General features: G+C 37.9%; 1 long non-coding RNA gene across 1 annotated transcript; it reads left to right on the forward strand.

The window, feature by feature from the left end:
- Window positions 1-17,884: 17,884 nt before the first annotated feature.
- On the forward strand, window positions 17,885-79,241 carry LOC113929959. Its single transcript, XR_003522369.2, has 4 exons — window positions 17,885-18,015; window positions 19,148-19,489; window positions 27,415-27,452; window positions 79,115-79,241. It is a non-coding gene; the product is annotated as an uncharacterized LOC113929959 (long non-coding RNA).
- The last annotated feature ends 64,938 nt before the right edge of the window (window positions 79,242-144,179 follow it).

The raw sequence follows: 144,179 nt of genomic DNA on the forward strand, positions 1-144,179 counted from the left end.
TGCACACCAATGTTTATGGCAGCATTATCAATGATAACTAAATTTTGGAAGGAGCCCAAACGTCCATCAGCTGATGAAGGGATAAGGAAGATATGGGGTGTGTGTGTGTGTGTGTGTGTGTGTGTGTGTATGTGTGTGTGTGTACTGGAATATTACTCAGCCACCAAAATGAATGAAATCTTGCCACTTGAAGTATCTTGGATGGAGCTAGAGAGTATAATGCTAAGTGAAATAAGAGAAAGACAAATACGATATGATTTCACTCATGTTGCATTTAAGAAACAAAACAGATGAATAATGGATAACAATCCTTTATCAAATGTGTCTTTTGCACATATTTTCTCCTAACCTGTGGCTTGCATACTCATTCTCTTAACATTATCTTTAATGTAGAAGTTTTTTTTTTTAACTTTAATGAAATCTAGCTTATCAGTTACTTCTTTTATGGGTTGTGTTTTTGGCATTGTATGTAAAACCTCTTCACTATACCCATGGTTATTCGAGTTTTCTATATTATCTTCTAGGAGTTTTATATTTTTATGTCTTACTTTTAGGTCTACAATCCATTTTGAGTTCATTTTTGTGGAGGGTATAGGATCTGAACATCCATGTTTTTACGTGTGGTTGTCCAGTCATTTCATCACAGTTTAAAAAGAATCTTTGCTTCGTTGTATTTGCTTTTGTTTCTTTGTCAAAGCTCCATCATCTATATTTATGTGGATCTATTTCTGGACTATTGTCTTCCACTGATCTCTTTGTTCTCTTGCCAGTTCCGTACTATCTTGATGACTGTAACTAAATTTATAGTTAAGTCTTGAAGTTGGGAAGTTAGCAGTCCTCTAACTTTGCGCTTCTCTCTCCCTCAGTATTGAGTTGGCTATTCTGAATCTTTGGTTTTTCTGTATAACTTTACAGTTGTTTTGTCAGTATCCACAAAATAACATGATGGGCTTTTGATGGGTTGCATAGAATCTATAGATCATGTTGCCAAGGACTGACATCTTCACCGTATTGTGGCTTCCTATCCATGAACATGGACTATTTCTCCACTTAGCTTTTTTTATTTTCCCCATCAGATTTTTTTTTCTTCACATAAATAATATACATATTTTGTTAGATTTATACCTAAGTATTCCAATTTGGGGGATGCTTTTATTTGTTTATTTTATAGAGAAAGAGAGAGACTGGGGTGGGGGGGAGGAACAGAGGGAGAGGGATAAGCAGACTCCACGCTGAGGGCAGAGCCCAATTTGGGGCTCTATCCCACCACCCTGAGATCATGACCTGAGCCAAAATCAAGAGTCGAACACTTAACCAACTGCACCACCCAGGCACCCCAATGCTACTGTCTTTTTATCTATGAATTCTACTTGTTCATTGCAGGTATGTCTTACAACTTTTTAATTCTTTTATTGCTCCCTGTGTCTTAACCCTTGAGGTAGTAGCTGCTTCCTGCTTTAGCTATTTCTCTACCCAGTTACTCAGTAACTTAGTAGTTACTCACATTTTAGCTGGTTAACACTTTTTTTATATCAAATTCTTTTGTTGATAATACTCATGGGGTTTCTGTCTCTCAATTGGACCCTAGGTAATGTAACATATAGAAATATCTAAGACCCTGCAAATTGACTTACTCAAGGTAACTTTTTGTAGGGGTTGGAATCAGAACCACTTTTACTGTTGGGTAGATTATCATCCACTTACCCTTCCAGATTCACTCTTCATTCTTCTCTATCCTTCTTGATGGTATGGAAGGCTAACTGTATCAGTGACTTCTTTGTCCCTTGTTAGTCAGTGGCAAACTCTAACAGGAGACCAGAAGGAAGGAGGACAGTGAGGGGCTTATTGTCCCAGCCCTCTCCCTGAAGAGTTGTTGCAGTTTTGCTATGCTGCTTGATAAAATGTTTTACCTCCTATTGAAAGGCCTTCTCCAAGCAGCCCCCATGTCTGTTTTCTGGTAACATTTCTCCCCTAGCCCTTTTAACCTAAGGGAGGTAACTTCAGACTAGCTATAGAGTACTGCACTGTCCCTGAGTTTTCCCATCCTGACAACACCTTTATGAAATATCTCTTTATTAAACATTCCTTACGTTATTCTAATTTAATTGCACCATCTGTTTCCTGCAGGTATTTTTTTCAAAACAATAATAATCAAAACTCTGTGCTCTGTACTTTAACTTACAATGCCTCATTGGCAGCCAGTTATCATGCTAAGTACAAGAGTTTTTCAGCCAAAAATTTAAAATTTCAGGTATTGGATTTGGGATTTGGTTAATTTTGAAAAGTCTTCCAGAGATCAAAATCCACTTTGGTAATTGGAAAAACATATTTTAAAAATAGAATAAAATTTATGAAGACAAGAAACTCTTCCACCTGTATCTCTCAACTATTCATTTTTTTCCCCTAGAAGTAAATATTATTAGGTTTTTGTGCTTTCTTCCAGAAATTACTCATTCATTTACAAAGATAGATCGATAGATGGAAGGAGATAGATCAATAGATGATAGGTATATAGAAAATCTTTACACAAATGGGAATACAATATATATGATAATTTTGCATAAAAACTAATTGGGGCTTTTTTCTATATCTGTCTTATTTTTTAAAGTAGCTTTGTAGTATTCTACTCTGTAAATATGCCATAAACTGTTAGTCATCTGATGATGGACAATTAGTTTGTTTCCAATGTTTTACTACAAAACAACAACAAAAAACTGTTATAAAATGCCACATCGAACATATTTTATGTATTATGTGTGTATGTGTATTCAAACAAAAATACATATTTTAAGATTAAACCTAAGAGTAAAATATGTACATTTAAAATTGTGACATTACCAAATTCCTCTCCATTGAACTTGTATACTAAATTGTATTCTCATCAATAATAGATGATGTTTCCATTTTCCTACACAATTTCCAACACTCAAATAGGTAAAAACATAATGTCACTTTAAATGCATTTCCCTTCTGACTTGCATGAGTAATATGTATCTTTTCATATGTTTAATGATTATTTGTATTTTTTTTTAAGTAAAACTGTTCAGTGTCCTTTATCCATTTTTGTACAATGCTTATTTTTTGGATGCATTATTTTCATGGAGCTTTTTTTATATTAAGGAAATTAGCTTTTATTTGATATACACACACATATACAATTTTTTGTTTTATTTTGGTTTTGTTTTCGTTTTTTTTTTTATTTTTTAAGTAGGGTTTACTCTCAACATGAGACTTAAACTCAGCACCCTGAGATCAAGTGTTGTGTGCTCTACCAACTGAGCCAGCCAGGTGCCCTGTATAATAATATTTTTTCTCAGTTTTACTGCTTTTGTTTGGACAAACTTTTTGGTTTTATTTTGCTCTTCAGGTAGTTTTTGGTTTTACATTATGCCTCCTGGGTTTTATATCGTACTTAGAAAATCATGCGTTCTCCAGTATATTTCTGATTTTCCTTATTTTTGGTTCATATATAATTTTTGTATACATGTGTATTTGTCATTCATTCTGGATTTATTTCAGCATAAGGAATAAAATAGTGGTTCAATTTGTTCATTTTCCAAAGTGACCATTGACCATATAGCTACTAAAAAACCAGTGCAAAATCAGTTTTCACCATTTACTGGCAGAATTGCTCTCAATCATATATTAAATTCACACACATATGTATTAATATACATCCATATATATAAGCTCTTCTCTACTCTTTGCTCTCTCTTACTCTATTCATGCTTTATTTACTGTTGCTTTATAACATTTTAAAATCCAGCTAAGTACTTTTTTATCTTCATTTTTCCATGAGTTTAGATTTTACATTTCTGAAACTAATATCAGAGCCCTGTTAGCATTTTGATTGTGACTTTATTATTTGAAATTCAGTACCATAGAATGGCTTCTCCTTTAGGGTATATCTGCTATCCTCTTGCCTCACCATCATAAAGTAGATTATGTGTATATTAAGCAAGTTGTGCGACAACTGTACTCCTGTTCTTGACCCATCTGATTTACCTTGAACCTTATCTTTCTTTCACTCTCAGTAGATGACCTATTCTCTACTTCACAGAGAAAATAAAATCCACATAAAATCCAACAAAATGTCTTCAGTTATCTGCCACAACATTCTTACTTGAATCTGTACCAAAGCTTTTTTCTCCCTTTCTTTCATAAAAAATAGAAATGGTCCTGTTTTCTGAGATAGGCATTATTTGTTATCCAAATCCATCTCTCCCTGCTCTTCAGAGTGACCTCTTGCTATTTGTATCTTGAGTATTCCCTCTACATATTTTCAAATCTACCCACTTTTTCTCACCCCCACCACCATCATTATTGTCCAGGATATTGTGATCCTTTGTCTAGATTGGAAACACCTTGGAACAACTTGCTAACTGATCTGCATATCTCTACTTGTGCCATTCCCCCCCCCCCCATTTCCCCTAATTCCTTTCACCAATTTTCATTTACAGTGTTCCTGCTCCATTCTACTTTGGGTACTTCTCCTGTCATGCTGAAAATCCTTCATTAGGTTCCCATTGTCTTTGAGGTGAAAACTAGCTCCATGATCTTGATTTACTGGAAGGAGCCTATGCATTCTGTCTTGTCTGCATTTTCGGCCTATCTTGCTGTGGTTCCTCTCACCCTTTGTGAGCTCCCAGGGTAGCCAGTTCTGTGTCTTGAATCTTAAATCTACCATGCTCTCTGTCGGTGCAGAATTTTTGCTGCTTTTCTCTCCACCTGGAACTTTCTTCTTTTCACTACCCCCACCTTCAAAGGATAGCGGTCTTAACTCAGGTCAATTTTGCTATTTACCTGAGGTATTAGAAGCAGTAGAACATAAGATAATAATGTTAAGAGTATAATGTGCAGAATCAGAATTCCAGGATTTGGATCCTGGCTCTCTTACTTTAGAAAACTGTGATTTTAGGCAGTTTCTTTCCTACTCTGGGCCAGTTTCTGATATAAATGAAAATCGTGATAGAAGGTACATTACAGAGTTGCAATAATTAAGAGGTATAAAATACCTGAAGCACTTAGGACGTTTTCTGGCCCTGAATAATTAGTCCATACTATTAACATGTCCTCCTGTATCAAGTCTCCCCCTCTTTCTTCAGGCCATTCTCCACAGAACAGTGACTTCCTTAAAGCAAAAAGTATGCCTAAAATTCATCGGGACCTATTCAATATCTATATGATAAAGAGCAAATCCATTGTTGTGATTCAACACAAATTTGTTATTAGGAGCCCTTTATAAACAAGGGACTCTGGGAATAATGCTAAAATTGTGGGTGAACTAGGCACACGCAGTACACTGCCTTAAAGAGTTCACATTCTAATAGGGGAGACAGATCTACTATGGATGTCTAACTCTCTTAAATTCTAAAGGAGGATTTTCGGGTACTGTGAAAGAGTGAATCCCTATATCATGAACCCTCATGGTTTCAAGGCCCAGAAATAGTTTCCTTAAGCTTTAGCTGAGCCTGATGAGGGCGCCTGGGTGGCTCAGTTGGTTAAGCTGAGCCTGATGATGTGAATAGGGATTATCATGGAGGTCACTGTTGAGGAGAAGTAGATTTCTTTTTTTAAGATTTTGTTTATTTTTGAGAAAGAGAGAGAGAATGTGTGTGTGTGTGTGTGTGTGTGTGTGTGTGTGTGCGCGCACAAGCTGGGGGAAGGGGCAGAGGGAGAAGCAGACTCCCCGCTGAGCAGGAAGCCCGATGCGGGGCTCGATCCCAGGACCCTGGGATCATGACCTGAGCCGAAGGCAGACACTTAACCGACTGAGCCACCCAGGCGCCCTCAAGTAGATTTGAATTACATGGCTTCACTGTGGCTGATGAATCCTTTCATGATTTTGCTCCAGTGGGTTTCTCCAGCTTCTTCTGTTGTTATTGCCCTTCCAAAAGCTTTGCTTAGCCCATAAAAATTACTTATATTTCTCCAAAGAGACTGTATTCTTACGACTCGAGGCCTTTGTGCATGTTATTCCCTCCCCTTCATTTTCTCCCTTTTTTCCCTCCTCTTCCTTAGACTACCCTCTCTTTCTTCGGGTCTCAGCTTGGATATGTCTCCTTTTGGCAGTGTTTTTCATACCTCCAATTGTTGAGAGAGGTTTTTCTTTTCTATTTTTTCCCCTATAGATCTAGGTTTTCTAAAACTAGTTTTGTTGAAGATAGTAAGTATCCTCTTATTAATAACTGTGTACTGTGATTGCCTCCTTGGTTTGTAAAGCTCCATGTAGACAAGGCAACATTCTGTTCTGTTTTGTTCCTTTAGTTCCAAGCATAGGACCTGGTACATTGTGGATGACTAATAAACATTTGGTGAATGGGTATCTGGATTTAAAATATAAACACAAAACGCATCACACATACGAATCAGAATGTAGTGTTTTCTAACACATTGTTGAATAATTTAATGTGTGCCAGAACTTAGGAAAGATGATGCCACCTCTTCTACATCCAAACAATACAGTGTCCCTCTTCAGAGCAACAAAATCAGAAGAATTTACAGAATATAAATGGCTTGGGAATGTGAACTGTCACTTTGAATAAACACCCTTTGTAGAAAAAAAATCTACCACTTTTAGAAATATTGGAATGAGTGTTTTTTCCTATCACAAGTAAATGTACATATTCTCACATTTACAACTGATGTATTAATATGGTTCTAGCAAGACTGAGAGAAACAATTAAACCTATGCCCATACAAAGACTGAAACAAAAGTATTCATAGGTATTTATTACTCATAATTGGAAAAAGAAGTTGGTAACGGGGCGCCTGGGTGGCTCAGTCGTTAGGCGTCTGCCTTCGGCTCAGGTCATGATCCCGGGGTCCTGGGATCGAGCCCCGCATCGGGCTTCCTGCTCAGCAGGGAGCCTGCTTCTCCCTCTCCCACTCCCCCTGCTTGTGTTCCTCCTCTTGCTATCTCTCTCTCTGTCAAATAAATAAATAAAATCTTTAAAAAAAAAAAAAAGAAGTTGGTAGCAGTGCAAATACCCATCAACTGGTGAAATGGTACACAAAATGCATCATATTTTTACAGTGGGATACTACTCAGCAATAATAATGAACAGACTGCATGGACATGCTATAATATAAAGTCTCAAAAGCATTATAAAACAGTGAAAGAAACCAGACACAAAAAACTATGTATTGGATGATTCCATTCATATGAAATTTCTAGAATGGACAGATCTCTAAGAGACCAGAAACAACGTTTTCCTGGGATTGGGGATATGAGCCAGGATTGACTGCAAATGGCCAGCAGTGAATCTTTTAGGGTGATGGAAGTGTTCTATTGTGCTGATGGTTACACAACTACATAAATCTACTAAAAGTCATTGAAATATAAATGTCAATGGGCGACTTTTATAGCGTATAAATTACACCTCAATAAAACCCTTTACAAAAAGATCGAAACAAACACATCCTAGTGCATTTTTGATTGGACTATAAATTCATACAGAATTTTGGAGAAAGTTTTGGTAACACTTATCAAAACCTAAAAAATTACATTCTCTTTGACATAGCAGTTGTACTTCTGAAGTTTTGTCCTAAGGAACCAATTACAAAATGACAGGTGTACACACAAGTTTGGTCAAAATAATTCTATTTCAGCATGGTTTTCTTTCCTTGTTAAAAAAAGTTCTTGTCATGATCTTCAGTTTTGTCTTTGGGTTTGCATATAATTGTGCTTTAATCAAAGATACAGATTCTGGTTTTAGGACGGATATAAGTAGTAAAAGAAATTAGAATTATCCTGATCGTTCCAAGGGAATAATGGAAAAGTTGGTGAGCTCTTCCCTGTCACAATGATCTCCTTTTAAACTCGAATAATAAAACTCTTTCCTCCCTCACACCACAAACTTTCTCTGAATACATGGCCACAGAGAGAAGAGATTTCTTTTCCTAGCCTATCCCACAGCTGGACGTGGACACGGGATGAGTTCTGGCGCACATCTAGCTGTGTCTGATGAATTAAAATGGTACATGAATAAAGCTGATATGCCCAGTTTCCAGGTCATGCCCCTTAAAATAAAACTGCTTGTGCTCTACTTTCTTTTTTGGAATTAGAGTGGAAATGTGGTGTTGGTGAGACAGTTTATATCATGTGGACGAGGGCAATATACTGTAGGTTATGACAGAGTAAAAAGATAGAAAGAAGCTGGGTCCTGAATGAGGTCAGTGGTTCTTCCAGCCTGCACTGGCCAACCTGCTAACATAAGAGAGAAATATACTTAGATTGTATTTGAGCTGCTATAGTCTTTGTTCTCATTGTTACAGCAGCTTATTGTAAGAACATCTTCTAATAGGGGTGCCTGGGTGGCTCAGTTGGTTAGGTGACTGGCTTTGGCTCAGGTCATGATCCTGGAGTCCCGGGATTGAGTCCCACATTGGGCTCCCTGCTCAGCAGGGAGTCTGCTTCTCCCTCTGACCCTCCCCCCCTCATGCTCTCTCTCTATCTCATTCTATCTCTCAAATAAATAAAATCTTAAAAAAAATAAAAAAAACTATCTTCTAATAGAGGAGGGGTCAGATGAAAATGATACATAATTCAGTTGAGATTTAGCCATCAGTTATATATTAAGAGTTGACTATTTAAGGATTTTGGACATCATAAGTTATATATGCTGTATTTTCAGCTATAAAAGAAAAAAGTATTATTCCCTGATTCCAGTGTTAGGTATTATGTATAATATATATACTCTTTCTAGAAAAACTCTACTACTCTCAGAAATATTGGAATTACTATTTTTTCATATCATATATGTGTATATATATGTTTTACATATATATATATATAACCAGTATGTATATGGGTACACACATATATGGATATACTGGTTATATCCATATACATACTGGTTTTATAACCAGTTTCTGGTTCCTGGTTTCTTTATATGTATTTGTGTGTGTGTGTGTGTGTGTGTGTGTGTGTGTGTGAGAAAGAGTAGATGCAAGTAGATGTGTGTGTGTGTATTCTTTCCAGCAATTGACACATCAAATTATAACAACATTAAAATAGACAAAGTTTGGAAACAGTTTGCCTAGTTAAGATATTTGAGATTTCTAAGATAAAAATGTATTCTGTACAGTATGATTAAACGATGCAAAGACACTTATTTATGCCTCATATAACATTCTGCAGTGTGACAGTGTGACATTTTGCATTCCCATATGATGCTTGATCTTTGAGAATTCATTAATTTATGGGAATGCCACTCACACTGTCGTATGTGCTGTTCACACATCTTTCTCCAAATCCCACGATTCCTCTTGAGTCTGAAACCTAAGGGACATACAAAGTTGACAAGTATTTTTTTTTCCTGTTCATGAGAAACAGAAGTAAACTTGGCTCCGAGGAATTTATTTGGTGCCTAGGACTAAAAACTACAGGGTAGGTCCTAGATTGATGTTAGGCTAAACAATGAAAGCAATCTCAGTATGATCTGAATATCTTAGGACATAGTGGAGCTATATATCCTCTGACAGGCTAGTCAAATACTGTAGAGATATAGAGAAAATGAAATGTATATTTTGGCTTAAATGACCATCCAGATTCCTCATTGCTTCATAGGCCCCCACTTTGTCACTATCCATGTTCGGACAATACCACATCTTGAGTGCTTGCTACAAAAACTACCTATCTGAAATAATACGTTCCTTAATTTTTTTTAAAAGATTTTATTTATTTATTTGACAGAGACACAGCGAGAGAGGGAACACAAGCAGGGGGAGTGGGAGAGGGAGAAGCAGGCTTCCCGCCAAGCAGGGAGCCCGATGCGGGGCTCGATCCCAGGACCCTGGGATCATGACCTGAGCCGAAGGCAGACGCTTAACGACCGAGCCACCCAGGCGCCCACATTCCTTAATTTTTGAAACTTAACATTGCATATGAAGCTTCAAAGCCTAAGCTGGTTAGATAATGGCATGTCTTCAAAATCAGAGTTTTAGCTATATTTACTGGAAACACACTGCTGTGGTATGCCATTATTGGACATTATTTTCTTTCACTTTTTAGGGCCTCAAAGACTGACTTTGTGGGGAGATTTTGCAAAACCCACATGCATCCCAGAAAGAAAAGCAAATAAGATATTTTTTGGCATCTGGGAAGTTGACAGCTTCTTGTTTTACAGGGCTGGTCACCATTCATAAGTTCACATACAATTTTATATATGTTATTAAAAAACATGTTGATGTAATTTTACATGTTGATGTAACAGAAGACACAAAGGATGTTGACTAGAAAAATACTTAGGAAGATCTTTGAAAATTTTGAGATGGAAACAGCTGCTTTATCATTTCCACTAAAATGATCAAGATGCTTAAGTAAAATCAGAAAGCACCTATGACTCTTTTTGCCTATTAAAAATTAAAGTTCACATACTGATTTACAACACCGACTCTTTGTTTCTTATAGTCTGGTAATTTGGCCATGAGAAAATGCTTCTGAATTTTGGAAGGCCAGGGAGAACTACAGGTTGTAATTCAGAGATCCCATATTTGAGAAAGCCTAAAAGTCAGGAAGGGCATATTTATTGCCACGGGAAGACACCATATGGCCTAAATTAGCCTGAGAGCCTACTCAAAGACAAAGTGAAAATGCTAAGCATTTAGGTGTTTTCAGATCTAATTCATCTCCCTAAACGGAAAAGTTGCCTTCATAGAAAAAAAAAAATGCCCCGCGGTAGAGACAGTGACTTAGTTGTGGCAGGTAGGATTGATCTGGTTATGTGCCCCCCCACACCCTCCCCACAAATCACAAAATAAACTTGCACAGGTCAGCATGAAGTGATGTGATGAGCCAAGTACTACAGAAAGATGTCTTGGCGTAACACATCGGCACATTAAAGGCCGGCCTCTCCTCTTCCTCATGAGATGTCATTTCCTTTTGTTATCCTTCCTCCAAGCTGGCCATCCTCATTTATCTTTTCTGAACTCCCCACCGCATTTTGATGCAGCCAGTTAAACAGTCACTAGTTCTGCTCTCCCCACCTCTAAAGGAAAAAAAAAAAAAATGTGATGTAAGTTCCCAAGGTGCTTGGTGCTCCACGAGTAAGGCAGCAGCTGCTTGGTTCAGCAAAACAACAGCAGGTGAAACGTGGTGAAATACACATATTTATAGATGACCCTGCAGGACTTAGAAGGTGCCGCTGGAGTCTCTCTGGTGGAGATGTGGCTCTAAGTGACTGTGCCATTGAGGTCAGTTCAAGGCAGCTGACCGGCTTTCTATATATGTGGCCCGGGGAACAGCTGCTAAGTTTTGAGACAAGAGCATTTAAAACAAGTCTTGGACCTATTAAAGTCTAATAATTAGAATGAGAAATGGCAGGACTGGGAGTAGAAGATGCCATAGTCCTGACGTTAGGGAGATATTTCCCGGAGAAATGATTTTGTGTCAAGCGGCAGTTATTAAAACGAAAATATTTATTTTTGTGGTCTGAGTAACAAGTAGAACAAAAAAATCAATGCAATAAAGTTTATAATTTTGATTATGTGACTCTCTCATTGAGCAGCGCTTGAGCAGAAAAGCAGATGGGCTCTGATTAGGCTTATAAATATAGAAATGTATTGATCATCCAGACAAAACTCCTTGAAGTGCTCCCTGCATGAGGTCAATGCTTCTTTAAAAAGGGAGAGAGAAGCTGGAGTCCGTCTTGCCAGGCTCCAGCTAAGTTTGCAGAATGGACGTCTCAATAAATTACAGCACCATATTGACTGCTTTATGGACTCTGCACAAACACAAAGGGATTATGTTGAGTGGCATGTAGGCACAGAACCCTGTTTTGATTCCAGTATATGGATATCAATTTTGTCAGTGTTAAAAGAGTCCAAAGGAGTGGAGAGAACTGTGGAGTAGACATATTTGCATGAGGGAATGGGGATTTCGGTAAAGTCAGGACTCTTTTGGCCGAGACCACTTCTGGCCCATTAACCTCAAATCCCCTCTCCCTTCTGTTTACACAGTGAATGAGATATGTTGTCACCTTCTGCTATTCCTACCTACCCCTATTTTTCATGCCTCTGAATTATCTCTTAGCACACTCACTCACCCCAAACACAAAAGTGTTCCTGCAGAACATCATCCTATCACTTCAGCTTCCCTGAGGAATTCTGGAATCTTGATGGAAACTCCCTAATAGGCCCCTGGAAGCTTTCTCTTCTCAGATGTATATCTTTGGCTCCATTCCTTGTTTTCGCAGGGCAAATAAGGAACTATATCATTTCTCTTAGTAACCAAAAACATATTTGTCATAAAGTTATATTTCTGTGAAACTCACAGAAAATATAGAAGAAAGCTAAGCACTTCCACATAAAGTGGCCCCCATGGCCTACAAGGACTTTTGTTAGAATATCAATTATATGAAATATAATTCTAGGAACTCTAGGAACACTTTCAAGACCAATACTATGGACATCTACAGCTTTAAAGCCAAAGTGTCCTAGTACCATCTCTAAGTCACTCGTGCATTTTTAGGAACAAGGCTCATCCCACCCATCTTAGAGCAGGCATTTTATCTAGGCCATTAGAAATGTAACTCAGCCCAAAATAAATGAAGCTAGATTAAAAGGATTTATACTAAAGACCTCTTTCTCTTAAAATATGAGCATTGAAATCTTAGCCCCAGCTATAGTATCTTGTTTCTAGAGTCACTTGATACTTTATTATTTTGTAGTAAATACAATTTTTTTTGTAGTAAATACAATACTCTTTTGTAGTAAATATACACCTATGTCCTAGAGAAGATTTAGAGAAACTTAGGAAAAATAGGGGAAAATCCAGACTATATGTGTAAAATAAACGGAAAAAAACATTGGAGGTTAAAAAATTGGAAGTCTCTTGTTCCATGTATTCGTTTGTGTGTCTCCTCAGATAGTAAAAGACAATGTTACCACGTTCCAGGTAGACAGCATGTTAAGGGCTTTGCAAATCTCATTTCATCCATCTCAAGAATTCATTAAGGTTGATATTCCTAACAGGACTCCCATTTCATGAACAAGAAAACTGAGACCTGAAGACTTTAATAACCCCCACTTGTAAGTGGCAGGGCAAGGAGTCCTATTCACCTCCTAAACACTGCAATACTGAGTTTCTGTTTCATGATGGGAAACAAAATAACAGTCCAGGCCAATCAACTAACTAAAGTCCATGATCTAGCTGATGGCAAAGTAACAACTGAGACAGGCATCCCCTGACTTAGGATGTTGATATATTTTTACCACGTGAAAAAAAAAAAATCTATTTGTAGGAATATGGTGTATTATACTACTATCTTCTAACTGGCCAATTGTATTTATACCCTTACATAATGATACCTGTTATAAAAACAATAAAAACATGTTTAATGTTTTATGGTCTAAATGATAAACTTTGCAGTTTTGCCCATGGTTGGGAAAAGAGCCCTCAAATAAGTCTCTTCTGTATATTCTACCAAAAACCTTACGGAAAGTCCTTGAGAGAATGACTCAATAATAAAGGAGTCATTCGCCTTTTAGGGTGGTTTATTCTAGTTGAATAATTCAATTCTCCTTTTAATAACTAGCTGGATTTAATTGCATGGAAGGCATAGACACGTGGTCACCATTAATTGTTGAATTAATTAATTTTGGGTTGGCATCGTGGAGGGATTTAGGAAGTGATTTGATTTTGGTGCTCCAGGCAATTTGTACAGAATAAACCTGGATGAGCTTCAGCTGCAGAAGATAGTGAAAGGTAATATCCCCAGCTCAAGAAGACTCGGTCTAAATGCAAAGTCAGAAACTAGGAAAGCTGCTGAAAAGGATGTGAAAGGCACCACAAATACCTGAGCTACACCTTCACTTTGCTGGGAACCTGGTGCCCTTGGAGACACAGAAAGACCGCATCCCAAACACATCACAAACCATTAAGACTGTGAGGGGTTGAGAATGAGAAGTGGCAACTTTGCCTTTACTCACACTGCTTTCTCTTCCTGGGACACCCTTCCATCTCCCTCCTTCCAACTGTCACAGTCCACTGTCCTCACACAGCTGTCTTTTCTTTCGCCAAGCCATCAAAACAGGCCGAACATCCTGCCACTATTTTTTTTTTTAAGATTTTATTTATTTATTTATTTGTCAGAGAGAAAGAGCACAAGCAGGGGGAGCGGCAGAGAGAGAAGCAGGCTCCCCACTGAGCAGGGAGCCCGATGTGGGACTTGATCCCAGGATCGAGAGTCATGACCTGAGCCCAATCAGATGTAGGACTTGATTCCAGGACCCTGAGATCATGACCTGAGAGCCCAAGGCAGACGCTTCACCAACTGAGCCACCCAGGTGCCCCCTGCCACTAATTTCATGTACGGGTTGGTAATCTGTGGCGTGCGCGCGTGCGCGCGCGCGCACCCGCACACACGCACCCGCACGCGCGCACGCGCACACGCACGCACACACGCACACGCACACACACACACACACACACACACGCCTTCAGGAACCAGGCAGGTGACTTAGTATGTGAAGCAGACAGAATGACTCTGTGGAGTCTGAAGGGGGCATCGCTTCCAGACACTGACTCGACATTTACTTAATCAACTTGATTTGAGATTTCTTTTGATAGGTGCCGCCTCTTTCTTCACTAATGTAACAGAGCCTCATGACTTATGATCCCCCAAGGGAAGTCAATTACCTTATTCCACAGTGGTGCTAAAGCCTGGAAGGTGCTGACCTATTTCTTTGAATATGAAATAGCTCCTGAGCTGAATGGCAATAATTGTGAAGCCCTTGAGCTGGTATTTTAGAGATTATTTCGAGATACTTCATTTGTTATTCAATGGATAGGTACTGGTTTATACTAACCTCTTGGGAACTTTCTTTTACCTTATAATCTGCTCCTTCTGATTGGTTATGGCCTAGGACTCTGAATAAATAGCTTTTTCGAATTTTGCATAAAATGAGAATATATTTGAGCGAAAAACTTAGAACTCTGTAAATTGCAAGATACATTTTTAAGGTAATATTTGATAGGTATGAAGTAACATATGTAACCTCTAGGTAAATTTTAAGGCTTAACATTAAATATTAACTATGGGGTTGTTTTTTTTAAGCACTCTCTACCCTACCTTCTGACTGAGCCAGCCAGGCACCCCTAAACATTAACGATACACTCACTATTAAAATTAGGAACCATTAAATAGCACTAATACTGATACTCTTTGTCCCTTCTCCAGTTTCATGTCTTAACTTCTCTACCAGACCTAACCACTACTCTGAATGTTACGAGTATCCTTCCTTATTGTTGTTCGTAATACCACTACATGCTTAATGCTGCTAGACAACGTGGTTTCTTGTTTCGGGGGTTTATAAAATTATCAAACATTAAGTTATCCACCTTTAATTGCCTTTTTCCTTTGTTGTGTTTCTCAGACCCACCCACACTGTTTTATGTTGCCACAATTCATTCTTCTCATTTCTTAATAAATTCTGTGACGATTTAAAATGTTATCCATACTCTTATCAATGCATTGTTGATGGTTTGGTTTTTTTTTTTTTTTTTTTGCTACTGTGAATAATCCTGTCGTGAATATCTTCTCTGGTGTATGTAGGCAAGACCTGCTATTAAATGGTGTTCGAAGTCTTTACTATGGTTCACATGAAGGAATAAATTTTTGATTGGGGCCTAGTAGATCTTTAAAATAAAGAGTCTTCCAGTGCATGAGTAGGGTATACCACTTTGACTAATTGAAGTCTTTTAAATATCTTTCAATAATGTTTCATACTTTTTTCCACAGAGTATATTAGCCTCCTCTAGTCTCTATTTCCTCCTTGTGGAATTACAGCTAGAAGATGGACATTCTCATTTATCCCTTACTTCTCTTTTTTAAATTTTCTCTTTCCTTGTACACCCTTCAGATCTCTCTTCCAGTCCTCTAATAATCTTTGAGCGTTAATTGTGAATTTTTATTCTAGAATTGAACTTCCTTTCCAAATCAGTCTTATGATTGTAATAGTTTCCTATTGATTATTCTCTTTAAAAACTTGCATTTGGGGGCATGTGGGTGGCTCAGTCTGTTAAGCATCTGCCTTCGGCTCAGGTCATGATCCCGGGGTCCTGGGATCGAGTCCCACATTGGGCTCCCCGCTCAGCCCAGGAGCCTGCCTCTCCCTCTGCCTGTCACTCCCCCGCTTGTTCTCATTCACTCTCTCTGTCAGATAAATAAATAGAATCTTAAAAAAAAAAAACCTTCCTTTTTTTTTTTTCCTCTTGAATAATTTACATTGTTTTATAATGTCTAATTCTATTATCTGAAGTCCTGGGAGTTCTAAAGTTGCTGTCTTCTAGTTTCTGCTTACTCTCCCTTATGTCATTCTATTTTATAGGGGTGTTTTTGTGATTCAAAAAACATTCCTAGCTATATTCTGTTGAACTTAATTTGTGAGAATACTGTGGTTCTGATTGAGAGAGAGAATTTAACTTCTTTTTGCTGAAGCCCATAACTTGCTAATAACTTGGGGCACCACTGTAACCTCCTCAAGGTTTCCATCTTCATTCAGATATTTGAGGTCCAGCCCTTGCACCTGGTGGCAGTCCAAAAGCATTGGCTCTAATCTCATCATCGCTCTGGGTATTAGTACCCAGGGCCACCTCGTGCCATTCACAGCTACCTTCTCTGGTTAAAGTTCATAGTTGTTGTTATTTTGGCTTAATTTTTACCCTTGCAGATTTTTCTGGCTTGCCACAAGTCCATTAATACCTTTCGAAGCATGTTTCTTCCAGACTTCAGTTGTATTGTGGTAGGAAGGCTTTGGAGTCACTAGTCTGCCTCCTTCACTCTGAGAAAGTGAAGTCCAGGAACACGGTTAACTTCATGACTCATGACACATCTACTGACTGAATAGTGCCCTTCATTAGGAAAACAGAGAACATGATCAGCAGGACTGAATTCCAGCTTCTGTGTGTAAAGGCTGGGAAGTGTCTTTGTGTACATGTGTTTGACTTAGACAAGTAATATGTGACTTTGGAGATCTGATATTCATGAACTTCTTTGGGGACTAGTCAGGTATTCGCAAAAGAATAATGGAGTCTGGATATTTTGATCTGCTGGATATAATGTTGTGGAAATGTTAATAAGAATCAGATGTTAATTTCTATTAATAAGATGTCCCCGAGGCTACAGAAAAGAGGTTTTGTATCACTGACGGCAAAGCCAACTAACAACCGTTAAGTAAGTAAATACCTTTGCTCTTCTGTGTCCGTGTTAAAATGAGAAGGCAAGTTCTTTTTGGAAATACACTGATAGCCTTTCTTCTAACTAGTTTGACATTTCTATTTTCCTTTGGATAACCACTTCGGAAATAGTAGTGAGGTGAATGACAGTTTTGTTTGTTTGTTTTGTTTTTAAAGATTTTTTATTTATTTATTTGAGAGAGAATGAGAGACAGAGAGCACTAGAGGGAAGAGGGTCAGAGGGAGAAGCAGACTCCCCACCGAGCAGGGAGCCCGATATGGGATTCGATCCCGGAACTCCAGGATCATGACCTGAGCCGAAGGCAGTCGCTTAACCAACTGAGCCACCCAGGCGCCCGAGTTTTCTGGGTTTTTTTTTTAAGATGAAAAGGGATTCATTTAATAGTGTCTGAAAAAAGTCTCACCTATCTACTTACTGTTTTATGCCAAGGAAATACCATGAGTTATCCAATTAACCTTAAAATCCTGTGGGTCTTTCCGCATATGCTGCGCGTATCACCTTTTGATAGACGATACCGCTTTCGTCATGGTTTTGCTTTGTTGTCTTGGCAAGCGCAATCAAATTACGCACATGCGTCAGAATGGCTGAACACGTTTTTAGGAGGTGCCATGATGTGGTGGCGGAGAAACACGGGATGCTGCTGAGGCACGATGCTGGCAGATTACTCCTGCCCCAAGCTACTTGCCACAGCAGTGCTGGGCTCAGGGAGCATCCTGAGGCTAGGTGTCCAAAGCACCCTGTGCCTAGATGGCAGTCAGAAATCTGCACAAATTTTGTCTCCTGGCTTTGTCTCTTTCTGCTGAACCAGCTCTCGGTGTGTACTCCGTAGGTTGCTATGCCTCTGCTTGGTGTAGATTGGAGATTGCTTGGGACAGTTTTAGACAGGCATGTTGAAGAACACATGGGCTTTAACCAAAGCCAAAAGAAACTGTAATGTTTATACTCTCTAGCCAAATAATTGATTGCTTAATATATTCAGCATACAATCAACTTCAGGGAAAATTGGACTGTGGTGTTTGTTCCAAGGTCCCAGACTCTTTCTAAATGAGTCTATGATACTTGCTTAGATATACGTGGCTGAAGTTAGGAACAAACAAAAAGAGTGAAATCTTATTAAACTTGGACATACTTAGGAATAATGTTAATTATAAGACATGTAAATTACTGAAGGTGCTTAAAATAATAAGGCATTGCTAGACAGGTACCTGGAAGTAAATAAAGTCTTCTGTGGTGCCTGAAAATAGTTCATTGCGTTAACTCTTTATAGATCGGTTCTTAATGGTTAATTATTGGAAGTAGACTAATCATAAGTGTGTAATTCACACAAAACCGTGCAAAACAAATTTTATGAAATGAATTAAGCAAGGTGCTGTGAATTTACTTCATTAAGGTATAGTGTAAAATACTGGAACTGTCTTGTCCCTTAATCATAAAAATAGGTGTTCTCTAGTGACTTCTCCATAAAAATTCTTAAATATACATAACATTCCATGGCAAATGTAAATATTAGATTACTCTTCTGTGCTTAATTACAGAAAAGCAGAAGAATTTAATGCTCTACTTAGGACATGCAATGCAAGAAATTGAACTAAGAATATAGGTCAAACAGCTAGGAGAAAAACCCATGATTAATTTGACAAATACCTTATTGAGAAAGGCACTAAAGAATTCTAAAAATATAGATTGTGATACATGCAGGCAATCTAATTGCTTATGTGATGGTAAAGTTTCAAAACACGATGTATTCGGTTTTGCTCACATAAGAATTTGAGCCTGAAACTCCCAAACTGCCTCCAAAAATATGCACACCATAGATATTAATCATTCCATTTTTCCAAATGTGACAAAGAAGAGGTTTAGGATGGCATTTAAGCATATGAGTTTTTGCAGATGTCTGACTATTGAAAATCTGGGTAGCTAACTCAGTTTTGCTTGTTTTCCTTTAGAAATAAGAATTGTGGGTCACAGCACAAGGGAAAAAAAGTGTTAAAATCAAATCGGAATTTGAAGAGAGAATTTTCTCAGACAGCCAGCAAGCCTAATTGAAATAAAAGAGAAGAAACAAAATAATTCAGAGAAGAATTTAAAGACTTTTGTGACGTATAACTTGACCGGGGCTGGCCAATTTCAGAAAGCCTAATGTAACTATGGGAAGATGAAAACAACAACAATTGGGGACCAAATGGACAGGGAACAATGAGAAATGAAAAAAGTTATTTCTGTGCAGGTGTTTTGAATAGTTTGTGAAGCTACAGGCATAGCATGTCACCTCAGACAGATGATCTTACGTAAGTCATTTTAACCTCCCACATAGACGGAAGTACTAAATACAGGCTGGCATAGTTTCTAGGAGAGGAAATTGGTCTTATGGTGGCACACTAATGGCATGTATCTTATGACTCAACAGTTTTGTTTTCAGGCCTATATTCTGTATATAATCTATAGAAATTTTCGTATACATGTGTGAGGGTGTTAATTACGACAGTGTTGACGATCAGAAGTTGAAGAGTTTGTAAGTAAATGTATATCATGGTGAATCTTTCCGTGATTCAAAACAGTGAATTACACGTATACATAGCAACAGGGATAGATCTTTCTGTTTTATAAAGTTAAGTTTATTAAGTTCACAAGCATTAAGTTTTACCTTTTTAAGTGTACTGTTTGATGAGTTTTCACAAGCCTCTACAGTCAGGTAAATGCAACAATAATCAGAATAAATTAAGATAGGAAAGTCACATTGCTAAGATGGTGACCTAGGCCATTCCTGACTTTGGTCCCCCTTACAAGAACAGCTAACAACTATTTATGAATAAGACATGACCAAGAAACTCCTGGAACACACAAAGGTGAGGCCAAAGTGCCACCTGTGCCACAGAACTGAAGACATGTTGCATAGAAGGTAGTAAGAGAAGCAGCTGCGTGTGGACCATGTTGCCTTTCTCTCAGGCCAGCACAGCACTACCTGGAGAGATTCCCTTGAGACTCTGGTTCTTCCAGTGAGAAAAGTGAACCCAAGAAGGACAACCAGCCCTTTCTGGCATTGTGGTTCCCTTTGTGGGAACTATTACTCTGAACTTGCCCTGTGGGGTTGCAGAGGACTCTGGGGTTCCCAGCCACTGGGAGTCTGACTGTGACAGAGTGGGAGGAAAGGGCTTGTAACAACCAGCAAGATCTTGGCACATTGAGTTTAGACCTGCATTTCCCAAGTAGCAATCCCAACAGTAGCTTTACTCATCTACAGAAGCAAGTCAGACGTGCACTTTGGTTGGGAAGCTAGGTGGGATGCAAATTTGCCTGACTCAGATCTTCAAATAAGGATTTCTGCTGGCCCTAGAGTCTGCTTTGCCCACACCCTAGCAAGGAGCTGAATCACAGCCCACCTGCTGTGGAGAGTGCCTTCCAGTTCCATTTGAACAGAATATCTTTTTACATCTGGAAACTGTGAGACCCATTGGTGCTTGAACTCGAGGTGGGCAGGCAGAGATGACTGCCCCTAGAGTAAAGCCAAGACTAAGCACAGAGGCTTCCTGTGCATACTAGGGGGATTAATTGATAGACAAGGCTGAGGGTACCTCCTGCCCCCATCCCCCAACTGGACAGCGTGTGTGGGAAATTGAGAGTAGGTCAGAGTAGCCCCTTACCCTCCAGCCAGGCAAGGGAGCTGAGACAGAGCCTCATCTTTGCAGAGATCTTCTGGCTCCACCTGACTAAAAGGACTGGAGGCAGTTCCTAGAAGCTTTGCTCCCTAGCAGCACTTGACCCAAGAGAAGGACAAACAGAGCTGGTGGTTTGTAGAGCAAAACTAGTGGCTCTGCTCAGTCACGCACCTTGGGGTGTAGGTTGACTTAAAACAACAAAAAAAGAGCTTTACAAGTTTTAGAGCTGATTGACCCGTTGCACCCAAGCAGGGAATCTAATTCATAGCCCCCCTTCTCGCTGAACACAGTCTTCAGCTTGTCCAACCCGGAAACCTAACCAGAGCACATGGGAAGCTATGTAGTGTATTCAACAGCCCTACACAAAGGGGCCCTTGAATAGAGAACACAGCCTGTGGCTTCCTCCATCTGCAGAGCAAAACAGGTGGCCTCGCCTGACCGGGGATTTCAGTGCACACTCAGGCCTGGATTGGGCCCACAACCAACAAGTTATACAGGCCCTGGGCCTTGTCCTGCTGCCCGTCTAGGGCAGGGAAGGTAATTTATGGCTCTATCTGTTACTGAATATAGTACCCAGTCCTGAATGTTAGTAAGCCTTACCAGAGAATTCAGGAAACCATGGGGCCTATCTTGCAGCCCCGGTTCAGTAGGCAACTAAGCCAGCAATCCATTCCAACTGTTCTCAGCCAGTGGCACATCCTCTCATTCCCATCTTCAGAGTGTGATCCGTTGCTTCACCCAAAAATAGACCATAACAACAAGTCCTGCCTGTCCAAAGACATTACCAGTAGACACACCTGAAACCCAAACTGAGCTGACTAGTAAAGAACAGTCTCTGACAAAGCAAACCTGTAAAGCCTGGAAGAGGAGCCCCATTACTCAAGTGCCCAGGTACCAACATAAAGAATCAAGGATCATGAAATATAAGTAAATATATTTAAATAAGACACCACTAAAGGATACTAATAAAGCTCCAGTAACTGACCCTAGAGAAATGGAGATCTATGAACCACCAGACAAAGAATTCAGAATAATTCTCTTAAGGAAGTTTAGTGAACTATAAGAAAACACAAATAACTAAATGAAGTTAGGGAAACAGTGTATAAACAAAACAAGAACTTTGATAAGGAAACATCAGCCATCAAAAACAAAAACAGAATTCCTAGAGTTGAAAAATACAATAGCTGAACTAAAGAATTTAAAAGAGTATTTGAAAAGTAGATTGACCATGCAGAAGAAAGAATCAGTGACCTGGAGAATAGAACAATGAAAATTACCCAGGCTGAGGAGCAAAAAGAGAATGAATGAAAAAATGTAAATGAAAAGAATGAAAAAGAGTAAAGGGAGTAAAGAGCAGGAGAAAAAAAGTTACATAAAAGATAACTCCCATAATATCATAAGATTATTGGTAGACGCTCAATAAAAACTTTTCAGGACAGGAGATAATGGGTTAACATACTAAAAATATTGAAAAATAATAATGATCAAGAATGCTATACTCAGTGGTTGTCCTTCAGAAATAAAGGAGGAAAAAGCCTTTCTCAAACAAACAAAAGCTGAAGAAGTTAATTACCACCAGACCTACATTGCAAGAAATGCCCTAGGAGTTCTTAGAATGGCAGTAAAAGAACACTAACATTAAAAAAAAAATAGCGTAAATTTCCCTGGTATGATAAATACATAATGATAGTTAGAATATGCAATATGGTAGTAGTTGTGTGTAACTTACAGCTCTAGTGTACAAGTTAAAAAAAAACAGCAAAAACACCCATAAATAAAAGAATCTGTTATCAGATACCCAGTATAAAAATTATATTAAGTTGTAACAGCAATAACCTAGTATATGAGGGGAGAAGAAGTAAAACTGGGACATATATGAATTCTACTGAAGTTAAGTTGTTATCAGTTTAAAATAGGGTGTCATTAGTTTAAGATATTTTATGTAAGCCTCACAGTAACCACAAGGGAAAATCTTGCAGTAATTACATGGAGAAGGACACAATAGAGAAGTCAAAAGAATTTCTCCACCAAAGGACATCAAAACACACCAAAGAAGATAGCAGGATCAACAAACAAACAAAATGGATCTACAAAACAACCAGAAAACAAGTAACACAATGGAAATAGTAAACCCTTACCTATCAGCAGTTACTTTAAATGTAAACAAATTAATTTCTCCAATCAAAAGACACGGAATGTCTGAATGTATTAAATAAAATTCAACAATATTTTGCCTACAAGAGATTCGCTTTAGCATTGGAGACACACATAGAGTGATGATTGGATGGAATGAGATGTTTCAAGCAGATGTTTCAAAATGACAACAAAAACCAGAGGTAGCTATGCTTACATCAGACAGAAGAGGCTGTAAATTAAAAAAAAAAAAAAAGGTAAAAAGAGACAAAAGAGATCATTATATAATGATGAAGGGTCATCATTGAGTAGGTAACTAAGCCAGCAATCCATTCCAACTGTTCTAACAATCCAATCCATTCTAACTGAAGAAGTTAGAATAATTATAAATATTTATGTGTCCATCATTGGAGTACCTAAATATAGGAAGCAAAAACTAAAAGAGCTAAAAGGAGAAATAAACAGTAATATGATAATATTTGAGCATTTTAATACCTCACTTTCAACAATGGATAAATCATCCAGACAGAAAGTCAGTCAGGAAACAACACTATCGACCAAATGGACCTTATAGACCTACAAAACACTCTATCCAATAACAGCAGAATACACTTTCTTCTCAAGTGAACATAGAACATTTCCCAGGACCATATGTTAGACCATGAAATAAGTCTTAGCAAATTCAAGAAGATTGAAATCATACCACGTATCTTTCATGATCACAGTGGCATAAAACTAAGAGATCAGTAACAACAGGAAAACTTGAAAAATCATCAATACGTGGAAACTAAATGATACTCCCTGAACAACCAATGGATCAAAGAAAAAATTAAAGGGGAAATAAAAAGTTTCCTGAAACAAACAAAGATAGAAAAGCAACATACCGGAACTTACAGGATGCAACAAATATAGTTCTAAAGACACTGAAAGCAAGAAATGCCTCTAGTAAGAAGCAAGAAAGTACCCAAATAAACAACCTGTCTCCGCCTTAAAGGACTAGGAAAAGAAGAACAAGGTGAACACAAAGTTTGCAGAAGAAAGGAAATAGTAAAGATTAGAGCAGAAATAAATGAAATAGAGAACAGAAAAACTACAGAAAAAATTAACCAAACGAAGATTGCGTTCTTGGAAAAGATGAACAGAGTTGATGAATTAGCTAGACCAACCAAGGAAAAAAGTGGAAGAATCCAAATTAACAAAGCTATAAATAAAAAAGGAGACATTACAGCTGATACCATAGATATTCAAAGGATTATAAGAGGCTACTACCATGAAGAACTATATGCAAACAAACTGGAGGACCTAGAAGAAATGGAAAAATTCTCAGAAAACAACTTGGCAAGATTGAATCAGGAAGAAATAGAAAATCTGAGTGGACCAGTTGTTAGTAAGATGATTGAATCAGGAATCAAAAACTTCCCCAAAAGAAAAGCCCAGGACCAAGTGGCTTTCCTGATGCATGTCACCAAACATTTAAAGAATTAGCATCTATCTTTCCCAGACACTTCCAAGAAGAGTAGAGAACACCCTCAAACTCATTTTTCAAGGCCAGCATTATCCTGATATCAAAACCGTGAAAGGACAATACTAGAAAACAATAGACAAACATCCCTGATGAATACAGAGGCAAAAATTGTCAATAAAATACTACCAGTCCAAGGTCAGCAGCACATTGAAAAGATCATTCACCATGATCAAGTGGGGTTTATCTCTGGGCTGCAAAGTTGATTTTATATATATATATATATATCATTCAGTGTGATACATCACGTTAATAGAATGAAAGAAAATGATATCATCATCTCAATAGATGTATGCTGTTTTATTTTCTATCCCTGCAGTTTTTCTTTTATTTACCGTATTATAGAAACAGAATCATACTCTATGGTAGTCTGTTTTGCCAGGATTTTTTCTGTTAACAGTATGTTTTTGAGATTATTCTGATAAGAACATTATCAACAGTTTTTGGTATTGCTGAGTAGTAGTCTGTTATTGGGCTGAAACCAAAATGTGTTTTTTCTTTCACCAGGTGAGGGATATTTGGGTTATTTCCAGATCTGGTCTATTTTGAATAAGCTGCTATGAACATTTGCATATAGATACTTGTATGAACATATGTTTTCATTTCTTTGGAATAAATACCTGGGAGTTGAATAGCTGGAACCTTTGGGAAGTGTATATTGAACTTTAAAAGAAATTGCTGAAGTGGTTTCCAAGTGATCACACCATTTTACATTCCGATTAGCAATGCATAAGGGTCCCAGTAGCTCAACCTTTACATCATCATTTGCTAATGTCAAGCTTTTTAGTTTTAGTCATTGTAGCAGATGTTTACTAGTATATTGTTACAGATTTTATTTACATTTTCTTGATAGCTAATGCATTTGAGTGTCACTTTCAGGCACTTTATGAGCCATTTGTTTATTGTCTCTGTTGAAGTGTCACAACCAATTTTTTGTCCTTTCTGTATTGGCTTGTTTGTCTTCTTACGTTCAGTTGTAAAAGTTCTTTTTATGTTGTGGCTACCAGTCCTTTAACAGCTACGTGTTCTGCAACATTTTCTCCCAGTCTCTGGCTTGTATTTTCATTTTCTAACAGGATCTTTGAGAATAGACATTTTCTTTATTTCCATGTAATCCAATTTATCTCATTTTCTTCTTTTTTTTTTTTAAGATTTTATTTATTTATTTGAGAGAGAGAGAATGAAAGATAGCATGAGAGGGAAGAGGGTCAGAGGGAGAAGCAGACTCCCTGCTGAGCAGGGAGCCCGATGCGGGACTCGATCCCGGGACTCCAGGATCATGACCTGAGCCGAAGGCAGTCGCTTAACCAACTGAGCCACCCAGGCGCCCTCATTTTCTTCTTTTATGCTTTTTGCTTTTGGTATCCTGTCTAAGACGTAATTTGTTGTAACCAATAATTTTCAATGTTTACTTCTATGTATTTTATGTATTTATGACTTAAACTTTTGTCTGTAATCATTTTGAATTTTTGTGTAGGGTTTTAGGTAAGCATCAATAGCTTTTTTTTATTGAATTAACGTGGCACCATATATGCATGTTTGTGTAGGTATATTTCTATTTTGTTCCATTGACAGGTCCATGAGTCCTTCTGTCAATCTATCATCTATCATCTATTGTTTATCTATCTACCTACCTATCAATCATCTAGCTATCTAATTTCAAAGGCTGTATATAAGACCTTTAAGATTTACTGATTACTGTAGCTTTACAGTAAGTACTGACATCAAGTAGTAGTATCTAGCTTTGTTATTTTCCAAAATTATTTTTTTGCAGTTTTCTATCCCTAGCTTTTCAATATAATTTTCAGAGTCAGCTTCCCAATTAACACAAAAATATTCCCAGAATTTTGGTTGAAATTTTACTGAATTTTAAGATCAGTAAATATGAAGATAAAAAAAAAAGAACAGTCTTAAATATGAGACTTCTGATGATAAATATGGGTCAGCTTCTTCATGTACTTGATTTCTGTCAACAGTGTTTTGAAGTTTTCAGTGTACAGGTCTTGCATATATTTTGTTAAAGTGACCCTTAAGTATTTCATGCTTATTGATGGAACATTGTGAGCATTTGTTTTTAAAATTTAAAGTTACCGATTTTATTTGCCAGTATATAAAAATACAGTTGATTTCTGTATCTTGACATGTAATCTGTGGCCTTGATAAATCCCTTACTCAAGTGGCCTTTCTCTGGATTTCTTGGGATTTTCTATGTAGAGGGTATGTTGCTGTCAAATTACTTCTCCTTTCCAATATGTTCTGTATTTGTTTATTTTTTCTTCTAAGTGATTTTTTAATGTAATAGGGACTATTGCTCTCAACGGCTTTACTTTGGAAATTAAGGCAGTCTTAAAATTATGTGTGTATGTATACATATGTATATATACACATATATGTATCTATGTGTGTATATGTACACACACACATAAAGTATATGTATATATAATGCATATATACATAATAGTGTATTTACATATATAATAGAAAATTTAAATAATATACATATCCCTTTAAATCTGTGCAATTTACTATATGACAATTTTATCTTTATAAATCTGTTAATAAAATATATATCATGTTTAATTTATAATAGCTTTATTGACTTCTGTTACTATAGATTAGTTTACATTTTCTAGAGTCTTGTATAAATGAAATCATAGCATATACTGTTTTTCTTTGTTTTCTTTCACTCATCATAATTATTTTGAGATTGATCCATGCTGTTATGTGTTAATAATCCCTTTTTATTTCTACTTAGCATTCCATTGTGTGGCTCTACTAGTTTGTGTATTCATTTATCTGTTTAACATTACTGTTGCTTCCAGTTTTTGGCTATTACACATAGAGTTGTTATAAACATCTAAGTACAAATCTTTGAATTGACACATGTTTTCTTTTATCTTAGGTCAATTTCTAGGAGCGGAATGGCTTGATCATATACTGGTGAGTGCCTAACATTATTCTTTTAAGAAACTACCAAACTGTTTTCCAAAGTGATCGTATCATTTAACATGCCCCATCAACCACGGATAAGAGATTTAATCACTTCACATATATACCAATGCCCGATGTGGTCTTTTTTTTTTTTTTTGTAGCCATCCAATTGGGTGTGGTGGTTTGATTTGCATTTCTTAATGGTTGAATATCTTTTCGTGTGTTTATTTGCCAAATATATCCATTTCAGTAAAATGTCTCTTCATATCTTTTGCCTATTTTCTATTTACATCATTTTGTTCTTTGCTGTTGGGTTTTGAGAGGTTTTTTTTTTGTTTGTTTTTTGGTTTTTTTTTTTTTTTAGTTGAGATAAAATAGAAATATAACATACTAGTTTTAGATGCACAGCATAATAATTCAATACATGTATATGTTGTCACATAAACACCACCATATGTCTAGTTAATATCTATCACCACATAATTAAAATTTTTTGTCTTCTGACAACTTTTAAGACCTTTCTTAGCAACTTACAAATATACAATATAGTGTTATTAACTAGTCACCAAGCTGTACATTATATCCCCATGACATTTATTTTATAACTGGAAGTTAGTACTTTTTTGACCCTTTACTCATTTCCCCATCAATCCCCCCCACCCCAAGTCTGAGTTTTCTGGAACCTCCGGTACAAGTCTAATGAGAAAAGTTAGGATTGAACATTTTTGTCTTTTTTAATCATAGAGGTAAAGAATTCCATCTTTCACTACTAAGTAAAATATTTACTGTTGGTTTTTCATAGATAATCTTTATTAGTCTAAGGAGGTTACCACTTGGCTGAGAATTTTTTGATTAATAAAATTTTAACTTTTTTCAAATGCTTTTTGTATGTCTATTAAAACGATCATGTGATTTTGTAGTTTTTTGTAGTATGTAGTTATTGGTGAATCATATTGATGGATTGTCAAGTATTACAAAATTATTTCATTCTTGGATGAAGCTACCCATGTATTTATTGTTTTATATATTGGACTTAGATAATACTTTGTTAATGATTTTGAGTCTATGTTATAAGCGATATTGGTCTGCACTTTTCTGATAATGTCTTTATTGTCAGGATAATAAGGTCTCATAAAATGTGGTAGAAGGCATTATTTAATGTTGTATTTTACAGAACAGTTTGTGTATAGTTGGTTTTTAGTCCTTAAATGTTTGGTAGAACTTACCATAAAAGCAACTGAACTTGGAGTTTGATTTTTGAGAAGTATATATTTAATTTCCTTGATATTCATGTGTAAATTTGTTCTTGAGTGAGATTTGATTTATATCTTTCAATGAGTTGTCCATTTTACATAGTTATCAAATGTATTGTCATAAAGTATATTATTTCCTAATTGTTCAGTTAATGCCAATAGGAGATAACAGTGCTATACTCTCTTTTTTCCCCAGACACCAGTAAGCTATTTTTTTCGCCCTATAAATCTGCCTAGAGTCTTATCAGGTTCATTAATCTTAAAAAATATTTTTGTCTTATTTAACTTTTTCTTTGGCTTTATCTTTTTTTTTTTTTTGCACTTTTTATTACTTCTTTCCTTCTGCTTGCTTTGCATTTACTTTGCTCCTCTCTTTCCAGTTTATTACATTAGGAGACAACATCATTATTCTCAGAACTTTCTTGTAATGTTCATTCAGTTCAAAATATCATCTAATTTGCCGTGTGTTTTCTTTGTACCAGAGGCTACATAGAAATGTGTTGTTTACTTTGTGATTGCTTGAGAATTTTCATACATATTGCTATTTATACTGATAGTTCAGCTTTGTTGTGGTCAGATAATGTATTCGGTATGATTTCAATTCTTTTACATTTGTTGAGGTTTGATCTGTGAGGTTTTAGTCTCTCTTGTTCAATGTTTTATGTCCCCTTGAAAAAATTGTTGATTCTGATGTTGTTGTGTTGAATGTTTCTTAAGTATCAATTCATTGACTTTACTCTCTGGTAAGATTCCTTGTTTTGAAGTATGCTTTTTTTGGTATTTATGTAGCCACTGCAATTTTCTTTTCATTATTCTTTTCATTTTCCATCATCTTTTCAACAGCATATAACTGGGTGTGTCTTTGTTACTTGAATTTTCGATCTCCAGCTTTTATTACAGTGTTCAGATAAATTACATCTAAAGCAATTATTGATATGTTAGGACTGCTATGTCATAGTGATATGTAGCAAATATTGATATATCTTCTTACTTTTTGTTTTTAGTTTGTCCCATGTTTCTGTTCTACTTTCCTCTTTTTGTGAGTTGTTGGTATTAACTGTTCACTTTTCCATTTTATCTCCACAAATAGCTTATTGGTTCTACTTCTTTTCATTGCTTTAATGGTTGTTCTAGGGTTTCCAGTATATGTCTTGAGAGTACAATGATCTACCTTCAAAGAATATTGTACTACTTCACATATTTTGTAAGAAACTAGAGTATACTTCCATTTCACCATCTTTTTCCACCATTTGCATTATTGCTGTCATATATTTTACTTTTACATATATCATTACCACTAAAATATATTATTATCATTTGGTTTGAACTTTATCTTATAAAGAGATTAAAAATAAGGAAAATACAGTTTATATTTTCTTATATTTTTACTACACCTGTCAGTTCATTTTTTTGTGTGTAGTTAAAAAGTTATGTTACCATATTCTGTTTGAATAACTTACATTAACATTTATTTTAGAGTTCTGGGTTGACTGTTGTTTCTTTCAGTACGATATGTTGTTATGGTCTTCTGGCTTGCATACTTTCTGATGAGATGTCTGATGTCATTGTTGTCTTTGTTTTCCTATATGTAATATATTTCTAGCTTGGGCAACTTTAATAATGTCTATTCATCTTTGATTTTCAGGAGTTTTTTTTTTTTTTATCATGTACCTGTATATGTTATTCCTCATTTTATCCTGCTTTGCATTCTCTGAGCTTCTCACATCTATGGTTTGTGTCTTTCATTAGTGTTGTGAAGTTCTCACCCATTATCTTTTCAGGTATTTCTACAATCCTGTTCTCTTTCTCTCTTCTAATATTGGGACTCTAAGTACACATACATTCTACTATTTGCTAATGGTCTTGGGTATTTTGTCGTTTTCTTTCTGTCACTCTTTTAATATTTATAATTCACTTTGGAGAATTTCTACCAAAATGTGCTCTAATTCATGATTATTTTTAATGTGTCCAATCTGAAAAGAAGCCTATAAAAGGAAAATTTTGACTTTGATAGGATTTTTAAAAAACCTGTTATTTTCTATTGATGTTCTTAACATATCCATCTTTCTGTCAGAATTCCCATCTGTTCATCCATGTTGTCCATATATTCACTAGATTTGTAAACATATTTATTAAAGTTATTTTAGAGTCCCTGTCAAATATTTTCAGCATATGGACAATCTCTAAGTCTGGTTTTGTAGACTGTTTTATCTTTTGATGGTAAGTCCTTTTCTCAAGGTTATTTGTGTCTCTTGAAATCATTTTTTTGTTAGATTTTACATATTATGTGGAAAAGAAGAGTAGAAACTGAGATATCTAATACTTTTAGAAATCTGTGTTTCTTTGCTTCTGTCAGGTTGTGTGGGGTTGAGACAGTCTAGTCATTAGTTCCTGTGACCCTGGACCCTAAGGATTGCAGAAGGGGCTCACCCTCAGCATTTTTCTTCCTCCCCACATAGCAGTCAAACTGCCTGTCATAGGTGGGGGGTCTGGCCCAGGGGTTTTCAAACACAAGCTTATTCCTTGTTTCTCTTTCATTGGCAATACCACTCTGCTTTACACTTATGTAGGATGTCTGAAACAAGAAACTTTCTACCCTTCCAGTAGCAGCAGCTAACCTTTGCCTGGAACCAGAACAAGGGAGGCGCTCCTGTTTTCCCTAGGAGACAGACAGCTTTTGTTTTATCTCTTCCCCAGTGAAAGCTGACCTATTTCTGGGATCAAAGGGAAGGAAGGCTTCCTGCCCCATATCTAAAGGAGGACAGCTTTTGCTTTAAATGAGAGAAGAGTCATAGTCACTCATGCATTTCATGCCTGTTCCACAGGTGATCATCACCTCTAGGTTTCCTTTACCAAGGAAAACGTTCTCAAGTGTCCTTTCTTGCCTCCTCTCCTTCTCATGGACACCTGCTGAAGGCTCATGAGAAAAATCCGGAAGATAGCTAGAAATTCCTTCTGTTTTGGGGACTTTCAGGGATTTTAACCTGTCATACAAGCCGATACTCCGCCTTCATGTGTTTGTTGACATTTCAGTTTTTTTTTTCCTTACCCACGGCAACAGGTACTGTTTTTCTGTCTTGGGCTTTGCCAGTGCAAAAATAGTTTGTACATCCTATCTTATCTTTCCTTGGAGGAATTTATCATGCTTTGAATGTCAATTAACCTCATTTCCTTGAGACTTCAGCTCATTGATGGACTAAAGAAAAAAAATCTAGTTCCCTATATTTTCTTTGATTTTTCTTATTATTGGGGTAGGAACAATGTTCTCTTGTGGTTTTCACATTCTAAACAGAAGCAAAACTCTGAATGGATATTTAAGCATAATCCTTAGTGAAAAAATGGGTACTATAATGAGATACATAACATAATGCCATTTAAGTAAATTAAAATATTTGCACATTGTACAATTTGCATTTTGTAAAAGCATATTCAAGTAAACAAACACATTGAATATATTAAAATTGTTGCCTGGGGATGAAGGGGAAGGAAAGTGGGATGTAAGGGTATAAGCAAAAGAATTAGAGAATGGATGAATACAAGAGAGGAAACTTTTATTAAGCAAGGTTGACATTGTGCAATAAGCTGAGGAGTTTGATAAACTCAACCCCCTATATCTGAGTTCCAGAACATATTAATAAACACAAATCAGATAATAGAGCATTAATGATCTTATTTGACTTGTGTTATAAGAAATTGAGACTGTACATGCATATTATTTTTGTACGAGGCAGAATATCCTGCCCATAATATGCTAGTTTTATCATTTTGATCTTATTATCCTATAAAATAGAGAATTTGACTCATTGCATTGTTAAAATATTTTAATAGAATTTTTTAACTATATGTCATAGGTGGGGGCTCTGGCATTGGAAAAGAAAGTATGATGTCTGATTAACATAATAGAACATAAGAATTACTGTATTTGGGGGAAATGAATAAAATGAATAAAACAAAATACTGAGAACATCTCTGAGGGAGGAAATATTGTATTTATTGATTTAATGCTAAGTTATCATCCAGAAATAATTACAGCTCTGTTTGTCCGTTGAGATAAAAAACAGTAGAGAAAGCGATCTATCAAGACTATGAACCATTTGGACTACCTTGGGTCAGCTATTTTGACAATTTTAAGCCTCAGCTTTTTTCACTAGGCTCGTGAGGTGGCTAGATTTTAAGGTTACTTCCAAATTTTATGCCAAGGAAGACCCAGAAGGAAAATGACTGGCTAGACAGTAGTTTGGTTAAGACACTAGGAAAATACAACCAAAGGTAGGACATTTTGATAAGGAAAAAAGAGAAGAACATTTGTAGGCTGAGATTCAGTGAAACAGTTTAAAGAAGTCAAACCAATGGAATATTATCAAAAAAAAAAAAAAAGCACCTTTCACTGATGGTCTCTATAGATTTAAGTCTTGAATAGCGTTGAATAAAATCTTTACTCTCCTGTGCCTGGATACACATCTCTGTATGAATCTTGTTGGCTGTGTGATTGAGAAAATAGAGTTCCACCACCAATCCACTACCAGTGTTTGTGATTAGGATTTAGATTCCCCTCTAACTTAGCTTGGGTTTCTACCGAAAGCATAGGTTGAACTCTAAGGATTTGTACATAGGTGGTTTATTTGGAAAGTGCTGGGAGATCAATGTAGGCAGTGAACTAGGCACCAGTGTGAGTGAACAAGGATAGGAGAGGAGTTCACCCAAGAGCACATTACCAAATTGCTCCCTGGATGTGGCCACTGAAGTCTGATCCCACCATCATTTTCTGAGGAGTAAACACAATATTTCTTAAATTGTCCACAAAAGATCCCCAAGGAAAAGCACTTGTCACCCTTGCTTTTCAGAGCTTCCCTGGGTGGGTGACCAAGTAATGTCTCCTGTTTCATGTGTGCATGCCACACTGTCTCTTGCCACAGCCTTATCTTAGGGTATTGGAAAAGCCCTGAGAGAAAGCAGAAATCACACTTCATATTTGAGCCAATGCACTGGCAGCATAACGTAGTCAAATCCTGCAGAAAACTCTTGAGAGAATCAGGTGGCAGAGAGGGAGTAGGGCAGACTATAAGGAGTCTGATACACCTTCTGGTCTCCTGAGGTTTTGGCAAGGCAGGTAGGCAGTTGAGTTCCCTCTCTCTGGAATGTGAGAGGCAGACTGTCCTCCTGTGTGAATAGAGGGGAATTGACTTCTTATTTTCTATTACCTAGACTCAAGATTGCAATTTGGTCTCAAAACTATTGACTGGGTTTCTGGCCTACTCTTTTCATATACTCAAGGATCTGTACAGGGGTGTACGGATGGGGCATTTTTCTAATATACTATATTTCTATTTCATGGAAAAACTAATATATTTTTAAGATGGGGTTTAGACAGGGCACCAGTAATTCTCAGAGGTAAGCACTCTTTGAAATAAGAAACAATATTTTTATTCCCATACACTTGAGAGATCACTTTCCCCTGCTGTTTCCTTTGCTCTCTGTGCTCTTTTGGCAGAGTTTTTGGTGCCTTTAAATAGCCTTCCAAGTGCTGGAGCTGGCTCATTCAAAGCTTGCTTTCTCTAAGTTCCAATAAACCTCAATCTATATTATCCTCTTAGTAGAAACTCAGTGTGCTGGTTTTCAGCTGATTGTAATGAGCATTTTTAAAGTTGCATTGTTTCACCTCGTTCGCCTAGACAATACAGAAGCAGAATAAAGCACTGGAAACTTCCTCTCCAATAAAAGATTATCTGTTGGACAGTATCACTTATTGAAAGTACCTGTGACCTCCACGTGAAAGATAAATTGATGTAAGAAAGGCAAAGTATTGAGGTTTCCACAAAATTACTATTTTTTTTTAAAGATTTATTTATTTCAGAGAGAGAGAGAGCACAAGCGGGGGAGCTGGAGAGAGAGAAGCAGGCTCCCCACTGAGCAGGAAGCCTGATGTGGGGCTCGATCCCAGGACTCTGGGATTATGACCTGAGCTGAAAGCAGACACTTAACCGAATGAGCCACCCAGGCACCCCTGAAATTAGTTATTTTGTTTATTTTGATATGTTTAGAAAAGCAAAACCAAAAAGTCACTTAGAAAGGGTAATGGGATGTGATCTTCAACCAATGAAGATTTAGGGACAAACTTCTAAGAGAAAACTATACATTTGGCATCAATAAAAGAGATGTCAGTGGGTGAGTTTGAGGAGATCGGACATAAAATCATAAGAAGAGAAAGGTGGAAGAAGCCAGCTGAGAGGTTAGATTTGGATCATAGAACTCATAGAAAAACCGATGAATCTTAGTGAAAACCTCACATACATTTTGAATAGTGAAAGAAAAAAAAAAAGCCCCTGCTTCTAATGCAGAATTTAAAATACTTGAAACTTGTAATTCAGAATATTAAAAATAGTAAATGCAATGTCCTTTTTTGTGTCATTTTATGCTTCTCATGGGACTTGCATTGCCATAAATGTTTCTTCTTTCTTTCATAATTATTTACACAGTGTGCCCTCAGTATGAAATGAAATATCATTTCATTACTTTTTGGTAGACCTTTATAAAAAGATTATGCTATGAGCTAATCAACAGAAGGTAGAGCTGACATTTAAATAGCCATCCACCTCTTGCCGTTCTCTACTGTGAAAATCAAAGAAAGAAAAGATTCAGCTAGTGCTTGCCTCCCACTGTCCTTGCCCTGTCTCACAGGATACAAAAAAATCCAACTTGGTGGGCTGATCACACTATTGAACTGCATGCTCTCTAGGTTCTCACTCAAGTAGGTGTCCAATATACCGTTGACCTTTGTTAACCCAAACTATTCCTTGGTCGCTCCTTTGGAAATCAGGGACGTATTTTCTTAGAGAAGCAATGTTATAAATTAGAGTCTCAGATATACCCATCAGAGTAGGTTTAGTCTACACTTAACATAGCTAGTATATGAATTGGGCCAGTCTTACTGCGAAGTTTTGTTTTGTTTTGTTTTTTATTATGTTACTCACCGTACAGTACATCATTAGTTTTTTTTTTAATTTTTTATTGTTATGTTAATCACCATATATTACATCATTTGTTTTGGTGTAGTGTTCCATGATTCATTGTTTGTTCATAACACCCAGTGCTCTATGCAGAATGTGCCCTCCTCAATACCCATCACTGGGCTAACCCATCCCCCCAACCCCCTCCCCTCTAGAACCCTCAGTTTATTTCTCAGAGTCCATAGTGTCTCATGGTTCGTCTCCCCCTCTAATCCCCTTGCCTTCATTTTTCCCTTCCTTCTCCTAATGTCCTCCCTGCTATTCCCTATGTTCCACAAATAAGTGAAACCATATAATAATTGACTTTCTCTACTTGACTTATTTCACTTAGCATAATCTCCAGTCCCGTCCATGTCTATGTAAAAGTTGGGTATTCATCCTTTCTGGTGGCTGAGTAATATTCCACTGTATCTATAGACCACATCTTCTTTATCCATTCATCTGTTGAAAGGCATCTCGGCTCTTTCCACAGTTTGGCTATTGTGGACATTGCTGCTATGAACACTGGGGTGTATGTGGCCCTTCTTTTCACTACATCTCTATCTTTGGGGTAAATACCCAGTAGTGCAATTGCTGGGTCATAGGGTAGCTCTATTAACTTTTTGAGGAACCTCCACACTGTTTTCCAAAGTGGCTATACCAGCTTGCATTCCTACCAATAGTGTAAGAGGGTTCCCCTTTCTCCACAACCTCTCCAACATTTGCTGTTTTCTTGTCTTGTCAATTTTTGCCATTCTAACTGGTGTAAGGTAATATCTCAATGTGGTTTTGATTTGAATTTCCCTGATGGCTAATGATGCTGAACATTTTTTCATGTGTCTGTTAGCCATTTGTATGTCTTCTTTGGAGAAGTGTCTGTTCATGTCTTCTGCCCATTTTTTGACTTGTTTTTAGGGAACTGAGTTTGAGAAGTTCTTTATAGATTTTGAATATCAGCCCTTTATCTGTAGTGTCATTTGCAAATTAATAAAATTATGAATGAAAGGGGAGAGATCACGACTAACACCAAGGAAATAGAAACAATTATAAGAAATTATTATCAAAACTATATGCCAATAAATTAAGCAACTTGGAAGAAATGGATGACTTCCTGGAAACCTATAAACTGCGAAGACTGAAACAGGATGAAATTGACAACCTGAATAGGCCAATAACCAGCAACGAGATTGAAGCAGTGATCAAAAACCTCCCAAAAAACAAGAGGCCAGCACCTGATGGATTCCCTGGGGAATTCTACCAAACATTCAACGAAGAAATAATACCTATTCTCCTGAAGCTGTTTCAAAAAATAGAAACAGAAGGAAAACTTCCAGACTCATTCTATGAGGCCAGCATTACCCTGATCCCAAAACCAGGCAAAGACCCCATCAAAAAGGAGAATTTCAGACCAATATCCCTGATGAATATGGATGCCAAATTCTCAACAAGATCCTAGCTAATAGGATCCAACAGTACATTAAAAGGATTATACATCACGACCAGGTGGGATTTATCCCTGGGATGCAAGGGTGGTTCAACATTCACAAATCAATCAATGTGATAGAACACATTAATAAGAGGAGAGAGTAGAACCATATGGTCGTCTCAGTTGATGCAGAAAAAGCATTTGACAAAATACAGCATCCTTTCCTGATTAAAACTCTTCAGAGTGTACGGAGAGAGGGAACATTCCTCAATTTCATAAAAACCATCTATGAAAAGCCCGCAGTGAATATCATTCTCAATTTGTCAAAGCTGAGAGTCTTTCCCTTAAGATCAGGAATACAACAAGGATGTCCACTCTCACCACTATTGTTCAACATAGTACTAGAAGTCCTAGCAACAGCAATCAGACAACAAAGAGAAAAGGTATTCAAATTGGCAAAGGAGAAGTCAAACTCTCTCTCTTCTCAGATGACATGATACTTTATATGGAAAACCCAAAAGACTCCACCCCCAAATTATTAGAACTCATACAAGAATTCAGTAATGTGGCAGGATACAAAATCAATGCACAGAAATGAGTTGCTTTCCTATACACTAACAATGTAACTGCAGAAAGAGAAATTAGGGAATCGATTCCATTTACAATAGCACCACAAACCATACCACGGAATAAACCTCACCAAAGAGGGGAAGGATCTATACTGTAGAAACTACAGAACACTTATGAAGAAATTGAAGAAAACACAAAAAGATGGGAAAACATTCCATGCTCATGGATCAGAAGAATAAACATTGCTAAAATGTCTATGCTGCCCAGAGCAATCTACTTTCAACACCATCCTGATCAAAATACCAACGGCATTTTTCAAAGAGCTGGAACAAACAATCCTAAAATTTGTATGGAACCAGAAAAGACCCTGAATTGCCAAGGAAATTTTGAAAGAGAAAAACAAAGCTGGGGGCGTCATGTTGCCTGATTTCAAGCTATATAACAAAGCTCTGATCACCAAAACAGCATGGTATTGGCACAAAAACAGACACATAAATCAATGTAACAGAATAGAGAGCCCAGATATGGACCCTCAACGCTATGGTCAACTAATCTTCAACAAAGCAGGAAAAAGTATCCAATGGAAAAAAGACAGTCTCTTCAATAAATGGTGCTGGGAAAATTGGACAGTTATATACAGTTATATACGGAACAATGAAACTCGACCATTCGCTTACACAAAGATAAACTCTAAATGGATGAAAGACCTCAGTGTGAGACAGGAATCCATCAAAGTCCTAGAGGAGAACATAGGCAGTAACCTCTTCGACATCGGCCACAGCAGCTTCTTTCAAGACACATCTCCAAAAGCAAGGGAAACAAAAGTGAAAATGAACTTTTGGGACTTCACCAAGATAAAAAGCTTCTGCACAGCAAAGGAAACAGTCAACAAAACAAAGAGGCAACGCATGGAATGGGAGAAGATATTTGCAAATTACTGCTGAGTTTTGAATTGGCTTTGGTGATGGGATGAGCAAAGACATAGAGTCGAGCAGGAAAAAAAAAAGGAGACCCTCCCTATTAGGGTTCAGGGTTCATCAGGGAAAATGTTGAAATAGGGATTTGAAATAGAGATGAAGCTTCTCTCATGACTTCTCTGTTCCGTGCTCACCCACAGCCTGGGTTTCCCCTCACTGGCTACTCCCCAGGCTGCGAAAGGTCCTCAGGTGTTAAGGAAAGCGTCTGATTCTGACTAATTGGTTTTGACTGCTGTATTACCTCTAATCCTCTGAAAGGGTTGAAAAGGAATACTTAATAATCTAAAGAGGAGGAACTGGCTGCATTTTAAGAGTGTAGCAAGAGAAGTGCAAACATTCTGTGGCGTGAAGGCAGAAGTTAGGTGGCTGTGCTGATTGTCACATGAGTTGGGCCACTTGAGTCCTCAGTTGACATCTGTGTTCCTTCTTACCTGGGTGATTTTGCTGCTTCATAAACTCCTGCTTGTGCCTAGGGTGAAGTCCAAACGTCACCTCACCTGGGTGAGGAAGGGGAAGAATAAGGGGGAAAAAAGGTAGAGAAAAAAGTTTGCTCCCTTTGCCCTCATGAGCTCTAACTCATACCCAATAATATTATTAATATGTGGTGATTACTTATAATGAATTTTGCCTTTTTATTTTTTAATACTTGCATTGTTATTTATTTAATTAATTTACTTAATACTTAGTGTAAATTGTTAAAATCTTCATCTTAACCTATACATATTTTTGATTAATTAAAGAAACAAATTATTCCCTAAAAGGAAATCCCCTCTGGGAGCCAGCTGCCTTGATATTTCACATCCTACTTACCTGTTTTCTTACAGAGTCTCCCACGGTATCTGTGGCTGGGTGGATATTTATGGAGTATGTGGCAGAGGCATAGTTGGGAGCACACGTCTTTCAGAATTCCTATTCGCCTGCATTTCCCCGAATAGATAAGCAGATAAGTTGTGAGAATGAGCATTTAGAGTTGCATTTAGTGACACAGTCACATTTTTGACCATTATATAAAATTCATTTATTTCCTCCTCTCTTCCATTCTACCACATTTCCTGGGTAATGTCAGCCATATGTCAGATGTGAGATAGACCAGACAAAGGTCACATTCAGGAGAGGTGGACAGAGGGCATACACTGATTATAAACTGGGTCTCATAAGTACATTTTATGTGTGTGTGGGTGTGTGTAATGAATTATTGTAAATGTATCTTATTATTTGATTTGGACATTGACTTTACGCTGTATATGGGGTTTATGTAAATGAGAATGAACATTCTGGCTTACATAATACTGAAACAGCATTTCTTAAAGGAATTCCATCACACTTGGCTCCAATTGGAGCAATCTCCTATTCACAAATTATTGCAATTACTTGCTTATTCATCATCCCCCGTAGTAGACCATGAACTTCAAGAGGACAAAAATACCTTTTATCATCTTGGTACTTCCCAGTACTTAGCAAAGTTCTTAATATAAGACAGGTGTTAAATAAATATTGAATGGCTGGATGGCAATTGTCCAAATGTTCTGCCTTCTGTAGAATCTAGTCATCCTTCTGAATTCACAGATCCTCTAATAGTTATTATTAAATTATTAATTCAATTAAACACACTCCCGTGGGGCTCCTGGAAGGGCCTCTACTCTGTAGCTGCAAAGTCAGCAAGCACAGCCACTTGTGAAATTATTGTGATGGGATGTTTCTCCATACCTCTGGACCTCATTTTTAATTTAACAGGCGTTCCTAAATGGATGATAGGTGTGATTTTTCTGATACTTACTTAATTACTTCAAGGAAAATCAAAGAATTTCTAATCTAGATATTCTTTATAAAGAGTGAAGAATCATGTCTCCCCATCCATAGTCTGATTTTGCGGTTTATGTGTGTTGTTGGGTCCTGTCAAGTTTTCTGAACTCTAGATATACTTCATTGCTTAATTAGCACCTTCATACAATATCTCTCTACTGTTCTCAAAAGTCTAAATTACAGATAAACCCTAATGGAGCTTAATAAAGTCATTTTAGTCTGGATTTTCCTTATTCTTTCCATCTTTCTATAAAACCATACTGTAGCTGAACAAAAAAAAAAAGGTCGGTAACCACAAAAAAGAAGTTTGAGTTTAGGATTCAAGAGAGAGTATACTGGTCTTCTAGATTCCATTGAACTCTCTGGGCTGGTGACAGCAATTTCTTTCTTTCTTTTTTTAATTTTTTTTTGACTTGCAGAGAAGGACCTCATTGTCCCTGTAGTTTGTATAGAGGTATCTATCACCTGAGACATGTAGTTCAGAAGATGGCTTTTCCCCAGGATCCTTCCTTACCATCTTTTTTGCCTTGAGGTGGATAACGTGAGTCAACTTAGAGCCCGGTCAGGGACATAGAGTTGGAGGCATGGAGGGAATGGATGACACACAAAAGGAATGGCAGCAGTTGGTCAGTATACACTAGCAGCACCCAAGGGAACATGTGTGGGAGGGGGGCAGTCACTGGGGATGCGTACAGTGTTTCTCAAAGTGTGGTTGGCAACCAGTAGCATCCGGATCACCTACAAACTTGTTAGAAATGCACATTATTTGCCGCCCCCCACCCCCCAGACCTACAGTATTAGTAACTCTGGGGGTGGCATCCAGCAATTTGTGTTTTAACAAGCCCTCTAGGGGTTTCTGATGCCTGCAATAATTTGAGAACCACTTCTCTTCTGAGCCACTTCATTTCCTTTTATCCCTGCTGTGCCTTGTTCCAGCCACTGCTTATGGCCATCTGCTCTGCATGGGCTCCAACAGATTTCCTACAGATGCATCCTGACCGTCCCTTGCCCCTGCTGTGTCTTGCATGCCATGCCTCCTGTCCTAGAGCTAAGGTTTGGATTCCCAAGGCACAAAAAGATAAGCAATCTGAAAATACGGGGAATTCCCACCTTCCCTAAGGACATATCTTTGACAAATGGGAGATAGGAACTGGAGAATATATTCTACTCATTTCCTCCCTTTTGATAGGCTGTCTTGAGATGTACTTTGTATGGTGTCTTAATGAGATCAAGCAATCAGTAGCCATCAACTCAAAAACGTGTTCTTGGAGTTTACTTTGTCTGCTTTGCTTCACTTCTCTGTCCGTCAGATCTCTCAGGCATTGCATTTCCTAAAACACTAGGAGCACAGAAGCCTTTGCCTCAGGCTCTGATTTCTAAGGGAACCAGGCTAAAACAAAAGATGCCCAGCATATGCACTATCATTCATTGCACTTTCGTTCTGGAACTCTGATGTATACTTTTCATAAAGGAGAAATATGCAGAATTAATGTTACTCTAATAAAATATTGTAGTAGAACTTTTGTGACTTCTAACGTATTAGATGATGAAGCAAATGCATGACTGCATGCTAAGGTATTGAATATATACATTTAATTTTCTATTCAGTAGACAGTTCTAGGAAATAATCAGATTTTTAAACACGCCATTTTCTCCTTTTGCTCTGCATCCTCACAAAACTGGACAGAGTTAGGAGTTCTTCAGGAGAATCATAAATTTTTGTATACCATTCAGGAGTAAGGAACATATTCCATCAGCCGTGGATTAACCTTACTTTTAAATGATCTGATACTTAGGCTGTTCTTTTGGATTTCCTGTGTTAGGAGTTAGTCACTTTGCCAATAAGGTAATGAAGGAGAGTATACATTGCTATTTTTTCTTGGGACTCAGTAGACCTTAATAGTAATAGAGTTCTAGTGTGATAAAATCCACCCCCCCCACAAAGGGCTGCAATGCACATATGAAGACATGATAATAATTTTGGTGAGCTCCCCAGGGGACAGAAATACTCAGTAATTCCTCTGTTGTCTGAAAAAGTCATGGTACTTCCTGTAGTGCCTAAATCACTGCAAGAGAATGCGTCCAACTCTGAGAAATATATTTCTGAGATCGTGCAATCTTTGTGATTTGGAAGATGGTTTCAAAAAGCCTCAAAAGTGAGATATCTCCTTAACCTGTTCACCACCGTGTCTTAATATTTCCCACTAGGGATCCTTTCTCCCCCTCCCAACCTGTATTGAGATATAATTGACAAATACATTGTGCAGATTTAAGGGGTAAAGCGTTTTGATTTGATACACTTAAATACTGCAAAACGATTCCCACCGTGAGGTAAGCTAACACCTCCGTCAGGTCACATAATTGCTATCTCTTTTTGGGGTGAAAATGTTTAAAAAGGACTCTCTTAGCAACTTTCAAGTTTGTAATAGAGTGTTAGTAACTATCATCACCATGAGGTACATTAGATCCCCAGAACTTGCTTTCTTCAACACCTTCCCATTTTCCCCACCCTGCGACTTCTGGTAACCACTGTTTTAGGCTCTATTTCGTAAGTGTGGCTTTTTTTGATTGTACAAACAAATTTCCTCCTTTTTTATTGCTGAATAATACTCCATTGTGTATTTCACTTTTTATCCATTTATCCAATGAAAGATGTGGAGGTGGGTTCCATACCTTAGCTATTGTGAATAATGCTGCAATGAACACAGGAGTGCAGGTATATTTTGAAGATCCTGTCTTCATTTCCTTTGGATGTGTACTTAGAAGTGGGATTGCTAAATCCTGTGGTAATTGCCTTTTTAATTTTTGGAGGGACCTCCACACTGTCTTCTACAGTGGCTGCATCAATTTACATTTCTCCCAATAGGGTACAAGGATAGGGTTCCGTTCCTTCACCATAAGACTTGGTGTCCAGGAGGCCATTATTAACGATTTTATTATATCTGGGTGCAACTCTTATTACTATATTGTGAATTTGCTTATAACTTAAAGATACTAACGCTTCAGGTGATAAGTGGGGTTAGGCAAATCTGGAAGGAGAGGGAAAAAGAAAAAATGCTCTAAGTGACTTCTTTGGATATGCAAAAAGGATTGATACAGTTTTTGTTTCTTCCATTGAAACCACCCCAAAACTACTCAGTTCCATGCATCCATCTTCTCTAAGCCCTCTATAGCTAGCCGGCCATGGTGTATTTGGGATATGCATTAAAATTTTTTTCTTGCATTCTCAGACTGTTTGATATCTCAGCATTTATGGTCTCAACCTAACCCTGTCTACTTTTCATATTTCCTCCTAATGATTTTATGATCATTTCTCTGCTGCTAGTTCTGACAGCACTCCACAGTTTACCTCTGGTCAACCCTCCATCTATGATTTACTAGATCCTCATCAGAACTCCACACCATGGTTCCTGAAATGAAGATCCATCAGTTAGGATGTCCTCACTCACTCACAGCCCCATCCCTAAAGTTCATGTCAACACAGTGTGTGATTGGATAAATGATAGAGATACTTACTTGGGCGGAGGAATGGATAGAAAGCTAGTTCTTTGGGATTTTACATCTTAGAAGTGAGAAGGGAAAAAAAAGAAAAAAATTATCAACTGGTCATGAGATGGAGACAGACTAAAACCATACAAATGCCATTTATTTAAACTTCTTAAAAAAACTCACTGTAACTACACACATTTCTATGGATTTCCATAGATCGCTTTTAATGATAATTTTTACTAGTTTAAAAATATTTATCCATGGGGTGCCTGGGTGGCTCAGTCAGTTAAGCATCTGCCTTTGGCTCAGGTCATGATCCCGGGGTCCTAGGATGGAGCCCCGCATCAGGCTCCCTGCTCAGCAGGGAGTTTGCTTCTCCCTCTGCCTGCCGCTTCCCCTGCTTATGCTTTCTCTCTCTCTTTCTGACAAATAAATAAAATCTTTAAAAAATACATAAAAAAAAGTAAAAATATGTATCCAATCTACATATGCTCTACTGGGTTTAACCACTTTTCTATATGTGTCTCTGTTGATTCCAGTTTTTTAAAGTTAGAAGGTATTGCAATGAAAATCTGGTTCTGCATCAATGTAGTCCTCTTGTGTGGAATTTTGGCCTTAGGATACATATTCCCAAAGGTGGAATTACTGAGTCAAACTGGATGAACATGTTCCTTTTGCTACATATTGTGTATTACACAGTAAACATCTGTGTTTAATTACGATCTCACAAGTTTTGAATGCTTTTACTGAAGCGAAATTATTTTACCCATAGATGAAGAATACAGTGGTATCATAAAAAATGTTTATATTCTATTTCTTTGTATTCTACTACTTTTATAACTGACAAAATTGTGTATTACCCATGTCTTTATAATCTTTACTTATATAATTTTTGCCTTATTTAAATGAAGAGCAAGACCCCATTAAATAATCTTTAATAACCACAAATTCTTTGAAAATCATATTTGATGCAAATGTTTTCCCAGCATGACTTTTATCTTAGTTGCTTTCATTTGTGCATAATTTTTATTGCTTTATATTGTTAACCTCTCAGTTTGTTTCGACTCTCTCTTCTTCCCCATTTCTACAAGGTGGCATGCCCATAGAATGAATATTGTGTTTATCATTTCTTCTATATCGATTTTTATTCATTAGTGATTTTGTCTCCCACTTCTTTGGCCTTAAATAGCATTTATATGTAAATGATTCCTAAGCTTTATGTCCTGATTCAGACTTTCTCCTGAGTTTCCTACATAGCTGCAACTGAGTTTCCCAGGCATCCACCTTGCTTCAACTCTTACTTGCTAAAGTACCCAGCAGAGGGGCGCCTGGGTGGCTCAATCATTAAGCCTCTGCCTTCTGCTCAGGTCATGATCCCAGAGTCCTGGGATCGAGCCCCGCATCGGGCTCCCTGCTCAGCGGGAGGCCTGCTTCTCCCTCTCCCACTCCCCCTGCTTGTGTTCCCTCTCTGGCTGTCTTTCTCTCTGTCAAATAAATAAAATCTTAAAAAAATAAAATAAAATAATAAAATAAAATAATACCCAGCAGAGAGCGGAGTCAGGCCCCTTATTTGCAGAGCTCAGATCACATGATTCATCTACATAAAACCTCCCATTGCCTTCTCATCCCCCATAAAATGCAATCCAGACTTCTTGCCCTGCTCAGTATGTCTGCTTGATGGGTTCACACCTCTTAATTGATGCCCCTCTAGTCCTTGTTCATTTCTCTGTATTCACACTGCATGTTTTTCTCTCCTCAAACCTGCTGAGTTTGCTCCACCCCAAGTTTTTGCTTCTGCTCATCTTTCAGTGGAATGCTTGTCCTTCTGACATGTGCATGCCTGCCTCGTTTTTTGTCAGGTCATAGTTCAAATGTCATTTTCTTCAGTGTCCATCCTCAGACACTTTCCCAGATCATAAAAACAAACAAAAAACAAAAGATAAAACCCTCTCAAGTCACGGTCTATAAAGTATCATGTTATTTTATCTTAGTAACAATACAGTCTGTTACCATCATGGTTTTATGTTTTCTTTTTAAATGTAAATTGTCTGTCCTTATTTTACTGAAATAGGTTTCGAGAGAATAGCCATCCTGCCTAACCCTGATCAGTTCATCATATTTCCTCCATCATCTTCAATAGTGGAAGTAACTCAGTAATCATTTGTTGAATGATTAGATTAACAAGTTTCTTTATTGCTGTAAATCTCAGAGTGTCATTTTGTAGTGAATCTGGACATCAGTACTTTATTTTACTTGCTGGCATTTCATTTCATAATTTCTTTCTTAATTTAAGTTTAAAATTTTTGATAGGAAATTGATTAGCAAGCTTCCAAAATTTTGAGATAGGAAAACTTTTGTATACCTGTCTCTTTTACACATATTTTTGTTGTCTCTCTCTCATGTTGCCACTTCCATTATTCAAATAGAGAACAAGTATTTTTAGGTTCTTGTCTTAGTGCCGCCAGAGTTTTTGTGAGTCTACAAATATCTACCAACAAATATTCTTATTTTCTATCTCCTTTAAATCACAAAAGGTAACATGATACAAATACTGTCTTGACTTATGCTTCTTTCATTTAATTATATATCCTGGAGATCCTATGGAAATTCTCCCATTCTTTCTAGCTGCATCATATTCCTATTGAGAGGATGTTCCATAAGTAAACAGTCCTCGTCTCTATTGATGGGAATTTGATTTCTTTTCATTATTTTACTTTTAATAATTTGTAAAGAATTACCTTATACCTACTTCATTAGGCATATGGGCAGGTCTCAAGGACACTACCCAGACTAGAATTGCTATGTCAAAATTAGCTCTATACTTTTGGCTTTTCCTCCATAAACTTCATACAAATTCCATGACCATCAGTGATATATGACTACTTTCTTCACAGCTTTACCAATAGGAAGTTTTATCAAGTATTTGGATTTTTGCCAATGTAATAGATCAAAAATGGAATAATTTATCTTACTATGATTAGGGATGAAACATTATTAAATATATGTAAAGACCATTTCTGTTTTCTTTATACTAAGTAGTCTTTGCTAAATTTTTTCTATGTGGTTCACGTATTTACTCAACAAACATTTCCAGCATGGCAGGCAGTGTTCTATGTATTTGAAATATAGCAAGCATATACATGAGATATACATTGCATATGTGTGTGTGAATGTGTGTGTGTGTGTGTGTGTGTGTGTGTGTGTGTATGAGATGTACGTTTGTCTTGGCCATGCATAGATTTTGATATGTAATATATTCCTAAACATTGCCCTGGAAGTTTCTGCTGCTGGCCTGCATACAAAATATATAACTTTTGCACTTAGTGAATGAATGCCTCTCTTTCAGGATGTATGTTTTTCTGTCTTCAAAGAACTGCTACTGCTGGGCCTCTTTCTGCTCTCTCTTTTCTTCCTTTTACACAGCTTCTGCCAAATTCCACTGGCCTACAGTCAATACACATATATTTGTTATGTACATCGTATATCCCTCTTCTACTTTTATTGAATGTGGGGTGTTTAGAAGTGATCTTTATTGCCTTTATGTAATTTATAGGAGGAACAGGTATGGGGACAGGGAGTTGATATAGATAGCCATATTCATACCAGAAGTCTCTATGCACTTATTTATTTTTATAAGACAAATATAATCACACCACCAAGTAGCCAAAAATCACAAAAAATAGCCAGAAAAAATTTTAGCTCTTCCACAGTGACCCAATAGAGGATCAGTAAAAGAAAGACTCATTTTTCAAAGAGCACTGATACTGAAAGTGAATTCTCCAGTCAGAAAATCAAAAAGGTATGAGACTTAGAATTGGCAAGGGCAAAATGGCAGCAAACCTTCTAAGATGTTGTATATAAAATCTCTCTCCAATATCGTCACTAGCAAAGAGTAAAACTATAAAGATGTCAAAGATACTTAGACCTTCAATAGAAATGAGAACCCCATGAAATGAACCTCTCATAATGTTTACCTATGGCTTTGGAAAGAGTAAGTGAAGTTTCTCTTTCTTGACGGATGTCCTTTTGTGAAAAGTATTTGGGATGGGTGTGTTAGGTCTTGGCACTGCCTGTTTTGCATAGCATATATTCCTAGGCATATTGAGAGAGTTAGCGATTGAAATGAAAAGGAAATTTTGATCAGAATTCATCCAAGTAATTGGGGACTAGTTTCGATGGATAGCCACCACTTCTTCCCTCTCTCCCCCCGCGCCAATAATGAAGTGAGTATGGTCAACGTTTGATTTTCTGGGGCACATTAGCTGGTTTACAAATAGTGGTGGTTCAAACACAAAATGATCAGGATATTCGCCTTTTCTCAGGCAGTATCTATTTTCAGACAGTGGTTTTGTAGAGCTGGTTATCACTCTGTTCTCTGACTGGGAGGTTTGTGGTCTTCAGTGGGGTAGAGGAAGACAAGACGGTAACAAAGCAAGGATATGTAACGTGGTTGATATATTAAGAGCTTGAATTCTAACCAACTAAAGTCCACCTAGATCCATTCTTATATGTTTTTGATTGGAATTCTTCTACATTTTAATTGTGTAATCCATTTGCTTGAACAAAATGCAAATTCACTGGTTTTCTGCTCTTAAAAAATGAGGACCTCATGGGCATAGATGTGAAACATAAGATTCCACTTGATGAATTATCCTTAATAATAAGACTGATGGGTGATACCATCTTTACTAGGCCCTGGCAGAGTGAGGTTTGTAAGACAGAGGAACCATGTTGGCATTTTCCAATAAACCAGACCGTGGACTCACAGTTTGAGATGATGGATGTAGAAATGGGTGTTGAGGGCGAACACTACCAGATAGGGGTAATCAATCTGGAACCTGTGCTCAAAATAATTCATTAAAAGAACATTCTTTTTAATTTTTTTAAAATAAAGTTGACACACAATGTTACATTAGTTTCAGGTCTATAGTCTAGTGATTCAGCGACTCTACACATTACGCTGTGCTCACCACAAATGCAGCTACCATCTGTTACCATCCAACACTGTTATGCTGTCACACTCTTATGTTATTCCCTATGCCGTATCTTTTATTCCCATGACTTCCACAACTGGAATTCTGTAGCTCCTACTGCCTTTGACACATTTTTCCCATCCCCCAGCACCCTTCCTTGTCGCAGCCGTTGGTTTGTTCTGTTTTTATAGGTCTGATTTTGCTTTTTGTTTCTTCATTCATTTGGGTTTTTTTGGATTCCACAAATGACTGAAATGATAGGTATTTATCTTTCTCACTCTTAATTAACTTACCATAATACCTCGATGTGCGTCCATATTGCAATTGGCAAGATCTCAACTTTTTATGTCTGTATAATATTCCATTATTTATATAAGTATGTGTGTGTATATGTATGTCCAAGCTCCATAAATCCTAAATTCAGTACATACAAGCCAGATCTTTCTTTACTATTCATTAGAAAAACAGTTAATAGCAATTAGCTTAACTAAAAGGCTACAGGACATAGTTTTAATTCTATTTATCTGGAACTTAATTCTATCTCTGATTTTAACACTGAGTAATGTTTTTACAATCACAGCATCTTTTTTTCTTAAAACTGCATATATTTTACCAAGAGGAGCCATCCTCTGGTCTTAACTGTAATAGGACACATTTTGTTAATGACTGAAACTCTTTATCTGTATACACAAGTAAATGTGTTTAAAAATAAATTTAGATCAATAGGATACTGACAGCCAGATAATGAAATAAAATAAAGGATTTTTACAATATAAATGGGCAAAATTTGATTTTTTTTGCTGTGCTTCATATCAAGTGCAGGCATTAGCATTTTAGACAGTATTGCACTCAAAAGAAGTGTGTTGTCGTGTACTGAGTAATGATCAGAGAAGGAAATAAACTTTATTTTGTATGATACTTTCCAAAATGATTTTTTTTCTCTAGCTGAGGAGTATGTACCACATTTCAATTCATTGTACCCATAACCTAGAAAATCAGTGAATTAAGATTAATTATTCAGAAAATTTACAACAACAAAGACCCTCAGTGAATCAGAATGATAATTTGAAGAAAGTACACTCTGGTTAATAGGTATTTCATGCTTTGAAATCAGAAGAGAGTTACAAAATGAGTCTAAATGTATGCATGTATTTTATTTTAATGTTATGGATTTATTGTGGCAATGATCACAGTAAAAAATAAAACATAAGGTATTATATGTAGATATATAATAGTAACTTTAGAATCATGTATTTTCTCCCCATATTGCTTGAGAATCACCACATTTTTCTTTTGTTTCCATGTCTTTCTCACAATAAATACTAGAATACTAGAATATTTTCTAGTATCCAATACATAGAGTCAGATGAAAATAAATGACTTCATATTTACCCATAGTGTAAATTCACAGTATTCTGGAAAATCACAATTCCTGAAGAAATGATAAAACTGCAATGAAGAGGTAGAAATTTTGAAACTACCTCATCCTGTAATTCAGGTGGGACAGTGTGTACTTTTTCCTTTTTTTTTAAATTTTTTTATTGTTATGTTAATCACCATATATTACATCATTTGTTTTGGTGTAGTGTTCCATGATTCATTGTTTGTTCATAACACCCAGTGCTCCACGCAGAACGTGCCCTCTTTAATACCCATCACCAGGCCAACCCGTCCCCCCACCCTCCTTCCCTCTAGAAACCTCAGTTTATTTTTCAGAGTCCATCATCTCTCCTGGTTCGTCTCCCCCTCTGACTTACTCCCCTTCATTCTTCCCCTCCTGCTATCTTCTTTTTCTTTTTTCTTAACATATATTGCGTTATTTGTTTCAGAAGTACAGATCTGTGATTCAACAGTCTTACACAATTCACAGCGCTCACCGTAGCACATACCCTCCCCAATGTCTATCACCCAGCCACCCCATCCCTCCCACCCCCCACCACTCCAGCAACCCTCAGTTTGTTCCTGAGATTAAGAATTCCTCGTATCAGTGAGGTCATATGATACATGTCTTTCTCTGATTGACTTATTTCACTCAGCATAACTTTTTCTTTTAAGGTGGATTTCCTCTGGGATTAACACGAAGGACTTGCCTGAACTGGTCTCTTCTCCCTCTTTCACTTTGCTGATTTATGAGAGTTTTTTTTTTTTTAATTTCATCCCAGAAGGGGTTTTAAAAGATTTTTTTATTACACTATTTAAAATAATTAAGTGTGGGCCCAAGAGTCATCACATCTACCTTATAAGGCAGATGATTGAAAGTTTATCCTAGAGGCAAAATGTTTCATGTTTTTACCTTCAAACATGTCCCTTTAATTATTTCTTCTTAGTCTTTCCCTAGTAACTGTTCTGTGCACATGTGTAGCACGTTAGTGATCTTCAGTCCTGAGGCTTATTGTTTTCCAAATCCATAAAGTTGAATTGACTTAAAATTTGCAGGGTTTTGTTTCTCTTACGACATAAGCACTGGGAGACCATTCACATTCTCTCTCACAGTTTTCTGCATCACTGTTTAAAAGTTAAAGAAAAGTGCTTAATAATTATTTGAAAATCAGGGACTAGTCAGAAGCCTTATGTTGCAAATATTTCCTGTGAAGAGTTTTGTCACTCACAGTTAGCCATTGGCTGGAGGGTATTTATCCAGTGGCAACATGACTGTAAACAACTCACTGCACACCTCGACAACTTCCTACCCCATTTATCGGTAGGAGTCACAGTTTTGCTATGAAATATTCATGTGTGGAATGTCAGTCTGCTTCATCCTGTCAAGTGGATGACAATCTGTAAGGTGCCTGTGCATGTCAAGTAAGCACCCTTACTCTTTCTGCCCAAGTACATCTTCTCTTTCTTTGGGATTGAAAAAATATGCCGCCATTTTCCAATGTACTGTGCAGTGAGTGTAGATTTTTGTAGACTGGACTGTTTTCTTCTCCATTCTAGCAGAACAATAGGCATTATTGTCTTGAGCATTTTGGGAAGCCACTGATGGATAAAAGGAGGTGATGTCATTGGCCTTTCTTACAAATATTCTGTAAAGGTTCATTAGGTTACGCAGGACCTACAGAGACACACGGTGAATTTTACTGGCTCCACAATGCCTGGTACTCTTGTTCTAAGAGTCTTATCCTTGATAAACCTGCAGTAGAATTATCTTCTCAACTTCAGGGTTGAGGCCAAGGCAACTTCTTTGCACATGAATTTCTACTGAACCTTGTAAAGTCCAAACACTTCACCTGTCATTTTTACAGTCTGGTTCTAACTATATTCTGCTGCCTTTACTTCATCACTACCTTCCTGGAATGCTAAACTTTTCATATTCTTTGGCATGCTAACTTCTGTCTCTCCTCCATGCCTTCATGGTTTTCCCTGTCTAGACTACCCACTCCCTAATGTATTTGAAAAACTCTCACTCATTCTTTAAAACCCAATTCGAATATTTTCCCAAAGTCTGTTAACTCCAACTTCTATGTAACTACAGTTCTTACTGTATTTCTAGAATCACATTTTTCTTTAAATCAGGTTGCAATGAAGTATTTGCTAATCTGATTCACTCTTGGATTTTGAATTCTCAAGGACAAGAATTACATATCTTCTTTTTAATCTGCAATTATTGGGTTTATTTTTTTAGCAGCATGTATTTTATTTGTGACAATCTGTTAGACTCAAACTTAGAAAATACTTCTAAAAAATTCTATAGAAATGTGAATGCTTTCCATAATATGTAAGGTAAAATTGCACACTTCTTTCTTTAAATATATCTTTTAATTTAGGGATCAGTTTTTGGGGTTTTCCAAAATTAAATCTGTAGCAAATCTGAGTTCGTAGAGTTCAGCTTCATTCATTACAATACAGGACAAAAAAATGCCCCTTTATAGCCATGAGATACCTGTCACTTGTTGTCCCTGAAATTCAATTTGCAAGCTATTTTGAAGAGATATGTGATTTCTTCAAAAGTTCATTTAAGCTCTTGTTTTCTATTAATGAACCTTGATAAGAGCCATCAGAGATCAACTTTCATTAGCTTATCTTTAGGTTGAGCCAAAACCATTTACTTTTCATTAGCCCACAGAGAAGGAGAATCTGTAGCCTGAATTTCAGTGATTAACAGTGCTCACTACCAAGACAATTTTATTTATTTTTAATCTGGCTCATTCAGCGTACGTCTATTTTCTTTGGTCCTGTTTTCAGAAAAAAAAAAAAAAAGAAAAGAAAAGAAAACAGGAGGTCACTATCCTCTGCATAGAAACCCCTCATATATTTGAGGATTCTCAGAAAGCCATCCGCCTCCAGGCTTAACAATCTCTGTCCCTTTAACCTCTGGAATGACTCCTGTATTCCAACTCTGGATCATCTTTGTAGCTCTTCTCTGAACACTATCTGGACTCCCATAAGTTGTGGATTCCATAATCCTTTTCTAGGTGAAGAGACAGTACTTTTTTTTTTTTTTCTGCTTAAAAACAAAACAGCATTTTTCTATAGCAGTTTAAGAGTTTCAGAATCCCATATTTTCCAGAACATTCCTCACTGGAAACTCTTTCATGTGCTCTAGAGAAAATTAATATAAATACCAAAAAGTGAAAGATTATTTTCTTCATTTCTTTTTTGAATAGTTCACTGCAACTGTATAGATATAAAACTGATTTTATATCCTGCAATTTTACTCAATTTGTTTACAAGTCCTAAAAGCTGTGTGTGTGTTAGGGTTTTGTACGAGTAGGATCATGTCATCTGCAAAGAGAAGTAATTTTATTTCTTCCGTTCTGGTTTGGATGGCTTTTATATTCTTCCTCATTTATAATAGAATCAAAAAGAATAAAATGTTTAGGAATAAACTAAGAAGATAAGACATCTGTACCTTGAAAACTATAAAATATTGATGAAAAAAATTAAAGACACAAATGCTAAGTGGAAAGACATCCCCCCTTGTTTATGGATTGGAATACTTAATATTGCTAAAATGTCCATACTACCCAAAGTGATCTACAGATTCAATGCAATCCTTATCAAAATCCCAAGGCATTCTTTACAGAAAGATGTTGATGGCTGCTGACCCATCAGGGTGGTAGTTGCTGAAGGTTGGGGTAGTTGTGCCTTTTCTTTTCTTTTCTCTTTTTTTTTTTTTTTTTTTGAAGGTTTGTGCCTTTCTTAAAATAAGACATCAGTAAAGTTTGCTGCATGGATTGACTCTTCCCTTTACAAATGATTTCTCTATAGCATGCAATGCTGTTTAATAGCATTTTACCCACACTAGTACTTCTTTCAAAATTGGATCAATCCTCTCAAACCCTGCTACTGCTTTACCAACTAAGCTAATGGATTATTCTAAATTCTTTATTGTCATCTCAACAATTTTCACAGCATCTGCACCAGCTCAAGAAACCACTTGCTTTATTCATCCATAAAAAGCAACACTTCATTTATTCCACTTTGATCATGAGATTGCAGAACTTCAGTCACATCTCCAGACTCCAGTTCTAATTCTTCTCTTGGCATTTCTACCTCATCAGCAGTGACTTCCTCCACTGACATCTTGAACCCCTTAAAGTCATCCATGAGGGTTGGAATCAACTTCTTCCAAACTCCTGTGAATATTGATATTTTGACCTCCAGGACTCATGGATATTCTTAATGGCATCTGGAGTGGTGAATCCTTCCCAGAAAATTTTTCAATTTACTCTGCCCAGATCCATCAGAGGAATCACTCTCCCTGGCAACTATAGCTTTATGAAATATATTTCTAAATAACAAGGCTTGAAATTTGAAATAACTCTTTGAGTCATGGGCTGCAGAATGGATGTCATGTTAGCAGTCATGGAAACATTAATTTTGTTCTCCATCTCCATCAGAGCTGTTGGGTTCATTGTCAGTGAGCAGTAATAGTTTGAAAAGGGTTTTGTTTTTCCTGAGCAGTAGTTCTCAAAAGTGGGCTTAAAATATTCAGTAAACCATGTTATAAACAGATGTGCTGTCATCCAGGCTTTGTCATTCCATTTACAGAGCTCAGGCACGGTGGGTTTAGCTTAGTTCTTAAGGGTCCTATGATTTTTGAATGGTAAATGAGCGTTAGCTTAGATTTCAAGCCACCAGCTTCATTAGTCCCTAACAAGAGAGTCAGCCTGTCTTTTGAAATTTTGAAGCCAAGCATTGACTTCTCTCAAGCTATCAAATTCCTAGATGGTATCTTCTTCCAGTGTAAGGCTTTTCACTGAGATTGAAGATGCGTTGTTTAGTGTAGCCACCTTCGTGAGTTATCTTAGTTCAGTCTTCTGGTAAACTTGCTGTAGTTTTTCCATTAGCCCTTGCTGCGTCTCCTTGCAATTTTATGTTATGGAGATGGCTTCCTTCCTTACATCTCCTGAATCTCTGCCAGCTTCAAACTTCTGCAGCTTCCTACATCTCTCCGCCTTCACAGAACTGAAGAGAGTTAGGGCCTTGTTCTTGGTTAGGCTTTGGCTTAGAAGAATGTTGTGGCTGGTTCAATCTTCTATCCAGACCACTAAAACTTTCTCAGTATCAGCAGTAAGGCTGTTTCGCTTTCTTAGCATTCATGTGTTTACTGGAGCAGCACCTTTAATTTCCTTCAAGAACCTTTTCTTTGCCTCATGACTTGGCTGTTTGGCACAAGAGAGGCCTTGATTTCAGCCTGTTCCGGCTTGTGACATGCGTTCCTCACCAAACTTAATTATTTCTAGCTTTTGATTTAAAGTGAGAGACATGTGACTCCCTTACATGTGAATACTTAAAGGCCATTGTAAGATGATTATTTGGCCTGATTTGAATATCTCTGTGTCTCAGGGAATGGGGAGGCCTGAAGAGAGGGAGAGAGATGGGGGAACAGTCAGTCAGAGGAGCATTCAGAGCATATGTTTATCACTTAAGTTGGCCATCTTGTGTGCGCACGGACTGTGGAACCCTAAAATAATTACAAGAGTAGCATCAAAGATCACTGATCATGTAGCAAATATAATGGTGAAAAATTTGAAATATTGAGAACATTACCAGAATGTGATACAAAGTGGGGAAATGGTGTTGGAAAAATGGTGTTCATAGACTTGCTTGATGCAGGGTTGCCACAAACCCTCAGTTTGCTAAAAAGAAAAAAAATGCACTATCTACAAACACAATAGGGAGAAGTGCAATAAAATGAGGTAAACTCGGATAAAGTCTCTACTTCCCACTGCTCACAGCTGCCCCAAGAACAATGATGTGAAGGCCAAGGATATATATAGCTAAGGGTGGAAATTCAGATTTATAAGGAGATTTGAATTTGTATGTATTGGCTTTTACTTTGTTAGTGTATAGGGTTTTTTGGTCTTTTTCATTAGTGTATCTTCTCTTGCTTATTGTCTCAATTAGAATTTCATTAGCTTGGGTGCTATAACAGACTAAGCCTGGGGCTTTGTAGGGCTATGAAGGAAATGGTTGCCATGAACAGATCAATTAGGAAACTGGGTAAAGGAGGGAGAAAGGAGCACTTTCCAGACCTCTTGGAAATGCCTTGTCTAGGCAAAAAAGCATTCAGTATACCTTTATTTGTCTCTCTGTGTATCTATGCAGAGAGAGGGAGAGACAGAAAAAGAGAGACTGCAAGGGACTGGTGTACAAGATTGTGGGAAGTGATGAACTAAGTTTGAAATCCATAAGGCAGAAATTCAAGAAAGGATGATTAGGAGCAGACTGAAACTCCCTTGAGCATTGGCTGAAGGTTCAGGAAAGGAAGAGCCTGTCAAGGAAAAACAAAATTTTAGACCAGTAGTTGGAGTATCACTCAGGGGAATGCCAAAGTCTTTTAAAGGGTCTCCACTGATTATGTCAGGCCCACCAGAACAGGCTCTCTTCTTTAAACCCAACTGATGAGAACTTCTGCACACACAGCAGCATCTTGGTTAGTCTTTGATTAAAGACCTGGAGGAAAATGTGTGCCTGTTAGAAAATGGCCACTGTACCCACCTCCATCCTCTTAATAGTGTCCTTGATTTGATCTATGAAAAAGCCATTCCAAATAGATGATGTTTCTCTGGCTCTTTCCTATTTAATACTACTACTCTATGATATTCACAGGTGGAAACCAAGCAAAAGAGAAATTAAGTAACTCCTTTAAGTTATTGTTAGTAAGGGACGTAGAATTGAACATAGGTGGCCTGATTTAAAAGACTGTGTTTTTAACCTCTTTGTTCTACTACCTATGCATCTCGTGACTAATGGTGAAACCGTGTTGTGGTTTGTTGTTGTTGTTGTTGTTTTTCAGCAGTCTATTACTTATCATGGAAAAAAAAATCCCAAATTACTTTTGCCATATGGCAGTTAGGAAAAGCAACCATCTAATGCTTCGTTTAGTTCCGTTCCTTCTTCTCCTCCCTTCTTCCCCCCTGTCCTTCCCCGCCTCCCCTTCTTCCCCCCCAAGTCCTTCCCCGCCTCCCCTTCTTACCCCCGCGTCCTTCCCCGCCTCCCCTTCTTCCCCCCCCCCCCGCGTCCTTCCCCGCCTCCCCTTCTTCTTCCCCCCCCCCCCACCCCCGGCCGTCCCCGCCTCCCCTTCCTCCCCCCCAACCCCCGTCCTTCCCTGCCTCCTGCTCCTTCTCCTGTTTCTCTTTCTCCTCCTCATTCTCCACCCCCTTCTTCTTCTTCTTAACGCTAGACTTTCTCTCCCAAGAAGAACACCTGAAATATATTTCTGTGTTATGATTTGTACCCATTTACACATTACTCTCCTTTTCTTCTTTCTTCCTTTCTATGTTTTCAGCAGACGGATTTTACTGAAGAAGTTTATGAGATACCCTAGGCTCCTGTCCTTACCTTCACTAGCTTCCCAAACTATAACTCAGCAGAGCTTAAACCTTTAATAGCTACTCTTTCTAAATAGCTGAAACCTACAATTTTAGTTTAACATTCTTTCCTAAATCACAAACATCTATAACCTTTAGTCATGATACGTACAAAAGAAGGCCACAAGTTTAATATGAATATAGAAAATTATTATTTCTTAGGCTAACATGGAATCCCCAAACCGATATTCCTTATTGAGTTTTTCCTATAGGTATTTTTCTTTTAGGTATCAATAAGTGAGTTTTCATCCAACAGTAGGTTTTTGGGTGGATTACTTCCATATGAAAAATGAAACTACATAAAAAAACAAGACAAAAGAAGGAAAAAAATTAAGAGTAACCAAGGGATCTATGAAAGGATTATACAAGCATAGAAAAATCAGGACATACATTCTTAGCAGCTTTATTGAGATATAATTTAGGTATCATAAAGTTCACCTATTTAGACTGCAATGAATTCATTGATTTTTCAGTATATTTTATGCAACCACCCCCACAATATAATTTTATAATGTATTCATCACCCCAGAAAGAAACAGGTCACCCATTAGGCATCATTCTCCATTCACCTCTCTCTCTAGCCCTAAGCGACCTGCTAATAATGTACTTTCTGTCTCTATGGAGTTGCCCATTCTAGACATTCCATATCGATAGAGTCATACAACATATGGCCCTTAGTGACTGGCTTTTTTTCACTTACTATGATGTTTTTGGGATTTATCCATGTTCCAGAATATCTCAGTACTTCATTCCTTTGTATTGATGGATAATTTTCTATTGTATGATTGTTTATCCATTCATTTGTTAATGGCCATTTGGTGTGTTTCTGCTTTAGGAGATAGTCATAATAATGAATAATGCTGCTGTGAATATTTATGTACATGTTTCTGGGTGAACATATTTTTTATTTAGGGTACAAACCTAGAAGTGGAATTATTGGTCATGTGTTAATTCTATAACTGGCCTTTTGAGAAACTGCCAAAATATTTCTTTGAAGAAATATCAGTGCAAACGTTTTCCCATTTGTAAATGGTGTGAATTACCTTATCTATTATTGAGTTGTGAGAGTTCTTTATGTATTCTGATACGAGTTCCTTATCAAACAGAAGATTTGCAAATGTTTTCTCCCATTCGATGTGTAGTCTTTTTAGTTTTCGATGATGTTATTTAAGCCACAAGCGGTGTATTTCTGAAAAAAAAAAAAACAAAAAACACCATTCTCTTTAAATATTGACGTGATGCTAAACTGATTAATTGGAGGAAGAAATACACTAGCAACAGTTCTAGGATAATTTAATATAAACCAGAGGCAAGTTAAGAATATCGTGTTCAATGACTGTGCCTCGGTCAAGGATCATTGAAATGACAGACTTGGTATTCTAAAATACTTGGAATGAGTGTTTACATCTGCTATCATGCATTCAGATATTTTTCTTTTCAGTTAATACTTTCAGATAATATATACAAGAATGTTTAAGGTCAGACTTTCGAATATTATCCCAGTCTTAGTTTATAGATGTAATAAGATTCTGCCTACTGAATTTTGTTTTTCTAATGAGATTTGGTTAGCCTAGTCCCTAGCAAACTAGGACAAATTTCTGTAATTAGTATCATAAATATTTATAAAAGACTACAGTAGACACAATTTAGTTTTTTGAATTTTGCATAAATGCTACCTGATTCACTGTGTCAAGTATTTCCCTTGCAAATGAGTTTTTTCATACTACTGCATTCAGAATCAATAAATCTCAGGAGATTTCCTACACCTATTAAACCAGAGATGACAAAATGCTGTCAAAATAAAATACAAGCAGATTCCCAGTGTCAACATTTGTCTACATTTTATATAGGATCCCAGAAAAGAGGAGTCTCATCACAAAACTATCATAAATAATAGCAGTGCAATTCACTGCATTATTTTATCCTGCTCTAGTTGACTTACTCATTCAGTTATTTAAAAATACCCACAACTTTAAACTCATATCTGAAATTAATCATCATAGTCTAGAGTTATGTAAAGGTCATTATTTATGCTCTTTGTAACCACTTTCAGCTTTGTAAGAAGCCCTTTATCAGTCAACGAACCTTTATTTGAGGGTGTAGTTAAAATAAATTGACAAGTATCATGGGTTTGCCATTCTTTTATATCATGAAAATTATGTATGAGATCTCTTGTAATTTTAATTGTGGAGGTAATGGGATAAAAAAGAATCAGGCCATTTTTCTAGTCGGAGAAACCAAGGCATCATAAATGATATTTAAGTGACCGAGTTGAATACAGTTACTGATTGGTCCTCTTGAATTTCTCCATTCTTTTCCATTTAACAAGGTTGTCTCCCACGTAAGTCTTCATTGTGAAATAGATGATCAATTTTTATTTTAAAAACACTGTGATATACTCATCATAATTTGTTGTCCTTCCAGCAATGCCATCAAGTGATTGATGCATTCTAAAGAACTGCACACAATAAAGTAAACTGTGCAAAGTGTAAATTGTCCTAGGTCATGGCAGATACACCCTCGGTAGAGTTAGGGATGTCATCGACAAAGGCTTTGTGACAAACCAGAGCCATAAAGAAAAAACTAGATTTCAGTCTCCTATAAACCTCATCTCCTTCTCAGGGGAAAGCCTGCTTATTTACATGAAGCCTCTAACTTAACATAATGAGATTTGAATCGTGGTCCACAGAGTGCTCTGTGCATCTCTCTTTTATTATCCTGGGCCCAGCCCCTGCTGGGACAAATCTGCCATGGGAGATTGCAATTGCCTCTTTCCCTCTGGCTGCAGCTGCCAAGGCCTGTGTCTGCCCCTTAGGCCTGCGTTCACCCAAACAGTGATTATCTTGGACACTTGCAAAATCATGGAAACCTCATTTGCTCCTAAATACAGTCTACGTACATGAATAGTAATTGCTCATCTTTCCGGCAAAATTATATAAACATACAGAGAAGGCACAATCTTGGACATATTTATGGCAGCTTGGCTAAAAGTTTTCAAAAATCATTACATCAGCCAAATTAATCTTTCAAATTTTGCGCAAGGAGGTCTGTCCGCATTAACCAGTGCCAACCTTTTCTCCTCATGTCCTACTGTTCGACTTCTCAAACCAAACTGCCTCGCCCAGCTAAGGTCATTCAACATGGTTTTTATGAACAATATTTACTCAGCATTTGACATGCATGAGGCACTGGACTGAGGGCTTTATGTGTGGGAATAAGATTCTTTATAATCGTGGACAGGTGATCATGGCATAATAACGAAAAAAAAAAAACACAGATGTATTTAAATGTTCTTGAGTTCACATCTTGGTTACCACTCATGTTAGCCTGGACTTAAACTTTTTAAGCTTCAATTGCTTCATCTTTGAAGTAAGGTTGGTAATCACAACTGAGAGATTTTAAGTGACTTGTCCAAAGAAACAGAGCCAGCAGTGTGGAGAGTCAACCTTTAAGGCCCATGTCCTTAATCACTATGTTTTACTTCACCATCATTCTCTTGTAGCTCTGCTACTTATCACAAGAGTGTTGAGATCCTTCACGATTTTGATAAAACTGTTCCACTTGTATCATGGATAGGAATGAACTGATATTATCTGGTATTTCTGGACAATTGAAATCCCACAATATATCTTTTTATTAAAGATTTTATTTTGGGGCACCTGGATGGCACAGCAGTTAAGCATCTGCCTTCAGCTCAGGTCATGATCCCAGGATCCTGGGATCGAGTCCCGCATCGGGCTCCCTGCTCCTCAGGAAGCCTGCTTCTCCCTCTACCTCTGCTGCTCCCACTGCTTGTGCTCTCTGTCTGTCTGTCTGTCTCTGTCAAATAAATACATAAAATCTTGAGGAAAATAAATATTTTTTTAGTTATGATTTTTTTATGATTTTTAAAAAGATTTTATGTATTTGAGAGAGAGCATGCGTGCATACGTGTGTGCATGAATTGGGGGACAGGCAGAAGGGGAGGGAGAACAAGGGGGTAAGAATCCCAAGTAGAGTCTGTGCAGAGTGCGGAGCCTGATGCAGGGTTTGATCTCACAATCCCAAGATCATGACCTGAGCTATAATAAGGAGTCAGAGGCTCAACTGACTGAGCCATCCAGGTGCCCCTTAAAGATTTTATTTTTAAGTAATCTCTATAGCCAATGTGGGGCTGGAACTCATAATCTGAGATCAAGAGTCACATGCTCTACTGACTGAGCCAGCCAGGTGCCCCCTCCCCCCCATGATGCATCCTACTGGATACCATTCTCCAGTATTCCCCACAGCTTGTCCATCCCTATCTTTCCTATTGTTTTCATTATCTCCACTTTCAGAAAGAATTATGTTAATCGTGCATTGTTATGCACTGGTGCACTGGTGCAGGGCACGGGATGGAGGGGTGCATAAGGGAAGAAGTGAGGGAACTGAATCTAAGTAGCAAGTGCAAAGAAACAAAACACTTTGCTTCTTGTTCTAACTTCAAGCCTTGTAGGTGCTCATTGAAAATGAGGACAAAGTGAGTTTCAACGTCAATGACTGTCTTTAATGAACCAGAGCCTTTCAGCTTTAATTATGCTTTTAATTCTAGTACAGAATGTGGGAAGTAGAGGTTAAGGAGGGGAGTGAATGAGAGAAGATAGTGTTTTTTTGCTATTACTAAAATCTGAGTAATAACTATAAAGGGTTACACAAATGAATATAAATCCATAGGTCTCTAGAATGAACTTGCCTTTTGTTTCATGAAGAACTTGGAGTGAACTCTTGAGCTCTTATCATTTATGTACTTCATCCAAAACCATCTGACGGCCTAGATTAGAGGAAGTCAAATGGATTTTAAAATGTTATTTTAACTCCCTTTATTGGCACTTTGTGCACACACAAAAATGTAACTTTACAGAGCCCTTGCATTGTCCACGATAACCTGAAGATGCTGAAGAAACAGATCTTTGGATTTCATTGGATTGACACTTACTTTTATCCAGTGGAGTGCAGGTCAAAGGCACTCCATAAACTGAATTTGTAGCTGTAGGAAGCAGTGTTCTGAACCAGAAAACAGGAAAGAGTATTAATCAAAAGTGAAAAGGTTCAGCTGAGAGCAGAACAGCCTTGCAAAATGATTTTAAAGATGACTTGCCCTGCACACAATTATTTTGTAGTTGCAGCTCATGCCAGGATTTTAAAGAACACTGATAGAAATTTCATTATTCAACTATGCACTCTATATACAATGTAATCCCAGTCACTCACCAGGACAAGGCAAAGGTGACATAAAGACAGACTATTTAAAAAATCAAATTGTCCCATATTGTACAAAGTGAGCTTTCATTGCAAATATTTATTTTCATTATGGGGTCCACAGAGGCATAATATTGTCAAAATGAAAGTATTTTCTGAACTGAATAGACTTTTATGGATATTTTAAAATATGTCTCTAAAGTGATGAATGACTGGCACTATTATTCCTTATTTTCATTTTTTTTCCTGTATTTTACCAGTTCAGGAAGGATCCAATTTAATATAAATTCCCATCACAGTCTGTAACTTCCTCTTCATTTTCTTAGTAGAAACCCGAGACCCTGCTTCAAACATGGTTAGCCTATTAAAGGTGTTGAAGACACAGTTGTGTCATTTTTAAAAGACACTTATTCTTTGAAGAAAGGGTAAAGTTGATAGACTTAAGATGAAGGCTCAGATACTCTATGTCATGGAAAAATAAAGATTTCTTTCTTTCTCTAAAATGCCAAACCAGTGAACCTCATACTTGCCCCAGAGGTTTCTATAGAAGGTCGTGAATATATGGTCGGAAATACCTGTCAATTCAAAAAACAACCAACCTTTTATTAAAATGATAATAGTAGTGTTAAGTGAAAAACCACTCATGACATTAAATGCGTTGTAGTTTTGCCGCCATAACTAGTTAAACTAAAGATATTTTATCAGTATGCTCTTTATTTATTTGTTTTAAAGATTTTATTTATTTATTTTGACAGAGAGAGAGACAGAGAGGGAACACAAGCAGGGGGAGTGGGAAAGGGAGAAGCAGGCTTCCCGCTGAGCAGGGAGCCCGATGCGGGGCTCGATCCCAGGACCCCGGGATCATGACCTGAGCCGAAGGCAGACGCCTAACGACTGAGCCACCCAGGCGCCCCAGTATGCTCTTTTTTTTTTTTTTAAAAGATTTTATTTATTTGACAGAGAGAGACAGCACAAATAGGCAGAGAGGCAGGCAGAAGGAGAAGCAGGCTCCCTGCTGAGCAGAGAGCCCACTGTGGAACTGGATCCCAGGACACTGGGATCATGATCTGAGCCAAAAGCAGACACCTAAGCAACTGAGCCACCCAGGCGCCCCCAGTATGCTCTTTCCATTAGAACACCAATCAGAGATTTGTCTCTGCTTACCTGGCAAAATATAGAGCTGTTGTGGAGAATTAGAAAATAAGTATAAATCTTCAAAGTATTGTAAAATACGCTTTCAGAAATAATCCTGTGCGGGAAGGCCGTGTCTTTGGAGATTCATCCCCCAGTTCCAGGGTTTCAAAATTGAACTTTAGTTGTTCTGGTTTCCTCGAACCAACTCTGTGCTTCCAAGGCTCATTCCCTTAAGTAGAAGCATTTAGGTCAGTTCTGCAAGATTTCTTTTGACCTCACCCGAACTATCGTTCCTTCAGAGGAATCCAAGCAAACAATGCAATAAATAGAATATACTATGCAATAAAGTTATTACATACCTCAGACATACTTTTATCTAAGTGGCATCAATTTTTCCATGGTTACCTTATTATTCTTCTGGAAAGCTATCTTCATTTCTAGAGATTTCCTGTGTTTTTATCTATGTATTTCTGGAGATTTTACATATATATGTATATATATTTTTCCTTCATATTAATGCATGGAATGTCAACATATAATAAACTCTGTTTTTAAATATTCTTCCCATATGTGTTTTCTACAATGTATTTTTTGTTTTAATATGCTTTTTCATTCAGTCATCAAATATTTATTAATTGCCAACTGTAGCTCTGTATATGACTCTAAGTTTTCAACAAGTTTTTCCTGTGTGTCCATGATGTGAAAGAAATACGGTGGGATTTGGGTATAAAAATACATGGTCTTGATGGTGTTACCCTCCACAAGCTTATAAAATGCAAGGTAATGAGCCAAGTGCTGTTCACAATTAAAAATCCGTGTGTAATTTTAAATACTTCAGTGCCGTCACTAAGGAAATAGTACCATAGAAAATCGAATAACTCAGAGTGAGCACACTATTTACTTTGGTTTAGACAGAGACCATTTAAAATATAGTTGTGTCACACCTGACTTTAAATTGGTTAACATAAATATTTTTTCAAATGTGACTGTACCTGATTTTGTGGAATATTTTAATTCCCCAGGACATTTCTCATTATTATTTTTAATATCAGGGTGTTGTAAAATACGTTGAAGGAGATTTCTTTAAATGGACCTTAATGATGAATTCCTTAGTAACTGAAGAATAACTGAAGGACTAGTCGGCAGAGGGAAGCACAAAGTTATTGGGGTTTTGCATGCATTTGGAAATTTTTATGTTAAGGAAATAATGATTAAAAGCTGCTATGGATTTCTAGGACTTGCTTTCTTCCTTAAATCAATCACATTTTAGCTGAAAGGGTCTCATATGCATCTTCAGAGACAAAGTCTGCTTGTCATGCATGTTTGAGATCAGGAGCACTTATGTCATAAAGAGCCTTTGAACTACGTCTGCATGAGTCAAACAGGTGCCAAGAGGTGGCTAACCATGAGGATGGAAGCCACAGCTGTATGCAGTGCTAGGAGAATGCTCTGCCCCACCCATGGGAATTGGGTGAAAAACTACTAATAGTATATGTGTTATTTGTATTTTATTTATTTATTTATTTAAATTCAATTAATTAACGTAATGTATTGTTAGTTTCAGAGGTAGAGGTCAGTGAGTCATTGGTCTTATAAAATACCCATTGTATTTTAAAAACAACTTACTGTATGTAACTCGAGCTAAAAAAAAAGCTCTTAGAAACAAAGAGATAAATCTTTATGATCTTGGCATCAATAACAGAAAACAGATAAATTAGAATTCCATCAAAATTAAAATCTGTGCATCAGAGAACATTATCAAGAAAGCAAAAGGACAGCCTACAGAATGGGATAAAATAATTGCAAATCATATGTCTGAGAGGGGTTTAACATCCAAAATATATAAAGAACTACAACTCAACAAAAAAACCAAGCCTTTCAAATAAAACATGGGCAGAGAACTTGAATAGATATTTTTCAAAAAAAAAAATTTAAGTGCCAGAACGTATGAAAAATGCTCAACATTATTACTTATTTGGTAAATATGTATCAAAACTACAATGAGATACAACTTTAAACTTTTTAAGACAGCAATTGTCATTACCACCACCACCACCACCACCACCTTTTCCTCCTCCTCATCATCATCGTCATCACATAATACATCCTGGTGAGGATATGAAGAAATTGGAACCCTCATACATTGCTGTTGGGAAAGAAAATGGTGCAATCACTGGGGAAAGTATGGCAGTCTCTTTAAAAACTAATATGAAATTATATGATTCCGTAATTCTACTATTAGAACCTCACTAGAATTGAAAACAGAGACTCAAACAGATAGTTGTAACCCAGTGTTCATGTAACATTATTCAAGATAGCCAGAAGGTAAAAATAACTCCCTGTCTATCACCAGAAATGAACAAACTGTAATATAAACATACAGTGTAATATTGTTCAGCCATTAAAAGAAATGAAGTTCTGCTATATGCTACATTATGGATGTATCCTGAAGATATTATGCTAAGTGAAATAAGCCAGACACAAAAGGACAAATATTGCATGAAATATGTGGAATAGGAAATTTATGGCAATACAAAGTCCATTAGAGGTGACCAGGGACTGGAGGTGTGAATGGGATGGTATGGCTTAATGGTTACATGGTTTCTACATGGGGTAATGAAAACATTTTGGAAATAATCGGGATGGTTGAACAACATTGTGAGTGTAAATTAATACCACCGACTTGTACACTGAAAAATGGTAGAAAAAATTACACATACTCACACATGTATAACCACAGTAATTTACTATATTTAGTTCATTTTAACTTACTTTATCTACTTGGGTAAACATAATAGCTCTACAAGGAAAACAAATGTATTTTTACTATTCGTATTTTCCACTAACGACGTCAAGAAATTTTATTGAGTGCTGTAATGTTCTAGGCCCTGATTTAAGACCTTTGCAATTATTAACTTATGTATTACTCATATGAATCCTATGAAGGAGGAATTATTACTTTAGGCATTTTACATTTGAGAACCCTGAGAGGAAGGGGTTAAGTAAGTTGTTCAAGGCAGTGGCCAAGGAGAAGAACAGCTCAGGCAGTCTGGTCCCGGAACTTCTCCTGATCTTGACGCTTGATCATTTTGACATTGTGGACTTAAGTTACTCATCTTAAAATGAAGTGCGGTGCTCAGACCCAGGCGGGAAAGTGCCCATGTATAAAGGACGTGCATTCTTTTCAATTCTGGGCTTTCGGGGCAAATTCCTTAGGCCGTCTGTCAGTGCTCCCTGGAACTGATCTGATTGCTTCTACTACTAGTTATTATTAATAGGTGGCAAGTGGTTATTGTTGCTTTTGCGTTCAAACTGTACATGACATGTCTCATTTTCAGTCTGCCACTTGGAAATTGCTCTTTAGACGGTGAGCCCTCCCTGAGAGCGGGACAGCAACAGGACTGTTAGAATGTGGGATGTGTTATTGAAGGAGCCCTTTCCATTCCTTTTGAACTTACTGTCACGGTCGTCTGTCATCTTCACAGTGACATGAGGGTAGATTAAATTGCTTCCTTGCGTACCGTTTCTCTTTCATCTCTGTGCCATCTCTGTGTCCCCAGCACAGGGCGTAGTGCTTGGCACATAGTAGGTGCTCAAGACACTGTGGTTACGTGAATGAAGGAAGGAATGGCACAAACACCCCTGAGTAATTTTTTTTTAATTTTTTAAAAAAGATTTTATTTATTTCTTTGACAGAGAGAGCCAGAGAGAACAAGTGGGGGAAACTTGAGAGAGTGAGAGAGCGGAAGAAGCAGGCTCCCCACTGAGCAGGGAGCCCGATGTGGGGCTTGATCCAGGACCCTGGGATCATGACCTGAGCCAAAGGCAGACGCTTAACTGACTGAGCCACCCAGGCAACTCCCCTCCCCTCCCCAGTAATTTTCTAAAGTCTCTTTAGAGTATCCTGATCCATTCTGCACCATCAAAGGTATTCAGAGAACTGAGTCGCATCCTTTACAGGTATTTATGTGCCATGCTTGGGTGTGAGCTCTCCTGTATTTCTGCAGGGCCCACAATCCCACAACAAATGTTGTTCTCCCTTTGGAATATGCACGCTTTGAATTTCAATGATTTGATGATATAAAATATATCATTAGATGTGAGAGCGATTGAGAAGGCTAAATCGTTTCTGGCTAGCATGAAGAAAGTACCTCCTTTCTTGGTGCTACTTTCTGAATGAGTCTGAGCAGGACTAGAGCTTGGCTCAGGGTGAGGGGTGTGGGGCACTGAGTCTGCCCAGTGTAGGGAGGTACTCATTCTCGAGTTTGGGCAAGGGCAGGGCTGGCACTGACGTGACCATGACAGAGAGTGCCTTCTATTGTTTGCATCCTTGGCGACTCTCTTGCCCTTAGAACATATGCTCTAAAAATGGCAGCATTGGGTTAGCAGTAAATGAGTCTGGAGGAGACTGCCCCTGGAATTAGAAGGCTGATTTTTTGATGTAAGGAGACTATGGCAGTGTATAAAACAGGGGGAGTCTTGCAGGTGGATGGCACCCCCCACCATATTCTCATCAGGCTCCTCCTGAGCACTGGTGCACACAGGCCCCCGATAAATTGCATCGCTTGGTTGACAGCTGCTTTGTCTCCAAGTGTGTTCGGGTATCCCATAATTGTGGCCTAAGACAGAACTTGACTCCGGAGGCAGAAGAGCTGGGATCAGATCAAAAAAACCTAGAGGGGATTAAATTAATGTTAACTTTGAAAGAGACCTGAGTTCTGAAGATTAAAGGTTGGGTGGTGGAATACACTTGTCACATTTAAGCAACTACCAAATGTCTTGCAGTGGATGTGGTAGACATATTCTGTGGAATGGAGGATTTGTGATATTTTAAAATAATGGCAAAGTGTTGGAAATAATTAAATGACATTGTTTATCAATTACCACAAAACAGTTTTTGCTCCTGGATGAGTACAGCTGTAATAATACATATTTGTACTTGGTGGGTACCCTGTACTGAATAATACCAGCATTTCACCTAGATATCCTTGGTTGCCTTCTTACCATTATCAGGTGACTTCCCACTTGCCATCCTCCTTGTGCTTTCTGCATGCTTTTGTTTCCAAGAGTTTGTACCTACTTCTCTTTGCAGAGGGCTGACCTTGGCTGCTAGGTCCTGCCATGCCCTCCAGCACAGAAAACTAAGGGGGCCTGGGAGTTTCTGCCCCTCCCCAAACCAGAGAGAGTGGAGGCCACCCTCCTTCACATGTAATACCTGGTTTCCTGACCTGTTTCCTGACTCTCCGTAATGCAGTCATTCCAATACCTTCTCCATATCCCTGCTCCTTATACCTTGGGGTCCTTGAGCTGGCAGCAGTCTTTACCTGCCCCTACTCATTAACCAGGTAACTCTGACTCATTCTTAAGGTCTCAGCTGAAAATAAAATCTTACAGAAAATTTTCCTTATCTCCTTAATTTAGGAGTACCACTGATGCAATCCCAGAATGCTTTCTACTTGCTGGACAAATTCTCTTATTTATTACCTTTCTCATCCACTAGCCTGTGACCTTTGTGAGGGCAAGGGGTAAAGCTTTTGGTTTCACTGTGGTAACCTGAGCCCAGTGCTTGGCCTAAACAAAGCACATAATAAATATGCGTTCACTTTAAGATTAAATGGAAAAATGTATTTGATTAATTGATCGATATGTGGCTTATAAATATAAATCACTTGACACTATATCTTATTTTCTTAGTTTATAGGCTTATTCTCTAGGCTCTGTACACTGTGTGTATGTTATTATGAAGGTTGCACACTCCCTTCGTCAAAGAGTGCAAAGCTATTTTTAGGAATGAACACTTAACCACATAAAAAATTAAATGTTTAAAGATAAATTCCTATTGATTTTTCTAAGGAGTGAGGGCTTAGGAGGTAACCAAAAATTCATGCTTATTCACAAAACATATTTCCTAACTTGGGTCAATACCTCGCCACAAATGAACAACTTGTCCTTCTACCCTCTCTCTCAGCTTAAATGTCCCCATTTAAATATTTTAGAATTAGGGTTGAGTTGGATCCGGTGCCACAAAAACTCATTAAATAGTCTGTGAATATAACAGGTCTTTCAAAGTTGGAGAGACCTTTTAAGATTTTTTTTTCTAAAGCAGAATTTTCAGAATGATTCAGCCTTCGTAGGAATATCCCCAGAAAGCAAAGTATGAGACAAATGTTGTTTGCAGATAATTTGTTTTGCTATTTTATCCCACAAAGTGAAGGACTCAAGAAAATTAAAACAGAGGAGAGGGGAGGCCAACATAAGGATGTGTTCTCATCCTTTGGATGCTACCATGGGTGATTGTACTGGAACTCTCTGAGGAACCATGTGCATGAGCTGGGATTGTCCAGACTAAAGCAGGGAAAGGGAGACTGTCAGAAACTAGCCTGTGTGGCACATTCGTCAGTGTTGGCCCCCCTTATATTTCCAGTTACTCAGACTCTAGTCCTGGGTGATTCCTCCAAGTGTAACACACTGAAGGGTTGGAAAAGCCCTGGGTAATAAATGTGAAATCTATTCAGTGCTGCTGAAAAAAAAAGCACCCCATAAATTAGGTTCTCCACACAGGAGCTTTTTGCCTCATCAATGTCTGGAGCAAAGGTAAGCCTGGAAGACATGAGCGGGGGAGAAAGAGTTATCTAACACATTTGGCTCGTGAGATGAATACCTACATGGATGTCTTTTGTTTGGTCATCCCAGGATCTGATTTTCTTCAATTATTTGCCAACGTTTAAAAATCAGTAGAATTTACATCATACTATGCTTCACTTCTGGAAGGTGGAGTTAATATCTCTCACAGATGTGTTGTGTTTGGTCATCCTTAAGTCTAGTTATTTTCCTAATTATTTCCCAATGTTTAAAAGTGGGTTCACAGAATAATCTGATTTTGTGCTTCACTTCCAAAAATGGATCTTGGAACAATTCTGGGTCTATATGACCCCAAGGCTGGAAGGAAATGACATGCGTGGCGTTCATTACTTTTAGACTCATGTTGTTCTGTCTTCTCATTTGTGTACCTGTCGGTCCCCTGTAGATATTTGCATTGGAGACCACTATTCTAAGCTTGGAGTACTTACTAAGGTAGATGGTTAATGTGTTTGCCCACTCAGAAACATTGTGCGCCCATCTTTCCCTGCCTCTGTGCCCTGAGCAGCCGATTTGCACAGTTTGCATTCCGTGGCCTCATTTCCCATGTGGTTTTGGGTTGGTTCATCCAATAAGGGCAAGAGAAAGAACAAGGTGGGGAATATTTTCTCCACTCCCTCCCAGCTTCAACATCACAGTTACAAAAGTGGTGATGTCCCTGTATAATCACAGCTCCCCTGAACTTTCGCTGATCCCTAGCAGCACAAGGGTCCCTTACCCCTTTCCGGCTGTTATTAACCCCCTAGTATCTCAACATCACTTTGGGGTTCTCTTGACCCTGCCCTCATTTCTGTAAGTTGTGCCCTCATTAAACTCTATTCAGTGAACCTGTTTAATGGAAATTCTGTTTGAGGCTGATTAATACTTATTGTGGTATTATAATTATTAATAAGGGAGCTACCCCTCTCTCCACTTGAGAGAAACTGCAGACCATTCTATTCTGAGATACTGCTTCTACCAGCATTGCTGGTCATGATCCAGCCCTGTTGTCCTTCTTAGCTGACCACGTGCCCTACCGGGGCCTAATCTGGTGCCATACTTTGGTGTGCTTTGACCTGACAGCAGAATGATTGACCCATGGGCCAGGAAGCTCCTTGCTGGGCTCTCAGGTTTCCTGCTGCCCTGGCCAAGACGTCGAGTGGCCATGATGAGTTTCCCATGCACCAGCTGCTGCTCACCCTGTCTAGTTGGCAGCAAGCGAGGGTAGTCAAGCCTCTTATCTTTCTTCCCTCCTCCAGAGCAGTGTTTGTGATTTTTAGATTATTTACTTTCTCGGTAACAGTCCATGTGAGAAGACCTGCAGAGACCGTGTTTTGATCCTGGCACTGCGGGGCAAAGCTTCCTGCAGAAGAAGAGATACTGGGAGCTTGATGGAGGCTGTGACTCTGAGTCCGGCAGAGCTTGGCATGATGAGTAGGCTTTGGAGCACTAGTAGGTCTAACTTGTGGGAGACCAGGGTGCCTCGCTCCCCAGGTGTCCGTCGGGTCCTAAAGACCCTGTTGGCCGGCTCAGCTCTCTGCAAGCCCTATCAGACCAATTTCAGATGCCTGATATCAACAGCTCTTCAACCTCCTGCTATTCACGCTGCATCACAAAACTAGAATAAGATCGACTGGGCTTGAACACCTGCTGTGCATGTTTGGATGAGCTCCTTCAATAATTCCTCTCAGCCACAGTTTTCCTGTCTTAAAATGGGGACATTCATTCCACTTGGGAGGATGGGAATTTATAAGTTACACCAGTTGCTTGTCCAGTGCCTGTTATATAATGATCGTTCAAAAAATAGTAGTTTCTCTCCTAAGATGAAATTTAAACTCTTCTTCCTTACTAATTGTGGAATGCTCGCTGCACATTGGCCAATTTTATTCAGCCATGAACCATAGGAAAAGTGCTTACGATTGTGATCTGTAAAATCCGTCCTATGTAGGTTGTACTATGGCTCCACAATCCTGGAAACGTGTCTGATTTTTGGCATTTTAGTGTATTGTCTTTAGAATCATATTGACTTGGTTCACATTCCAGGTTTACACCCTTATTAGCTGTGCAACCTTAAGCACTGTCTTAACTTGTCTGTGCATCAGCTTTCTCATCTGTATGTAGATCTTAACACTGGCTCTCTTCTACCTCGTTGGTTCATTGAGATAATTAAATGGATTACTTCTTACCAAGGGCTTAAAACTGTCTACTCAATGAAAGTCGGCAAAGACTGGTTTCTCTGTAATTGGCGTGCTGATACTTACAAAGTTATTGTGAATGTTAAATGAAATAATAAATTGTGCAGAACCAAGATGAAATTGCCAAAATGTGGCCGTATGGCAATTTCTTGTCTTCTAATAGATATATACTAATATATTTAATAACATATAAAGCATAATGGATGAGACATCAGTGCTCAGTAAATGTCGTTTGGCATCATTTCACCTTCTTGTGAAGATAAAAAACCACAAATCACACTCCTTGTTTAGATGGAAATGATCCAATTAAGACCGCATACTCTCTTCCCAATAAAATCCCCTGGTGCTGCTCGTACTGTGGTATTGCTTTGTAGGTATAGAATACTGGGTCTCGCTGGTCTGAGTGATGTGGGCTCTCTTTCCTTACCCATTGCATTTCTTGAATCTAACTGCTGACTGTTAAACCAATAAATTCCCCTCATATGGCTTCATACAGACTTGGCCAAGATCTTCTCTAAAAAACCTTGGGGCGGTATTCTCCCCCCCAGCCCCAAGGCTCTGGAAGGCTGTGTACTGACTGAAATTCCATCTGGTTTGGGCCACTTCCAGCTCGTGGCAAGTTAGGATTCCATGGCTAGCTTCAAGGTGGCTGTTTGAAAACCCCCTTCATTCACTGTCCCCAGTTGGCTTCTGACCAACCACCCCCTTGAAGTGATGGTTATTTCAGTAAAGAATTTATACCTTTTGGTGCAAGCAGCTGACAGAAAACAAAACAAAAAACCAAACACAAAAAAACCGTCTACGGGCTCTTTCATTGAGCTTAGCTAAGCATGTACCACTTGAGTCCAACATCAGAAAAATGGGATGGTAGCCTCCCCAGGAAACAAGGCAGCTTTTACCAGAGCCCCAGGGAAAGGGGACGGGGAGAGGTCACAGGGAAGCTTTGACAACCAACACTTCTTGAGAGGAAGCCTGAGGAACATGCTAAAAGGGCTTTTCGTTAGATATTTTGTTCGAGAGTAGAGATTATATAGATGGATGCAAATAGTCAAGTTTATGCAACCAGTATTCTGAAGAGGACCCTGTGTTTAGGTTTCTCTCCCCGATTCTAAGCGGGGCTGAATGACAATCACTGTAGAGGGTATTTTAAAACTCATATGAAAGTAAAATGGCTCGATGAGGTAATGGCCAGTTCGGTAAAAATGTGGCGGGAGAGAACAAGGAGAAATCCTCACCATAAAAATATTTTTATTTAATAATTAGAAGAATGGAATGAAACACCTGCACTTTATAAATCAAAGTTACCATATGGCATGTAACATTTGCTAGTAAATTCTTTTAAGCACAATCCTAGAAGTGAAGCCTTTCTGAAAGTTTTGCTATAGGGCAATGCCATTTCATACTGGTTTACTTCATCCCGTGGCTTTTTTTTTTTTTTTCAAACTTGAAGTTAATAGATCATAAAATTGTACTTTAAAATCTATTTCAAACTCTTATGAGTGCAAAAATACACAGCAGAGCAAATTACAGAGGCATTGGTGGTAGTGATAAATCAATGGTTGAGACGTTAGAATGATCTTTATATGTCTTTTCCTCAACTTTTTATGTTGATTCTTTGTGGTCACTGGAAGGAATAGTTTGTCGATGGCAAGGTGGCCATAGCTAAGAATCTTTTCATTTTCAGATACTGTATTGTAGACAGCTGTAGTATCTAGTATTAATCTCATCAAAATTTTTTTCCAACCATTCTTCCCTCTCTTGGGAAAGAAAGAGCAGTAACAAAAATGCATCATGATCACTACTGTAGTCCCTATTAATTAGTCTTACTTTTGGTATGTTTAATGAACGGTTTCTCTCTGTCTTCTTTTAAAGATTTTGTTTATTTATTTGCCAGAGAGAGAGAGAGAGACAGAGAGCACAAGCAGGGGGAGCGGCGGGCAGAGGGAGAACAGACTCCCCACTGAGCACGGAGCCAGGTGCTGGGCTCGATCCCAGGACCCTGGGATCATGACTTGAGCTGAAGGCAGACGTTTAATGGCTGAGCCACCCAGGCATCCGTATAGTGCCTCTTTTAAAGACAGGACATCACTGAATCATTGTCATGAACACCTTCCTGGGTCCACACTATCATAGCCCCAGGGGTCAAATGTCCTAGTTCCCATTTAGTTCCTGATAATTTCATGCTGATTAACTCTAATACCTTAACATCAGTACTGACTCAGCACTGTAGACATAGCGTTGTTAAAAATGAATTTTAGGTGCCCATTTGAAAGAGGGTTGCTGTTTCTGGCAGAGCCCAAGTAATGCCAGTTTTTAAAGTTCCTCAATTTGTTGTGAATTGCCTTTGGTGTCTTGGCATATGCTTTTGAATATCTGTACTGATTCTAGCTCTTTGCCCTCTGATGGTGGATTTAATACTTCCAGTTGTCTAAAGGGCTCTGGAAGCCAAGACTGGTGCAAAGGAGCATGGGCAAGGTTTATTAGAAATAATCGCACTGACAAAATATTAAATCCCTTTCTCCCGTGTCTGTAAACTCATGAGTCATTTACTGTTAAACAACTGAGTGTATTGCCACTATGAAAGCTTAATAAGAAAACTTCTACAGTTATTTGTTGAGGTTGACGCATAAACCTGACTTGAGGAACCAAGATAAACTTAAGATGAGTGAAATGGGTGCTTCTGATCTGCTGGATATCCAGCAATGATTTTATTTTCTATAAAAGTTCTGTTCTGGAGCAAATATTTATAAAAATCCTGGGTAAAATTTCAAAGCTTAATAGGTAAAAGGTGATTCGTATTGAACAAAAAAGATTACTACTGACAACATTTCAGACAAGATGCTGAGTTGTGCTAGAAAATCTCTCTCATCTCTAAAATTACAATGTGATGTCAGTTTAAAGCCACATATCAGTCTTGTAGTACAGTTTACACACACAGTTTGAATAGGCCGCAGATACCATACTGTGAACAAGTTTTTGGTGAAATTAATTTTATGTCTGTTGCAGAAAACATTTTCACAATTAAAAATAGGGTTCTATACTTATTTTCATGTACTTTTCTATATCTTTTTCTCTGCCTGTTCTTTTTCCCCCTGCCTATTTAGCCAAATTATAAAGAGGCAAATTTTCCATCTATAATATATTTACTATTTCCAGAAAATAAATCAGAAAGCTATTTGCACTGTTTGCTACAATATATTATAAACTATCCATTAAAATTAAAATGGAAGCTTGCAAAGATATTCTTTGACCTTGCATATCCTTATAAGGAAGAAAGTATTTTCATTTTATTCCAAGCCAATAACTATTATTGTACATACTTTAATTCCCCCCTCATTTTCTCTTTATCTTCTGAATCTTTTTCTGTGAAGTAGAAATTTATGAATTTGTCATTTTAAAAAACTTTCCATTAAGTTAATTGTAATGGAAACAGAGTTATTTGACCAAATTGTTTTTCATACAAAACCTCAAAATACTAGAAGCAGTTATTAATAACCAGCTTTAAAATATGCACAGACCCAACGTTTAAAGTTAAAATGTAAGTAGAACTCTGAATGGCCCTGGGAAGTCATGGAAATTAGGTCTGGTGCATCCAACTCTGAAGAAGTCCGTTTTAATAGACCTCAGCCTAATGTCAGCAGTGGTGATTGTCACCTCCAAAGCACCGTACGATTTTCTGTCTCAAGAAAATGATGTAAACACTTGAATAAGTTACCTTCAAAAGAAAGACACACACACCAATACTCTGAATATTTTTCGCCCCTCCTCCTTGAAAAGTCAAAGTGCTCTCTATAAATTGAACCCTCACAGCGGACAAAGAAATTATAATGTCTTCTAAAATACTGTGGGCTACTATTTGCTTTCTAACATATTTTAACTTCTTTTTAAAAATGGCGATAGGGCGCCTGGGTGGCTCAGATAGTTAAGTGTCTGCCTTCGGCTCAGGTCATGATCCCAGGGTCCTGGGATCGAGTCCCGCATCGGGCTCCCTGCTCAATGGGGAGCCTGCTTCTCCCTCTGCTTCTCTCTCTCTCTGTCTCTTATGAATAAATAAATGAAATCTTAAAAAAAATAAAAATGGCAATGGAAGGAACTAGAAGATTTGGGTTATTTTATTTCTCATGAGGGAGAAAAGCTCACAGAAATGATATAAATGAGCTCAGTAAAAGAAATGGTAAATTTTGAAGTAAACAGGTGACTATTACTTGAGACTAAACCAAATACATAACTACATCAGTGACCTTAATTATTAAACAAAGAAGCAAAATGCAATAGGTCAGGTTTTTTTGTTTTGTTTTGTTTTGTTCTGTTTTGTTTTTTAATCTCAGTAGTGAAGACACCATTGTGTAGAATTACAGGTCAAATTAACAAAATGATTCAATTCTTAGACCGCCCATTTCTGACTATGATAGGAATGATCTTTAGGGAAAAGAAAAGGAGAACCGATTCACTTTTGTTATGATGAAGTAAGGAGGTTAAATCATTTTCTCTGCAGAAAGTGATTATCAAGCTGTATAAAAATGGTCCAAAAGCAACTATTTAAATGCCTGGGAAAGAGATAGCATGTATACACTAAATAAAAACATTGTTTACACATGAAAACTACTAAGCATTGAGTGAGAACCGTGGGAGCGTGTGACATTCTTGACTGGCATGGGTGCTTTTCTTCTGGCAAAGTCCTTGGGCCAGTGTGGGGCCGACCATGAAAATCAGCAGTCTTGCTGTAGCTGCTGGAGGCAGGAAGGACCGTGGGTTGAAGTGGTGAGCTTCGCGACAAGTGCACGGGGAGGACCAGCAGCTCTGCCAGGCTAAGGTTTCTGTCCCGATAGGACAAACACATAAATGATAGGAAGTTTTCCAAGGAGTTTCAGGAGATAAGCCATCTGTAGGTATCTGGGTGAGCTCTCTCCAAATCCTGGGTAGACCTGGGGCTGGGCTCATGCATGGTAGAGCTGAAGGGAGCCCAAACTATCCATGCATCATTGGCCAAGGAAATCTGTGCGTACATGCAGAGGAGAATTGAGAGGGCATGATGAAAAATAAGAGCCAGAGGAGATGTGAAAGTGGCCTAAAGATTTAATATGTTCCTAGGCCACACAGAGATCTGTCAGGAGAGACTGGAAGACTTACTGAATGGGTGTATTTGAGTGCAATGTCTGATCAGTCTTTGATTAAAAAACAAGATGTGCAGATGCAGGAAAAACCCCTAAGGATCTAGGTTTAAAAATAAAAACAACAATGATAAAAGATGAAGACCAAAATTTACACTATGGGGAAAACAGATTTAATGGATTTAATTCAGAGAAGTTCAGTTACTAAGCAAACAGATAAATCAAAACAGTTACAACACTCTATAAGAAAACATCAAAATCCAGAATTAGTAAATACATAAAATGTCTTGTATTTCACAAAAAATTTACAAGACAAGCAAAGACATGATTTGAAAATGTGACTCATACTGATGGGAAAAAAAAATCAATAGAACGTGTCATTAACTGTCTCGAGATATTGGAGTTTGTAGACAAATACTGCAAATCAGCAATTACTCATGTTTTCAAAGGGCAGAAGGCAAACACATTTAAAGATTTAAAGAAAAGCATGACAACAGTGATGCAACAAAAAATGAATATCAACAAAGAGATAGAACTTATGGAGACAAAGCAAATGGAAATGTTGATGAACTGGTTAACAAGTTTACAATAACTCCTGAAAAGTTAAGTGTGAGAACTCAGTCATTTTCAAATGCTGTGGGTACTACAAGCTAAGCCCATTTTAAAAACTTAGGTTTTTCTCAACATGTGTATTGCTGTGTATATTATTTAACAAATACTTTATGTTTATCATGGCTGTAAGTGGTACTTCATGACAGAAAAATAGATTTTGGAATTTTCTGAGAGTTTTCTCCTCCTTCCTCCTCCCACTCCAGAAACACTCGCTTGTAGTTAAGTGTCTGCCTTTGGCTCAGGTCATGATCCCAGGGTCCTGGGATCGAGTCCCGCATCGGGCTCCCTGCTCAATGGGGAGCCTGCTTCTCCCTCTGCTTCTCTCTCTCTGTCTCTTATGAATAAATAAATAAAATCTTAAAAAAAAAAGCAGTAAGTAATCTAGCCAGCACATTGTCCAAGGAATCAAAGAATAAACCCAGCTATAAAAATTTTTTTATAATCTAATAACGAATAGATAAAATTAGTACCTTGTTGAATTTTTCCAGGAGAACAAGACTGAATATCCACTGATAGATGAAGATGTTTACCAGTCTGCTACTAAAAGAAACCAACTGAAAATGATTTTTGAATACATCAGTTCATGTGTTGGTGTTAATACCTCTTCCTTCTTCAGACTTCTGGTTTACTCAATAAACCAGAAACATAATGGATTGGATTTATTTCTGTTAAGAAATTCTATAACAAAAAGCAGTGTGAGATCAAGTTAAAGTAAATATGGTAATAGTAAGTGTTCAGAGTGTTCAGAGTTGGACAAGAGTACCCACAGACTTTGTGATCAGAAGAGCTTCACAGAAAAGTGGCGAATAAGGCAGGTATTGGCCAATCTCTGCATTCCAGATTGTGAGTGAACCACAACACCTTACAAGATTAATACGAGTGTGTTATATAAGATTTTTGCAGGCAAATGGGGAGCAACGGCTTGAAAAGTAGATTGAGACTAAAGAGTTGAAGGCAAGACTAAGATCAGGACCTTGGATTCCTTTACTCAGCTGCTCGAAGATTATCGATGATTCCCCCCTGCTAAATTCAAAAGGCCTTGAAAATTCAGTGTGGTAGTCATGTAATAGATGGATTAGAAAGACAAGATATTGGAGGCAGAAAGATTTCAGAGCAAGGTATTTTCAGAAGAGAGAGTTGGCGTCAGAGGAGGCCTGCTGATCAGTCCCAGGCTTCCCAAATCAAACCAAATGTTAAGCTTCATTTTTATGAACATGGACGTCCCAAACTCTGACAAGTTTCCATGCATAATTGAAAAGCTGGTGACCCCTGACTCAACTTAAACATTTTTCAGTGACTTTGCATTTTTTTTATATCTTACAAGCTTCATGAAACAAATATTTTCAAAAAACTTACTTTCATATATATCTTTTAACAATGTAATTAAACTTGCAGCTCAGCTGTAATATATATTTTTAAATACTATACACTATCATAAAAATGTTATATATAGCACCATCTGTTGGCTAAGGTATCTTTAACAGATGAAAAATGTTTTATGCAAATGAGATTAGAATATCATTAAGTTTGAACAGAGAAAAGAAAAAGAGCTTTAATTTCGATTAGGAAAAAGTGAACTCAATATGTGGTCACTGAGTAGTAATGAAGCCTGATAATTCAGATTATTTTGGCCTCTGCAAACAGTAATAGCATCAATTATGATAAACTGGCTGAGTAATAATTTACCTTAGTCAGAAATGATAAAAATGACAAAGCCATATTCCATACATTTTAAGCACACAAATCTCACCTAAAACAGGTATAAACAGTGAATGTAGTCAGTTTGAGGATGAAACATAATGTATAAAAAAACTTTCAAAACAGCAACACCATTTAAGATGCAGTTAGAAGTTGAAATTAACCAAATAATGTGTAGCTTGCATATTTCTCCTTCCTTTGATTTGTGAATATTCAGTGGCATAAAATGTATGAACACGTAATAAGTTAAAGGGAAATTTTAGTTATATTTACTTGCATATCCTTGGGAATTCAGGAATGGGACGAATCTCTGTTCTTTTCTCAGTATTTATCTCTTTGTAGTATTTGTGGTGAGGACATCGGCAGATACTGCTTTGGATTTTTTTTTTTTTTCTTGAGATTTTGCCTCTTGCCTTTAAAAAATACCAACAACTGAAACTTACCAAAGAAATTTAAGTGTACTCTTCACATGTTGGGTTTTTACTATCTACTCTGTCAACAAATCAACAACTGCCAGTTGAGTTTCATGGCCTGATGCTAGACAATCCCTGTCTTTAAGGAACCTATACTTTAAAATATACAACTCTTCCAAAAAGAACAATATAGAAATAAAGTAGTGTGATCAAAATATGTAATGGATAAGGAGGACAGTAAGTGATCTGATCTCCGATTACAAATTGCTTCCTTTTTGGAAGCTTTTCCTGATTTTCCAATACGAGTTAAGAGTTCCTCTTGAGTGTCCTCATGTACTTTTGTGTTTTAGTACATATTACAACCGTGGTGTACAGTCTCAGTTCTTCTCTAGACTACAGTTTTTATCTATCTTTAAGACTATGTATAGGTCTTACCAGCTAGTACAGTTTATGGTATTTTACAAGTAAATTAATATATGAGTGTATGATCTTTCTTTCATGAGAAGCAGAGTTAGTTGCTCCTCTTTATGTTTCCAAAGGATTTTTGTTGAACTTTTGTCATAACAGTAGCTATATTTATTTTTAAAGATTTGTTTATTTGTCTTTAAGCCCAAGGGCAGGGACTGTTTCTGCAATTCCAAGCCTTAGCATTAAGTATGTTTTAAATAAATTTCTACTAATATGTTAATGATGCTTAAAAATAAGGTATCAAAATGGGTAGATCTAGAAAATTGAGATACTACAGTTTACCTTTGACATATCTGTGAATCTCCCTGGTATGTCTAAAAAAAATTGAGAAAATCTCTTTTTTTTCCTGGGATTTGCTATTAATACTTGTTATTTCTGTGCTTTTACTGTGACAATGAACATGAATATAAATAACATGCATCCTTTGAACTGGCTTTATGCACTAGAGTAAAAATTTGTAGACGTTTTACCAGAACTGTAAACATGTATATATATTTTTTCTTTTAAGATCTTGAGTCTGACTATATATCCTGGAGAAAAGAGTAAGTACTCTTACAGAGCTACATTTAGGAGATTATATATGTATATATGCCGAATAATCTCTGATAGATGGTAAATATTCATTAAATATCTATAGACATTTTTCTCGATGCTGAGATATAGTAGTGAAAATATGGATATTGCCTCTGCCCTCAAAGGGCACATGGTTTTAAAAATGGAAAAGAGAGAGAGAGAGAGAGAGAGAGGAAAGAAAAAGGAAGGAAGGAAGGAAAGAAGGAAGGAAGTAGAGAGGAGAGAAGGAAGAAAGAAAATTCAAATAAAAATAAAAGAGGTAATTTAATATAGTTACATAGAATTATAACTTGCATTGAGAAAAGTTAAATTAGTGCCAAGGTTAAGTGGAGTGGAACTTTAAATACACCAATCAGAAAAGATCTGAGACCTGAAATACAGAATGGGTGAATGAGCAAAAGAAGGATGAACAATGCTATAAAATAAAAACAGACTAAAAATTAAGTCACCAGTGATCCATTTCCTTTCACACAAGCTTACATTTTATTTGAAGTGAAGCAAAACCATGTCCCTTGGAGGTCCTACCCAATCGGTCAATCTGGAGTTAGGGCGACACACCTCCTCTCTACTATAGATTATAACTTTTGGTAGAGCACCATGCATTTAATGACTGCTGAGGAGTACCCACTGACCTGATCTGAGATTTTTTATTGCTGCATGTTGCCTTCTCTCTTTCCTGACAGGAATGGTTTTAAAATAAAACACATTGCCTAAGATCAGGATACTAAAACCACGGAGACCATTATGTAAGGCAAGTCCATTTTTAAGCCTAACAAACTTAAAGGTGCCCCTTCGAGCAGGAAGTACTATAATGGGAAGAAATATCTTCATTACGTGCCTTTTCTTGAAGAATAAGAACTATCAGAGTAGCCGGCTCTGTCTCAGGGGGTATCATTTGGGCCTTTGAGAGAAAATGTCTGGTTTGAAATGTTTGTATGTGGTCATCTAAATCCCTGAGGAAACTTTTAAGGTTCTGGCCAAGGCTGCTTCTACTGAAAGGAATAAATATGTTTGCAGAAACTTAGAGCAATAGAGAGGGAAATAATTCACCTGCAACCTTTTCAAAACTTTAGTTTCCTATTGGGAGCATGAATTTGGTCTTGTGCCTCATTTGACTATCAATTTTGAGTTGCTTCATTAAATTTTTCACTGGGTTAGGACCAGGTTTCACGGGAGGGGAGGGCAAAGCATAGAGAATTGAAAGGACGTCGGCTGCTTTGGAAGCACGTTTTTTCTATGCTTTTGCAGTTTAATATGTTTAAGGGTTTGGGGAGAAGAGGTTGTATTACCTGCAATAGGGCAAATCCTGCCATCAGAAACATAAAATAACTGCTTTATAAGTTAGAGGTAATATATACAAAGAAATACTTACTTGTATTTGGATTTTTATTTGGATTTTTGTTTACCACTATAATTATTAGGATGAAGGGCTCATTGGCATAAACATTTAGTTTTACAGTCTGGACTTTGCAAGTTGAGTTGCAACTTTGCAACATAGCCTAGTTCAAGTCTTGTTGTATCTTAAAGTGGCCTACAGGAAATGTATTCTGGAAATTGATTGGCAGACATGATCACCCATTATATGTGGAAATTTTTTGTAAGAGTTTTCACGTGTAAACTTCAGGTATTGATATATCAGTCCTTAGCATCATCATCACTATCATCCTCATTATCCTGGAGACTCATATGGGGGTTGAGGTGTTGCAGGAATTACTCTAAGTGCTTCCTACACTTAATCTCATGTAATATTCATAGTTACATTATAGTTACATTATCAAATGAATGTTTTTTATGGTTACCTTTTATGGATGAGAAACAAGGAGGCTTAGAAAGTTTAAGTAACCAGTTCAAGGTCACTCCCCAAATTCCCAAGTTGTACACAAGGTCAGTTTCTGTATCTATCAAATAGCCGATGGACAGATTCAGAGCAAAATGTAAAGTAGGAGAATTGGGTTTTCTTTTATGGATGTCTCCAGTGCCCCGTGATAATCTCATTTCTCTTGTGGGAGCAAGACACCAATGTGATGCTCAAATTAAAGACATATTCTCTAAAAGCACAAAACATTCATGGTTTGGTTGCTTTCTATTAAAACAGTTTATTAAAGTAGTCTTGCTTGATGGGATGTGCGCTATGGTAGATTCTTGTTGTCAGGAGATTGAGTGGAAGGGACAAGTTGTCCCTCTTTTCTCCTCTCCACACGCAGAAATACCAGTAGCAGAAAGTGTCACCAATGTGACACACCTTGTACACATAGTTTCAAACAAGTGGGATTCTTATAAGTCTTAATAAAGCAGAAGAGTGAGTCCAGGAGAGTGAAAAGTCTCACTTCACTTCTGTTTTGTAATCTTAGAAGCCCTGGGTTTATACAGCGGAACTCTGAGGTCTTAAGATTTCTAGAAAAAGTGAGCAGAGAGGTCTTTAGTACTCTCAGACTGTGCAAAGATTGAATCCTACATAGCTGAATCGGTCATAGAATGCAAGGAGAATATTAAAGGGTCACTGTGGTCCAGAGAACAATATCTGGGTCAGGGAAACTGGAATCCTCTGCCATGACCAGGTTACTAAAGGACCAAACTCTAAATCTATTAACCTGTCTATTAGCCCTGTCTGTTACACGTTAGTTGATATCTCAGGGTTTCTCCACGTATTTTTTAAAGATACATATGCATTAATTATGTTCTTCATAACTTGCTCAGGGGACCTCTCCAACTCAAAGCATGATAATATAGCGGCAAAAGCCATTCTGCTGTGGAGTTTTAAATGCAGTATCCTAGTTAACTATTGACCTGTATCTTCATCATTTACTGCTGCAACTTAATTTGTTACTATGAAAATAAAACTCACAAGTAATTTTATGTTAACTCTGTGTTTCATAGCTAAACAGTCTTGTTATAGAATTTATTATATTTTTTGGCAAAAGATACTGGATCATGAGCCAACAAGAATTTCAAAGGCAGCTAAAAGAAATATCGTAATGCAGTGTCTGGTGGTGAGGTGGGTTAAAGCAAGGAACGCTGGTGTATTGTGAGGAAAAATATACAAACGGTTATAGAAAGGGTTCATGACACAAGTTCACTCACATTTAAGCAGGCCAGAAATAAAAGAATCAGGTTATTTCTGAAAGTCGTTGTGAGTGAGATTGATGCTTCTAGTCTTAGGAAATCAATACTATGTCATCTCTGTACTACATCTTGATTTGTAATTCATACAGTGTTATGAAATGTTATAAATCTCAAGGAAGAAAGGGAGCTCATAGCCTAAGGAGTTCATGCAAGAGAAACTAAAGTTAGAGGAAAATGATGACTATCCCAGATTTTACACTGGTTTGCTTCTTGTTTACCTGTTACATCTCGCTTTATGCTAAACGGTCATGAGATCTGTCTAAAGAGATCTCTGGAGGTCAAGCCTTATTGGCTCCTCGACTATTTAGAGTCTCACTTACATGTTAGTCAATATGTAGAACTGAGAAAAGTTTATATTTGATGAGACTTAGTTTAAGAAAATAAATAGGTATGTTATTTTTAAAATCGAAATATTCTTAAAGATTGCATTGCATTTGCATTTCTTGACCTATGTGTTGAGCATGTAGGTGTCATGAAGAAGATAGGAATAAGATCTAATTTCATTTAATAGGTTAAGTCTAATACGGTATTTTAAATTTATGTATGTATGTATGTATGTATGTATGTATGTGTTTGTGTATGTAGGTTCCATGCCCAGTGTAGAGCCCAATGCAGGGCTTGAACTCACAGCCCTGAGAGCAAGACCTGAGCCAAGATCAGCAGTCGGATGCTTACCCCACTGAGCCACCCAGATGCCCCTATATTTTATTTTAATTTTTTTGTTTCTTCTCCAAATTTTTATTTATTTATTTTTAATTTATTATGTTATGTTAATCACCATATATTACATCATTAGTTTTTGATGTAATGTTCCATGATTCATTGTTTGCCAGATGCCCCTATGTTTTAATTTTAAATGAAAACCATGATCTAACTTTTTGGAATGAGGCTAGTTTCTCTGCCCTCACATATAAAAGTAGTATCTACTTTATTAAGAAAGATACAAAATAGTTCGTTTATTCTTTTTTTGAAGTGCCATTCTAAATTCTGGGTCTTATCTATTTCTTTTCAGTGTACATTATGTAATAATTAAGATTCTAACTTTTTATAGGGAAAGGACTGTATCCTGCCTCTATTTTTAGTCTGCATACTGGATAGAAGAAATTAGGCACATATTAGGGTCACAATAAATAAATACATATAAAATAACATAGCACAGCATATCATAAAATAGAGTAGAATAGATTATTTTATTTCTGAAACTCAGTGAAATCTGTCTACATATAATAGCAGAAAAATATACTACCTTACATTACTGTTTGTAAGTTAAAAAAAAAAAAAAAACGGATTCTGACCACTTTAGATGCAAACCAAGCATCAGATGCTAAAGTCCACTCTGGGTCAGATGATAAAAATTTTCCATCATTGAGACCTGTCCATATTCAGCCTCTCATTTTTCTTCAGCACATCGTAACAGACCTACTCATCACAGTGACTGGAACAGTATACTCCACAACACTCACGTTATAGAATCAACCAAACCACAGTATCCTTTATTATACAAATAGGTTCTAGCAAAAAACTCACCCTGCTATCTGCCAACCTGGCTTAGAAGAAATCCTGGTCATTAACAAGAGATCATTAGCTCTCATCCTGAATAAAACAGGATGACTTCACTGTAGTGTGCTAGAACCAGTGCTCATGAGAGCCAATTTTGCACATCTTTCCCTAATTCTGCACTCGGTGACATAATATTAGTAGCAGTAAATTGAGCCTGGTGGGAGTATTTACACCATGGGAATGGGCAAACACTCAATCTTTTTTACCCTGATGGTCAGTTAAAAATTACTAGCAGTGATGTGAATGGAACTGGAGGGTATTATGCTGAGCAAAATAAGTCAATCAGAGAAAGACATGTATCATATGATCTCACTGATATGAGGAATTCTTAATCTCAGGAAACAAACTGAGGGTTGCTGGAGTGGTGGGGGGTGGGAGGGATGGGGTGGCTGGGTGATAGACATTGGGGAGGGTATGTGCTATGGTGAGTGCTGTGAATTGTGCAAGACTGTTGAATCACAGATCTGTACCTCTGAAACAAATAATACATTATATGTTAAAAAAAAAAGATAATAGGAAGGGAAAAATGAAGGGGGGGAAATCGGAGGAGGAGATGAACCATGAGAGACGATGGACTCTGAGAAACAAACTGAGGGTTCTAGAGGGGAGGGGGTGGGGGGATGGGTTAGCCTGGTGATGGGTATTGAGGAGGGCACGTTCTGCATGGAACACTGGGTGTTATGAACAAACAACGAATCATGGAACACTGCATCAAAAACTAATGATGTAATATATGGTGATTAACATAACAATAAAAAAATTAAAAAAAGGGCACGTTCTGCATGGAGCCCTGGGTGTTATACGCAAACAATGAATCATGGAACACTACATCAAAAACTAATGATGTAATGTATGGTGATTAACATAACAATAAAATACAATTTACTAGCCTAGGGGTGCCTGGGTGGCTCACTCAGTTAAGTGTCCAACTCTTGATTTTGGCTCAGGTCGTGATCTTAGGGTCATGAGATTGAGCCCCGTGTCAGGCTCCACACTCACTGGGGAGTCTGCTTGAAATTCTCTCTCTCCCTCTCCCCCGCAAATGCCCTTTCTCAAATAAATAAATAAATCTTTTTAAAAATTTACTAACCTCCCACCAGTTTTCTTTTATCTTAAAAATATTCTTTTTATTCTATATGTTATCATTTGTTTTTTTTTAAACTGGTAGCTTTTTAAGTATTTTTGTTAAAACCTGATAACTGTAAGTGATCATAGCATCAGACAAGGCTATCAGAGTGAGATTTATAGATTTATTTTAAAAAAGAGATATCTTAGTTTGTCATCATTTGCAGTAACTTCAAGCAAAAGGGAATACATTACTGGTTTTCAGTATTCATTACAAGTATGTATTTTGATACATCATGTTTCCATACTCAATATCTGACACACCTTACAATCTCTGATAATTCAAAATTTAGAAAACATTTCTTCATGTCTGAGTCTATAACTGTTTGGGCACTGAATTTTTCTTCTTCTTATTCCCTACCTGCTAGTCTGCAGTTTTTGAGTTGTCTTCAAACAATGGTGAATTGCCAAATATCACCAATTACCTTTTAGGATGAAAGTATTAACAACCACAAAAAAATATTTTTACAGATCTGTTTGACCATTTATGCTCGCTGACTTTGTTTAAAGGGCTTTTTTTTTTCCTCCTTCATTTTCTTTGCGGGCCTAGAAATTATAAAATATTCTCTCTCTCATCTTTAATCTAACTAGAATTATGAAATAAGTATGGAATTCACATGGGATGCTTTCCATTTGTTCCATTATGTGTGTCAGAGTACATATGATTTATACTTCTCTCCTTAAGTCAAACAACATTAGTTTTCTTTGAACATCTGGCTGGCATCTGGGAGATCTACTCCATGCACTATTAATCAGAATATCATTGTGAAGTTTGGGTAATGACCGATGTGAATAGAATATATTTCTATGCAGTAAAGTTCACTTTATTGATTTAATACTACTCGGCATCCTGAAATGCTTTGGTTTTCAACACAATTTAAATACATTGCCAAAACTTAATTTATTTAGTAAATTTACACAATATTTTTCTTCCAAAGTACTATGTAGTAATGGCAACCAGGCGACATACAAAAGGCACTCTGTCTTCCATCTCCAATTATTTTTACGGAGCACTTTCCTAAGAGCTAACTGCAAAATCCAACAGCTGTCTGGTTTAAGATGCAATGCACTCTCCTTTCTTCCCCTCTTCTAGACTCTTCTGTCTAAATCTTGACACTTGGACTTGTTTCTCCAACAATCTCCCCACCTACCCCTATCCCTTCCTCTAGATCTGTCTCTCTCTTCATTAAGAATCTTGGCAAACTCCAATGTAGAAAAGTAAAGATATAAGAATTAAATTACTTTTTAATGTCTAGATACATCTTCTCTTTAGTTTTCATGCAACTTTCCTCTCTAATCTACATGAATTGTCTGCCTTCTGATTGCCCTTCTCTGAGTGTCTCCTGTTCCTATCCTAGTTTAAAGTCCATGTAGGATGGGGTGCTATTTATTGTTGTTTAGATGTCACTCTATCTCAATTTCAGAATGAAGAATAAAATAAGATAAAATAAGGGGAAAATGTTAAAAATGTGAATTAAGATGGACACAAAGCTAATAGCTTTTGGTGTCTAAATTATTTGTAAAAATGTATTTTGTAAACCCAACCTTCCTTTTTCTTTTCTTTTTTTTTTTACAGATTTTATTTATTTATTGACAGAGAGAGCATAAGCAGGGCGAATGGCAGGCAGAGAGGGAGGGAGAAGCAGGCTCCCTGCTGAGCAGGGAGCCCAATGCGGGGCTCGATCCCAGGACCCTGGGATCATGACCTGAGCCAAAGGCAGACGCTTAACTGACTGAGCCACCCAGGTGCCCCTAAACCTAAATGTTCAGTTAAAGAATGGATACTATATTTAAATTTTCTGCTCTCGATTTCCAGTACTTCTATATTTTCTCAAATAACTCTCTGTTTCTCTGTTTGTTAATCTTCTAAGGGAAAGGCCTTCATTTCAGGCAGTGCACAAAGAACATTGTGCTAAATAAACACTAAAGGTACGTTGCTGTGGTGATTAAAGTAATAGTTAAATGGTAACGGGTTTTATTACTATTATTTCCCTTTACTTATGATAACAAATGCTCGGCGCAGTGAGAGGCCAAAGGAAAGCATATCCCTAAAGTTCCTTTTCCTTATGGTACGCTTCTAACAGTAGGACATGAATATGTCTATAATTTTGAACTACCGATTCTGAAGCCAGAACTATAGTTGTGAAAGCAACAGGAGAATCTGTGGGGCATAGTCCTCTGGACAAATGAACTCCATTAGCCCAGAATTACTAGTGACTACTTCATCACATCAAATCATCTTTGAGATGCCAGGGATCAAATTACTGCTTCCCATTTGCTTGGGAAACCCTGATTTTAAACAGCAGTGCATACTTTTCATTTCTGTGGAAATATGAAATCTGATATTTCCTTCTAGTTCCCATCTCATTTTCCAAGTGCCTTTGCCCTGTGATGAGTATGTGCTATTAGACTCTGACTGAGGTCCTCCCCAGATGTGGCTGTAGGAGTCACTGGCTGAGGAACTTCTTTACAGATGGTTGGCAAGTGCCCTGAGAGTTTGTGTCATGGAAGGTGTTTACTTAGATGCTGCCTCAGGAAATCAGAGAGGGCTGTTTCACATACAGGAAGCCTACTACGCCGGTGGTGGCTGCAGAATAAAAGCAAACTGGGTGTTGCTCATCCCACACGTTGCTATTAGGAAGAAGGCAAACCAGCTGTCAGTCATGCTGAATTGGAGCAACAGAACAACAATTTTGCTATTTCCTACCATTACTTTAACAATCCAGTTTAGCGCGTAGGAAGTCACAAAGCAGTACCCTATCTAAGAGCTGTTCACATATTAAAATAATTTAAATAGATTGCATTCCTCTTTATAAGCAAAAATAAGACGAACCTCATGCAAGGATTTATCTAACAAAGAGAAACCTAAAGAGCAATCTAAATAGGGGAGAGCAGAGCAGAGGCACAGAGAAGGGATGACCTCTGATTCTGTCCGTACTGTGACACTAACACCCCTGAGTAGCTGTTTTCTCCAGGTTATGTAGGTCATTATTATGCCAGGCAGTATGGTGGTAGCTGACTGTATTCTGAGATACATTTTTAGTTTTTGTACGTACGGACTTCCAAATGCACACACGTTCCCTTCTCTAATTACACTTATGCTGGACACGTTCACTCCTGAGATGAGAAATACTACAGGGGAAAGAAGGAGGAAGGAAAAGCAGCATGAAATTTCTACATTTAGTGGAAGTTCCTTCTTGCTATACTCCACCGGGAACTCCACTTCTCTTGGGGAGGACAGATTCATGTTGATGGAACCAACTACGTTTACATCTACATTTGGAGATGTGAGAACAGGAAGAGGAGAAACAAGAGCTCGGCTCCACTGAAAACATATCATGTGATTTTTTTAGACCAGAAAGAGTGATGGGTAAGTGGGGAAAAATACAAATATTTGAGGGAAATGAAACCATTCCACTCTTCCATTAAACAAAGCTGAGTTGAGCTTACACATATGTGATGGTCACACATACACACACACACACACACACACACACACACACACACACACACACACACACAGAGTAAGGGACTGCCAGTCACTCTTTGGGGCACTTATCTCATGAGACAAAAGCAGAAATAACTTGTTTCACCAAGTTAGGCGTTCTTGTTTCAAGGTTTCTAGTCTACGTATGAATTCCCCGTGAGAGCCAGGGATTTGAAACTCAGTTGGCTTGAGTGAAGGGCTGTACCTTTCCTTGATCCTTGTTCTGAGCTTTTGGACAGTCATGAACTTTTCATTTTATGTGATCTTATGGTGAGAGAACTGCACACCTGCTTGGCTCACACTAAACTACATTTTTTATAAGTCTAAATACATAACACATGCACCAGAGGATTCTATTCTGGGAGGAATTTACTTATAAATTCAGACAGTTTACACATCCCCCACAGTCCTAATCCTATCGCTATGCTGTAATTGTGGTGTAGATTGGAAAACTTGGCATTGTGTGTTCCTCATGGAAATGAATCCAATATTTTCCCCACATACTTGTTAGATATGCTCAATAAAACATACTGCCCATACATTTAAAATATAAGACAGCTTTATATGTTTTATTGGAAATGTAACGTAGTTAGGCATTTCAAATGATGGCAACAGTGGACAGGTAACATTCTATTTGCAAAGCTTTCTAGAGCCTATCGGGGTCACCATATCTGTCAGATCAGTCTTGAAACCTACTTCCTCTAGAGAATTTCCCTCAAATAATTCCCACAGAGGCTCTGTCCTCGCAGCCTCTCTGAGTACCTTTGGATCTGCATTATCAAAATGCTTCATTTATTCCCTCTGGTTTTTCTCAAAGTAGTTATTCTGTGCCCAGTTTGCTCTTACTTGAGGCAGATTGCATGTTCAGAGTTTCTCAAACTTCACTTAGTTGTGTATTCCAATAAAATGTTTACCAGATGCAAGGATAAACTCTCCTCCTAGTTTTAAAATTTCCTGAAATGGACTCACTTTTATAAACAGTCATTTAATTGAGAAGGAAATGTTAAATTATTATTATAGATGTGAAATTCTTATTTTTTAATAAACAGAAGATTTATATCAAGGTACATCAGTGAAAACAAAACGATACAATTGAATTCCAGCTTGAATACCATTTGCCAGGTAGTTTAAGGACTGATTTTCCACTGCCAGAAAAGGAGAGGAGCAAGTGGTACAGAGATGCTAAGAACTTAAGAGTACCATAGTGAGACTTGCCTCTGATATAAGCAAGGAAAATAAAAAGAATTAGATATTCTTCAGAAGAATAAAAATTTAAAAAGGGGTAATTTTTTCATTATTCTTCAATGATGTATCAGTAACACTGACTAAAATCATCTTGGGCACCTGGGTGGGTCAGTGTATTAAGCGTCTTCCTTCAGCTCGGGTCATGATCCCAGGATCCTGGGATCGAGTCCCACATCGGCCTCCCTGCTCAGCAAGAGTCTGCTTTTCCCTCTCCCCATGCTGTTCCCCCTCCTAATTCTCTCTCTGTCTGTCCCTCAATCAAATAAATAAATGAAATCTTTAAAAAAAATAAAAAAATAAAATCATCTTAGGTACCACCACTGTATGTGCTCAAATCTGGGGATACCCTGCTTTGTTGCTGCATAGTATTAAGTGACCTATAAAGTATACAATATGATGTAAAGTCTAGACAGTAATTTTTTGGACAGTAAAAAAATATAGTTTCATTTGTAAATTAAAAAAAAATCCTCTAATCAGTGATGATAAATCAAATTCATGGTTCCTTTTGTGGGTTAATGCATAAGAGTACACATGTGGGAGATTCCTGGGGACTGGTAGTGCTTTGTATCTCAGTATGGGTGGTAGTAACATGAGCGTGTTTACTTTGTGAAAACACTTCTAGCTGTACCCTTCAATATAAGTGCATGTTTCTTTTTTTTTTTTTTAAGATTTATTTATTTATTTTTGTGAGAGAGAGAGATCATGAGCTGGGGGAGGGGCAGAGGGAGAAGTAGACTCCCCGCTGAGCAGGGAGCCCCATGAGGGATTTGATCCCAGGATCCCAGGTGCCCTATGTACGTGTTTCTGTTGTGTGACATGCTTGAATAAAATAATATTTAAGGTAATCTTAATAAGAAGTGTGCTTGTCCACTTACGAGAAAGTTCATAGGAACTTGAGGGTAACTAGATTCCAGTACTGTGCTGGAGCTGGCTTGTACTGGCTTGTGAGAGATAATTTTCAGGAATTTTGTGAACTCGCTATTAAACACAGTTTTTGTTCAAAATCAAATTATATAAACTTATCAAAGATAAATTATATTAAAAGTATAATGACATAAAAGTAAAGTGACAAGTACTCAAAACACATCACTTTCTAATCATTTTACTATTATTTATACTCTTGAGCTTATTTCCATCTTCTTTATTTGTATGATGGAAATAGTGTATAATATTACCCTACTGCGGGGTGCCCAGTTGGCTCAGTTGGTTAAGCGTCTGCCTTCGGCTCAGATCACGATCCTGGGGTCCCGGGATCGAGCCCCATGTTGGGCTCCCCGCTCAGCGGGGAGTCTGCTTCTCCCTCTCCTTTGCCCCTCCTCCTGCTTGTGCTCTCTCTCTCTTTCTCTCTTATATAAAATCTTTTTAAAAAAATGTTGCCCTACTACAGCTCTGTGTTCAGTGACATCAGATGGTTACCTTGAACTGGTTGCTTGGTGGGTATATTTACACCACAAAAATCAGTGGACATTATAAATCAGGGTTTCTTTTATCCCTGCAGGGCTGCTCGTTAAAGATTTATAGCACAGAACTGCTAAACCCAGTGTTTCACAATGACATCAGGATCAAAAATATTTGTAATACATACAGCTGGGAAAGGACTGATATCAAGAATATGCAAAAAAATCCTACAAATAAGTAAGAAAAAGATGTACGCACAAATAGAAAAATCAAAGATTTGAGCATCACAAAAGGAGATATCTAAGTGATCAAAAGACATGACATCAGCTTTTTCTCATTAGTGATTAGAAAAATGTAAATCAAAATCACAGCAAGATACAAACAGGAACCCATCAGAGGGGACATGTTTTTTTAAACTGACAAATCCAAATGTTGGTGAAGATGTGGAACAATTAGAAATTTCCTACCTTTCTGGTAGAAATATAAATTTGTGCAAATATTTTGAAAAACCCCATGGCAGTATTTCATAAAGCTGAGCATATGAATACCCTGCATCCTTTCAATTCCTTTCCTAGATATGTACTCCCCAAGAATGCATACATAAGTTCCTCACACAATCTTCACAGCACTGCTACTCCTAATAATTCAAAACTGAAAAACAAATATCTGTCAACAGGAGCATAGATAAATAACTATAATGACATGTAACAATGGGGAAGATTGAACTGTAGCTGCATACAAATCATGGATGAATCTTATAAAAATAAAATTGAGCAAAGGAGGGGCTCTGGGGTGCCTCCATCAGTTAAGTGTTCAACTCTTGGTTTCAGCTCAGGATATGATTTCACGGTTGTGAGATCGAGCCCCCAGTCGGGCTCCACGCTGGACATGGAATCTGCTTTGGATTCTCTCTCTCTCTCTCTCTGCCCTTCCTCTCTCTCTTTCTCTGTTTTTCTCTTCCTCTCTCTCTCTCTCTCTCTCCAAAAAAATAAAAGTACTTACAGTGGGATTACAACTATGGGAAAACCAGTCTAGGGTTCTAGAAGACAGGATGATGGTTACCTTAGTGAGGGTACTAACTGGGAGGGGGCCACTCAGGAGACTCCCAGGTGCTGCAAAGTTTTGTTTCTTTATCTGAATTCTGGTTACATGGGTGTATTTACTTTGTGAAATATTGTTGCCGGCTGAAGGATCTAAGTTTGGGGGATATTTTCTTTTTGTTAGGAGATAAGCAAATGTTGAAGAGATGTTCAGGATATATGAGATTTTCTCCTTGAGACGAACAGAAGGAATGAAAGTTGAAAGTAGTCATACATGAAGATTTGTGCACACCCCTATACATATATTATGCTTCAATAAGAAGTTAAACTATAAAATATAAGGAAATATATTTGCACACCTGAAAAGAAGTGTACAGGTTGTATGTACTCCAAGGTTGGCAGATGCATGAATTTAAACAGTATAATTAAGGAGTCTCTGTTCTGATGACACAGGTCTGGCTTTATCCTGAGTCCAGTTCCCCAGTAGTTTATGGCTGCCTACACCAACTGGAATATACAATCTTTGTTTAAGTCTGGCCCAAGAGCGGTTTCTCAGTTCTCTAAGAATAAGAGAGAACTTTCCCAGGAGTCTACAGCAATTTTACCTTTGTATGTCACTGGTCAGAAATTGTTCAGTTATCATCAAGGAAGGGATAGTCCCTAATTTCAGTCCGAGGAACAGGCTTGGTTGGGTGTGAATTCTTCAAACCTCAAGCTAACTGTGCGGGGAAGATAAAATAGATGTTGAAGCATCACTTCTAACACCCACAACACTCTGGTGCTCACTGCTGGGCACTCTTTAACTTGTGTTCTATACTTAAGCCAATTTTTTAAGCCTGGAAGAATTTCAGCATAGATCTCATCAAAATTTACATTGTGATATAAAGCATTAATTCTTGATCCCTTAAGGGACACCTGGGTGGCTCAGTTGGTTAAGCATCTGCCTTTGGCTCAGGTCATGATCCCAGGGTCCTGGGATGGAGCCCAACGTCAGGCTCCCTGCTCGGCGGGAAGCCTGCTTCTCCCACTCCCTCTGCTTGTGCTCTCTCTGACAAATAAATAAATAAAATCTTTAAAAAAAAAATTCTTGACCCCTTAAGAATCAACTTGTACGTCCTGAATGAAATTCATAATACTTTAACCAACCTTCACAGATCAGCTTCAGTTCTCAATACAGTGGTCTAATTATAATATAAAGAAAATAATTAATAATAAAGTAATGATTCTTTAAGTATGTAGGATTAACTACGCTAGTTGACATAACAGTGGAGCTAGATACTTGAAACATTTTGTAATGAAGAGAGGTTTTATTTAGGAGAAGGAAAATACTAATCAATGGGGATTTTTGACATGTTTTCTTTATACTTGACATTTTAATATGAGGACCAAATAGGACCAAACATGACTGCCAGCTATGATTGCCAGATTGATAGAGGCAATTTAAGTTACTCTGGCAACTTAAATACCATGGACAGCAATGTCATGAATGAAGAGATTTTTGAAATGGTGAATAGCTCTTGGGAAATTTCCAAACAAAACAGATTCTAATCTTCCCCCTGAATTACCCAGAAGTAGCATTTCTGGAAAGCTCAATATATATTAAAACTTAAAATCTTTCTGCTTATATGCAAAGTGGAGTTAGGCTCAAGCTATATAAAATTAAATAAACAGATTTTTCTACGGTATTCTTTTGGGAAATTTTCATATCACAGAACACACAGGCCATTTCTTTATTGTGTAGGATTGCCTTAATATTGGAAGATGTCTGGAAACTGTCCAAGAGCTCTACCCATTAAATGGCAGCAATGACTCAGAAACATTTTGACAACTGAAAAGGCCCCCCAGAATTTCTAAAACACACCTAGAGCCATTAGCAGCAGGGTTATAAGAAACTCTTAAAATTGGATAAATGTGGATCCTTGAGTTAGATCTGGTTTCAATTCCTTACCCTATCCCTCCCTTAATGCTTGTGGGGACTTGAGAATGTTAATTCAAGACCTTAGTTGTCTCTTCTGTAAGAGAGAAATAATATTGTAGCCTTGGTTTTAGGATTGATGAACTTACTAAGGCATAGAATAGATGCTCTCCAAAAGTTATTTCCTTCATCTTTCCATTCATTTCTTCTCGTTTTATTTCCCTTTATTTTCCTCCAGATTACTCATTCTGGAATCTTTATTTGCTAAGAGGCTTTTACAAAGAGGGGAAAGCATAAATCAAAAGTAGAGTGCAATGCAGTGTAGGGGACTTTGGCAACCATATGGAAAAAATATGAAAGGATATAATTAATGATCCTTTCTTTCTTAAAAGGGGATAGTTGAAGTTTGGTCATTGCCATACCTATGTATTAACTCTTGAGTTCTTAAAATTTGTAAAATAAAACTTTCATCTTGAATTTCGTACTGTACTTAGATCAAAGACACAGACCATATAAATATCACCTCTCCACAAGACAGGTAGAAAATCTCATTATGGAAGATTTTTTCAAAATGACGATGCCAAGTAAATTCCCTAAGTTAACCACTCAGTCCTTGCTGTGATTGTATACAGTTGTTTTGTGTGTGTGTGTGTGTGTGTGTGTGAGTGTGAGAGTGTGTATGTGCGAGTGTGAGAGTGTGTGTGTGAGTGTGAGTGTGAGAGTGTGTGTGAGTGTGAGAGTGTGTGTGAGTGTGAGAGTGTGTGTGTGTGTGTGTGAGTGTGTGTATCTATGTGCACATGTGTAGTGAATTTGCCAAGGGGCCCCTTAAGTCCATTTTCTCTTTAGAAAGTCACAGATTTCAAGGGGAACTACAGCAGCATTTTTCTCCATTAGTTGATTAGAAAATCCTGATGGACTGGCTAAAAATTACTGGGGTTTATTCTTTGGAAACATTAGAAATACTTTGTTGATGTTTTCCAATGGTAAAACTGTCTTTTCTTCCCTCTAGTTGAGGTAAGTCTTTGACACGGATGTCTGCATGTATTAGGTGGTTTGAAGGATGTGAGTATAATATACATGCAGGTCACCAGACAACAAGCCCCATACCACCAGCTACCCTAAATATCAACAGTCTCTGCATTAGAAATTTTATATTTGTTTTTCCATTATTTTTATTTTTGGTTAGATGCTCTCCCAATAAGTAAATTCCTATAAACAAAATATAATAAATATATGCACACACACATAGTAAAGATATTAAGTGCAATACGACCATATTTTAGAAGGAGTTAACATTTTTCTTTTTTTTTTAAGTAGGCTCCATGCCCAGTGTGGAGCCGAACACAGGGCTTGAACTCACGACCCTGAGATCAAGAGTTGGATGCTTAACCGACTGAGCCACCCAGGCACCTCTAGATTGAGTTACATTTTTAAGGATGAAAGTATTAGTACGATCAAAATAATCCTTAAGTATTTTTTTATCCTAATGAAGGTGTCATATTGAATACTGATATATTGTTCCTCAGTAATTCATAGGGGCTCAATTTGAAATAAAATTCAGTCTTGGAGTAAAATCCTAGGTTTTTGATTGCACAGCCTAGTTTTTTACACTTAGGGTTTGTTTTGTTTTGTGTGAAATATACAAATCTTAAAGTATTAAAAACATTGAATATATGAGATGATTTTACAATAAAAGGTATTATAAACAGAGGTTCACTGAAGAAACAACAGATTTATGGGTGGTTTTTTTTTTAAGATTTTTATTATTTATTTATTTGTCCGAGAGAGAGAGCTTGAGCATGGTGGGGGTGGGGGAAGGGCAGAGGGAGAAGCAGGCTCTGCGCTGAGCAAAGAGCCTGATGTGGGACTCAATCCCAGGATCCTGGAATCATGACCTGGGCTGAAGGCTGATGCCTAACCGACTGAGCCACCCAGGCATCCCCAGATTTATGGTTTATAGAAATAAGTTTAAATAAAGAAGTGTAAGGGCTTTATATAAAAATATATTCTTGAAAGACACAAAATATATCCTAAATTAAAGGAAACTATAATATTTTCATTGATGGGAAAACTGACCATCTTAAAGATACCATTGTTCCAGTTAAAGTTCCAACAAGTGTTGGCAGAAATTAAGAAATTTCTTATAAAATTTATATAGAGGTACAGATGTCCAAAAATAGTCAAGAATATATTAAAAACAGGGAAGGGGTGACTGATTTCCAGATAGCAACACTTTTTTTTTTTTTTTTTATAACTCTGGGTCATTAAAATTGTGCTCTACTTGGGGCGCCTGGGTGGCTCAGTTTGGTTGAGTGACTGCCTTCAGCTCAGGTCATGATCCTGGAGTCCTGGGATCGAGTCCCGCATCGGGTTCCCTGCTCTGCAGGGAGTCTGCTTCTCCCTCTGACCCTCTTCCCTCTCATGCTCTCTATCTCTCATTCTCTCTCTCTCAAATAAATAAATAAAATCTTTAAAAAAAATAAAATAAAATAAAAATGTGCTCTACTAAAGCAGAAAATGCCAACTAGATCAATGGTACAAAGTGTTGAGAAACATACCTGTGTGAATCATGAAATCCTGGAAAAAAACAGTGGTGATTGACAGTTCTTTTCTTTCAGAAGCTGAAAAATGTGCTACGTCTTCTGCCCCCCCACACCCCGTTTCAGATGGGAAATGCACTGTCAACCCCACTGTCAAAGTTTTTAACATTGTAGCAGTTGAAAAGAATGAACTAGAACAGTTTAGCAGTTTGACTAGGTCTCAAAAACAGTGTTTACATGAAAAGAAAATCCAGTGGTAGAATAATGTACACATTTTAATAGAATTTACATAATACTTTTTAAATTTTCAAGCTCTATTGAACATATTTGTGTGTGTACGTGCACATATGTCTAAAAATTATTAAATTGCTGTGGCAGTTTTTGTACACAGTTTATTCCTTGGATGCCTCTTAGAGGTTGGAAGAGAATGGGATGGAAGGAGGAAAAAGTCGTCTTATCTATCATGTTCTCTTTCTTCTCTAAAATCACATTCGAAGAATCTCTGAATCATATCCTTTTATTCTGAGCAGAACGCACAGGGGTGTTTATTATCTGTATTTATTTGTTTGTTTGTTTGTTTAAGATTTTATTTATTTGTCAGAGAGAGAGAATGAGAGCACAAGCAGGGAGAGTGGCAGGCAGAGGGAGCCCGATGTGGGGCTCGATCCCAGGACCCTGGGATCGTGACCTGAGCCGAAGGCAGACGCTTAACCAACTGAGTCACACGGGCACCCCTATTATGTATTTTTAAATGTCCCTGTTTTTGTTTTTTAATATCTAAAACGTAAAAGCTGCCATTGTGAGTACACTTTTTTTTTTAAACTGTTTTACTGATGGTAATTTTGATTAATATAGTAAAAATATTAAACTTAGTATTACTTATGAATTAGGCTGTAGAGACCCTGGTGAGGTTCCCTGGACTTATTTGGGAGAGTCAGAGTGCCAGCCACACAGAAGTTGGCTTTAGAGCCACATACAGGTCACTCTCTTGGTTAAAATATGGACATTCTGACGGAGAGCTGTAATTAGGCATAGCTCTCGCTGAACTATAATTCTGTTCTAGGTGTCTAGAGGATGTATGTCCGGAATCAAAAAGGGAAATCTTAGGATAGTAAGTCATTTATTCTCCTACCATAAATTACAGAATTGACCTCCAAATCTGTTATTTCTCCACATAAAATATAGTAGGTGGTATTTTTTAGAAGTTATATTCTGTGAAGTAGTAAATTATAGGCTTCCTACTACTGACATCATAATTTTTCAAAACATAAAACTCTCCTCACTGATGCAACTGGACTTACCCAAAGTTCAGAGTTATCTTTAGGTGTTGAAAATTTATATAATTGCTTCTATGCCAGAATATAATGTTCGCAGACTTATGTGAAAGTATTGACATTTTGATTTACACATACTAGAATTTCTCTTTATTAGATGTTTCTAATAAAGTAAAGAAAAAAGAAAACAACTTCCTGGAGGAGAAAGTTTTATTTTGGAGGCTTCTAGCAGTTGTAAATTTCAACAACTTTTACCTTGTAAATCTGCTATGCGTATGGGATTTCATTTGTCAAGTATGGGAGGTCTTAACACCCCCACAGCAAATGTATGATGCTCTGTACACATCGCATTTAAAGTTTGCTTTGTAAAATGATCGTGTTTCTTGACCTGTCATATTAAGTGAGTGTCAGGGACTTCTGAGTTCTCAACGAAGCTTTTGCTTATTTTATCAGGAGGATTAGAGAGAGATATAGGAGGAAGGGGGTTGGGGAGACTCTCCTTATAAGGATACTCAACAACTAATCAAAATAAAAAGAAAACGTCTTACACTTCTGTATCTCTTAGAGAGAGGAGATACTGTTGGAAGCACTTTAAAAATGTTAACATACTTAATTTTCACGGCCATTCTCTGAGATTTGACAAGTGAGGAAATAGAGTCACAGGGAACTGTAGCAACTTGCCCATGATCACACAGCTAGGAAACAGGAGAACTGGGAATTAAATCCAGGCATCCTGACTCCTGAGTCTGTGTTCTTGGTTGCTATACAACATTGCTACACAAAAATAAATGCAAGGTTGTAAGAAGGTGTGATTTAAAAAAAAAAAAAAAAGAGGATTGGTTCTGTTTTTCCTATCACTCTTGTTTTAGTTGGAGAAGTTGGAAATCTCTTTTAAGACTTTTTTTCCTCACCAAAATTGGTGTTGCTCTTTCTCATTGCCCATCTTAGTACATGTGACCAGAAATCATCTAATAACACAAGCTGAAAAACTTAGACTGGCCCTACATTCCTACTGCTTTCGTACTTCCCCCATCTAATCAGCGGCCAAGACCTGTGGTTGATATATATGCATTTCAAACAACTTTCATTTACTGAGCACCTTTGGCCACAGACTGTGCAAGTTCCTTTTCCTCTGATACGTCTAATTCCACAGATGAAGTTGATGTTATTATCCCTGCCTGAGTCCATAAAATTTCATTAGTTTGCTTAAATAACTATTCTAAGAAGTCGCGGAGCTGGGATTACATCTACGTCCCTATCCAAAGCCCAGGTTTCTGCAACTACAGCATATACTATATTAATTCTCAAATACCACTCCAGCGTAACCTGGTTTTTCAATCTCAGTGTCATACCCCTATGTCATAACTTCATTATTGTCTCATCTTCATGTATCTATAAAATCTTAACAAGGTTTCCTTTTCTCATTGTTGTGGAAATTCCCTTACTGTCACCCACTCAAATCCTGCTGACAAAGTATTACCTAAAGGACAACTTTGATCATGCCACACCTCTGTGAAAAAGCATCCTCATTTTCTAGAAGATGCATTTTCCTACAATCACGAGACCTTTTCATGTGTCCACCTACTTCACTAGCTCCTTATTCACCCATGCACCTATTCTGCTTGGTCCCCACACACACTCTCTCTCTGTTCCAGTGAAATTAAACTATGGACGGGTCTCCTAAATGCATGTCAGTGCTTTACATTTATATGCATGTGTTTATTCATATCCCCTTTGCTGTGGTTGTCCTTGAATTTTTTTTTCCCTTAAACTATTAACTCAAGCATTACTGTTTCATGAATCTTCTCCACGTTCCTGTTCCCCTTATCCTAGTCTGAATTACATATCACCCTCCTTGGTACATAATTTTATAACAAGACTGCATCATAATTGTTTTTCTTCTTTTTAGATAGGATGGCCACGTAGGGACTTTCGGGATAGAGTTTTAAAGACATTGACATTATCAGATTCTTCAGATTTTAATGAAAGAACAAATAGCCGCATTTCTGAATGGGGTTAAGTTAAATTATTATGTGAGGCAGTGGGACAGGTCATACCCTCACAATTCCAATTTGATAGCATGTAGTTAAGCTAATAAATATTTCCTAAGTAGGTCCGTAAATGAACACCGCTATGAAAGAAGAGTATATTATCATTTGTTTCATTTGGAAAAGAAACTCTTTCTAACCAATGAAGATAGGCATCCCCCCATAGTGTGCCTAAACGATGATTTTTGCTCTGTGTGAATAAATATTATATGTGCTTCAAAACAGCAAATGTATTTATGTGGTGGCATTAGTCTGAATATCAAACTCAGAAGGTTAAATTAATCCAGTTTCATGATGATAGGGAAATTATAGTCAGTCATTTACTCAGTGGGTACTTACTGAATGTTTTTCTAGATAGAGAAGGAAAGGGAGGGGGAGCACATTTGTGGGCACATTATGAGATGTGACCTCCCTGGGGTGCTGTCCAGCAGACGAAGAGCAGAGCGCCAGGACTACATAGTGGACAATGAAAACAGACAACAGGAAGCAGTGTGAATATGCATGTCCTTGTGTGCTAACCTTAGAAGATTTGAAATGATCTTGAAAGTAGTACAATCCGTTGGAGAATTTTAAACAGGGAATGACATAAATGGATTATAATTATAAGAATATCACTCTGGCACCGTCATTAAATTTAGATATGAAGGGATCATTCAGGTGTGGTGGCTGTAGGGTAAACGGATGGTGGGAAGAAAAGATTAGAGGCCGGTCAAGTAGCTTGGAGAGGAGGCAGGTAGGATCAGTGGCATTGGATAAGGAATGATGAGGGATTAACAGAATGAGATTGTTTCTATAGGATAGTGATAATTGTATTAGTTTCTTATTGCTGCTGTAAGAAATTGCCACAGACTTAGTGAATTAAAATAACACAAATTTATTATGTTAGAGCTTTGGAGAGCAAAGTCTGAAATCTGTTTCATTTGGCTCAACTCAAAGTGAGAAAGAGCCGTGTTCCTCCGGAGGCTGTAAGGGAGAATCCATTTCCTTGACTCTTCCGGTTCCTGGATGCTTCTGGACTATCCTGGCCCCTTCCTCCATCTTGAATTTAAAGCAGTAGTGTAGCATCTTCAAAACCGTCTTTCTCCAGACCTCTGCTTTATAACCCTGCCTGTCTCTTACAAGGGCCTTGTGATTGCATTGCAGGTACCAGGATAACCTTCTCATCTCAAAATCCTTACCTAAATCACACCTGCCAAATCTCTTTTGCCACGTCAGGTAGCAATTCCATAGGTTCTCGGGGTCCAGATGTGGACATTATGGAGATGGGGGCATTGTCCCGTCAACCACAAAGATGAATGAAAGGTTGAGTTTGGGATTGAATGTTCATGTATTTGTCTCTGAAGTATGAGTGATTGGTGATACGTTTCTCTGAAACAAAAAATAAAGAGGTTTGAAGGGAGAATGAATGAATTTGTGAATTCACATTTTGAATTTGAACTCACTCAGTGTGGGACATCATAACTTAACAAGTAGAAAATTGGCATATATATTGAAAGCATAAAAAGAGAGACTTGGCAGGATGTATTGATTACTGAATCGGCAATAGTTATATCAGTGGTGGGAATGCTACTCCATACCATCAAAGAGTAACTCGTTCTGGACTACCCTTCCTCCTGTAAACAGCTATAAAACTTGACAGATACATAGGGCAGTGGTTTCTAGGCATTGGACAAATATTGAAGAGATACTTGAATTTTCCCAGTTCCATAAAACGTATTGATTTTGAGATCCAAGAAAGTGAACACTATGCAAGATAAGCAGAAAGAAAAACACATCTAGATACACCAGAGAATATTCTGAAGAAATACTGTTAAAATTTTTGTACCTATATTTATTAATACTATTCTAACAAAAATATAGGGATACTGAAAGTCAGAGAGGACACCAATTATTTACTTAGGAAGTGTCTTAGTATAGGTTCTCCATACCCCATTCCTCATAAAGTGGTACATTGAGGGCAGGGGTCACCTGTATAGATGAGGGGTGTCTGTAACACAGCGTAGGAACTCCAAAAATAAGAATTTGGAGACACAAACCCCCCCTCCTCCTTCTGGAGAGGCAGGGTGACCTTTGTTCTAGACGTTAAACAAATCCTGTTTAAATGGAGGAGGGGAAGTCCCTAGGTTCATCACACTTTGGAATGCAAACAACTGGCTCAAGTACAAATAAACCTGTGTCTCTGTAGATGTCTATCATTTATAAATAACTACCAAGAATTGTTTGCCCTTCACTCATGCTTTACCTCAGCTTGCCAGCGGTGTTGCTCAGAAAGCCTTGATCATGCCAAAACATGAAAAAATTGTTTCGCCACAACTTTACGGCAATACATTTGATCATGTAGATGAAATTGACAAGTTTCTTCAAAACTACAACTTAAAATTTACACACACACTCCAAGAGAAATCTGAATAGGCCTATACTTTAGAGTCATAGTCATTTCTACAAAGAAAACTGGGAGGTTTACATGGTGAATTCTGCCCACATTTAAGAAAAAAATATGCATATTACATATTACGTAAACTCAGAAAAGAAAGGGAGGAGGAAACAATTTCTAACTTATTTACTGAGGGTGGCATAACCTTACAGCAGCACCAGATAAAGACATGCTGGAAAAAAAAAAAGTTGTTGGTCAATATCTTTCATAAATATAGAAGTAAAAATTCTCCTCAAAATATCAGGAAGTTTAAACTAGTACCATATTAAAAAAAAAAACTGTTACAATATTAATGATATTCATGAGAGTTTATCCCATTTTCAAATCAGTCAATACAGTTCATGTTAACAAGATAAAAAATAGAAATTATGTTATTATCTCATTAGATATAGAAAAAAATCATTTGACAAAATTCATACCCATTCATGATAAAAAGATTCAAGAAATGGGGGTTAGAAGGGGATTCTCTAAACTTGATGAAAGATACATAGGAAAACCTATATCTAGCATGATACTTAATGGTGAAATAGCAAGAACTTTATTCCTAAGGTTGGGAATACAACAAGGAAATTCATTCATTTGTGTTCAATGCTATTCTTATGTTAACATTTCTGTTTCTAAATATACATTAGTTCCCTATTGCTACTGAAACAAATTAGCACAAATTTAGTGGCTTAAGACAATACAAATGTATTCTCTTATGGTTTAGGAAGCCTGAAGTCTGAAGTCAAGATGTTGGCAGGGTTGTGTTCTTTCTAGAGGCTTCAGAGGGTCTCTTGTCTTTGCCAGCTTCTAATGGCCATTCTCTTGCATTCTTTGGCTTGTGATTCTTTACTCTGTTTTAAAGTAAATCACTCCACTTTCTGGTTCCATTCTCAAACTTTGTTTTCTGACTGTCTTCCTGCTTCCCTCTTATAATAACGACCCTTGTTTATTACATTTGGCCCACTGGATATTTCAGGATGATCACATCTGAAAATCTTTAACTTAATCACATTGCAAAATCTCTTTTATCATGTAGGCAATATATTTACAATTTACAGGAATTGTGCAAACACAATGACCAACATATATAGAAAGCCTGCATCTGGTATTATACTTATTGGTGAAATATTGAACATTTTCTCCCTATGATTGGGAATATGATGAGGATGTCAACTAGTCAGACATATTAATTGGAAGCTCATCCTCCCAGATAGAATTTGTAAGCCTTCTGTAACCCAACCATAGAAGTTGCCCATCACTTTTCCACATTTAATTGGTTATGCCAGCCTAAGTTAAAGGGGAATTCAAATCTATCCCTCAGTGGAAGAGGTGGTTAAAATTTGTGTTCCATAATCTACCACACTGTGCTTTCTCTTCAAATTGATAGGTAATGTTGCCACATTATGAATCAAAATCACAGCAAGGTTTTTTTGTTTTTGTTTTTTTTTAAGAGAAATCAGCATATCGATACTAAAGCTTCAACTAGAAATGCAAAGGATGTAGAATATCCGAGATAATTTTGAAAAATAAGAATACATTTGGAAAACACATGCTATCTTAGGTCAATACTTACATGAAAACTATAGTTCAAGGCAATATGATATTTCTGTAAAGACAGAGAATTCGGGTATAGGTTCACATATATACAGTCACTGGATTTTCAGAAAAGGTACTGCCGTGATGGAGGAAAATGGTACTACTAACAAATAGTGCTGGAACAACTAGAAATTTGTATGGAAATATATGTCCCATGATGTCACATGAAATCGAATATAGAACATATAAAAAGTTATCATGAACAAATGTAAATTCACAAGTATACCAACTTACAGAAGGACATATAGAAGACAACTTTGGGATCTTGAGATGGACAAAGATTATTGATAGGACACAAAAAGTACTAGAAATAAAAGAAAAAGTTATAAGTTGGACTCATCAAAATTTAAAAATTTCTTCTCTTCAGAGTATATCCTTAAAAAAATGAAATGGTGGGGGCGCCTGGGTGGCTCAGTCGGTTAAGCGGCTGCCTTCGGCTCAGGTCATGATCCCAGGGTCCTGGGATCGAGCCCCACGTCAGGCTCCCTGCTCAGCGGAAAGCATGCTTCTTCCTCTCCCTCTCCCTGCTGTTCTGCCTACTTGTGCTCTCTCTCTCTGTCAAATAAATAAATAAAATCTTAAAAAAAAAAAATGAAATGGTAAGCCACATACAGAGAGAAAATACCTGGGAGACATATATCTGACAAATATCTGACATATATCTGACAAAAGTATCTATTTCTAGAATATAACTCAATAACAACAACATACACAACTAAAATGAGTGGGCAAAATATTCGATTCAACACTTTGCAGTAGATGACACGAATGGCCAATAGCACATGAAATTATTCTCAACATCACATTCAACTGGGAAATGAAAATGAAAACTGCAGTGAGGACCAACTTCATAGAAATTTGACTGGCAAAAACCAAAAAGTATGGGTGAGGGGCACGTGGGTGCCTCAGTCAGTTAAGTGTCTGCATTAGGCTCAGGTCTTGATCCTGGGGTCCTGGGATCAAGCCCAGCCCTGGGCTCTCTGCTCAGCGGGGAGTCTGCTTCTCCCTCTGCCTCTCCCCCTGCTCATGCTCTCTCTCTCTCTCAAATAAATAAATAAAATCTTTAAAAACAAAAAAAAAAACCCCAAAAAGTATGGGTGAGACTGGTGGTGAGTTTCTGATGTTGCTAGAGGAGGTATAAAATGTTGTAAACACTTCAAGAAAACTCTTGGTTGTTTCTTATAAGCATACACATGCCAGTCAACCCTCCTAGGATTTACCCAAAAGAAATAACAACCTATATCCACCAAAAAGACTTGTATAAAAATCTTCATGGCAGTTTTGTTAATAATTACCCAAAGTTGGAAATAGATGCCATCGACTTAAGAATTAATAATCAAACTGTAGAATATTCATTCAGTTGAATACCACTCAGTACTATAAAGGACATAGAGTATAGATGGATCTCAAAAAAAGAAATGCTGAATGAAAAATAAAAAAGCTTTACAGAGAAGATATACTTACCCTATTCCACTTACGTGAAGTTCTAGAATAGATAAAACTAATTTGCTGAGTGATTGTTTCTGGAAATGGTGGAAGCATGAATGACTATCATAGGGGTTGAGGGAAATTCCTGGGGTTACAGTGATGTTCAGAATGTAAAAGGGGCTTATGTCGCACAGGTGTATGCATTTCTCAAAATTCAGCAAGCAAATATTTATCTTTGTGTACCTCATTACATTGTATGTACGTTCTATTTTTTAAAAACTCTATGAATACTGAACTCTGTTTACTGATAGGTGTGCCTTAATCGTCAGGGAAAAGTGAACTGATGTCTGTAATGTATTTTGATGTCTTCGATTTGCTTTGGATGGACAATAGGTATGACACATGAGTAGAGAGAGAAATGAGTATAGAAAAATGTTAATAGTAGAACGTAGATGGCGTGTATGTGGGAGTTGACTATATAATTCTTTTTCCGTGGCTGTATGTTTGACATTGTTCACAATGAAACTATAGAAAAAAATACATAAAGGATTCTATAAATATTCTTAATACATCAAAATATTATATGTGTGATAGAATCCATTACTTCTTGCCAGCTATTGTGTTGCCATTTCTTACAGCGACCCTCCCTGGGAAAAGACTGTATATCTCTGTCCTTTTACATTCAGGGTTGGCCATTGGATTCATGAGTAGAAGTGATGAGTGTCATTTCTAAACAGAAAAGTTAACTGGAACACGGTTTGCCATTTTGTTGTTGTTGTTGTTCTGCCTTTGTTATAAGCTTGGAGATCCTCCAGATAGATTCTCCTCTGTGAGCCAGGCACTCCTGTAAAGATGATATAGGGCAGAGCAGTCACAGATCCAAAATGAACAAGCATGAGGGAAAACAAAACAAAACAAAAAATTCCTTAGAAACCCCTGAAATGTTGTTTGTTGCCATGGCATAGCCAAACCTTTTTCTGGTGTTTTGAGGAAAAGGAGAGGGTAGAAGAGAGATGATGGCAAGTAAGGAGGTAGGAAGAATTTGCTTTCACATTAAATAATGAACACATTTTAGGAAAGTGAGCATCTGGGAGATACTAGCTTTAAAGGTCTCCTGTTCCATCAGGTAACCAACATTAATAACATGAGATAGAATTTTTAGATTTTAAATTCTCTGCTCCTGATTTAGCTGGGAGTAGTCAAAATGTCTTCAGTAGTATAATGTCCTTTGACTGGAGAACATAATATGGCTTTTCTTGGTCTCTTCATGTCAGTCACAACACCCAGCTGCCCACGTGTGGCAGATGTTCTTTGAGAAGCTGTGTTGGGTATCTTGGTGATTTATATTAGCATTTGTATTGAGGGACTGGGGCTGGAGGTGCTAAATTTTGTTGATGCAAAATTAATCCAGAGACAAAATGTAAAGTGATCCCAATAAATAGGACAGTTTATCATGTAAGGATGCATTCCCTTATACTAAAATGTCCATCCCTAATTCTATATTGCCTTATCTTTGAAATTTCGATTTACTGCCATTGTATTTTTGGGGTAAATTCCGTATTTCCACAAATACAGCATACAACTTCTTCTGACCCACCTTTGCATTTATCAGGCCTCTCAGTGCTACGTGTTTAGATCTTTAGATATGATGACCTTAAGACTAAAAATAAGTAAATAAATAAAAGGAAGGAAATAAAGAAATCACTAAATCATACAGCACCCCTAGTCCAATTACAATTTCAGGGAGCATCTAACGTATTAAAAAGTTGAAACCAATAATACTGCATTACTAAGGTTTTCTTCAACAATGATATTGGTACTTTTTGCTTTAATGACATAATGGATTCTGTCTCCAGCGCTGGGACTTGTGAGAAGATAAAAAGTACGGAATGACAGGATTGAGCAAAGAAAGACACACTGGTCACAGGGAAAATGAAGAATCACACCGTGGAAAGAAACAATATATATGCAGATGTGGGGTGATAGAAAGCCTTAAAAATGAAGAAAAGACTGACATAAGGTAAAGACAGGGGCACATTTCTTTGGAAGATGAATTTTATATGACTTGGATGGCAATCATAGTTGTGGCTTAACACAAAGGAGGAATTAGTTTTTTTTTTTTTTTTTTTTTAATCTTTTCCTAGACCCAGTATTGAGGAGCTGCCTGTTTGATGTCATTCAAGCAGGCTCAAAGTATTGGTTCAACTTCAAAGGGAATAGATTCCTAATTTGGAAAGAAGAGGGGTTCTTCTAGCAAATGACTACAATAGATACGAGGTAATTCAACATAAAGTGGCTGGAACTACTGAAATACGTAAAAATGCGATGGTGAAATGTAATTGTCTGGTTCCTTTTTCTGGGTTGTGACCTTTAAAAAAATTTTTTTTAAGGCACATATGTGCTCAGTCTTTGAAAGCGGCCTAGGTACGAGAGTAGACAATACCTGTGTCAGTTCAGCTGGCTTGCAGGGCAATTCCAAGCCATGTTAATCTACTAAAGCTGGAACATATCAATTGCATGGTGGTTTTTATAACTCTAGCTTATATTATTTGAGTTGTCATAAGCCACGTAGTAAGTTTTCCTCTGTTGGGTCTCCTTCTCTGTCTAGCATGTGATGCTTCTGCTCTTTCTCTACTTTCATTTTGCCCCTTCATTCTTTCTCTTTCATTTTCATGGTTCGACACTAAAACAAAAACAAAACAAAACAAAACAAAACCTTGTCAGCTCTTGTCTCCTAACTGGTGCATGTATGAGCTTGGATCTGAATATGTTTGTGTGTGGAGGAAACATGAGACGGTGATAAGAAAGGATGATGTGAAAAGAAAAAATACCACGAAAACTCTGAAAATCCTTACTTAGAGAGAGAGGTGAGACAGGGAAAAAGAACTAAAAAAGAACGGGAAAGAAATGTTTCCTGGGAGATTTTTGGTCAGTATTCACATTAAAATAAAATTTGGACATAGCAGATTACACTTTAGAGGAAGAACAATTATAGGTATGCAGTGGATGTACAAAAGAGATTGAAAGAAACATGCTGAAATAAACATGCCAAATCCCTCGAACCGCTTTGTAGTAGAGGCAAGAAGAGGATGAAAAGGATGAGAGCAGTTGTTAAACGTTAAAGAAACATGGGGGCCCTTAGAATTAGGCTCCACACAAAGTCACGAGAGAGATTTGAGAAAGTACCTTCTAATGTTTGGGTTTGTTTTCAAAAAAGGAAATGGGGAGACGTTCAAATAAGTGGGAAGTTTAATCAGACTAAGGGTTGCCTCAGAGAAGGAAATGGGAAAAACAAAACAAAACAAAAAAACAGGGAAATCAAGGAGGAGATTGATTGAAAAAAGTTGAGTGGATGTGTCCGGGGAGGATTTGTAAATTCTTATTCCGATTGGACTTGAAGCTCAGAGGAGAAAATCAGTGAAATGCTTAGAGGAAATAGTTGATTATTACTCCACTTTGTGCAATCATGTAGTAGCCTGGCCTTAGGATGACCTTCCAAAGCTTAGAGAACCCTGAGAGAAAAATTGTACCAGAGGGAACTGTAGTAGTTAGGAGTGAAAATTAGACTTCGCTAGCCCAAGGTTCAACATGAGGGTCAGTTCTAACAATTTTCCGTAACTATCATTCATCTGAGACCACAAACGTGGTGATGGAGCTCTACTGGAGGTCAACAAAAAAGAAGTAGACACAAGCCCTAGAAATAAAGCAGAGTCTGAGGTGAGGATTGGGGATAATTCAGAGAGCTACAGCAACGAGGATTTGGTGGCAGTGGTGTTATTTCCTTCTTTCTTAAACAAGGAAGGACGGCATTTTCAAAGCTTTCAGCAGGAGGAAGTCAGTTCAAGCAGGAGTTGAGAGTTCAGGCAGGGAGGTCAGGAAGAAATTGCTGATATAAATGAACGGTCATTGGATTGTTGCAAAGAATGAGATGCTCATTTTAACGCCAGCCTGGGTCCACACCCCACGTTCAGTGACATTGGTGATCTGTGTACGATCTAGAAAAACTAACTTTTTTTTTTAATTGAAGTGCATACAGTTGACATACAATTTTATATTCAAGTGTATGATATAGTGGTTCGACAGTCACATATGTTATTATAATATTATTGACTATATTCCCTATGCTGTACTTTTCATCCCCATGACTTACTTATTTTAATAAGACTAGAAAAGTTTAAGTAAAACTATTTTCTATTTGGAATTTTTTTTTCACTTCTTTTGAACAAACGATACACTTTCCCGAGAGTATCTGCTTGTTTTCTGAGAATCCCAAGCTGGGAGGAGGAAAAAGAAAAGGCATGCTGGGAGTTGGGGTGACCAGTGGCTCCTTTTTCAGATAAAGAGGAAGGATATATGGCATTAGCATCTAATACTGAAGGTTATCCAATGGAGCCCGTACACATTAAGATGTCCTTTATGATCAAAGAGGGAACATCTGAGTCACATTCTCTTATTGGACATATTATTTGATGATTGTGATAAATTGGGTTTTGAAAGCTATGGTCATGACCAGATGAGGAAAAGATCATTTAATGAAACTTCTAGAAGAGTCTAACCTTCCCCTAGGGCTTTGTTGATGCACATATGATTAACTAAAATGCATGACTTAATCTTGCCGTATTCATCTGAACAACTATTATTTTGGAGACAAGTCAGTATTCTATTTCAAACTAACAGCATAACATGACACTTCATCCTATATGAGTTTTCACATTGTTGCAAAACAACACGTTTCCTTTTATTCTCGACAAAATTATCTAGACCCAGAAACAAAAAAAAAGGTGAAATCACATCACTTGTGTATATATCCCTTGGGGGTTAGAAATTAGGCCGCTTGAGGGAAGGAGATGTGATTGAAAAACGTAGTAGAAGGGAACAGGGTCACCCCCTCTTTTCCAGGTGACTGAAAATTGAGGCTATCGCAAAACTCCTGAGGTGAATGGTTCCTGTCATTCAACAAAATTGTGAGGACCCGACAGTTTAATATGATGCTTTTTCAATAAAAGTTACTTAAAATGACTGTTAAAACGATGGATTAGGATGGTTCCTGGGCTCAGAAGCGGAAGGCTATGGAACTGTCCAAACATGCTCTGAGGTACGAGCAGAATGTTTGACCCCACAATGCCCAGGCTTGTACAAGCTCACATTCTCTGTTCTGCTGTAGACCATTATGATCTGAAGTTAATATTACTGCTCTAATTCTCAAAATTACATAGACTTTTATAAAGGTATTTATACACTGATTCAAAGCAGGTAAATATATTTATCTTCACTTATGTTTGTCCTTTCTCCCTGAAAATGTGGTTTGTGTTGCTTCGTTTGAGTCATCATTTTTAGTTTTGAAGATTTCATGAGATTTTAGAACGTGACAAAGTGTGCATATAGAACGCATATGCAAGTCACCTTTTAAAAAACTTCACTTTTAAAGACAACTTTTCAAATGATTTGGCGTTAAGAGAGGGGCCATGTATGGGTTGGTTAAACTCTGATGATTGTTCTTATTGCTTTTTAACTTGTAGGTCATATTCATAATTAAACCCTTCGTATGTATGAAGTGGGAGTAGAGGTCAGAGAGGGAAAAATGGTTAGAGGGACATGAGCAGGCCTGGGAGAGAGCCGACAGAGGTGGATATGGTTAAGAGTAAGAAATAAACCAGAGAACAAGCAAGAAATGCCAAGTAAGGACTTTGCAGTTACCCTGTGGTGCAGAAGAATGTGTCTCCATAACATAAATGCAGAGAAGTCAATTTCTAGTCTGTGCTAAAGGCAGGATGTGACAGGTGGGTATACTCCACCCTCTCTCAAATCCCAAACCCCAGTTATAGAGTGAATTCCCATCTTTCTTGCTAGTTTTTGTTTACTTACCATAAGAACTAAAATAAATTAGTGGTGAAGGGAAAAGAAAGAGGTGGAAAATAGGCAAAGGACATACTACATTTGACTGAAGACTCTTTCACACAGAGGTTTCTTCTTCTCCTAAAAGACCCTGTCCTGTAACCTGAATCCACACCTTATTTACAGCGAAGCTTCTTTGGAGGTAGCTGGAACTCACCCAGGAAAGAAGATCATTGCTCTGAGCTCCTCTGTAATTGACTGACCTGTGTCTGTTAAACCTACATTTCAGGCATGCTCTGGAGTTCAACAGTCTTTGAGGTTATGCAGCAGCTTTCAAAAATAGGGCGTGGTTCATTCTTTTGGCATTAATTCCCGACGTCCAGAAAACTATTTCCGGTCCTTCGAACAACCGTCAAAGGGTGAGAGCTTTGTAATAAGCTGGTTATTGGCACAATAAATAAAAGTAGTCCCCAGGTAAATCTGTCTGTCTCTTTCAAAGTGTGTAAGATACACCTGAAGGATATGTGTTTTCATCGACAAAAGCCTGTGAGATACTGAAATCTGTCTGCTTACCTTTGCCAGGATAAACCAATGACGGACAGTTGAGGTGCATGTTTTTTTCCTTAGGCGACCCACTGAAAACTTTGGTGTGAAATGGTGGCAGAGGGCGCCTGGGCGGCTCAGTTCAGTTAAACTTCTGCCTTTGGCTCCCAGTCACAATCCCAGGGTCCTGGGATCAAGCCCCGCATCAGGCTGCCTGATCCATGGGCAGTCTGCTTCTTCCTCTCGCTCTGCCCCTCCCCCTGCTCGTACTCACTCTCTCTCTCTCTCTCTCTCACTCTGACGAATGAATAAATAAAATCTTAAAAAATTAAATAAATAAAATGGGTGGCAAACAGTTTAGGAGTTAATTGCCTCTGACTTGATTCGAAGAGAGGCATACTTGGTTGAAAGGTACATGCCAAAGCCCACTGAGGCAAGTCATCCAAAAGATGTAAAACTATAGATATCTCTTTTATTTTCTTTTTAAGCTTGAAAACCTCTCATAGCCACAGTTCATTAAAAAAAAAAAAAAAAAAAAAAAGCAGAGCCCAGTTTCCAACTAAGAAGGCGCTGAGGGCCTTGTAAAACTCCCTTTGTGTTCTTTGTAGTATCAGGCATTAAATTTTTGCATTCAAAACATGTCAGCGGATGATCAAGCCCATGTACAGCAGAAAGTGATTTCTTCGGGGGAGAGCAAAGCTGAGGGGGTGTGTGGGCCCAGTTTAGCATGGAATTTTATCGGCTCTGCTCTGGCGACCACTTCCTACTGAATTTTCCTTTAGAACCTCTAAAGAAACTGTTAAAAGGGATTCTCTCACCTTTTCAGCGTGTGGGCAGATTTTCCTGCCATTTCATCTCAAAGTGGAGATCATGAGTCGTTGAATTGTGTTTACGCTGAGAGACAGGTGCCCTTCCTCAGAGTTGGCATTCACATCATAACTCACGATGGCAACAGCGCTGAGGACCCCAAAGACAATAAATGTGGAAAGAGAAGTAAACAACTCTTTCTACTAGTTCTTTTCCAAAAAGCTCCTGCTAAAACCCGCTCTCCAGGCTGAGGCCAAAGGAGAGTTGTAGATAAAATTGGCTGCTGACAATCAAGGTCACAGATCAGAGAGGAACTCAGTGTATCTGGAGGTGAGACTGTTAGTTACACTGTTCCATTTACTTCTCAGTAACAATGGATAGTGACTACATCACACAATATGTGTAAGTACAAAACAGTTATATCTGACAATAACATTTGCAACTGCATTATAAAATTTTATACTCAGTAAATAGTTGTTGAACGGCAGGAATAAATCTTAAAATGCATTACTGGGTGATTTTCAAATATTTTTTCTTTTGTAATCTCTTTAACAAATACTAAGGTCTCTGTTTTACAGATGAGACGGGTGATATCCAGATCATTTATAGGATTGACTTAATTTCACATGGCGTAGTAAATGATAGAGGTGGGGCCGGAATTAGTTCTCTTTTCTTGTTCTCTGCTGATCTGTTTGGCCTTTGCTGTATGGAAAATTAATTTCTAGCTGCCAGTTCTCCCAATTGAGCCTGCCCCTTGTATAGCTAAGGCCATAACCCCTATTTAGGCTGAGGATGTTACATGATTTCCCTATACCCTTTATTTGATTGTCCTTCCTTCCTACTTAATCTCACCCCGGGTTCCCTGGAATCTCCAGCCTTTGTCAGCAAAGATTATTGTGGGTCTGGAAGGCAAGTCTACAATTACCCAGGTGAAAGTATAAGGCGATAAGCATATTCAACTTTATTTGCCCATCTTTTAAGAAAGAGACTTCAAGGGAAAAGGCCAGATACATCTTCATATTCTAAGCACACTAATGAGGTTAATTCCCACATTTATGTCAAAGACAGTGCTAATGATCTACTTGTGGGGGGCGGGGAAGAGAGGAGAGGTGAGTCTCCCATTTCTTGTGTGAGAAATTCATTTGTTTATCTACTCATCCAAGTTTATCGAACATCTCATATGTGATAAAGACTTGTGACGTTCAAATGAGCGTAAGGATGAGCAGGCCATCACATATTACCTACACATGGGTGTGGGGGGGGGGTGGACAGGACTCTGTACCCTTGGAGTGATGGTCATACTTGGCAGTATCTGCCTTACAGTTACCAGGATGCCAGCGCCTCCAGCGTTGATTTCTTCTGACCTGCCTCTTCTCAGATAGAATACATTACGTTCTCCTATAGGAAGGTAGAAGGGAAAATATCAGTGCTTGGAGTCATCGGGAAAGGGGAGATATGGCAAGAGCAAGACTCAACTTCTGTGCTACCGTGAAGCTTGGCAGAGGGCGCCTGGGTGGCTCAGTCGTTAAGCGTCTGCCTTCGGCTCAGGTCCTGATCCCAGGGTCCTGGGATCGAGCCCCGCGTCGGGCTCCCTACTCTGCGGGAAGCCTGCTCCTCCCTCTCCCGCTCCCCCTGCTTGTGTTCCTTCTTTGGCTGTCTCTCTCTGTCAAATAAATAAATAAAATCTTAAAAAAAAAAAAAAAAAAAAGGATGGATCACCATTACAGCTATGGTCAGGTGTCTAGTTTCGAGGCCAGGTGATGGATTACAGCTTTTTTAGTTCCATCTATGGGAAATTAGGAACTAATGTTCAGAGATTGTAGCAGCCCTTAATAGTAAGTGGGATTTGTGAGGATCTGGTTTTGGGAAAAGAAGAAATGCAGAAGATGGCAAGCCTACTGGCCTTGATTCTTTATATGCTCTGGGAATACTGGGCTGGAAGTCTCCCCTGAAACTTAGAACTCTCTTCCCCAGTAGAGGTGGGAAACTCAAGCTTTTCCCATAGCTGTTAGGCACCATGCAATCCCCTAACCCCTGAACTGTCATCACATATCAAAACTCTTTGGACAAAGAAAAATTTCTAACTAGGTGAACCAAAAGCTCAGATTTATTAAAAAGGCAAAGAGTGTGTTGATTCTGGGAGATTAGCCGACTACTGCTGGTCCTACTGCTTTGAGCTTCAAGATTTGATGACTAAAGTTATATGTCTCTGACCTTGTGTGACTCTTTCTCTGTTTCAATTTTTCGTATCAGAGCAGGATATCACAGAGCACCAATTGCAGTCCTGTATGATTCATGTGGATGTGGAAATTTACTCACCCTCCTCCTGTACCTTATCAGTATAAGAAGGATTAGGTGTTTTCTGAAAATTAGTCCTGTGGATGTTCTGAACTTTATAAGGATAACAGGTCAGATTTTATGATCTATCACCTTTAGACATGTCTTCAACAATTAGAAGTCCATTTGCCTACATCATTAGAGAAAGAGTGAGTTTGCCCTCATTTTGGCCAATGCAAAAATCACGAAAATTGGGGCGCCTGGGTGGCTCAGTCGGTTAAGTGTCTGCCCTCAGCTCAGGTCATGATCCTAGAGTCCCCAGATGGAGCCCCGCGTCAGGCTCTGTGCTCAGCAGGGAGCCTGCTTCTCCCTCTCCCTCTGCCCCTCCTCCTCTTATGCTCTCTCTCTCTCTCTCAAATAAATAAATAAATAAAATCTTTGTTTAAAAAGTCACATAAAGATAGTCATAGAAAGAATAATATAGGGCGCCTGGGTGGCTCAGTTGGTTAAGCATCTGCCTTCGGCTCAGGTCATGATCCCAGGGTCCTGGGATGGAGCCCCGCATCGGGTTCCCTGCTCAGTGGAGAGTCTGCTTCTCCCTCGGCCCTCCCCCCACCCCTGCTGTGATTTCTCTCTCACTCTCTCTCTCTGAAATAAATAAAATCTTTAAAAAATAAGAGAGAGAAGAATATATTTGGTGATGGGCTGATAAGCTGTGTCTGAGAGGACAAGGCCTTTTAATGTCACATTTGTCAATGTTCACGGTACAAATACTTTTACCATGTTAGTTTAACAAGTGGCTCTCAAAATTCCTGAATGTTTAACAGTTGGCTTTTGCAGGCCGTTATAAGCTGGCTCCAGCAGAGGCTTTTTTTTTTTTTTTTTAAGATTTTATTGATTTATTTTGAGAGAGAGAGAGACAGCAAGAGAGGGAACACAAGCATGGGGAGTGGGAGAGGGAGAAGCAGGCTTCCCGCAGAGCAGGGAGCCGGATGCGGGGCTCGATCCCAGGATGCTGGGATCATGACCTGAGCTGAAGGCAGATGCTTAAAGACTGAACCACCCAGGCGCTCCCTAGCAGAGGCTTTATAACTGCATATTTCCTACACAGGAAACAAGTGTACTTTGATAGATCCTTGTTTACTTTTTTGGATCAATGAAATTAATTACAGAGAGATCAATTCCCCCTCGCCATTTGGGTCGAGACTGTATAAGAATTGGACCATTCTGTTTAGGTTGCCAGGCCACAGAGGCACATCCCAAGGGTTCCCTTACCCTTAACTGGGATACACTGTGCTGAGGTTAGAGACTAGAGAGATGTCAAAGTCAGATGCACTGAGAGCAAGCCTAAACTGGATCGTCAAGAAAGGAACCTGAAGAATTGACAATGATATAGAAGTCAAAGCAGTAAAAGAAGTAAAAATCAAGAATTGTAAAGAACCTAGAATGAGAGAACGAATTTCTTTTTCTCTTCATGCTTTCATTTAGTAGTAACCAAATTTTGCCCTTATGGACCATATACTCTTGTAAGGGGATGGAGAAATCAATACATAAGTAATCGAAAAACACATAAAGCAATTAGAGATAGTAGTATATGTAAAAATTAATGAAAGAAAATTAAATGAGCTGATGAAATGGAAACTGACAGTTGAGATTTACACAAGGAATTCATTGAAGATCATTCTGAAAAAGTAACATTTGAACAAAGACTTGAGTGGTTAAGAGGCAACCAGCAAAGCAAACATCCAAAGTTGACCAGATAGAAGCAATTAAAAATATAGGGTACTCTAAGTCAGGAAAATGCTCTGTAAGTTCAAGGACACCTATCGTGGCTGGAGCCTCTGAATGATCGTAGAGATGATCAGTAGAAGATGAGCCGGAAGGAAGAAGCAGGCATAGATGGCATGAGGTCTTAATACGCCATACAAAGACTTAGTATTTCTTTCTAATTTTAATGAGAAGCCTTTGGAGGGTTTAAAATAATGAGTCATACCTGATTTGTCTTTCTTAAAAGATCGCTCCATTTTCTTATGGGGCATTTGGGTGGCAAAGGAATCATGAAATAGGTGAGTGAGGGCTGGTCAGGAAAAATCCAGAGACAGACAGCTATGGTTGCTTATCACACAATCCTACTAGCCCAGACTTGCAGATGGACAGAGCTCAAAGTGGGCAAGATACAGACTTGGCTTTCGAAGGAACAGACCACTTCTGTATTGAAGGAACAGAATCACAGGTTTTTGTTAGCTTAACTGAGAGCAGTAATATCTGCTGTATAATGTTTCTTGCACAACACAGTGCGGACCAACCTTTGAAATTAAATGCTTGAATGAAATGAAATGAAGCCTACCTCAACGTTTATATTGATGGTTGCTACTGCAGATGATTGGTTTAGTCAGCAAAGTGCTAGCAGAAAAATGAAACTTGGAAACTCTCTGACAAATAACACCTCATGGTACACAGAATAAAATGTAGTGAATATCTGTTCCCTGAAGAAATAAATTAAGGAGAGACAATTCATTTTCCGTTTAATTGGATGGAAAGCCCTTCACGTAATGATTTTAATTGTGTATCCCATGGGCAGACAGACATTTCATGAATTCACCATGGATTTAGAAGGTCATAGACAACAAAAGCATTTCTTCCATTATGTCTATTTATGGATTCTAAGTTTCAGTAATTAACTCAGAAATGGAATAAACCATTTTTAATTAACCTGAAAATACAACCTTTAAGAGATTCATTTTTCTATAAAATTTTAAAAATGAGTCTTTATGAACTAGTTCATTTTAATTACACAGAAATCAAATTCTAGATTGAGGTTTGAGTCACATATTAATGTGCCTCAAAATTAATTAGTGTTATTTACCATTAAGAGATACACTTGAAAGATGTATTTGCAAGTCTTATGGTGAATTTTCAATCTTGTAATTATAATGATAATATAATGGCGATAAAATACAGTGGCTGTCATATGCCTTTGAAGTATTTCTCTTTAAGAAGTAATTTCTTATACATGTCTAGAAATCAGATACATGATGATTTGGTTTCCAAGTTTATTACATTAAGCTGTTTTCAGACCTACTGTCAAAGACCAAAGATACGCTTGTAAAAAATAATTATGAACTCATTTCATTACCTATATAATTAACATCTAGTCATTAGTTATTGATAGTAAGGACAATAAGTAAGGTATGTGTCATCATATTGATAACATGGCAGTATTACCTGAAACACATCCATACACATTCTATGTAGCCAGTATTCTGGGCATGATATGTCCTGCAGCAAATCTTGCATGTAACTTTTGTTGATAGCATTTTCTAGATTCAGTATTTGTGCAAGTAGTGGTCTCGGATTTCTAATGCATTTACACTTATACCAACTGCCAATACTGTTGACTGGGAAAATAGTAACAGTAGTCTAATAAGGTAGAACCAGAAAGGGAGAGCTAGAGAGGGAGGAGGGGAGAAACACAAGGAGGAGGAGATGAAAATCATCAATAAGTAGCAGAAGAACAAGAAGAGGAAGAGGAGGGAAAGGAAGGCAAGAAGGAAGCAGAAGAGGAGATAGAGGGGTGGTGGAACCTGCTGTCCTCTCCCTGGGTCATTGGCTGCATCTGGGAAGTGACAGTTACCACCCCCCTTCCCCAGAACAAAATCCAGATTGGGTGTTATATTGCCAGCCATCCTGACAATATCAAAACTTTGTTGAAGATGGTGTGATTTCACATAACGTCTCACAGGTCATTTTTCATAGGCAAGCTGAGTATTTTTTAAGTCAAATATAATTTTCAAGTCAAATTGAATTTATTTTTCAGGGAGAATTTTCTCTTTCTTGGAATTATACAGTGTTCTACTTATGGAGAAAAGGCTCATTCAGGTTATTTCCCCATTTTTAGACAGTTTTTATGAGGGCAGATCAGGATGGCATGGAGCAGATCTCTGAGAAACCTGATGGAAGACAGAGAGCTTGGCCCGTGAAGAATGGGAGCTACAGGACAACTGTGCTTCATGACAGGATCCTTGGGAGTGCAGCTGAAGAGATTATTTGGTCGGCCTCTAGCAGCAGAATTTCATTGTTCTTCATCTGCTCCTGTCAGTGTCACTTAACTTGTCTTGTTCAGTCTCCCACATAAACCAAGTCATCCATTTCCTCTGGAGTTTTCATTTATTTACCGTTTTTCTTATTTGGGAAGAGCATTACATCACAATGAAGACCCTGGGCAAACCTGTACATGTGTTCCTTTTTGGGCTTCATGTTACTCCTGTCCAGTCAGGAGGTTAGGTCATTCGTTGCCGCAGATTCCCTTCCACGAGGACCTTGGGAATGACTGCCATTTTGATGCTTGGCTCCCCCAGGCACCGAGTTTTTAAGAGATGACTCTAGTTACAGCTCTGAAAGCCCTACCTTCCAGAATCTTAATATCTCAGTAATCCATTTATTGGAAATAAAAGAAGGACAACATCAAAGGGGGAAAATTTCATATAACGTTCTCATGACAGTCCCTTCATATTGGAAAGTGAAATTTCTCTTGAAGTAAACAAGCCCCTGAATTTCTGAAAGCACGTTCATTTCATTACTTATTGCATACATACTGCCTTTCTACTGTATTTCATGACCTAAACAAAGAAGGTCCCAGCCCCTTCTTCCCACCCCCAGTTTTTATGGGTCTTTTTTTCTTTATTCTTTTTTTTTTAAGATTTTATTTATTTATTTGACAGAGAGAGAGAGTGAGCGAGAGCAGGAACACAAGCAGGGGGAGTGGTTGAGGAAGAAGCAGGCCTCCTACTGAGCGGGGAGCCCGATGGCTCGATCCCAGGACCCTAGGATCATGACCTGAGCCAAAGGCAGACGCCTAATGACTGAGCCACCCAGACGCCCCTCATGGGTCTTAAATTATCTTAGGAAATGATTTACAATTAAGCTAAATAAATGCCAGGGAGACTATGAAGAATTTTATATTTGAAATTAAATGGTGCTGTCTATTTTCCAGGACTGCACTGACAAGATGCTACTAGAATTGAGAATCGAATAATGAGAAGGAACCAGCCAGTAGTCATGATATTCAATTTTGGTGTCCAGTTTTGCATTGCCTCACAGTGATGAGGAATAATGACATAAAACAGATTTTTTAACATCAACTTTTGACCTAGGTCAGTCAGTTCTTAAGGCAAAAATTGGTCCATTGGCCCAAGGTATCTGGGGCATTTTCCTCACTTTTTAGCACAATGGTGCTCTTAGAATAAACCATATGATGGCTTGCTTGAAATGTTACTATAATTTGGGAATGAAAAACTGCCACCTGGAAGAGAATATTTCTCAAGAATGATAGGACAGCACATACCATGAAATTATAGTAACAGCAGCTGCACACTGATCCATCTGGAAACTTTAAACAATGCATCTGGCAATTTACAGGTAATAACTTGCCACTTTTGACAGAAAAGGTCGTAAATATTTCTTATTATTACCAAACAAGACACCTGTGAGCTCAGAGCGAACCCTTATAAATCTGGGGGCCATATTGGCTGGCTGTCCTGAAGTAAACATAAAGTCGGCTAAACTTTCAAATTGGAAAATGGCATAAACATGCGAAGAAGTCATACGATTTGTAAATAAAAGTAAACTGACAGTAGAATTCAGTTAGATTTTAAATGTAAGTGGGTGTTGGACACAGGAATCATGAGTCCCTGTTTTCATGTGACTTTCTTGGTATATGCCAGTTGCCCTGCTGAATTGTTAAAGGTGTCTCCTTTCACTCTCAAATGTGTCTTTGTCCCATGTTGAAAGATAAATTATATCCTATCCTTAACCTTAATACTTCTATGCTCCAGAGGACAAAAAGAAGTGAGAGAAAACTGAACAAGTGTTTAGGTCTCCAGCTCTAAGGAAGACAGATAATGAAAAAGCTCTTTGGTTTTGCTGGGGATATTACTGTTTTAGTGTCACCTGACAAGTTATGGTCTACTTTAAGGAGATAAGGAAGGCTTTCGGGAAAAGCAAGCTGGACTGAGGTAGACGGATATATAGGCAGGTAGGTAGGTAGACTGATGGATGAATGGTTGGATGGATGCATGGACAGATGGATCAGTAGGTGATAAGTGGATAGATGATAGGTGGTAGATAAAAATAGATGTTAGATTAATAGATGATAGTAGATAAAGATAGATAAAAATCGGTGATAGATGAAGGTAGGGATGATAAAGACACGGATAGATGATAGATAGATTGATACAGGAGAGAGAGAGAGAGAGAGAGATACATATACACTCTATGTCAAATGAGCTCAACTCTGTACTCGGCTAATTGCAATTCCTCTAATGTTCTTTCTGAGAAGCAATGCTGAGCTACTTGCATTTTCTAACCCCTCCCTAATGATGCAACTTTCTTTTGAAAGTCAGTAGATATGTTTCATGCATCCTCTTGAAACTCAAGCAAAGGAAGAAATCATTTATAAAAAAATCACAACTCAAGCTTAATTTTATAAAGATCAGGGATACCCATATTGAGCATAGATATTCAACTGTCTAACTCAGTTAACTTAGTGTGATGAATTCTGAAAGATATGCTTATCATATCACCAATAATTTGAAAGATACAACATTTTCAAAAGAATAGACTTTTGAACTAATTCAATTTCACTAATATCTCTTTTGAGCAAATGATAAAATTTTATTGCAGTGAGTAATAGTTTGTTCCCATTACAAACCAACTCCTTCCTCTCCTTTTTCATGGGCCGACTTTCCTGAGTTTTCAGTTTTATCTTTGCCCTAAAATAACTTACTCAACAAGAGGGGCCAGCATTTTCTACATAATGAAAATCAAGTAATTAGAATCTCAGGTTTTCATCAGCAGACAAAATTGAATTAAACCAACAAAGAAAAACAGGTTACAAATACAAAATCATGCTTTTCCTGAAGCAGCCAGTATACCTGTCCATGGAATCTGATCAAGGGTGAGACTGTGAGGGACATTGGTGTAGTCACTGTAAGATCAGAATCATCTTTTAGGAGGCTAAACTACAATGTTTGCAGTGTGTGTGTGTGTGTGTGTGTGTGTGTTTAATGATACCTCAAAGCCATATTATCTATAGGTGTATACATCTTGGCTAAAATCCACCTGTGTGGTAAAAGGAAGGAAGATGAATCCTGATGCATTAATTATCTTCTTGCCCCAGTTGACAATGCATGTTAATTAAGATGGCTTATTTCATTATCACCCCAAGATATTCATGTAATACCTGAAATTCACAAGTTCTTTTAAAAGAAATATTGCCTTCATTGATAGGAAATTAAGCAACATATTAGTATATTCATAATTAAAATTAAGGTAGAGAGTATTCTCAAATTTAAATGGCTACTCTCCAAAAGAGAAACATAAATATGAATTGTCATAGTGGAATTAAAAACTTTATTTGACTTTAAGCCACTGGTTATATCTGTAGTTATATATATATATTTTTTTTAAAGTTTTTTTTTTTTTAAGATTTTTTATTTTATTTATTTGAGAGAGAGAGAATGAGAGATAGAGAGCACGAGAGGGAGGAGGGTCAGAGGGAGAAGCAGACTCCCCGCTGAGCAGGGAGCCCGATGCGGGACTCGATCCCGGGACTCCAGGATCATGACCTGAGCCGAAGGCAGTCGCTTAACCAACTGAGCCACCCAGGCGCCCCTGTAGTTATATATTTTTAAGACCATCTTTATGTCTCTATATATACCTGTATCAGTATGTTGCTTTTATTGGTGGTATGATTAGATAAGTTTTCATCTGTCCATCCATCCTTACTCCGTAGTGCTGCTTCAAGGGCACCTTGCAGAAAGGGTAGTGGCTTGGGAAACAGATGAAAAAACATTCACAAACTTCTTGAGTTTATAGATCTCTGTAAGTCTTGTCTTGATTGGTGGCAAGATCAAAGCAGTGCCTAGTTAGCATAGGTCAAGAAATCAATTCCTGGGCACCAGGATTCCTACACTCCCATGTCTCCAGAAAATACCAGGTCTGGGTATCACACTAGCTTAGAGGAGAGATGTCTCAGACATGACCATGGCAGGCAGGGGACCCATGGAGGGTCTAACTTGAATATGCATCTCATCATATCAAATACGTATCCTTTATCACCAAGGAACATTTTGGCTTATATTAATACTGTTAGTGTTGCTACCCTTTACATTTCCTTCCCTTTTTCCTCCTCCTCCTCTTATATTCTGGGAAAGTGAAGGTTCTCATTTCCATGGAGGTCAGGGAAAGGGATCAATGGCATTAAGATGCCTAAGATTTTTTTGTTAGTTCAGTAAGAGGAATCTTTAATGGGTTCCTTCTAAGTCTCTGAAGAATATTTTATAATTGAATTATGTGGAGCCCTAAATATCTGCAAATGCTCATTTTTAGGAGACTATATTCCTGCCTTGTACAACTTGTTTTATGCCTTTTTTGATTTCCTACTTTCTTTTATTGCCAAGTAATCAGTCTTTAAAGGCAAGGGCCCTTCCTCATAGAAATACTTCCAGACATTAGATGGAGAATGTCCCCCTGGAGACCCTAGCTAACATAATTAATTTGAACTTCATGTGCCTCTCTCCCCAGGAGAGAAGAATGGTCTTAGCTTTTGAAGTCCCAGGTGGACTGAGCTGCTTACGAATTAAAATACCTTACTTCGCTTTTGTGTAATATGGGCATTTTATCTCAAAGTGTCAACAGTTAAGAAATTTGAAATCATAGTAACAAATGCAGTTCTGAGTTCCTAGAAATGGAACGTTTTTGGAGGGGGCATCACCTCTTTTTCCTGTCTCTTCTCCCTCCAACATCTGGTGGTGCCATGTCTCATCTTCCCCGCCCCCCCAAGACATGATCATCTGACCAGAATCCCTTGTGGATCCCAACTCACATTACACTTTCCAGGTACCCCCACATATCTGGGTGGAGACAACGTGAATGGCACGGAAAGCATACGAGTCAGACAGGCTTCTGCCAGTTCTGGAACATAAAACACATCATTCTAGCCCTTGAAGTGTTAACTTCCTAATTTCTAGGTGAGAAAACTAGCAATTACCTGTTAAGCTTGTTGGGACAATTGAATGAGTTGAAAGTTTAAATCACTTTTCCGTGTGACACGTAGTAGGTACTCAGTATAATTAACTTTTTAACTTTGTCTATTCTGCCAACCAAACACATCTATCTTGAATAATACAAGTGCATTTTTCTCAGTGTATTAATGGATTAGGTGGGCCCTTTAATGCCTTAATTTTCTTTTTCTTCATTTTCTTCACTATGGAACACAAGGATTAAAACAATGAAATATCACAGAAGCTAAATTTCATTCATAATTTTACATATTTCTAAGCAGAATTTAGGACTTTTTTCTTTTGTATAATTAGATATTTGTAAAGTAGGTATATATTTGTATATTATTATTTTCAAGTTTTTTTAAATTTTTTATTGTTATGTTAATCACCATATATTACATCATTTATTTTTGATGTAGTGTTCCATGATTCATTGTTTGTCCATAACACCCAGTGCTCCATGCAGAATGTGCCCTCTTTAATACCCGTCACCAGGCTAACCCATCCCCCCACCCTCCTTCCCTCTAGAACCCTCAGTTTGTTTTTCAGAGTCCATTGTCTCTCATGGTTCGTCTCCCCCTCTGACTTACTCCCCTTCATTCTTCCTCTCCTGCTATCTTATTCTTTTTCTTTTTTCTTAAAATATGTTGTGTTATTTGTTTCAGAAGTACAGATCTGTGATTCAACAGTCTTGCACAATTCACAGCGCTCACCGTAACACATACCCTCCCCAATGTCTATCACCCAGCCACCCCATCCCTCCCACCCCCAACCACTCCAGTAACACTCAGTTTGTTCCTGAGATTAAGAATTCCTCATATCAGTGAGGTCATATGATACATGTCTTTCTCTGATTGACTTATTTCGCTAGGCATAACACCCTCCAGTTCCATCCACGTCGTTGCAAATGGCAAGATCTCATTCCTTTTGATGGCTGCATAATATTCCATTGTGTATATACGCCACACCTTCTTTATCCATTCATCTGTCGATGGACATCTTGGCTCTTTCCACAGTTTGGCTATGGTGGACATTGCTGCTATAAACATTGGGGTGCACGTACCCCTTCGGGTCCCTACATTTGTATCTTTGGGGTAAATACCCAGTAGTGCAATTGCTGGATCGAATGGTAGCTCTAATTTAAACTGTTTGAGGAAACTCCATACTGTTTTCCAGAGTGGTTGCACCAGCTTGCGTTCCCACCAAGAGTGTAGGAGGGTTCCCCTTTCTCCACATCCCCACCAACATCTGTCTTTCCCTGACTTGTTCATTTTAGCCATTCTGACGGGTGTGAGGTGGTATCTCATTGAGGTTTTGATTTGGATTTCCCTGATGCCGAGCGATGTTGAGCACTTTTTCATGTGTCTGTCGGCCATTTGGATGTCTTCTTTGGAAAAATGTCTGTTCATGTCTTCTGCCCATTTCTTGATTGGATTATTTGTTCTTTGGGTGTTGAGTTTGATAAGTTCTTTATAGATTTTGGATACTAGCCCTTTATCTGGTATGTCAAAGGCAAATATTTTCTCCCATTGTGTCGGTTGTCTTTTGGTTTTGTGGACTGTTTCTTTTGCTGTGCAAAAGCTTTTTATCTTGATGGAATCCCAATAGTTCATTTTTGCCCTGGCTTCCCGTGCCTTTGGCGATGTTTCTAGGAAGAAGTTGCTGCGGCTGAGGTTGAAGAGGTTGCTGCCTGTGTTCTCCTTTAGGATTTTGATGGACTCCTGTCTCACGTTTAGGTCTTTCAACCATTTGGAGTCTCTTTTTGTGTGTGGTGTAAGGAAATGGTCCAGTTTCATTCTTCTGCATGTGGCTGTCCAATTTTCCCAACACCATTTGTTGAAGAGACTGTCTTTTTTCCATTGGACATTCTCTCCTGCTTTGTCAAAGATAAGTTGACCATAGAGTTGAGGGTCCATTTCTGGGCTTTCGATTCTGTTCCATTGATCGATGTGTCTGTTTTTGTGCCAGTACCATACTGTCTTGATGATGACAACTTTGTAATAGAGCTGGAAGTCCGGAATTGTGATGCCGCCAGCTTTGCTTTTCTTTTTCAATATTCCTCTGGCTATTCGGGGTCTCTTCTGGTTCCAAAGAAATTTTAGGATTATTTGTTCCATTTCTTTGAAAAAAGTGGATGGTATTTTGATGGGGATTGCATTGAATGTGTAGGTTGCTCTAGGTAGCATTGACATCTTCACAATGTTGGTTCTCCCAATCCATGAGCATGGAACGTTTTTCCATTTCTTTGTGTCTTCTTCAATTTCTTTCATGAGTATTTTATAGTTTTCTGGGTACAGATCCTTTGCCTCTTTGGTTAACTTTATTCCTAGGTATCTTATGGTTTTGGGTGCAGTTGTGAATGGGATCGACTCCTTGATTTGTCTCTCTTCTGTCTTGCTGTTGGTGTATAGGAATGCCACTGATTTCTGTGCATTGATTTTATAGCCTGCTACTTGACTGAATTCCTGTATGAGTTCTAGCAGTTTTGGGGTGGAGTCTTTTGGGTTTTCCACATACAGTATCCTATCATCTGCAAAGAGTGAGAGTTTGACTTCCTCTTTGCTGATTTGGATGCCTTTGATTTCTTTTTGTTGTCTGATTGCTGTGGCTAGGACTTCTAATACTATGTTGAATAGCAGTGGTGAGAGTGAACATCCCTGCCGCGTTCCTGACCTTAGGGGAAAAGCTCTCAGCTTTTCCCCATTCAGAATGATATTTGCTGTAGGTTTTTCGTAGATGGCTTTTATGATATTGAGGTATGTACCCTCTAGCCCTATACTCTGAAGAGTTTTGATCAAGAAAGGATGCTGTACTTTGTCAAATGCTTTTTCTGCATCTATTGAGAGGATCATATGATTCTTGTTCTTTCTTTTGTTAATGTATTGTATCACGTTGATTGATTTGCGGATGTTGAACCAGCCTTGCAGCGCAGGGATAAATCCCACTTGGTCGTGGTGAATAATCCTTTTAATGTACTGTTGGATCCTATTGGCTAGTATTTTGGTGAGAATTTTTGCATCCACGTTCATCAAGGATAGTGGTCTGTAATTCTCCTTTTTGATGGGATCTTTGTCTGGTTTTGGGATCAAGGTAATGGTGGCCTCATAAAATGAATTTGGAAGTTTTCCTTCCATTTCTATTTTTTGGAACAGTTTCAGGAGAATAAGTATTAATTCTTCTTTAAATGTCTGATAGAATTCCCCTGGGAAGCCATCTGGCCCTGGGCTTTTGTTTGTTGGGAGATTTTTGATGACTGCTTCAATTTCCTTAGTGGCTATAGGTCTGTTCAGGTTTTCTATTTCTTCCTGGTTCAATTTTGGTAGTTGATACATCTCTAGGAATGCACCCATTTCTTCCAGGTTATCTAATTTGCTGGCATAGAGTTGCTCATAATATGTTCTTATAATTGTTTGTATTTCTTTGGTGTTGGTTGTGATCTCTCCTCATTCATGATTTTGTTGATTTGGGTCATTTCTCTTTTCTTTCTGATAAGTCTGGCCAGGGGTTTATCAATCTTGATCATTCTTTCAAAGAACCAGCTCCTAGTTTCGTTGATCTGTTCTACTGTTCTTTGGGTTTCTAGTTCATTGATTTCTGCTCTGATCTCTATGATTTCTCTTCTCCTGCTGGGTTTAGGCTTTCTTTGCTGTTCTTTCTCCAGCTCCTTTAGGTGTAGGGTTAGGTTGTGTATTTGAGACCTTTCTTGTTTCTTGAAAGGCTTGTATTGCTATATACTTTCCTCTCAGGACTGCCTTTGCTGTATCCCAAAGATTTTGGACAGTTGTGTTTTCATTTTCATTGGTTTCCATGAATTTTTTTAATTCTTCTTTAATTTCCTGGTTGACCCATTCATTCTTTAGTAGGATGCTCTTTAGCCTCCATGTATTTGAGTTCTTTCCGACTTTCCTCTGGTGATTGAGTTCTAGTTTCAAAGCACTGTGGTCTGAAAATATTCAGGGAATGATCCCAATCTTTTGGTACCGGTTGAGACCTGATTTGTGACCTAGGATGTGATCAATTCTGGAGAATGTTCCATGGGCACTAGAGAAGAATCTGTATTCCGTTGCTTTGGGATGGAATGTTCTGAATATGTCTGTGAAGTCCATTTGGTCCAGTGTGTCATTTAAAGTCTTTATTTCCTTGTTGATCTTTTGCTTAGATGATCTGTCCATTTCAGTCAGGGGGGTGTTAAAGTCCCCCACTCTTATTCTATTGTTGTCAATGTGTTTCTTTGCTTTTTTTATTAATTGCCTTATATAATTGGCTGCTCCAATGTTAGGGGCATAGATATTTACAATTGTTAGATCTTCTTGTTGGATAGACCCTTTAAGTAGGATATAGTGTTCTTCCTCATCTCTTATTACAGTCTTAGTTTTGAAATCTAGTTTGCCTGATATAAGGATTGCCACTCCAGCTTTCTTTTGGTGTCCATTAGCATGGTAAATGGTTTTCCACCCCCTCACTTTCAATCTGGGGGTGTCTTTGGGTCTCAAATGAGTCTCTTGCAGACAGCATATTGATGGGTCTTGTTTTTTAATCCAATCTGATAGCCTGTGTCTTTGGATTGGGGCATTTAGCCCATTTACATTCAGGGTAACTATTGAAAGGTATGAATTTAGTGCCATTGTATTGCCTGTAAGGTGACTGTTACTGTATGTTGTCTGTGTTCCTTTCTGATCTTTGCTGCTTTTAGGCTCTCTCTTTGCTTAGAGGACCCCTTTCAATATTGCTTGGAGGGCTGGTTTCGTGTTTGCAAATTCCTTTAGTTTTTGTTTGTTCTGGATGCTTTTTATCTCTCCTTCTATTTTCAATGAGAGCCTAGCTGGATATAGTATTCTTGGCTGCATATTTTTCTCGTTTAGTGCTCTGAAGATATCTTGCCAGTCCTTTCTGGCCTGCCAGGTCTCTGTGGATAGGTCTGTTGCCAATCTAATATTTTTACCATTGTAGGTTACATCTCTCTTCTCCCGAGCTGCTTTCAGGATTTTCTCTTTGTCTCTGAGACTCGTAAGTTTTACTATTAGATGTCGGGGTGTTGACCTATTTTTATTGATTTTGAGAGGGGTTCTCTGTGCCTCCTGGATTTTGATGCCTGTTTCCTTCCTCACATTAGGGAAGTTCTCTGCTATTATTTGCTCCAATATACCTTCTGCCCGTCTCTCTCTTTCTTCTTCTTCTGGGATTCCAATTATTCTAATGTTGTTTCATCTTATTGTATCACTTATCTCTCAAATTCTGCCCTCGTGATCCTGTAGTTGTTTCTCTCTTTTTCTCAGCCTCTTTATTTTCCATCATTTGGTCTTCTATATCACTGATTCTCTCTTCTGCCTCATTTATCCTAGCAGTTAGTGCCCCCATTTTTGATTGCACCTCATCAATAGCCTTTTTGATTTCGACTTGGTTAGATTTTAGTTCTTTTATTTCTCCAGAAAGGGTTTCTCTAATAACTTCCATGCTTTTTTCAAGCCCAGCTAGTATCTTTAAAGTCATGATTCTGAACTCTAGGTCCGACATCGTACTAATGTCCATATTGAGTAGGTCCCTGGCTGATGGTACTACCTCTTGTTGTTTTTGCTGAGGTGATTTTTTTTCGTCTTGTCATTTTGTCCAGAGGAGAATAGATAAATGAGAGAACAAAATGCTAACAGGTTTACAACGTCCCCAGCAAATATACTGTATACAAATCAGAAAAGACCTGAAACCAGGGGAAAAGAAAGGGAAAGAAAGAAAAAAGAAAGAGGAAAAAAAAAGAAAAAAATAACAAAAACGGAACAATACAAAAAAAGCAGAATATGATCAAATATGATCAGGCTAGTGCATAGATCAGTGCCACACACTAGATTTTGGGCGTATTTTGGTCTGTTAGAAAAAAGTGCCTCCTAAAATTTTAAAGGAAGAAAGACATATATGTACAAAATAAGGGCTGATACAATGAAGGGATAGAAGATGACTGTAAAGATGAAAATTATAAAAGATTTTATAAAGGGACTTGATAAGATAAGACGTTGTTTGAAAAAAGAAAGATGAAGATTTAAGGAAAAAAAAAAGAAAAAAGGGAGAGAATGTGATCAGGCAGGAGACTAGAACAGAGCCGTACACTAGTGATTTAGGGTATATTTTGATCTGTTAGAAGAAACTGTATCTCAAAATTTTAAAGAGAGAACAACTTATATGTATATGCCAAAAATAAGGGTAACTACTATGAAGGGATAAAATATGACTCTAAAAATGAAAAATAAAAAATGTTTTTTTTTTTTAAAAGAGATTGATAAGATGTTGGTTGAAAAAGGGAAAAAGAAAAATAAAAAAACAAAACAAAACAGTTAAGAAAAATTAACTTTGATGAACTAATGAATCATGGTAAAAAAAAAAAGCCATGAATTCTATGTGCAGTATTCCCCTAGCGCTGGAGTTCTCCCGTTCTCCTTGATCGGTAAGCTTGATCTTGGCTTGCTGGCTGTTTGCGTTGATCTTCTGGGGGAGGCGCCTGTTGCCATGGTTTCCACATGTCTTTGCCGGAGGCGGAATTGCCCCGCCCTTGTTGGTCCGGGCTAAGCAAGCTGCTCGGGTTTGATCTCAGGAGCTTTTGTTCCCTGCAAGCTCTCGGTACAGCTTTGGAGGACCAGACGAAAATGGTGGCCTCCCAATCTCCACCCGGAGGAGCTGAGAACTCGGGGCCCCACTCCTCAGTGCGCCCACAGAGAAAAGCAGTCACTCCCTTGTCCCTGGTCTCCGGCCGCACTCCGTGCTCACCCAGCCTGTGACCGAGCGTTTCTGTCTCTGGCACCCGACCCCGTGTGGAGTCTCCAAACCCAGCAGATCCCTGCGGTGCGCTCCCGCGCCCCTCCTCCCGGGGGAGGAAGGGGAGTCTCCCCGGCTCTGCTGCTTGTTGGGTCCCTGCTGGAGGAGCAGTGGCCCGACTGGGCCGCGGATCACAGTTCATGGCCACCCCGAGCTGAGAGCCCGCGCCTCGCCTCCGTCTCTGCAGCCAGCTTCCCCTCTCCGATCCCTGGGAGCTCTGCCGCACTCAGGCTCCCCCGGTCTTTCTGTGACCCCAAGGGTCCTGAGACCACACTGTCCCGGGAGGATTCCATCCCCCGCTTAGCCACTGCAGCGACGTCCCTCCACGGAGCTAGCTTCTAAAAGGTCCGATTTTGTGCTCACGGCTCTAGCACTTGCCAGAAGCGGCCAACGGAGGCTCCCTCCCCCGCCGTCTATCCTCCCGAATATCGCCTCGGATTCACTTCTCTGCACGTCCTACCTTCCAGTAAGTGGTCGCTTCTCTGTTCAGAGAGTTGTTGCTACTCTCCTCTTCGATCTCCTGTTGAGTTCGTAGGTGTTCAGAATGGTTTGATCCCTATTCAGCTGAATTCCTGAGACCAGAGGAAACCCAGGTCTCCTACTCCTCAGCCATCTTGCTCCCGCCTCCTATTTTCAAGTTTTTAAGTTACTATTTTCAAGAGTTCTTCATGTCCTCATTGTTGTTGCATTTATGGTTACATAATATCCTAATTAACAGCTGTTGAAAACTTAAGAATATTGCCAGAATTTACCATGATAAATAGTGTGGCTAGTAAACAGCTTGCTTCATTTTTTTTTTTTTTCAAGAATTCTAACTGAAATAATTGAATGGCTCTGGGTAATCACTCTAAGTGGCTCTCAGTAGCAATATATGAAAGAACACAGAGGGTTTTGTGGGTGTAGGGAAAGAAAAATTTTTACTCTGCCCTTTGAGTTCTAGCTGGACTAAGAATCAAATTGACACGAGACAGATGAACAGGAAAAAAAAAAACACAAGTTTTTATTATATGTGTGTGGAGGTCTGATCATAAAATTGAGACCCAAACACATGACCAAGGCAGTCAGTGTTTATACAGTTTAGATAAAAGGACAATAAATTTGTGAGAAATTGACAGGATAAGGAAAACAGATGCTTGGGGGCTTTAATCTGTAAGGAATTCTAAATGGAATATGACTTGAGGCAGTATATTAGCAAAAAATGTTACAAGGTTTGTTGCTACAGCTTTCTCAGTTTTAAAATTCCCATCTCTGGTAGTAAGGATGTCTTTTGGGGAGACAGAGGAGGGTCTGAGTATCCTTGCACAAGCTGGTTTTCTAGTAGGTTCAAGGCAAAATAATCAATATGCCATTGTGGTATATTTTGGGTGGCCTGCCCTTGTCCCCTACAGTTGTAACACCTCTGGCTTTAATCAAAGGAACCGTTTTAAAATTAGAGTTTAATTAAAAATGTCCTCCTAATGGTGAGCCTTAGGGAGATACCTTTGAGTGGCAAATGCCTTTGACTTCTGGAGTCCTTCCCTTAAGCATAGGACTGATAGCCTTACTCATGAACTTCCCAGTAAATCACAATAGAAATCTGACATCACTGGACAAATGAAGATCTCTGTGCCCAGTAGGGTATATTTGTCAAGAATGTGCCTTTAGTATAATTAATGGCTTTTTTATGCGTAAGTCAGCGGCGCTTACCTAGAAAACGCAAATTCCAAAGCATTTCATAAATAATTCATCCAACATAGGAAGCTCATCTTCATATGTAAATTTACCCATTGTCCTCATTTGTCTATTCTGAAGCCCCATTTTGATTACTCTTAACATCTTCACTCTAATCTGAAAAGTAAGGCATCTTCCTAATGCACTTTTTTCCTTTTTAGAATCTCAACTCATTCTAAAGACAGAAGTTTCTTTCCGGAAAAAATAAATCGCCCCTTTAGTGCATATTTCATTTCCTTGGTATGAGTTTCTGTGTTCAGCCCAGTTAGGATGTGTTTGACTTCTCTGTCTTGATTTATGTCACTTTCTTTTTCCTTTTCTGCCCAGCCCTCTTGCCTCCTAGCCTTTTCCATTCATCTGAGGATATGAAGGTTTGATGCAGGTGAATTGGTCTCCCCGAAGACAAAGAGTTTGACACAGATTGCAGAAACTTTCCTGTAAAGTTGTATATCAGATGAAGAGTTGTTAAAAGGAATAGCTGCCTAAAGCATTTCATTTCACATTACCCAGAGAGGGAGTTTTTGTCAGAAACCATCATACTGAATAGGTGAAAATACGTTACCTGGCACATCCACCGACAACACATTATAGACATTACTCCCATGAATAATTGAAATTGTTTCCCACAGAGTTCGCATTATTAGTATTCATTTGAGCAACACGATAATAAATTCAGAGAAAAAATTCACTCTGAATATTTAATAATATTTTGCATTTTCGTGGCATGTTATATTTTGGAAGTGAGGTTTAATGAATTATAATGAATTAGTGAGTTCCACAGGATGTACCTTGGAGGCAAATCAAGCTCATTATGCCCATTTTGCAGTTTAAAAAACAGAACCTGAGAGATGAAGGGATTTGCTCAGTATATTTCTGTGAGCGTGACATTAGAGGGAAAGGACGTAAAACCTTTTACTGAGGTTCGCAGTCAGGAGACATTCTCTTAGGAAAGGGGAAATTTTTTAAAACCTTTTTTTAAGATTTTATTTATTTATTTGACAGAGAGAGAGAGAGAGATCACAAGCAGGCAGACAGGCAGGCAGAGGGAGAGGGAGAAGGAGGCTCCCCGCTGAGCACAGAGCTGGACGTGGGGCTAGATCCCAGGACCCTAGGATCATGACCCGAGCCGAAGGCAGCTGCTTAAAAGGGGAAATTAAGATAAAATGTAATATATGGTGTTTCTTATCAACATTCAAATATCCAAATAGCACTGACAATTACTTCTCAATTCGGATGGTAGGTGAGGCACAGGAAACTGGCTTCTTCATTCTTTAAAATTCTCCTGTAATGAAAATGATTATAAGGGGTATTAGGCATACAAGAAAACTCTAGAGTCATGGTGATTTTTAGGTGATTTGTCCTTGAGATTCAGGTCACGAGTAGTCTTCTTATACAAGAAGCAGTTCTACAAGCTGATGTGTGGGCTTGCTAAAATGCATGTTCAGTGTTTGCCTAAGGACCCTTTTCTCTAGAACCCAATTTCAGAGCATTTGTAAGCTGCCTTGAGAAATTCAAAGCCAAGTGGTATAATGGAGCCAGGCATTCAGGGGAATTAAAAATAACTCCGAACGGCTGAAAACTAACCAAGTGAGTTAGGCCCCTTCCCAGATATTTCCAGTTTGTCACTTCCAATTAAGAGAAAGGATTCTGATGTCAATAAACACAGTGTGTATATGTAAATGTAGACTAAATATATAAACTACATACATAAAGTATATGCATAAACTATAGATGCATATATTTTTTTGCCAAAAACTATAAAGAAAAGTAGTCCATTGTAAAATTCTTATAAAACCATAACAAAACTGTATTTACATTAATAAAATTCTTATAATACCATACCAAAATTGTATTTACATTTATGCAGAGACATAGAACATATATATACGTATCTAGTATAATTTTTATTATAGAAAACACATTTTTCAGGTAAGTTATCCCGTTATTAAGCTGGTAGAGTGTGATAAAATTGTGACCCAGTCAATGCTAACTAAGAAATAAGTGTATTGTCTAAAACTATCTGATTGTAGGTAGAGCTACAAGGTACATTTTTATATTTTAATTTTTATTTATTTTAAATTCAATTAGACAACATATGGTACATCATTACATTATTGTTTTTTAAGATTTATTTATTTATTTATTAGAGAGTGTGTGCACGAGTAGGGGGGAGGGGCCCAAGGAGAGGGAGAGAGAAGCAGACTACCTCTGAGCACGGAGCCTGATACAGGGCCCAATCGCACGACCCTGAGGTCATGACCTGAGCTGAAATCATAAATAGGATGCTTAACTGACTGAGCCACCCAGGCACCCCCATAAGGTACATTATTTAAATCAAGACTTGATCAGTACAAACTGATAGAATGAAAAAATAAGGAGTCTGAAGTTTCCAGTTAACTTTGGCATATTTTAGTTCGAGTCCCAGAAGTTCTACCTTTGGCAAATGTCAAAGTCAAAGCAAGAAACTTTTCACATGGTGGATTAAGAATAACGGTAGGATTTTGGAAGCAATATATTAGTATTGAACGAAACTAGGAGATCAGGTATCCAACCCCTTCATTTACACAGGTTTATACTGGGGTTCAGAATGATTTTATCCAATGTCCCAGAACTTATTAGTGGCAGAGATTAAATCAGAGCCTTAATCACTTGATTTTTCTTTTCTTTTCTTTTACACTTTCTTCATCTTGCCTCTAGATGGGAAATGGCTGCCCATTGAGAGTTGGCGTTTTTTAAATTAATTTTTATATTTCACAACTGTATGTTACAGTGTTAAAATGCTCATTACTGTAAATATAAAGCTGATAGCTGTGGAAGCTTATTGTGTTAACCTCTCCCCATCTGTCCCCTACTCCCAAATTTTACCAGTTCTCTAATGATGACAGAATAAAATTCCACCCCTGTGGTTTGATGGGTAAGACAAAACCTTATTTCTCTGCAGATAAATATTTACCTTTATTTTATGTACCTTTGATTTTCATGGCCAACCTGTGTTCTCACCAAACCGAATTATCTATATGGAGGTTCTTTTCTATTCTTTCTGACCTCCCTGGTTTTGTTCATGCACTTCTCATTGTGTTGAAATCGATTTACTCTCTCTCCGCGGCAGCCTGAATCTTCTCAGTAGCAAAGCTAATCTGAAATTCCATATGTTCCACAGAGTTTTCTCTGAACCCCCAAGCTGGAAGTGAGCTCTCTCTCCTCTGAATTTTAAGGTCTCTCCTCACCTAGAATATATCCATTTTAATCACATACAAACTGTTAGACTGCAAACTCCTTGAAGGTTTGATTTTTGGCTGATTGATCTTTGTATGTCCAATAGCACTCCCATGGTGTAATGCTTTTCCTTTATTCATTCATTTGGTCATTCACTTACCCGTTCAACCAGTTTTGCTTTAGGATCATCTTTGTGCTAGGCACTATCCTAGTACTGAATAAGTACTCAATAGCTATATTTTTTTTTAAATAAATAGGGATAGCTAAAAAGAGCCAGTTGGAAAGGATCTACAGACTGAGGAACAAGGCTACCTGACAACAGAGAAAGCATAGACTCTACTAGAATTTCATGCAGGTGAACGCCCACTGTTGGTGGATAAATCCCATATATGGTGCTATAATGGCAATCTCTAGCAGAAGCACCAGTCGTAGCTGGGTAGAGAAAAAAATATATATATATGTCAGTATCTGTATGTACCTATATATGTCTATCTTTAGCTATATATCTATGTCATATCTATGTCTCATCTATCTATCTATCTATATATATTCTTTGTAATGGAGATCTTTGCTTTCTTTGATATACCATAACTGACTGAATTAGCTTTTGTGGTTCGGAATTAACTCTGAGAGTTAACACCACTTCTGAGGGGCCGATTTCTACTCCCCTCTCTATAGTTACTTATCTCTTCCATATGTAAAACAGCTTTCTTGGAAGCTAGTAAGAATTCACATGTGGCAGAGATAAAAAAAAAATGAACAATAGTTCCTTAAAACTCATATCAGACGCATAAACCAGAATACTTCAAGAAAGACTTAAGAAAATCTTTTTTCAAGACCAGAACAAACAAAAAATAGCTTCCAAGACTGTAAGGATGACATATCAAGATTTTTTTTTTACATATCAAGATTTTTAAGGCAAAAGGTAAATACGTATATTTATTTCAAACCCCAACAATTAATTGCAAATACCTTAAAATGTAACTCACGAGTGTGTATATGCTAAACTCCCATATTATATGCCAGTTTGGGCTTATTTAAAATATAAAGATGATATTTGTTGACATTTTCTGGAAGATGTAATTTCCAACATTCATTTTTGCTTTTGAAAGATGGAAGCATACCTAGAATATAATGTTTGATACCTTTTGAAAGCCCCTTCAAAGGCTGAGAAGAATTCTTCATGGTATATATCTTATTAGCAAACTGGAGCCTGGAATATGAGTTGTTAGGAAATAAGATAATCTGTCACTGGCCAATTTATTCTCTTCTCGGGCGGGGGGAGAAGAGCCTGGGGAATTGTACATCAGTGATGGAAATTGAAAAGGAATTAAAAAATATTATCATAGTTACACACTTGCTGTCAGCTTAGATGTAAATAAAACCTACACTGTTAAATGAAGGGTGCTTGTTCTTATACACTCCTTTCTGTGAACTGAATCATGTTAGTAGAAGTTAAAGTTCAGCAGGTAGGAGCTGGGCTATTGATTGTTCCTCCTGGGACAGTTGATTGCAAGCTTTGAGGAGTTGGCTCAAATTATGCAGCCCGCTGGGGAGTCAATCCTATCGAACTCCTTTACAAAGTTAAAAATACACGTATATATGAAGGTTGTAAATAGGGCCATCATGAATTTTCCTCTTTTTAAAATGTTTCCTGTGACAGTATATTTATAACACTCAAAGTCTTTTCTGAGGGGCGCCCGGGTGGCTCAGTTGGTTAAGCATCTACCTTTGGCTAGGGTCATGATCTTGGGATCCTGGGGATCAAGCCCTGCACTCAGTGGGGAGTCTGCTCCTCCCTCCCCCTGCCCCCCCATGTGTGCTCGCTCGCTCTCTCAAATAAAGGAATAAAATTTTTTTTTTTTTAGTCTTTTCTGAGAAGGTAACATTTTACTTCTTAAAACTGAGTAAACTTGGTTACATCGCTATGTGGAAATTCTTTTTCTTCTGCATGTTCTTCTAGCAATAACACTGTGGCCATTTTTTTAAAGATATAGATGAGACCAGAGGACCTCAGAACATGACTTCCTTATTTTCTCTTTTCCATCTATTCCCTTGTCACTCTTAGTGTGCTTTTTTTTTTTTTACCTACTAGATTATAATATTTACCCGAGCATTTCCAAGTGTGCTTGTAATCACTGCACTATCTGCACCCTATAACCAGGTATTTAAATGGTTCCACTTATTCCAAATCAGGTGTTTTCTATTGATTCTTTTTTTTTTAAAGATTTTATTTATTTATTTGACAGAGAGAGACACAGCGAGAGAGGAAACACAAGCAGGGGGAGTGGGAGAGGGAGAAGCAGGCTTCCCACGGAGCAGGGAGCCCGATGCGGGACTCGATCCCAGGACCTGGAATCATGACCTGAGCCGAAGGCAGACGCTTAACAACTGAGCCACCCAGGCGCCCCTTCTATTGATTCTTAATCCTTAATGAATTTTTCATTTTGAAATCAGCTCATTCACAAATTTGCATATCTCATTTGTAACATTGTCTAAGCACATTCTTTCCTTGACCCATGTATTTTAAAAATGTATGAATGAAATGGGGCGCCTGGGTGGCTCAGATGGTTGGACGTCTGCCTTCGGCTCGGGTCATGATCTCAGGGTCCTGGGATCGAGCCCCGCATCTGGCTCGGCAGGGAGCCTGCCTCTCCCTCTCCCTCTGCTTCTCCCCCACTCATGCGCTCTCTCTCTGTATCTCTGTGTCTAAAATGAATAAATAAAATCTTTAAAAAAAAATGTATGAATGAAAATTTTATTGACTTCTTTAGTGTAAGAGGGTGTTGGGTTGTGTAAAATGTACCCCAGGATAAAATAAGAAAATTTAAAAGGAGTCAATAAAATTTTCATTCATTCTTACTTCTATTTTCTTTACCTAATATTCTGTAAATGTATTTTATGATGTAAGGGTCCAGGCATAATAAATGATGATCAGCTACTCATGAATAGAGCTGCAAGGGTTTCGTTGCCATTTCAGGAGCAGTGTCATTTAGAAAAGTGAAGGAGGGCGCCTGGGTGACTCAGATGGTTGGGCGTCTGCCTTCAGCTCAGGTCATGATCCCAGGGTCCCGCAGGGAGCCCGATGCGGGACTCGATCCCAGGACCCCGGGATCATGACCTGAGCCGAAGGCAGATGCTTAGTGAATGAGCCACCCAGGTGCCCCACGTTTACCATATTTTGACTTGTTACCATCACTGGATTGCTTTGCTGGTTTTGAAATGTTTATGGCTTTTTTTTACCCAGTATTATGTTTGTGATTCATTTTTATTGATATCTATAAAAATAGTTAATTCTCAGGGTGTCTGGGTGGCTCAGTCAGTTGGGCATCTCTCTTGGGCTCAGGTCATGATCCCAGGGTCCTGGGATCTAGCCTCGCATCGGGCTCCCTGGGAGCCTGCTTCTCCCTCTCCCTCTGCCACTCCCCCTGCTCATTTTCTCTCTCTCTCTCTCTCAATCTGAAATAAATAGGTAATTCTCATCAACATATATGTACACATATACATACATATATATATATATATATTTTAGTAGACTTTAGTTTTTAGAACAGTTGTTGGTAATAGCAAAATTGAGAGGAAGGCACACAGATTTTCCATATACACTCTGCCTCCCCATAAGCACAGTCTCCCTCATTATCAACATCTCCCACCAGAGTGTTATAGTGGACGAACCATTATTGACAAACCATAATCATCCAAGTCAGTAGTATGCATTAGGGTTCCCTCTTGGTGTTGTAAATTCTGTGGGTTTGAACAAATGTATAATGACGTGTCCCTGATTATAGAGTGGTTTCACTGCCCTAAACATCTTCAGTGTTCTACCTACTCATACCTTGTTTCCCCCAACCACTGTCAGTCTCTCAGCCTTTTTGCTCATTACACAGATGTGCCTTTTCAGAATGTCCTACACTAGGTATCATACAGTATGCAGCCTTTTCAGATTGCCATTTTTCACTTAGTAATGTGTATTTACATTTCCTCCATATCTTTTCACATTTCATGATTCAGGAGCTCATTTTTTTTTAAGATTTTATTCATTTATATGACAGAGAGAGATAGTGAGAGCAGGAACACAGCAGGGGGAATGGGAGAGGGAGAAGCAGGTTTCTTGCCGAGCAGGGAGCCTGATGTGGGACTCGATCCCAGGACCCCGGGATCATGACCTGAGCCGAAGGCAGATGCTTCACAACTGAGCCACCCAGGTGCCCAGGAGCTCATTTTTTTTTAATCAGTGAAAAGTTTTCAGCTTTCCAGATGATCACATTTTATCCATTCACCTACTGAAGTATATCTTGGTTGCCTCCAAGTTTGGGCAGTTATGAAAAAAGCTGCTATAAACTTCTGTGTGTAAGATTTTAGTCAGGCATCAGTTTTTTACTCCTCTGGGTATATCCAAGGAGCATGATTGCTAGATCCACTTGGTAATAGTATATTTAATTATATAACAAACCACTCAGCTGAATTCCACAGTGACTGTATCATTTTGCATTCTTGCCAACAGTCAATGAGAGGTCCTTTTGCTCCATATTCTTGTCTGCACTTGGTATTGTCACTATTCTGGATTTTAGCCATTCTAATAGCTGTATAGAGGTACCTTGTTTTAACTTGGGTTTATCTGATAGTGTATGATGTGATGCTCTTTTTAGGTGGTTATTTGTCATCTTTATATCATTTTTGGTGAGGAGCTCTGCAAAGGTCTTTGACCTATTTTTTAATCAGGTTGTTTTCTTACAGTTTTAAGAATTCTGTGTATATTTTAGAGAACAATCCTTTATAAGATACACCTCTGCAAATAATTTCTCCCAGTCTGTGGCTTATTTTTTCATTCTTGTAACAGTGTCCTTCACAGAGCAGAAATATTTAATTTTAGTGAAGTCCAGCTTATCAATTATTTCTTTAATAGATTACACTTTTGTGTTCGGTCAAAAAAAAGCCATCATCAAAACCAAAGTCGTCTTGATTTTCTCCTAAGTTATCTTCTAGGAGCTTTATAATTTTATGTTTTACATTTAGTTCTGTGATCCATTTTGAGTTAATTTTCATGACAGTTTTAGTTCTTCCTTCTCAATCATTAAACCTTTTATTTGCTTTTCTTGTCTTATTGCATTAACTAGGACTTCTAGTATGATATTGAAAAAGTGCTGAGAGGGGACAGGCTGTTTTGCTCTTGATCTTATAGGGAAAACTTATAGTTTCTCACCATTAATGATGATGTTAGCTGTAGGTTTTTCTGTATACATTCTTTATCAAGTTGAGTAAGTTCCCCTCTAGTCCTAGTTTGCTGAGAATTGTTATCATGAATGTGTGTTTGATTTTGTTAAGTGCTTTTTCTGTATCTCTTGATGTGATAAAATGATATTTCTTCTTTAGCCTATCCCTGTGCTGGACTACATTAATTGATTTTTGAATGTTGAACCAGCCTTGTGTTCATGGGTTAAATTCCATTTGGTCATGATACATAATCATTTTTATACATTATATTTTGTTGAGGATTTTTGAATCTATGTTCATGAGAAACTGGTACATAGTATTTTTTCTTGTATTTATCTGGTTTTGTTATTAGGATAATATTTTCTTATAGGATGAGTTAGAAAGTATGATCTCTTCTTTCATATTCCAAAAGAGACTATGGATGATAGATGTGAATTCTTCATTAAATATTTGTTAAAATTTACCATTGAACCGTTTGGGTCTGGTGCTTTCTGTTTTGGAAAGTTATTAATTATTTTTTTTTAGTAGATGTAGGTCAATTCAGCTTGTGTATATCTTATGAGTTTTGGCAGATTGTGTCTTTAATGAGATTCATCCATTTCATCTAGTTTATCAAATTTGTGGATATAGAGCTGTTTATAGTATTCCTTGATTGTCCTTTCAATGTCCACAGATGTATAGTGATATTCCCACTTTTACTTCTGATATTAGTAATTTGGGTCCTCTCTCTTTTTTTTT

The sequence above is a fragment of the Zalophus californianus genome, chromosome 5 (assembly GCF_009762305.2).
Source record: "Zalophus californianus isolate mZalCal1 chromosome 5, mZalCal1.pri.v2, whole genome shotgun sequence".
Classification (NCBI taxonomy): Eukaryota; Metazoa; Chordata; class Mammalia; order Carnivora; family Otariidae; genus Zalophus; species Zalophus californianus.